Source organism: Musa acuminata, chromosome BXJ2-9, assembly GCF_036884655.1.
Source record: "Musa acuminata AAA Group cultivar baxijiao chromosome BXJ2-9, Cavendish_Baxijiao_AAA, whole genome shotgun sequence".
Taxonomy (NCBI): Eukaryota; Viridiplantae; Streptophyta; class Magnoliopsida; order Zingiberales; family Musaceae; genus Musa; species Musa acuminata.
In genome coordinates, this window is record NC_088346.1 from 47090736 (window position 1) to 47199320 (window position 108585).

The window sequence follows — 108585 nt, forward strand, 5'->3', positions numbered from 1 at the left end:
AGTACGTCTATAGTCGATGAATCAAGTGAATTATTATGGAGATAATAGTTCACTAAACCAGAAGGAGTTCTAACAAATATGACTCATGGCCAGCTCGATATTGGGCCTAGAGGATTACACATATATGGTAGGTGTTGTGACAAGTAGATGTTCAGATATGATATATCCGTTAGAACCCCTATCTTATTATATATCCAAATAAGCCCCTAAATTATTGGATCTTATAGATAAGATTTAATAAGAGCCAATGAGAGATTATTGGGTAGAGATCCACTAATCTAAGAAGCTTAGATAGTTGGATAGAGATTTAGTACCCAATAGGGTATGATCCATTAAGGTTAAGTTGACATGGGGCCTATACAAATAGGAGAAAACCAAAGGCATATGCTAGACTTTTTTAGCTGCCACCTCTTATTCTCTTCTCTCTTTCTTCTTCTCAACCAACAGCCCTAATTTAGGACATGTGGAGATTTGAGCAACGATTTAAGGAGTATCTTCGTAGCCTTTACCGTGTGGATCACATCTAGAGATGAGGACACTTACCTCCTTCATCCTCTCTTATAGATCTATAGGATTTTAGGGATATACGATCTCCCTATGTAACATATATTTCTTATACGTGTAATTTTTTATTTTTCAACTTTTGCACGCCAATCTTCGCACAACGATAACACCTCTTTAGAGGAATCTAGATTTTTTTTTTTATTCTTTCGCTGAGCATATGATGTCACCGCAAGATTTTTCCTATAGTGAGGATAAGAGGTGAGGGTTGTTCTACATTTGTTTCGACGCCGACGTAGTTATCGACTAGTCTTTTCATCGCTCTACTTCTATGTCAATACAATTGTTGAGTAACGAAGGGGTCACTCAACATCTATATCTACGTCGATGTTAATGCAGTTGTCAAAAGACCCTTTCATCACTCTATATCTATATTGGTACCAAAACAGATGTCGAACGACCCTTTTGTTGTTTGATAACTACATCGATGCGTTGCTCGACAACTGCATCAGTACCAATGCAAATGCAAAGTGATGTCGCTATACATTTACGTTGAGACTGATGTAGATGCCAAGCGACTCTTTCGTCGCTCGGCAATTGTGTCGACGCGTTGCTCGATAACTGCACTAATACCAACACAAATAAAGAGCGACTCTCAGCTCTCGTTACCATTCTCTCTCTTTATCTACAACAATTACCCGTGGCCCTTAATGGGATCACTCCGTCACTATCAACTTCATTTATCATTACGAATTGATCATTAAAATTATTTTTTTATTTATTATTTTTATATTTTCACCGGTAAAATTGATAGTGTTAGATAAATGGAGCTAGATGTTTCACTTTTATAACTATATAGATTCCAATGTAAATTTTTTGAATAATTTCTATCTTTGTCCATAGAGAGATTTTTTTAAGAGATTCACTCCCGTTGATTCTGTAAGCAATCACCTCAACTCAATTAAAATAAGTCTCATGATAAATATATTTATTAATAAAAAGAAGGGGAAAAGCACGTAAATGATAACTAGTGAGAAACAGTACACGATAAAAAAAAAAGAGTAAAGTGGAATAGGAAGGAAAGAAATAAATGATATTTCGTCAGCGAGAAACCTTTGACTTTGGAAAGAGAGTTTATAGGAATTGTAAATTGGGTAAATATAAAATAAAAAATAAAAATAGTAAAGTGCTTTCTACATGGAAAACGGGATAATTATAGAGTACCTCCTATATTTAATTATTTTTATATTTTGATTTTATATTGGTATATCGATTAAAAATTAATTTTATATGAATAAAAATAAAAATTTTAAACTAAGCAATGGGATTAAATGTTTCACTTTCATAAGTATAAAAATTTTAATATAACTTTTAAAACTCTCTAAAAAAAAGAGATAATTTAGAGCTGCTATTAAATCTTATTTTATCAAATCGGATAAAAGAGTAAAATAGAAAATATGTTAAGTCAAGCGTGTATCCATTCCAATTTATGTGTTTGGATCACCGATAGAAACCAAAAAGTCTGCCCCTTTATGCTCAAACAACTTTGGCTCGGTCTCAAAGTGGAAATCAAAGATTGTCTTCGGTTCCGAGTCCTCATCCCGATTCCAGCGCTCTCCCAAATGTATTCGTGTCGTATATAATGAAAAGAAGAACCGCCGGTAGCGGAGGTAGAAACCACCATGCACGGCCCCGATTGGACGTCGCTCCCACCGGATCTCCTCGCAAAGATCAGCGAAGAGTTTCCCATCCCACATCGTGCTCGCATCCGTGCCACATGCAAGGATTGGCATTCTGCAATGGTTCCCGTGATCAGCCCGTCCCCGTGGCTTTTCGTACCCGACGACGACGGTGAGCAGCACAATTCTACCTTTTTTTCTCTCCCCGACAAGTGCTCCTTCACCTACCCCCCTCTCCCCGAGCTCTGCGGTATGACGTGTGTCGGCTCCCACGCCGGTTGGTTCGTGATCACCGATTGGAAGCGAAAGGTCAGCCTCCTAAATCCGCTTACGGGGAATCATGTCAGCCTCCCTTCCCACGTCGCCCGATGGAACGTCGACCGAGTTGACCTCCAAGAATTCAATCCTAAGCGCATTGGAAAGATTGTCTTCTCCTCAAACCCTACTGTCCATAACTATGTTGCCGTGGCTATCTATAGATTTACAGATTGGGAGCTCACCTACACGAAGTCGGGCGATGACAAGTGGAATCTTCTTGAAACGGCATTGACCGAGAACGATCGTTCATACAAGGACATCGTGCATCATGATGGCAAATTCTACTGTGCAACGCACGAAGGTGCAGTCGTAGCTTTTGACCTAAGTGGCGTTAGCCCCTCTGTGACGATGGTTGCCCAGAGTTCAGCACTTGCAAGTATCATCCCCGTGCGTACTTACCATATATACTTAGCATGGTCGAGCACAGGGGAGCTGTTCCTGGTTTTGAAGCTTGCAATCCACTTGGTACTTCCAGATGCTCTGCAAAAATCAGAAGATGTCATCGTTCTCAGGTTGCAATATTCCGAGGACCAGCCTAGTTGGGATGTTGTGAAGGACTTGGGGAATATGTCTCTATTGGTGGGCAACAGCAATTCTATTTCGATTTCTACCAAGGATTTACGAGGAATGCGAGGAAATTGTATCTATCTTACGGAGTTCTTCTCGACGGCGTCCTCTGAATGGATGCTAATTGTGCGTAAAGCTAGAGTGTTTGATCTGAAAAAGGGAAGGTGGCAGTGGTTACATTCATCGACAATTTATCTGCCACACACCAGGAAAACTCCTGTGTTCTTCCAGCAACCCTTCTGGTTCACACCCTCACTACTGTAAATGAAGAAACCAAGTAGCTTTCTTTTCGCAATTGCTTTTAAGTTCATGAGCAGTGGATGCCTTTTGCTCTTTTGCACTTACACCAAGTTTTGAGCTTTTAGAAATTTCATTATGATCTTAACGCTCACTGTTAGTAATTTCAACCACTACGCAAAGTGTTATCTGATGAGATAACCATCAGAGATGAATTTATAAAATAATATGAATTCCACAGAAACGCGGCCGATTTCATCAATTATTATGGTTAACAACATCATGTGTTTAATACCTTGTCATTACTAGGAAAGGACTGCTTCACATGCAAAGAACATTACAAGTAGTTTTTTAAAGCTTTAAATTTTGGTAGAACTGTCTTTACCAGAATCAAGAAGCATGTCTGTCGTAAGGGCCATTGGGTCATTGTCTAGAGATTACAATTCCAACATAAAAGGAAACAAACACAAGCTAGGGGAAAAACCATTAGTCCACCTTAAATTTCCAATATCAATAATAATGATAATATGTTTATAGTAAATCTTCTCTAGAATAATCAAAGGATCACAATAATATCCAGAATATAGATCTTGGCTTAAGAATAGCATATCTTCATTATATAGATGGATCTCATCATAAGAGAATTTTAGGTCTCACAAAGTGGATATCATAGGAAAGTACCTTAGAGATGATAAACTATAAATCAGCATCATTAGGATTGTAGAGCTTACTGCAAGGATTCTCCATATGTGATTTGCGTCAAAACTAACAAAGTTGACCCTTATCGCCAAGCAGAAAACTCAAAATCCTTTTTTTTCCTCTCTTCTCTTTCTCTCTGCGCCACCGTCGCTCGCTGCACGCGTTCACCTCTCATTCGCTGCCCTCTCTTTGTTTTTAATTGCTGATTTAGGCTTATAGTCCAAATTATCCAAGCCCACATATGGGCTGGATCCAACAATTCTCTCCCTCCAGCTCATATGGTAGGCTGTACTAAGCTCGCTCTTTGCCTACATGCTTCAAACTTCTCCTTAGGCAAAGACTTTGTCAACATCTATTTTTATTGGTATACACCTTTTTTAACTGTAATTCTTTCATCTCAAGCAAATCACGAATCCAATGATATCTCACATTAATATGCTTGGATCTAGAATGGTATGTTGAATTTTTAGATAGGTGAATAACGCTCTGACTATCACAGTAAATAGTATATCCTTCATGTTTCAAGCCCAATTCCTATAGAATACTTTTTCATCCATAAAGCTTCCTTGCAGGCTTCAGCAATTGCTATGTATTTTACTTTTGTGGTTGATAGAGCAACACAATTTTGTAACTTTGATTGCCAAGAAACTTCTCCCCCTACAAATGTCATCAAGAACCCCGAAGTGGACTTCTTGGAATCAGTATCACTTGTCATGTCTGCATCTGTATACCCTTCTAACACAGGTTCATCACTGTCAAAACATAAACACAACCTTTAAGTACCTCTTAGATATCTTAATATTCATTTCACTACTGCCCAATGTTCCTTTCCAGGATTTGAGAGAAATCGGCTGACACTTCCAACTGCATGAGCTATATATGGCCTAGTACAAACCATAGCATACATCAAACTGCCTACTGCAGATGAGTAAGACACTCTGGACATTTCTTCTTTTTTTTTCTCACTTGTACGACATTGTTTCGAACTAAACTTTAAATGACCTGCAAGTGGAGAACAAACTGCTTTGGCTTTACTCATGTTGAATATTTCAAGAACCTTTTCAATGTAAGTCTCTTGAGATAGCTAAATCTTCTTTTTCTTCCTATCACGAAGAATCCTCATGCCAAGTATTTGTTTCATCGATCCCAAGTCTTTCATGGCAAAAGACTTACTTAGCTCTATTTTAAGCTTTTCAATTTTTCCAACATCATGGCCAACAATCAGCACATCATCAACATATAGCAGTAAAACAATAAAATCATAATCTGAAAATTTCTTCATAAACACACAATGATCAGATGTGGTTCTATTATACCCTTAGCTCATCATAAAGGAATTAAACTTCTTGTACCATTGTCTAGGTGCCTGTTTGAGTCCATATAAGTTTTTCTTAAGCTTACACACCAGATTTTCTTTTCCCTCAACTTTGAAACCTTCTGGTTGCTCCATGTAAATTTTTTTTTCTAAGTCACCATGAAGAATGATGTTTTCACATCAAGTTGCTCAACTTCTAAATTCAAATGGGTAACCAAACTAAGAATAACTCGGATAGAAGACATTTTCATAATTGGAGAAAATATTTCTTCAAAGTCAATACCTTTCTTCTGACTGAATCCTTTCACAACTAGTCATGCCTTGTATCTTTGTTGTGAGCTATTGTTTTCGGTCTTCAATTTGTAAACCCACTTATTCTTGAGAGCTTTCTTCTCTTTAAACAACTTTACCAAGTCATAGGTGTGGTTCTTAAGCAAGAATCTCATCTCTTCTTGTATGGCTTTAACCCACTCATTTTTATGCTCATGTAGAATAGCTTCTTGGTAAGTTTCTAGCTTTCCCCCGTCAGTAAGCATAATATACTCATGTGGAGGATATCTGGTAGATGGTTGTCACTCTCTAGTGGATCTTCTCAATGGAATCTCAACTAGTGGTGGAGGTGCTTGTTCAGTTGGTTCAGCATCATCAATTGTAGGAGTATCATCACTTGTATTCTCACCACAATCTTCTTGTTCATCTCCTCCATGATCATCATGAACTATAGGTGAAGGAACTAGACCTAAACTCCAAGGAATATAAACAGAGGTTTCTCGCTTCTCAACATTATCACCATCATCAAACAATTGGTCTTCAAGAAACATAACATCTTTGCTTCTAATAATCTTCTTGTTCACTGGATCCCATAATCTGTACCCAAACTCTTCATGACCATATCCCAAGAAGATACATACTTTTGCCTTATTATCAAGCTTGGACCTCTAATCTTTAGGAACATGAACAAATGTTTTACACCCAAAGACTCTCAAGTGATTATAAGATATATCTTTTCCTCTCCATACTCTCTCTAGAACATCACCTTTCAGAGGAACTGATGGAGATATATTTATCATGTCAACTGTAGTTCTCATAGCCTCCCTCCAAAATTACTTAGGTAACTTGGCATGAGAAAGCATACACTAATCCTTTCTTCAATAGTTCTGTTCATCCTTTCTGCCACATCGTTCTACTGAGGAGTTTTAGGAACTGTTTTCTAATCCTGATACCATAGAACCTGTAATAATTCTCAAAAGGACCCCTATACTCACCACCATTATCTGATCGAACATTCTTTAGTTTTCTGCCAATTTCTCTTTCAACACTGACATAAAACTCCTTGAAAATATTGAGTATCTGATCTTTAGATTTTAAAGTAAAAGCCCATACTTTTCTAGAATGGTCATCAATAAAAGTAACAAAATAAAGAGCACCTCAAAGAGTTCTAGTTTGCATAGTACAAACATCAGTATGAACTAAATCAATAACATTTGATCTTCTAGATGATGGATATGTTTGAAATGCAACTCTATGTGTTTTTTTAATTAAGCAATGATCAAAAGATTTAAGAGATGTACCTTACAACTCTGGTAAGAACTTCTTTCTAGCAAGAGTTTGAAGTCCCTTCTCGTTGATATGACCAAGCCTCTTGTGCCAAAGATCTATGCTTTCACCTTTTTGAATTGTATTAATCTCTCCTTTGTGTAGCTTAGCTTCCATAATATAAAAAGAGTTAAGCTTCTTTCCTCTTGCCACAATTAGAGAACTTTTAGTGAGTTTCCATTTGATTTCACCAAAATAATATGCAAAGCCCTCATCATCAAGTCTGCTTGTAGATATCAAGTTAAGACGAATATCTGGAACATGCCTTACATCTTTGAGTATCAATTGCTCCCAATACTGGTCTCTAAGCAAATATCTTCAATACCCACAATCTTAGATGTACCATTGTTTCCTATTCTGACATTACCAAAATCACCAGTAGTGTACGATCTAAAGAAATCAATATGAGAAGTAACATGAAATGAAGCACCAGAGTCAATTACCTAGTTACTGTCTTGAGCTACAAGACTGACACAACTGTCATCACAAACAACAGTGATATCATTTTCAGCAGCAACTGTATTGGTCTCTTTCTCATTTTTCTTCCTTTCATTCTGTTCTCGCTTCCAAAACCTACACTCTTTCTTCATGTGACCTGGTTTGTTACAATGAAAATATTTGATATCTCTTCTAGACTTGGATCTTCCTCTATAACCATGTGGATTTCTGCTATGACTTCTTCCACGTCTTTCTTGTTTTTTAGTAACAAATGTACCAGAAGAAGATTCACCCTATTCTTTCCTTCTAGCATCTTCATTTAGCAAACTATCTTTAACCATATCTATAGTTAGAGTCTCCTTTGGCATTGAGTTACAAATTGTCACCACATACGTTTCCAATCTTTCTGATAAAGAGTTGAGAAGTAATAATCCTTGCATCTCATCATCTATATTCATTTTCATAGCAACAAGATTATTTGCAAGACTCTGAAATAGGCTTATATGCTCAACAATGTTACCACCATCTTTATACTTTAAATTTACAAGCCTTTTGATGAGAAAAATTCTATTTCCCACCATCTTTTTTGTAAAAAGATTTTCTAACCTTTGTCAAACAATATCAACTTTGGTTTCATCAAAAATATGCTCATGCAAATTTATATCCATCAATTTTCTAATATAGGCAATAGCTTTTCTATGTTAAACTTCTCATTCTTCATCGTCCATAGTAGAAAGTTTATCTTTAACCTTGATGGACTTATACAAATCTTTGCAATAAAGTAAATCTTCCATCATATGTCTACAAGTGGAATAATTTGATGAGTTCAATTTAATCATACCATCTGACTGCTCCATTTCAATCATACAAGAAAAAACTAGCACAAAAAAAACCTGTTGCTTTGATATCACTTATTGGGAAAAACCTATTAAAGCGGAATAATTATTTTCCCTCTTTGTGTATCAAAATGGGTTCCTCATCAAAATACCAGCTTGATATTAAAATACAAATATCAACCAGAACAACATAAACAATAGAACAATAAATCAATTACACAGTGAGACTAAATCTTTTAACATGGAAAACCCAATGTGGGAAAAATAACGGGACTATAGTCCAACTCAAACATCCACTATTAATAGTGATAATAACAGGTTTACAGTAAATCTTCTATAGAATAATCAGATGATCACAATAACATCAAGAATATAGATCTTGCGTCAAGTACCTCAAAAAGGGTAAACTGTAGATCAGTACTGTTAGGATTATAAAGCTTACTGTAAGGATTCTCCATATATGATTTAGGTCAAAACGGATAAAGTTTGACCTTTGATCGTCAAGCAGAAATCTTTTTCTTCCTCTCTGTTCTTTTCTTCTCTCTCTGCATCGCCACCGCTCGCTGCATGCGTTCACCTCTCGTTCGCTGCCCTCTCTTTGCTTTTAATTGCTGATTTGGACTTATAGCCCAAATTGTCAAAGTCGGGCAGGACCCAACACAATGCATCCTTCACAAGTATACGCAGAAGATGCAAGAGTAATTCATTGAAATCTTTCTTAAATGTCATGTATTTCCTATATAACTCTGCAGCAAATAGCACAAAACTTATTCGACCTCTAGGAATGTTTGTCATCCAACGAAGAAAGCACCACTAAATCTAGGCACCGAATTGAACTTGTTTCAAAGGAGAAAAGATACGTCAGGCTAAAGATAATACAACACTAATACTAGCATGCCAAAACAAGTGGAAATATGAAGTCATCATACGAGGATGCTTTCACCAGATAATATTATTCAGAACTAATTTGGTATTCAATCACTGATGTTGTCCAGGAATAACTTCTTAGCAGCCGTTAGATCATCTGATAGCTGTAGCACCAGCTAAAGAATCTAGAAGAATTTGATAGTAGTATTAAGTTTTCATTTTGGGGAGATGGTATATTTCTTAATTTGTATATCTTAGTTTGTGGATAAAAAAGTTCTAGTAAACTCTTCTCTAATGATTATCCACATAACGGATGTGGTGACGATGCATTTCCTCATGTAGTACGTTATTTCCTCGTGTTGGCACACCACCATACTGCAATAGCCAAGGAGGAATTAGTCTCTCTTGCTATCATTAGAGAGGGGGAAGTCAGTTAATGGAAGGGGCAAAGAAGAGATGTAGGAGGTGACGATAGCAGGAGTCTAGCCTATGACCCTTTAGTCCCAACTCTTATTTATAGAGAGCCTCATTTATCTAACCCTAATAGATCTTTCTTTTTGGATATTTGATCTTCATTCAATAACCTATGGCTTAATAGATATTGGATCCCTATCCAATAACCATCCTAAGCTCTATTGGGTCTCTTCCAAGGATCCATTAAAATAAGGACTTATCAGATATTCCATATTTGATCCTTTATTTGTCGCGTTTGTCTACCATATGTCTATAACTATCTAGGCCCAATACTAAGTTGGTTGTGAGTTACACCTGTCAAAACCTCTTCTGACTCAATGAATTATTATTTTCATAATAATTCACTCAACTTATTAATTACGGACGTACTAAGCCACTACGCCATAGACCCAAATGGTATAGGAGGATCTAATTCATTGGACCTATCTACCCTTAGTTACCGAGTATCTATAATCCATTATTCAACTAATATCCTAAAGATCATATACTGAGTATCGTGCTATCAAGCTCATACGAAATATTTTCGAGTCCCACTCTAATCAGATTCTATTATAAAACTCCTTCACTCTCAATCTGAATCTCATGCTTATCAGATTCATCATAATCCGTGTGACCATGGTTATGGATTTGCTTAAATAAAAGCACATAAGATATTTCTCTCATAATATTGAGAGTGAATAATCTTTTATTGACACTCAATTGCCCTCGTAAAATTGATTACCACTCCCGATGACCAACTGTGCTAGATCTAAAACTTCTAGACCTATAAATCTGGTATCAAAGAGTGGAATACTTATACATAGCATCCTTGGTGTCTCAAGTCTAAGGACTGGACACACAACTAGGACTACGTAATTGCTATTTGATGATGAGGTATAATTAATTAACCTGCATTCCATAAGTAGATTATTCAGTGAACTCATTCTCCAATGAACACCTACACTATATCCTTAGTGTCCCCACATAAGTAGCTATGAGACTAACTAAATTTATCATGTGGATGGGTGTAGAGCATACTAGTCTGTCCAGTTATCTTGATATCCCTCTCAAATAACTTATGATAGGAAATATTTATTGTTTATATTTATAGAAGAATTAATCTCTTATAATGATCTCATCATAATCCAAGGACATTACAATATATATTCATCATTAATATAAAGTAATAAAATGACATAATAATAATAACTAAAAAGATCGTGCAGCGTATCACATGTGTCATCACTCACGTGATTGGCTTATAGGGCACCTGTAACTAGTAATTTTAACATTTTAGTTAGTAGTGATGGATAACGACGTCATTGGTGATAATTGTAGATAGAGAAAGGATAGTGATTGCTAGTCATAGGTGTCCTGCAAGCTAGTCACATGAGTGATGACATGTGTGACATGACAAGTACTCTTTATGATTATTATTTATTTAATTTTTTTCACTTTATATTGTCTATTGTATATTTTGTGATATCCATAGATCTGTGCAATGAGAATCGAATCATGATGATATCACAATAATGAGACTGATTCGTCTTTAAATATATATCCTAAATAATCTCAATTATAAATCACTCAAGAGGGACATCGAGATGACCAGATAAACTAGTGTGCTATATACCCGTCCACCCTTTGATATCAAACTTATAGACCTGGAACTTCCAAATCTAACACAACTTGTCATCGAGAGTGATAACTAACCTTATGAGGGCTATTGAGTATCGATAGAGAATTATCCACTCTCGGTATCATAAGAGGAATATCCTATATATTTTTGCTAAGGCAAATACATAGTTAGGGTCATTCAGATTGAAAGAGAAAGAGTTCTATAAGAGAATTTGATTAGAGCGAGACTTGAGTAGAAACCGTATGAGCCTTATAACACCATGTCTGGTATATGGTCTTTAGGATATTAGATAGATGAGGGCTATAGATACATGGTAACTGAGGATAAATATGTCTAATAGATTGGATTTTCTTATATCATATGGGGACTACGACATAGTGGCCTAGTACATCTGTAGTCGATGAATCGAGTAAATAATTATGAAGATAATAATTCACTAAGCCAGAAGGAGTTCTAACAAGTATGACTCATGGCCAGCTTGATATTGAGCCTAAAGGATCACACACATATGGTAGGTGTTACAAAGAGTAGAAATTCAGATATGAGATATTCGCTGGAGCCCCTATCTTATTGGATATCCAAATAAGCCCCTAAATTATTAGATCATATATATAAGATTTTATAAGAGCCAATGAGAGATTATTGGGTAGAGATCCACTAATCTAAGAAGCTTGGATAGTTGGATAGAGATTTAGTACCCAATAGGGTATGATCCATTAAGGTTAAGTTGATATGAGGCTTATATAAATAGGAGAAAACCAAAGGGCATAGACTAGACTTTTTTAGCTGCCACCTCTTATTCTCTTCTCACATTTTTCTCCTCGGTAATAGCCCCAATTTGGGACATGTGGAGATTTGGACAACGATTTGAGGAGCATCTTCGTAGCCCCTACCGTGTGAATCACCGTTAGAGAGGAGAATACTTGACATCCTTCATCCTCTCTTATAGATATACAAGATTTTAGGGATATACGATCTCCCTATATAAGATATATTTCTTATACGTACAGTTTTTTATTTTTCAACTTTTGCGTGCTAATCTTCGCACAACGATAAGACCTCTTTAGAGGAATCTGGGATTTTTTTTTGTTCTTTTGCTGCGCATGTGATGTCACCCCAAGATTTTTCCTACAGTGATGATGAGAGGTGAGGGTTGTTTTGCATTTGTTTCGACGCCGACGCAGTTGTCGACTAGTCTTTTCGTCACTCTGCTTCTATGTCAATACAATTGTTGAGTAACGAAAGGGTCACTCAACATCTATATCTACATCGATATTGATGCAATTGTCAAAAGACCCTTTCATCACTTTGTATATATGTTGATACCAAAACAGATGTTGAACGACCCTTTTGTTGTTCGATAACTATATCGATGCGTCGCTCGACAACTGCATCAGTGCCAATGCAAATGCAAAGTGATGTCGCTATGCTTTTACGTTAAGACCGATGCAAATGCCAAGCGACTCTTTCATCGCTCGACAAATGTGTCGACGCGTTGCTCGATAACTACGCTAATGCCGAGTGGCTCTTAGCTCTCTTTGCCACTCGCTCTCTTTATCTACAACAATTACCCGTAGCCCTTAATGGGATCACTCTGTCACTATCAACTTCATTTATCATTACGAATTGACCATTAAAATTATTTTTTTATTTATTATTTTTATATTTTCACGGGTAAAATTGATAGTGTTAGATAAATGAAACTAGATGTTTCACTTTCATAACTATATAGATTCGAATGTAAAATTTTTGAATAATTTGTATCTTTGTCCGTAGAGTGATTTTTTTAAGAGATTCACTCACGTTGATTCTGTATGCAATCACCTCAACTCAATTAAAATAAGCATCATGATAAATATATTTGTTAATAAAGAGAAGGGGAAAGGCACGTAAATGATACCTAGTGAGAATCAGTACAAGATAAAAAAAAATAAATGAGAGTAAAGTGGAATAGGAAGGAAAGAAATAAATGATAGTTGGTCAGCAAGAAACCTTTGACTTTGGAAAGAGAGTTCTATAGGAACTGTAAATTGGGTAAATATAAAATAAAAAATAAAAATAGTAAAGTACTTTCTACATGGAAAACGGGATAATTATAGAGTACCTCCTATATTTAATTATTTTTTATATTTTAATTTTATATTGATATATCGATTAAAAAATAATTTTATATGAATAAAAATAAAAAAATTTATTAAAACAATGGGATTAAATGTTTCACTTTTATAAGTATAAAAATTTTAATATAACTTTTAAAACTCTCTGAAAAAAGAGATAATTTATAGCTGCTATAAAATCTTATTTTATCAAATCGGATAAAAGAGTAAAATAGAAAATATGTAAGTCAAGCATGTATCCATTCCAATTTATGTGTTTGGATCACCGAAAGAAACCAAAAAGTCTGCCCCTTTATGCTCAAACAACTTTGGCTCGGTCTCAAAGTGGAAATCAAAGATTGTCTTAGGTTCAATAATCATCATGCATACGTCTTCGGTTCCGAGTCCTCATCCCGATTCCAGCGCTCTCCCAAATGTATTCGTGCCGTATATAATGAAAAGAAGAACCGCCGTTAGCGGAGGTAGAAACCACCATGCACAGCCCCGATTGGACGTCGCTCCCTCCGGATCTCCTCGAAAAGATCAGCAAAGAGTTTCCCATCCCACATCGTGCTCGCATCCGTGCCACATGCAAGGATTGGCATTCTGCAATGGTTCCCGTGATCAGCCCGTCCCCGTGGCTTTTCGTACCCGACGAGGACGGTGAGCAGCACAATTCTACCTTTTTTTTTCTCCCCGACAACTGCTCCTTCACCTACCCCGCTCTCCCCGAGCTCTGCGGTATGACGTGTGTCGGCTCCCACGCCGGTTGGTTTGTGATCACCGATAGGAAGCGAAAGGTCAGCCTCCTAAATCCGCTTACGGGGAATCATATCAGCCTCCCTTCCCACGTCGCCCGATGGAACGTCGACCGAGTTGACCTCCAAGAATTCAATCCTAAGCGCATTGGAAAGATTGTCTTCTCCTCAAACCCTACTGTCCATAACTATGTTGCCGTGGCTATCTATAGATTTACAGATTGGGAGCTCACCTACACGAAGTCGGGCGATGACAAGTGGAATCTTCTTGAAACGGCATTGACCGAGAACGATCGTTCATACAAGGACATCGTGCATCATGATGGCAAATTCTACTGTGCAACGCACGAAGGTGCAGTCATAGCTTTTGACCTAAGTGGCGTTAGCCCCTCTGTGACGATGGTTGCCCAGAGTTCAGCACTTGCAAGTATCATCGCCGTGCGTACTTACTATATATACTTAGCATGGTCGAGCACAGGGGAGCTGTTCATGGTTTTGAAGCTTGCAATCCACTTGGTACTTCCATATGATGTGAATAAATCAGAGGATGTCATCGTTCTCAGGTTGCAATATTCCGAGGACCAGCCTTGTTGGGATGTTGTGAAGGACTTGGGGAATATGTCTCTATTGGTGGGCAACAGCAATTCTATTTCGATTTCTACCGAGGATTTACGAGGAATGAGAGGAAATTGCATCTATCTTACGGAGTTCTTCCCGGAGACGTATTCTGAAGGGACGCTAATTTATCGGAAAGCTAGAATGTTTGATATGAAAAAGGGAAGGTGGGAGTGCTTATATTCATCGACAAATTTTCTGCCAAACACCAGGAAATTTCCTGTGTTCTTCCAGCCACCCTTCTGGTTCACACCCTCACTGCTGTAAATGAAGAAACCAAGTAGCTTTCTTTTCGCAATTGCTTTTAAGTTCATGAGCAGTGGATGCCTTTTGCTCTTTTGCACTTACACCAAGTTTTGAGCTTTTAGAAATTTCATTATGATCTTAACACTCATTGTTAGTAATTTCAACCACTCCGCAAAGTGCTATCTGATGAGATAACCATCAGAGATGAATTTATAAAATAATATGAATTCCACAGAAACGCGGCCGATTTCATCAATTATTATAGTTAACAACATCATGTGTTTAATACCTTGTCATTACTAGGAAAGGACTGCTTCACATGCAAAGAACATTACAAGTAGTTCTTTAAAGCTTTAAATTTTGGTAGAACTGTCTTTACCAGAATCAAGAAGCATGTCTGTCATAAGGGCCATTGGGTCATTGTCTAGAGATTACAATTCCAACATAAAAGCAAAATCACACTTCTGCAAGCAGTTTTGGTCAGAGATCTTAGTAATAAATATAGCCCGAGTTTAGTAGCCATGATCACGCCCAGGTGTCGATCATGGTGATGTATAATCTGCTCATGCAGCTTTCAAACACTACTAACAGTGGCCTGGAAGCTGCACTAAGAAGAAGCCATCCAGGAGGTTGCTCTTGAAATTACCAGTAAAAGAAGTTGCATGCTGCACTCAACTAGATACAAAAGAAACCTTTCATGCTTCATCTTGCCAATGGATGCTTGATCACCCCTCGACTTTCGTCCAAAATGAAATTGCTACTTGTGAAATGTGCACCGGAGAAGAATGGCTTCATATCATAGGTTTCATATTCCTGGGCCTGCCCCAACCAAAACTCAGCTTAGAGAACAATGAATTCAACTGATCGATTGACCTAGTGGTTGTTAGAGGAAACCAGGAAAGAATTTTGTTCGATATTTACCTTGTTTCTTAGCTCTTCCATCTTCACCTCGATGTGTGTGAGACGTGCGGTTGTCCCAGATACACTTTCTTCAAAGTGCAATGCATCCTTCATAAGTATACGCAGAAGATGCAAGATTAATTCATCAAAATCTTTCTTGAATGTCATGTATTGTCTATACAACTCTGCAGCTTGTCTAGAGGCGTTTCAATCAATGGCTCCATCGGTTCTGGGAATGGAAGGGACTCAGTGAAATCTCAAGGGTCTATAGACGATACCTCAGGTCGGACCTTCTTAGACAAGGAGTGTCATGAGGTAGCACCGTCAAGACTCTCTTAGGTTGCTCGTTAATTCACTAGCATTGATGTTGGCTGGGAACTTCATTATCATGTGGCTGGTCGATATTACTGACTACAGCCTATTCAATGTAGGCCAACCTATGATGGCATTGTATATTAAGGGAATGTCGACCACCATAAACTTAATCATAACTATTTTGAAGCATTGCTCATCTCTAAATGTGACGTGTAAGTTCTCATGATCCCAAGAGAAGAGATTGAGTAGCCCGTGAACCCTATCGATGAAGAAGTCACAAGAGTGAGGTCATTAGTTGTGAACCCAAGTTTTTGAAAGACATCAAAGTAAATGATATTGACAGAGCTACCTATATTGATCATCACCCTCTTTATGCGAGCACTAAGCATTCTCATGGGGGCCACTAAGGTGTCATCGTGATTTGGGTCAAGGCATTCTCTTTCTTCCTCTCTGAAAGTTATTTCCTTGTCGCTTTTAGTCCTGGGGCACTTTCCAATAATGGCTCAGGCATAAGCCTTGCAACCCAAGGTGTTGTCTCATCCTAAGGTCGGACCAATGATGATAACATCAATTTAGCTCTCAATTGGCTCTTGAGGTTGGGGTGATGGCTCCAACATCTTCGAACAAATTTCTTGAGGTGCCCTATGTGTCGTGGTCATAATCATAGTCGAAATAGCAATACTTAGATTTAGTTTTTTTTCTCAAGTGGAGTTCTCATTGATCGAGGGTTTCTCAACAAACCTTTTTCTCTTATCTATAAGAAAACTTCAGTTCTAGTTAGGTTTAGGGGGATTAGTTCAGACGTCAGATGAGGTAAGTCAGGTCATTCATTTCTCCTCCACCATAGCAATCTTGGGGTGAGATCATATTATGGTGGCTTCTGCCTTAGTTTCTTATGAGTTTTCCTATATTTGATCGAGACCATTTCATCAATAGTGATATACTGATTGGCCCTTTGAAGTACCTTAGGTATCGTTATCGGTGTCCTTTCTACCAACGACCATAAGAGGCGAGAGGATTTTAGTTCCTTTATAAAGGACTAAATCACAAGTGATGGGTGAACGTTGTCCACTCCTCGAATCTTGTTGGCAAATTGGGTGATGAAGTTTGAGTGTGTCTCCTTCTCGCCTTGTCTTAATCCAAGAAGCATCATCACCATGGTCCTCAAGCGCACATTTCCAAGGAAATGAAGTTTAAACTCTTTTATAAGTTAAGCAAAGGAGCTAATAGAGAGAATCCTTAGACGAGCGTAACAAGCATACCACTCTCTTAACGAACCTTTTAAGGTGGTTGAGAAGGTGTGGCACATTAGAGCATCTAAAGTACCATATAGCGACATTTGAGTCTGTAGGGTAGCAATGTGCTCCACTAAGTCAGTGGCATCGTTAAAGGTTTCCAATGATGAGAAGTGAAAGTTAGTCAGAATTAACTCCTCTTAGATATCTTGGATAAATGAAGATCGATCCAAAGTAGAGTTGATCTGCCCATCACTTCTAGACTAGTGAAAGTCTCAATACTTCTTTTCCAAGTGTCAGTCCACTTGTTGCACTTGAATCCTTAAAGAGTTATATGTTGAATCGACTAAGTGGGTCCCTGATTCAAGAGGAGCAAAATGATGGTGGGGTAGCCTACTAGACTCTGTAGTTGAGGAGTGGAGTGCTCCCACAATTGGTGGCTCAAATGGGTCTTAAATGCCCGTGAGATGTTAGTAATTCGTTGGGCGGGAGGACCCTAGTGGATGTTAATACCAGTTAGTGTTAGACTATCGATGGTGGCTAAGGCAATGGTATCACCTATTGGTCTGACCAAGCTAGAAGCAGGGTAATGACTTGTATTATCCCATAATAATTCACTCAACTCATCGACTGTAGATGTACTAGGCCACTATGCCATAATCCCTAGAAGGTATAGGGGGATTTAATCCATTTGACATGTCTATTCTTAGTTACCGTATATCTATAATCATTCATTTATCTAATATCCCAGAGATCGCATATCGAGCATGGTGCTATTAGGCTCATACAGAATTTACTCAAGCCTTGCTCTAATCAGATTCTCCCAAATAACTCATCTCTCAATCCGAATGACCTTGGACAGGGATTTACTTAAGCGAGAACACATAGGACATTCCTTTTATGACACCGAGAGGTAATAATCCTTTATTAATACTCAATTATCCTCATTAGGTTAACTATCACTCCCAACAACCGATTGTGCTAGATCTGTAACTTCTAAACCTCTAAGTCTAATATCAAATAATAGAGTACTCATATAGGGCATCTTTGGTATCTCAAGTCTAAAGACCATATACACAACTAGGTCTATGGAACTATTGTATGACGATGATATATCATTAATCGTTTAGCATTCAATGAGTGGATCATTTAGTGAACTCATTCTCCAATGAGCATGTGCACCATATCCCTAGTGTTCTCATACAAGTAGCTATGAGACCAGCTGCCTCCATCATATAGATGGGTATATAGTACACCGATCTCTTCGGTTATCTCGATGTCCATCTCAAATAACCTATAACCAAAAATATTTAGGACCAATGTTTATAAGCGAATTGGTCTCATTATCATGATCTTATCATGATCAAATTTTCATAGCACAGATCCAAGGATTTCATAATATATTAATCATCCGAGAAAATACTAAAATAACAATCATACCCCAAAAGACTATATAATGTCACACTTGTCGTCACTCACGTGATTGGCTTACAGGGCACCTATAACTAGTAATTGGATCCTCATCCAATAACCATTATAAGCTCTATTGGGTCTCTCCCAAAAATCCATTAAAGCAAAGGCTTATTGAATATCATATATTCAATCCTTTATTTATCATGTTGTCCACCATATGTGTATGACCCTCTAGACCCAATACTGAGTTAATCGTAAGTTGCACTTGTCAGAATCATTCTAACTCAGTGAATTATTATCCCTATAATAATTCACTCAATTCATCAACTATGGACGTACTAAGTCATTATGTCATAGTCCCTAGACGATATAGGGGGATCTAATCAATTGGACTTATCTATTCTCAATTACCCTATATCTATAGTCCCTCATCTATTTAATATCCTAGATATCGTATACTAGGTATGGTGCTGTCAGGCTCATACGAAATTCATTCGAGTCTCACTCTAATTGGATTCTCCTAGAGAACTCCTCTCTCAATCTAAATCTCATGTTTATCGGATTCATCACGATTCGATTGACCCAAGCTAGGGATTTGCTTGAGTAAGAAAATACGAGATATTCTACTCATGATATCGAGAGTAGATGATCATTTATTGGCACCTAATTGCCTTCGTAAGGTTGGTTGTTATTCCCATTGATCGTCTATGCTAGATCTGAAACTTCTAGGCATATAAGTCTGATATTAAATGATGAAGTACTAAAATAAGGCATCCTTAGTATCTCAAGTCTAAGGATCAGATATACAATTGAGACTATGAAATCACTATCTGACGATGAGGTATCATTAACCATCAAGTATTCCGTAAGTGGATCATTCAATGAGTATCTGTACTATATCCTTAGTGTCCCCATATAAGCAGCTATTTGACCAGTTGCCACCTTCATATGGACGGGTATATAATACACCAGTTTATCCGGTTATCTCAATATCCCTCTCGAATTACCTATAACCAGGAATGTTTAGGATATATGTTTATAGACAAATTGGTCTTATTATTATGATCTCATAATGAACCAATTCTCATTGCATAGATCTAAAGGCATCATAATATACACATCATCCAATATAAAGTGAAAAAATATCATAATAAATATTAATCAAAAAGATTGTGTAGTGTATCACACGTGTCATTACTCACGTAATTAGCTTGTGGGGAACTTGTAACTAGCAGAGGAGATACAAACTATGCTCAAAATAAGAGTTTATAAAACTTTCTGCTTAAGAATATATATTCTATCAACCAAGCTTGAGTGGGGTATTTATAGGTCCCAAAAGACTTCAAGAATGAAGCCAAAAATCTAAATCCCTAAAATTTTAAGGTACTGGTGGTACTATCGCCATAATAGGGTTGTGAATCTTGGCTTTGGAAGTACTACTGTCGGCCTAGGCAATACTACCATTACCTTGGGCGGTACTATTATCACAAATATCAAAAAAGCATAAACATTACTTTTTAATTGACTCAGGCGTTACTACTGCTTGGGCCTAGCAGCCACCGATTTGACCTTCTAACAAGCCCAATTTGGCTCTAGCTCAAACTCAATGACTTTTTTATAAGTTGGCATGGTTTTTGCTCAATACCAACTCAAATTGACCTATAATGACCGCGAACAATACTTTGATAAATCAACCATGTATACAACACATTAACGAAGCTTCCAACATATTATATGCTATTGTGGCATGTCATCCATTCTTTTAACATTTCGTCCAAACCTTCGATACATCGTCCTTTCTTTCGGCATATCGCTCGTTCCATCGGCATGTCTATTTTTCCAAGACATCCAATCTTCTAACATAATATCTGATTCTTCTAGCACAAATGTCTGAACTTATAGCATGAAATTTGATCTCCGACATATCTACCATAATAGAGCCTCACCCAAGCGTTCGTGAATAAGGTCAGCCTACAGACACTCTTGTGAATAAAGCCCTCCTTTTAGTGTCAAATTATTGAAGGAAAATATCATTGATATCTCTATCAGTACGACATAGACTTGATCCAGAATATATCATGGTTTCTCCAGACTTATTACTTATATCAAGACCGAGGTCGGAGGGTAACTTCCAGAGTCGATCCCTCCAACACTTAAGTTGGTACTGAGATCCACCTCTAATATGGGGTTAAGAGTATTTTTATATTGACCTTGTAGATAAGAAATATCTCATAAAGATTTCGTAGATAAGACAATTTGTAAGTTGTCTTATCAATATCTTGTTATGGGCTTTTGGCATTCATATAATGAGTAATGATTGATTATATATTTTCTATCAATAATAAAATAGAATAAGATGAAAATAAATAAAGATAATTCCCCGGGAAGGAACCACGCTGGAAAAGAGTTCAATAGGTACTGTAAATTGGGTAAAAGTAGCACCGATTAAATTCGAAATAGAAAATGAAAATAGTAAAGTGGAGTAAGATGGTAATTCTTCCGGAAAGGAACCTGCCAAAAAAGAGACATTTATGGCAGCTATAAAATCTTATTTTATCAAATCGGATAAAATAGAAAATATGTTAAGTCATGCTTTTATCCAATCCAATTCATGTGTTTGGATCACCGATATAAAACAAAAAGTCTGCCCCAAATACTCTTTAGGTTTTCCCACTTTATGTTACAACGTACTTTGGCTCGGTCTCAAAGTGGAAATCAAATATTGTCTTCGGTTCATGAATCATCATGCATCCTCGACCTCTACGTCTTCGGTTCGGAGTCCTCGTCCCGATTCCATCGCTCTTCCAAATGTAAAATGTATTCGTGTCGTATATAATGAAAAGAAGAACCGCCGCTGGTGGAGGTAGAAACCACCATGCACAGCCCCGATTGGACGTCGCTCCCACCGGATCTCCTCGCAAAGATCAGCGAAGAGTTTCCCATCCCACATCGTGCTCGCATCCGTGCCACATGCAAGGCTTGGCATTCTGCAATGGAGCCCGTGATCAGCCGCTCCCCGTGGCTTCTCCTACCCGGCGAGAACGTTGAGCAGCACAATTCCACCTTTTTTTGTCTCCCCGACAACTACTCCTTCACCTTACCCCGTCTACCCAAGCTCCGCGGTGTGAGGTGTATCGGATCCCACGCCGGTTGGTTTGTGATCGCCGGTAGGAAGCGAAAGGTCAGCCTCCTAAATCCGCTTACCGGGAATCAAATCTGCCTCCCTTCCCACGTCGCCCGATGGAACGTCGACCGAGTTGACCACCAAGCATTCAAACCTAAGCGCATTGGAAAGATTGTCTTCTCCTCAAACCCTACTGTCCATAACTATGTTGCCGTGGCTATCTATAGATTTACAGATTGTGAGCTCACCTACACGAAGTCGGGCGAAGACAGATGGAATCTTGTTGAAACGGCATTGACCGAGAACGATCGTTCATACAAGGACATCATGCATCATGATGGCAAATTCTAGTGCATAACGCGGAAAGGTGAAGTCGTAGCTTTTGACCTAAGTGGAGTTAGCCCTATTGTGACGCTGGTTGCCCAGAGTTCAGCACTTGATGGTATCATCCCCGGGGGTACTTACTGTATATACTTAGCATGCTCGAGCACAGGGGAGCTGTTCCTGATTTTGAAGCTTGCAATCCACTTGGTAGTTCCAGATGATCTGCAAAAATCAGAGGATGCCATCGTTCTCAGGTTGCAATATTCCGAGGACCAGCCTTGTTGGGATGTTGTGAAGGACTTGGAGAATATGTCTCTATTGGTGGGCAATAGCAATTCTATTTCGATTTCTACCGAGGATTTACGAGGAATGCGAGGAAATTGTATCTATCTTACGGAGTTCTACACGAAGACGTATTCTGAAGGGATGCTAATTTTTCGTAAAGCTAGAATGTTTGATATGAAAAAGGGAAGGTGGGAGTGCTTATATTCATCGACAAGTTTTCTGCCAAACACCAGGAAAATTCCTGTGTTCTTCCAGCCACCCTTCTGGTTCACACCCTCACTGCTGTAAATGATGAAAACAAGAAGCTTTCTTTTTGCAATTGATTTTTAGTTCATGAGCAGTGGATGCCTTTTGCTCTTCTGCACTTGTAAATGCCTTTTGCATTTACAAGTAGTTTGAACTATTTTTACCAGAATCAAGAAGCATGTCATAAGGGCCATTGGGTCATTTGTCTAGAGATTACAATTCAAACATGAATTAAAAAAAACACCTCTGCAAGCAGTTTTGGTCAGAGATATTAGTAATAAATATAGCCCGAGTTTAGTAGCCATGATCACGCCCAGGTGTCGATCATGGTGATGTATAATCTGCTCATGCAGCTTTCAAACACTACTAACAGTGGCCTGGAAGCTGCACTAAGAAGAAGCCATCCAGGAGGTTGCTCTTGAAATTACCAGTAAAAGAAGTTGCATGCTGCACTCAACTAGATACAAAAGAAACCTTTCATGCTTCATCTTGCCAATGGATGCTTGATCACCCCTCGACTTTCGTCCAAAATGAAATTGCTACTTGTGAAATGTGCACCGGAGAAGAATGGCTTCAGATCATAGGTTTCATATTCCTGGGCCTGCCCCAACCAAAACTCAGCTTAGAGAACATTGAATTCAACTGATCGATTGACCTAGTGGATGTTAGAGGAAAAGAGGAAAGAATTTTGTTCAATATTTGCCTTGTTTCTTAGCTCTTCCACCTTCACCTCGATGTGTGTGAGACGTGCGATTGTCCCAGATACACTTTCTTCAAAGTGCAATGCATCCTTCACAAGTATATGCAGAAGATGCAAGAGTAATTAATCGAAATCCTTCTTGAATGTCATGTATTTCCCTTATAACTCTGCAGCAAATAGCACAAAACTTATTCAACCTCTTGGAATAAGTAATGTTGAATTTTCTCGAGCCTTGTCTAAAGGCGTTTCAATCAATGGCTCTATCAGATCTGAGAATGGAAGGGACTTAGTAAAATCTAAAGAGTTCACGGATGGTACCTCAGGTCGGACCTCCTTAGGTAAGGAGTGCTATGAGGTAGAACCATCGAGACTCCCTTAGGTTGCTCTTCAATTCGCCAGCATTGATCCTGGTTGGAAAATTCATCATCATGTGGCAGGTCGACATTACTAACTACAGCCTATTCAATATAGGTCAACCTATGATGCCATTATATATTGAGAGAATGTCGACCACCATGAACTTGGTCATAACTATCTTGAAGCATGGATCATCTCCGAATGTGACGTGTAGGTTCATGATCTCAAGAGGAGAGATTGAGTCGCCCGTGAACCCTGTCGATGAAGAAGTCATAGGAGTGAGGTCATTAGTTGTAAAACCAAGTTTTTGAAAGACATCAAAGTAGAGGATATCGATAGAGCTACCTGTATCGATCATGACCCAATTTATACGAGCATTGGCTATTCTCACGGAGGCCACTAAGGCGTTATCGTGGTTTAGGTCAAGACACTCTATTTCTTCCTCTTTGAAGTTATTTCCTAGTCACTTTTAGTCCTAGGGCACTTTTCGATCATTTCTTAGGTGTAAGCCTTACAACCCAAGGTGTTGTCTCATCCTGAGGTCAAACCATTGATGATAACATTGGTAGTCTCTCAATTGGCTCTCAAGGTCGGGGTGATGGCTCTAATGTCTTTGAACGAATTGCCCGAGGTGTCCTCGTCATATGAGCTCCACAATATATTCCTTCAGATCATAATAGTCCTCTGTGTCATAGTCGTAATCGTAGTGGAAGTTCGTAGTACAAGTGACAATACTTAGATTTAGTTCTTTTCTCAAGTGGAGTCCTCATCGGTAAGGGTTTCTCAACAAACCTTCTTCTCTTATCTACAAGAAAACTTCAGTTTTAGTTAGGTTTAGGGTGATTAGTTCGGACCTCGGATGAGGTAGGTCGGGTCATTCATTTCTTCTCCACTATGGCAACCTTGGGGCGAGAGCAGATTATGGTTGCTTCTGCCTTAGTTTCTTGTGAGTTTCCCAATGTTTGATCAAAACCATCGGATCAACAACAATGTACTGATTGACTCTTTGAAGTACCCTAAGTATCATCATCGATGTTATTTCTACCAATGACCAGAAGAAGCAAGGGGGTTTTAGTTCCATTATAAAGGATTAAATCATGAGCAATGAGTGAATGTTATCCATGCCTCGGACCTTGTTGATGAATCGGGTGATGAAGTTTGAGTGTGTCTCCTTCTCGCCTTATCTCAGTCCAAGAAACATCATCACCATGGGCCTCGAATGCACATTCCCAAGGAAGTGAAGCTCAAACTCTTTTACTAGTTGAGCAAAGGAGCTAATAGAAAGTAGCCTTAGATGAGTTTCATGAGCGTACTGCTCTCCTACTAAACCTCTTAATGTGGTCGAGAATGTGTGGCACATCAGAGCATCCAAAGTATCATATAGTGACATTTGAGTCCGTATGGCAGCAATAGGCTCCACTAAGTCAGTGGCACCATTAAAGGTTTCCAATGATGAGAGGCGGAAGTTAGTCAGGATTAACTCCTCTTAGATATCTTGGATAAATGATGATCGATCCAAAGTGGCATCGATCTTCCCATCACTCCTAGATTGGTGAAAGTCTCGGTGCTTCTTTTCTAAGCATCAATCCACTTGCTGCACTTGAATCCTCAAAGAGTTGTTTGTTGAATCGACTAAGTGGGTCCCAGATTCAAGGGGAGCAAAGCAATGGTAGGGTAGCCTGTTAGACTTTTTAGTCGAGGATTGGAGGCTCCCTTAACCGATGGCTTGAATGGGTTTTAGATGCCCATGAGATGTTGGTAATTCGTTGGGCGGAAGGACCTTAGTCAATGCTAACACCAGTTGGTGCTAGATTATCGATGATGGTGGCTAAGGCAGTGGCATTGCCCATTGATCTGACAGAGGTAGAAGCAGGGTAATGGCCTATATTATGCTAGCTAGTGCTTGTATTTGCTAGGTAATTTACTCGAGTCTTGCTCTAATTGGATTCTTTCAGAGGACTCTTTCTCTCTCAATCTACATGATCCTGGACAGGGATTTTCTTGAGCGAGAACATATGAAACATTATTCTCATGACACCGAGAGTGGATAATCTTCTATTAACACTCAATTGCCCTCGTAAGGTTGGCTATCACTCCCAATGACTAGTTATGCTAGATCCGGAACTTCCAAACCTATAAATCTGGTATCAAAGAGTGGAGTACTCATACAAGGCATCCATGGTATCTCAAATCTGAAGACTAAATACAAAATTGGGACTACGAAACTATTGTCTAACGATGATGTATCATTAACCATCTAGTATTTCATAAGCGAATCATTTAGTGAACTAATTCTTCAATGAGTACCTGCACTATATCCCTAGTGTCCCCACACAAGCAGCTAAGAGACCAACTACCTCCATTATATAGATGGGTATATAGTATGTCAATCCCTCCGGTTATCTTGATGTCCCTCTCGAGTAACCTATGATTGAAAATATTTAGGATCTGTGTTTATAGGCGAATTGGTCTCATTATCATGATCTTATCATAATCTAATTTCTATTACACAAACCTAAGGATATCACAAAAGATTAATCATCCAATATAAAGTAAGAAAATGCTAGAATAATAATCATAATAAAAAAAATTGTACAGTATGTCACACGTGTCATTACTCACATGATTGGCTTGCAGGGCACTTGTAACTAGTAATTGGATCCATATCTAATATCCATTCTAAGCTCTATTGGGTCTCTCCTAAGAATCTATTAAAACATAGGCTTATCAAATATCTTATATCTGATCATTTATTCATTGCATTATCCATCATATGTGTATGACACTCTAGGCCCAATACCGAGCTGGGCATAAGTTACATTTATCAGAACTCCTTCTAACTCAGTAAATTATTATCTTTATAATAATTTACTCAATTCATCAGTTATGGATGTACTAAGTCACTACGCTATAGTCCCTATATGATAGAAGGGGATCTAATTCATTGGACCTATCTGTTCTCAGTAATCATGTATCTATAGTCCCTTATCCATTTAATATCTCAGATATCGTATACTGGGCATGGTGCTATTGTCAGACTCATACGAAATCCATCCAAGTCTTACTCTAATCGGATTCTTCTAGAGAACTCTCTCAATCTGAATCTCATGCATATCAGATTCATCATGATCTGATTGACCATAACTATGGATTTGCTTAAGTGAGAATACACGAGATATTCCTCTCATGATACCGAGAGTAGACGATCTTCTATTCACACATAATTACCTTCATAAGGGTGGCTGTCATTGCCAATGACTATCTATACTAAATCTAGAACTTCTAGATCTATAAGTCTGATATCAAAGAATTGAGTACCAAAATAAGATATCATTGGAGTCTCAAGTCTAAGGACCAGATACACAATTAGGACTACAGAATTATTAATCATCTAGCATTCAATAAGCAGAACATTTAGTGAACTCATTCTCCACTGATCACCTACACTACATCCCTAGTGTCTTCACACAAGCAGCTACGAGACCAACTACCTCCTTGCACAGAGTATATAGTACACTAATCTGTCCAGTTATCTTGATATCCGTCTCGAATAACCTATGACCATGAATGTTTAGGATATGTATTTATAAGCAAATTGGCCTCATTATTATGATCTTATCATAATCCAATTCTCATTACACAGATCCAAGGGCATCACAATATATATATCATCCAATATAAAGTGAGAAAATATCATAATAAATATTAGCAAAAAAGATCGTGCAGCATATCACACGTGTCATCACTCATGTGATTAAATTGCAATGAATTTGTAATTAGCATAGGAGATACAAACTATACTCAAAATGACAGTTTATAATACTTTTTGCTCAGGAATATATGCTCCATCAACGAAGCTTGAGTGGGGTATTTATAGGTCCCAAAAGGCTTCAAAAATGAAGCCAAAAATCTAACTCCCTAGAATTTTGAGGTACTGGTGGCACTATTGCTACAACGAGGCTATGAATCTTGGCTTTGATAGTACTACTATTGGCCAACGCAATACTACCACTGCCTTGGGCAGTAGTACTATTGTCGAAAATATCAAAAAAGCACAAATAGTGCTTTTTGGCTGACTTACGTAGTACTACCGCTTGAGCCAAGCGGCCATCGATTTGGCCTTCTAACAAGCCCAATTTGTTCCTAACTCAAGCCCAATGACTTTTTGATAAGTTAGCAATGTTTCTGCCCAATACCAACTCAAATTGACTCATAATGATCTCGATCAAGACTTTAATAAATCAATCATGCATACAACAAGTTAACAAAGCTTTTGACATGTTATATACTATTCTGGCATGTCATTCATTTTTTTGATACTTTGTTTGAACCTTCGGCACATCGTCCTTTTCTTCGGTATATCGTTCATTCCATCAGCATATTGATTTTTCCATGACATCCAATCTTCTAGTGTAATATCTAATTCTTCTAATACAATGTCTGAACCTATAGCACAAAGTTCGATTTTCGACATATCTACCAATCTTTTGGCTCGACGTCAAATTTTCGACATGATAATTTTTTTACACATCTGACTCTCAACTCGATAGTTGCCCAATCGATAATATAAGTCTGTAATCAAAGTATTTCCTACGTCACTTATCTCAAAAAATATATTTAGTCTAATAAACTTATCAATTAGTTTTATCATCAAAATTCAAGATTCAACAAAAGGGTGCCTATTGCCTTGTCTAAGTGAAAGTATCGTGGCTCTGAGGCAGAGCCTCACCTGAGCGTTCATGAATAGGGTCGACCTACGGACACTCTTGCGAATCGAGCCTTCCTTTTAGTGTCAAATTATTGAAGGAAAATATCATTAGCGTCTATGTGAGCAAGATGTAGCCTTGATATGCATACGAGGAGTTGTCCAGAATATATCATGGTTTCTCTGGACTTGCTACTTATAAAAAAACCGAGGTTAAGGGGTAATTTCCTGAGTCGATCCCTCCAACACTTAAGTTAGTACTAAAATCCACCTCTAATATGGGGTTAAGAGTGTGTTTTTATACTGAGCTTAAAGAGAAGAAATATCTCATAAAAAATTTGTAGGGGAGGCGATTTGTAATCAACTCAAGCTGCCCCTGGACTTTAGAAAATATTTCTACAAATATTTTATAAGGGAGATAATTTGTAAATAACTCAAACTGTCCCCTAGATTTTTGAAAATATTCCTGTGAATATTTTGTGAGAAAAACAACTCAGTAACTAACCTAAGTTATCTTTTGGACTCCTATCCATATCCACAGGAGAGTGTTGAGTTGTTTAGGTCTTTATTTTATTATGGGCCTTTAGCGTTAATGTAACAAGTGATGATTGATTATATATTTTCTATCAATAATAAACTATAATAAGATGATAAATAAATAAACGATAATTCCCTAGGAGAAAAATAAATATCCCATTTGGGTAAAAGTAACACCGATTAAATTCAAAATAGAAAATGAAAATAGTAAAGTGGAGTAAGATGGTAATTCTTCCGGAAAGGAACCTGCCAAAAAAGAGACATTTATAGCAGCTATAAAATCTTATTTTATCAAATCGGATAAAATAGAAAATATGTTAAGTCATGCTTTTATCCAATCCAATTCATGTTTTTTGGATCACCGATACAAAACAAAAAGTCTGCCCCATATACTCTTTAGGTTTTCCCACTGTATGTTATAACGTCCTTTGGCTCGGTCTCAAAGTGGAAATCAAATATTGTCTAAGGTTCATGAATCATCATGCATCCTCGACCTGTACGTCTTCGGTTCGGAGTCCTCGTCCCGATTCCATCTCTCTTCCAAATGCATTCGTGTCGTATATAATGAAAAGAAGAACCGCCGCTGGCGGAGGTAGAAACCACCATGCACAGCCCCGATTGGACGTCGCTCCCACCGGATCTCCTCGCAATGATCAGCGAAGAGTTTCCCATCCCACATCGTGCTCGCATCCGTGCCACATGCAAGAATTGGCATTCTGCAATGGTTCCCGTGATCAGCCCGTCCCCGTGGCTTTTCGTACCCGACGAGGACGGTGAGCACCACAATTCCACCTTTTTTTCTCTCCCCGACAACTGCTCCTTCACCAATCCCCCTCTCCCCGAGCTCTGCGGTATGACGTGTTTCGGCTCCCACGCCGGTTGGTTTGTGATTGCCGATAGGAAGCGAAAGGTCAGCCTCCTAAATCCGCTTACGGGGAATCATATCAGCCTCCCTTCCCACGTCGCTCAATGGATCGTCAACCGAGTTGACGTCCAAGAATTCAAACCTGAGCGCATTGGAAAGATTGTCTTCTCTGAAAACCCTACTGTCCATAACTATGTTGCCGTGGCTATCTACAGATTTAGAGAGTGGGAGCTCACCTACACGAAGTCGGGCGATGACAAGTGGAATCTTCTTGAAACGGCATTTACCGAGAACGATCCTTTCTACCAGGACATCGTGCATCATGATGGCAAATTCTACTGTGCAACGCACGAAGGTGCAGTCATAGCTTTAGACCTAAGTGGAGTTAGCCCCACTGTGACTATGGTTTCCCAGAGATCAGCACTTGCTAGTATCATCCCCGTGCGTACTTACTATATATACTTAGCATGGTCGAGCACAGGGGAGCTGTTCCTGGTTTTGAAGCTTGCAATCCACTTTCTATTTCCATATGATCTGCGAAAATTAGAGGATGTCATCGTTCTCAGGTTGCAATATTCCGATGACCAGCCTTGTTGGGATGTTGTGAAGGACTTGGGGAATATGTCTCTTTTGGTGGGCAACAGCAATTCTATTTCGATTTCTACCGAAGATTTACCAGGAATGCGAGGAAATTGTATCTATCTTACAGAGCTCTACTCGAAGACGCATTCTGAAGGGATGCTACTTTTTCGTAAAGCTAGAATGTTTGATATGAAAAAGGGAAGGTGGTACTGCTTATATTCATCGACAAATTTTCTGCCAAACACCACGAAAATTCCCGTGTTCTTCAAGGCACCCTTCTGGTTCACACCCTCACTGCTGTAAATGATGAAAACAAGAAGCCATCTTTTTGCGATTGATTTTTAGTTCATGAGCAGTGGATGCCTTTTGCTCTTCTGCGCTTGTAAATGCCTTATGTCATCAGGGCCATTGGGTCATTTGCCTAAGAGATTACAATTCAAACATGAAATAAAAAAACAAGTTGGATTAAATATCCTTCTGCAAGCAGTTTTGGTCAGAGATCTTAGTAATAAATATAGCCCGAGTTTAGTAGCCATGAGCACGCACAGGTGTCGAACATGGTGATGTATAACCTGCTCATGTAGCTTTCAAGCACTACTAACAGTGGCCTGGAAGCTGCACTTGGAAGAAGCCATCCCGGAGGTTGCTCTTGAAATTTCCAGTAAAAGAAGTTGCATGCTGCACTCAACTAGATACAAAAGAAACCTTTCATGCTTTCATCTTGCCAATGGATGTTTGATCACCCCTCGACTTTCGTCCAAAATGAAATTGCTACTTGTGAAATGTGCACTGGAGAAGAATGGCTTCAGATCATAGATTTCGTATTCCTGGGCCTGCCCCAACCAAAACTCAGCTTAGAGAACATTGAACTCAACTGATCAATTGACCTAGTGGATGTTAGAGGAAAACAGGAAAGAATTTTGTTCAATATTTACCTTGTTTCTTAGCTCTTCCACCTTCACCTCGATGTGTGTGAGACGAGCGGTTGTCCCAGATACAATTTCTTCAAAGTGCAATGCATCCTTCACAAGTATACGCAGAAGATGCAAGAGCAATTCATTGAAATCCTTCTTGAATGTCATGTATTTCCTATAACTCTGCAGCAAATAGCACAAAACTTATTCAATCTCTTGGAATGTCAGTCGTCCAATGAAGAAAGCACCACTAAATTTAGGCACCGAGTTGAACTTGTTTCAAAGGAGAAAAGATACGACATGGTAAAGATAATACGACACTAACACTAGTATGCCAAAACAAGTGGAAATATGAGGTCATCATACGACGATGCATTCACATAAGTGGAAACTTTAGTACTGATAATATTATTCAGAACTAATTTGGAATTCAATCACTGATGTAGTCAAGGAACAACTTTTGGAGCTGCTAGAACATCTGATAACTGTAGCACGAGCTAAAGAATCTAGAAGAAATTGGTAGTACTATTTAAGTTTTCACCTGGAAGCGGGGAAAGGTAACAATTTCAGTTATACCTTTTGTAAAGCCTTTTGCACACCAAATTTCTGGCTGGAGATAAAAGAATCAAGCAGGACGCGTATTGCCATGTCCTCATCTTCTTGGCAAACATAGTTACGCAAGTGCATTCTCGCATGTGCTTCTGACATTCGAATCATCGACTCAATGTGCCTCACTGCTATTCGAATTCCTTGACCATGCTGCAGCACTCATGAAAAGGCGCATCGAATATGAACATATTGCACTTAACAGAATGTAGCACTTGTATAATAGCATATAAATTACTAGGTTGCCCAGAGTCTTACAGATGATTCTCGACGTATGTCAGCATAGACATGTTTGAATTTGTCTAAATCAGCATCATGCAACTTAGGGAAGACATTCAGTTTAGCATATGTTATGTACTTCTTGAGCATGTCTTGAGAAAGAATCTGGTTGTGAAGCATTTTGTCATATTGAATTCCACAAGTTCCAGATTACAAAATGGAATAGGAAATGATACCTCCGGGTCAACTGGTCTGGAAGAGGCAAGTTCATCTTGAGAATTGCTTGCAGGCTGATCTTCAAGAGTAGCACCCTTTGGCTGTGATTTGGCATGGCTGTCCACGACAAATCTTGCAAGCATTTCATCAGTGACAGGATCAACAATATCCTACAGCCATATTTCCTTTTAGCCAATGCTAGCAACTTGACTTAACCAATAATCTTACTTAAGTATAAAATTGGAGATGGAATAGTGACCTTAACAACGCAAAGGATATCAAATCGTGATATGATAGGATCAGTCAGCTCTACATTTTGGGTAAAAGTCTTCGATGAGTCATATCTGAACATGCAAATCTGTTAGCACTCAGCTAAAAATATACAAGTCATATCCCATGATGAGTCACTATTACGGTATTACCTTCCTCCTACTGGATTTGCTGCAGCGATGATGCTGCACCTGGCCTGGAGTGATGTAACAATTCCAGCCTTTGATATACTAATGCTCTGTTGTTCCATGGCCTCATGAATACTCACTCTGAAATTCAGTTGTTTCCAGATCAACAAAGAAAACAAGAGGATCAAGAATATGTGACTGAATCCAAGCAAAAGAAAATTATTAACCTGTCCTGATCATTCATTTTGTCAAACTCATCTATTAAGCAAACTCCTCTATCAGCCAGGACAAGAGCACCTCCTTCAAGGGTCCATTCCCTTGTTACTGGGTCTTTGTGAACTGCTGCAGTAAGTCCAACTGCAGAAGCTCCTTTACCTGTTGTGTAAACAGCTCTATGGCCTGTCTTTTCAACATACCTATACAATATATATTTAAGTATTGATATAAGCATAGCAACGAAAGTCAGGTAGGCGAGTTTCAAGGAAAAGTCTTACTTAAGGAATTGGGATTTTGCAGTTCCTGGATCACCCAGTAGGAGTACATTTATATCACCCCTTAACCGATGTTTTCCTTGGACAATCTTTTCTTGTCCTCCAAACATCGCAAGTGCAATAGCCATCTTAATATCTTCATGACCATAAATCGATGGTGCAATAGATTTGACGATCTGCAAATTCAGTTGTAGTTGTTCAAAGAAAATGTATTGTGAGGACAGAAAACACAAACACAGAACTGTCTAACAAACCCTTTCTCCAATCCTTGGATCCTTGGCCAGCTTCTCAATCTCTGCTTTGTCCTCGTCTGTGAGTTTGTAGGCAGAGAAAAGGTCTTGCTTTTTGGTAACATAGTTTGCTTCAACCACGGTGGCAAATACAGGAAACCCATTCTTAGTATTCAAAGATAAGTCAAAATTGTTTGTATATATGCCTGTAACCTCCTGAAACAATAATATGCGATAATCAGCAGTTAATCATTGGTTTCATAGTTAAAGGTCAAACAATATAATAAAGCAAATAAAAATTACAATTTCTTCTCCAGGACGAGCACAGTCAATCAAATCATTTAAAAGTATCACTTCCTTGTATCTTGGAAGTCTACCAGCAGGCACAATTCCAGGACTTTCCTGAAGGGTAAGTTTCTGATAATTCCTGTATATTGTCTGTAATGAATAATAGTGAGTCAACTAACGTGAAGCTTCAAACCTTCAAATTATCAAATTATGATGCAAGAACTTGCCAACTCATTAGACCAACTAGTATCGAAAGGTTCAACATGATTACTGTTTGCAGAGATACCAAAAGAAAATTCAAATAGGAATTACCTGTTCAACATTGATAGTGAATGGTCCTTTTGATTGGCATTCAGGACATGAGCCCACTTTAACTTCTGAATATGAGTTCTGAAAGAAAGGGCCAAGAATAGCCCCGCATTTGTTGCAATCATATTTTACCTGTTGTAACTGAGGAAAAACTCCAGATCGCCGAGTAACAACACCTCCTATACGAATCATTGTGTTCAGATGAATCTGCCTGGTGTGAACCAAATTGCATATGCATCAAAAGCATAGAACCTCAAGTGAATAAAAAACAATAGACTCGATTGCTATTCCACAATGAATTCAAAACCTACCTAATGTTACGTATCTGATCATATACTGGCAGATTAGTTATACGGACAAAAATTTTCTGATGAATGTTTTTGTAGTTCTTGTGCATATCAAAGACAACATTCTTGGCAACTTCTTCCATAACTTCAAGCACTGACTGTGGTGCATCAGCCAACCATATAGCAATATTTGCCTCAGTGTAGATGAATTGCTTGTAGTCTATCTCCAGACTGCACTTGTTAGCTGCAATAAAAATATGAGAATACATACAACAAGGAAATATTATTTAAAGAGGCACGATAACTTAACAACTGAATGTACTGGAAAGCTAGATTATTAGCAATGGATTAAGAAATTACCTAAAACCATCTCATTAATCAGTCGAACATATTCAATGTCTCCATGTTCATTCTTAGGATTCACATAAGTAAGAAGAAAATCTTTAAATTTCTTTGCGATAAACCGACGAACTTCATCTCTTGTGACCCATTCCCTTAGAGTTCCTTGGACATGACACATAATATCATCTTCACCATCATACTCATCCTATCACAGGCAATGCATTCAGTCATTGCAGAACAAAGGTAACTTGTAGATAGCATGAATGTCTTTAAACTAAAGGTAAATTAACATAGAAGGACATCATAGTACCTCATATTGGTCATCATCCGTTTGATCAGTGACTGGCACATCGTCTCTTGAGTGTCCTCGTTGGAACCTTCCTGGTGAGCTTTGTGTTGAACCCTCAGTGTCATCTTCACTTCGTCCACCAGCTGGTGGCCTAAAATCAGCCCTGAATCTTTTTGGACGTCTAAAGTTGATATCATCATCCATGTCTGCAACAGAAATATGATGTTTTAAAACCTGGGCTCATTTCTACCAATTCAGATGATGCATCTGACTACGTAGGTGCAAGATAAAATAACGGAAAACCAATAGAAACACGCTTTATTATAGTCTTAAAATAAAAATCCAATGCATGTGGGCGACAGCTTCCATGTGCTCCAGCCAAAGCATATAACAATAGCTTAAAACAAAGTGGATACTATAAATAAATAAATTTGCATTTCTATAGATTAGTTTGCAAATGTCCAAGACTGCAAAGTTGATGAATCGTGACAAATGGTTATCATCATGGACATCATGTAAAAAGCCTTTTATCTTACGGGAATTGTCTGTTCAATCAAATGAGACCAGATTCAAATAATCTGTCTTTTGGCAACCAAGACATTGGCAGAATCCTCCTCGATCTGATGACAGTAGACAATGCAGGTATTCTCAGGAAGCAAAAGTTTGCATCATAATACTTGCAAGCGAAGGTGAGTCACAGGACAATCAAAACATGTATGGAAATTTTAATTTAGGCAAGCCTACTTTTGGAAGAAATTTAGGCTGAAGCATTTCTGGTAGATCTATGGTAAGTAAACATGAAATAATTGTATGATGTAGTCCATGTTTGAGATTTGCCAATTTTATGATGTGATACACATGTATGCAAGATTTAGCTTTTGCATCATCACACGTCACTGAAGCAACACTTTAGAAGTCCAAGACGAGAACAGAATCAGGAGGTATAATTAGAAGTCCAAGTACACTAGCAGATATCTAAGGATGGAAATAATTGGAACAGAGGAATTCTCATGTTAAGATGCATGACCAAAAAAGGCTGATTTGCTGAAGGCATTCAAATCCGAAGATTTTCATGATAGATATCTTATAACTGTTCTCGGATTCTTTAGTTGCTCTTCACTAGCATGTCATGCAAATTAGCTCAATCACCTAATACAGTGAATTATAACAAGACATGACATAGATGCAATCACCAAAATCATAGATAATATAGCTATTTTGATGATATTTACCCCTCACTACAAAAACCCACTGTCAAAGTCCACCAAAAGCAATATAGGATGTCATGAAGTTTATGCTGTTCAGAATTAGCATTTCCATCTGAAGTTAATGAACACCTATTGACATCATCAGTTCCATTTGCAAATCCTCTCTGAAAAGTGTCTCTAAACATACCACTCAGTGGCTGATTCCCATCACGTAAGCAGTCATTGGCCGACCACTCCAATGTTGGAAATTAACTTAAATTTAAAATAGTATTATAAAGTGTATTGAATTAGAAAAAGACAAATAATTCATCATCGAATTTTTCTTGACACCATGGAGAAAGTTGTGAACGTATGCCCACCAAATGTGCATTGGTCCAAAAGATCGGTACCTTGATCGTAAAGCATCTGGGGCAATTTCCGGTCAAGGATGCCACCATTGCGGCCATCCCTCACATCAAGTTCCACCTCTGCCGCCCTTCTGTCGGCCATGATTTGGTCCAGATCCCTCTCATCCTCCATGGAGTCGTCCATCCCCACCGTCTCATACCGGTCTTGATCATCCATCCGACGGTAATCTCTGTTCCCCACCAACCCCATCAGCAATAACATCGTCAAGGAGAAAACGAACATCAAAAGTTACACAAAGATTATCTGCGATGCTCACTCCATGTAGTTGTCATTGTACAGATCCTCGCCTTCCTCGTCCTCCTTGTTACCATCGCCGTCGCCACCGTCGTCGTCCACAAAGACATGAGGGTCGACGGCGGCCTCGTCATCGTCAGAGTAGGAATCGGTTGTGCGGCTCGTGTTATGAGGCAGCCGATCAGTGCTGAACCCCGCCGAGGCCGGCGATCCGGGGGTCGACGGTGGGTTATCCGAGTTATCCTACGGGAAAGAAGATGCGAAATGAAAAGAAAAGAAGAGGATGACGAGACCTAATCGCCACAGAAACTTGAACGGTTCGAAGGACTCACCATAGGATCTGAAAGCGCCTTCTCCTTCTCCTTCTTCTGGAGCAATTAGGAGGGATCCCAACTAGGGTTTACGGTGGGTGGAGAAGGGGAACACGAAGAAAAGAGAGAGTTTTGGCGGGAACTTCTTAGAGCTTCCCGCGCTGGGAGGCGGGGTCGCTGCTTAAACCCAACCCATGACGCGAGATCTCACATCGATTTACACCCACATCATTTGACACTGGCTCGTGGGACCCTTTCATAATGCCAGTTACCGAGTGGGTAGTAAGTTGAGGATGTAGCTGTTGGTCCTTTATATAATATTATAAGAATCTAATATGTGGTGCTAAATAATTTGATTATGTTTTTTTCCATGTTAAAAGATTTTATTTAATATAAAGATTAACAAATGATTCTAATCAAGTTGAATTAATCAATGGGCAGTTTAGTGTTGGTTAAAATATTTTTTTTTTCAATTTTGAAGTTATTTTTTGAAGAATTTGTTGAAGAAAAGGTAAAGGAAGTGACAAAAAATGTAATTAGAACAAGTAAAAAATACATGTCAATTGCACAAATACTCCACACTATTAGTTAAAAATTGTATATAATTAATACATATAAAGTGTCAAATACAACAAATAAATGTCATGTTAAATACTTCCTATCTATGACCTCTCTCTCCTCGAATTTGGTAAAGTGATTCAAAACAATTTATAAAGCTTAAAATAAATTAGTCAAGATGGAATTTTAAGCTTGTATATAAAATATAACAATCAACCAAAGAATAAGTGCAGGGAAGTAGATGATAAAAGTCAAAATAATAGAAGTCAAGTCATAATTTTGAGCTATCATGACTCTAACATGATTGGTGAAAAGAGTCATGTTCTTGAGTTATGAGATATTATATTAAATAAGATATGAGGAATCCGACATATAGATATAATTATATTCAACATTTGGTCATTCTATCGATATGATGCATTAGTCGAGTGGATCATGTGGTCGTCACAATGCATGTCCGTCTAAACACACATTTCTAAAATATCACTCAATGGATCACCCAATCAACCGACCCTTTTGGTAATTGATCGATGCCATCTAAGTATTAATACATTAAGCAATGTTATTTTGTTATCAAGATCATGTCACAAGAACAAAAAATATATTTTATATTTATATTTTTCAGAGATTTAAATTAAAATAACATATTTGTATTAAGATTGATAAGTATTATTTTTAAAATTTTTAATTATATTCAAATTTGTAGGAGAATTTTAATAAAATTAAAATTTATCAGTGAATTAAAATTTATTCTTATAAATAAATCTTGAGTCTTAATATTTTGATGAGAGAAATAAGATACTCTGGGTGCCCCTAAATGTAATCTACAGGAGGGGTTTCTAAAGAGAGTTGAAAGAAAATTTCTTCTAAGAGAGTAGACAATGAATCGTACTTAAATAAAAATAGCTCAATGATCCTATAATTGATATTGTAAATCAAAGATTTTAATTTTCTCCATTGATGTAGCTAGAAGTTGTTTAACTATATTATATCTTATGTTGGCTTTTTGGTATGTTTCTGATTTATTGATCTCTAGTAAATTTCTAATTTTGTTTTTGATTTTTCTCCTCCCAACAAAGTGGTATTATAACCAAAAGATCCAAAGGTTCAATAACGATATCATTGATTATTTGTAGTGGTTTTACTATACAGAAATTTAATGAAAAAGATAATTTCACTTATGTTAGAGGAGAATGAAAGATCTTATCCAACAAGTCGAAATAAAAACATTAAAGGGATGAGCAAACAAACCCAAAAAGATGAGTGATGAAGATTGGGAGGAGCTTGAGGCAAAGTGTGAGATTATTTGTCATTGTATTATCGATAATATTATCAATAATATTATTTGGGATAAGTAAAAAGATTTATCTTGTAAAAAGCTTAACTAATAAGTTATATATATAGTGAAAGTTATATAGATTGACGATGGAGGACGACAAAGAATTGGTAATTCTAGATAGATTCAAAGGAATCACAAAAGTTGATATGAAAATTGGTAAAGAAAATAAAGTATTATTGCTTCATATATCACTCGTCAACCCTTATGACACCTTTATAAAGATAATTCATATAGTAACTCTTAAATAAGTTAAATAAGTTTTAGCACTATGAAAAAGAAAAAATCTTCAAAGGATAGTGAAATATTTGCTACTTAGGATGGATGTTGACCAAGATGATTTTTTTAAGTAAGGATAGAGTCAAGTCGAGATCAAGAGTCATGTCTTTAGGTAATGTTTAATGTTATAGATGCAAAAAGCACATACATATCTAGCAAAATTATTCAAAGAAAAAAAACAACAAGAAGAGACCATTGAGTGCTCTATTAAATGGACAGTGTAAAATTATTCAAAGAAAAAAAACAACAAGAAGAGACCATTAAGTGCTCTATTATAATGGACGGTGACTAAGATATCCTCACAATCTCCTAAGATAATAATATATCTTTTCAGAAGAATTAATTTTTAAAATTTATTTATTTATATTATGTTTGTACTCAAAATATTATTTTGATTTATTGAATGATGAGATGACTAGTAAGTTGAATTTGGATAATGATTCAATGATAGAAACTTATAAAGTGAAAATCAAAATGATTGATATAGTTGTGCATATTTTGGAGGATATGACTTGTATTCTAAACATATAGAAGAATCTAATTTTATTGAGCCTTTTAAATTTCTAGGATTATGGCTTAAGATTAGAAGTGAAGTTCTAAAAGTTACTTAGGATTGCATGGTGCTAATTAAAAAAGATTATATCAAAGGTTGTATCGTTTAAAAGAAAATGCAATAAAGACCTCAAATTCAATGCAATGAGCTTCTTTTGGAAAAACAAAAGGTAATATCCATTATTTTTAATATACATATGATTATTAGAGAAAAAATACTACTAGTGATAATATGGTGAGATCAAAGTCATAAATCAAGTAGTGTCATTAGTTTGGTTTCTTATGATACATTGGTGGGCGTATTAGAATAACGTGTTAGAGCATAAACTAATTCGATTTATATAACTATAATGAATTATTAAAACCAATTGTTCAATTTTTGGAAGAGGCACAAAGTGGAAAAACACCCACCAAGATGGAGGTTGTTATGGTTAGTAAGTATTTTTAAGAGTTTTAATTGCATTCAAATTAGTTGAGAGGGTTCTAATTAAATTAATATTTATTAATGAATTAATATTTATTCCTATAAATGCATATTAAGTTTCAAAGCTTCGAAAGAAAGAGACAAGACATTTTGAATACTCTTAAAGGTAATTTATAGGATTTCTCGAGATAATTAATAGAAAATTTCTTCTGATTTATGTGAGATTGTGCACACGGGGAATTGAATGAGATTAACTTAAATGACTTATAATTGATTTCATATATTAAAATATTTTATTTTCTTTATGAGTTTAGATAAGAGTTATCCGAGCAATTTACATAATGTCACGAACGATCATCGCGCACCCGCAATAACTCCGTTCAACGAATCGTTCGTTGCTCTCATCTACATGTACAACTGTTTGGCAACATATTTTGTCTTGGTTTTGAGTCATTTTGCTTGTAAAAATGTAAGTTCGAACAAGTTACAGCGCTACAAAGCGACCGCTCACCGAACCGAGCAAAAAAATCCCAAAACAACCTAAAACAGTTTCATTTTCATATGCCACGGGCTATTTTCTGTAGTCCGCTTCCGCTCACAAAACATCAGCCATCTCAATCCCTTGGAACCACCAGGGTGGCACAAGGCTGGATGAAGCTTCGGCATAGTGTCGGGCGTTGAACAACCTTTCGCAAGTTCGCACGTTACCTTGACGGGAACTTATTGTTATGCTCAGCACTCAGTGAGCAATTATTTGTAGACTTGTAGGTGTTCGTTTAACCTTCTAAAATTCTTGTTTTCCCTCTCTCTCTTTCTATTGTGCACTCAAGATGCTCGCTGAATTGCTTATAAAACTTCCCCTTTTCGCGAGACGTCAGGACTTGTCCATCGCTCGTTCTTCGAACAAATCAACTTTCTCTTTTTACAAGTCTTTCGAGAACTGCGAGAGGTTGTAAGTGGGTTGATCTTTGCGGACGCAAATCGCAAGGGCGAAGTGCAACTTAGGCAACGCAAGCTAAGTTCGCGTCTTTACCTCAAGGGTGCCTTACGACTTAAGCAACGCAAGCTAAGTTCGCGTCTTTGCCGTAATGGTGCTGTTAGGATCGAGAGCACTAAGAGGGGGGGGGTGAATTAGTGCAGCGGAAATCTTACAGCAATTTAAAAGCTAAAGCTGCGTTCGTCCGATAAAAAGTGATTTCGATATAAAAGCAGAATCACAGTGCAGTTTGCGTCTAAGCGCAGTTTTGCGTCTAAGCGCAGTTTGCGTCTAAACACAGTTTGCGTCTAAGCGCAGTTTGCGTCTAAGCACAGTTTGCGTCTAAACGTAGTTTTACGTCTAAACGCAGTTTTACGTTCAAACGCAGTTTTACGTCAAAACGCAGTTTTACGTCTAAACGCAGTTTTACGTCTAAACGCAGTTTTGCGTCTAAACGCAGTTTTACGTCTAAACGCAGTTTTACGTCTAAACGCAGTTTTGCGTCTAAACGCAGTTTTACGTCTAAACGTAATTTTAGGTCTAAATGTAGTTTTGCGTCTAAAAGCAGTTTTGAACCTTGAAAAGCGTTTTACGTAGAAAGCAATTTGCAGTTATAAATGGAATCCGAATGTAAGCGTCAACTGCAGTGTGAAGATCGTACGAAAACACGATTTACGTTTGAATGCAGATTCTGAAAGATCAGAGCTTAGAAACTCGTTCGTAAAGGCGCAGAGGGCAGTAGCAATGTAGGAGGTTTGCAGTAATGATAAAGTGCTCAAGGTAAAAGCAAACCAGAGATTTAGAGTTGTTCGGTCAGTCTTGACCTACTCCACTTTTGGCTTCCTCCTCCGACGAGGTCACCGACGTCAACTAGCTGCCTTCCTTCAATGGGCGAAGGCTAACTGCCCTTTTACAGTTTCTCTCCTTTTGACAGGCTCAGGAGACAACCTTTACAGATCCTTTCTCTCCTCTCTTTACAACTCAAGACTTGAAGAACAGAAGGAGGAGAACTTTAGGACTTTACACAAATTTGAGCTCTTAGAATCACTGAAAAGATCAAGAATTCGGTGTGGATCTGTATCTTTTCAGTGCTGAATGGGTGGGGTATTTATAGGCCCCAACCCAGTTTAAATTTGGAGCTCAAAACGATCAAATCGATCAAATCCCAGAATTCTGGGATCAGGCGGTTGCACCTCTTGACTGGAGAGGTGGCACCGCCTGGCAGAGCTCGACGACTGAGCTCAGGCGATTGCACCTCTCTGCCAGAGCTCGAAGACTGAGCTTGATGGTTGCACCGCCTGGCAGAGCTCGAAGACTGAGCTCGGTGGTTGCACCGCCTGGCAGAGCTCGAAGTCTGAGCTCGGTGGTTGCATCACCTGGCAGAGCTCGAAACTGAGCTCAGGCTGATGCACCTCTTTGCCAGAGCTCGAAGACTGAGCTCGGTGGTTGCATCACCTGGCAGAGCTCGAGACTGAGCTCAGGCTGATGCACCTCTCTGCCAGAGCTCGAAGACTGAGCTCGGTGGTTGCACCGCCTGGCAGAGCTCGAAACTTGAGCTCTGGCGGTGCTACCTCTTGACAGAGGAGGTTGCACCGCCCAGTCTAGCTCGAAGACTGAGCTTTGGGCGGTTGCACCGCCCAGCCTTGCAGCCCTGGCGGTTGCACCTCCTGGCTGGGGCGGTTGCACCGCCCAGCCTCGCAGCCCTGGCGGTTGCACCTCCTGGCCTAGGCGGTTGCACCTCCTGGCCTAGGCGGTTGCACCGCCTGGTGCAATCAGGGTCCGAATGGTTCGCTCCATTCGGCCCAATTTGAATCTTTTCAGGGGCCCAATTGCCCCAAGATTAAGCTAATGGGATCACCTCCCATTTTCAAGCTTAATCATCGTGCTAACTACGATTAACTCTAAGACAACTTCTGCAGCTTTGCTCCGATGCGTCAATCGCTTCTTCCGGCGAGTTTCCGGCGAACTTCCGTCGATCATCCGATAAACCCTCGGTGATCCTTCTGCGGACATCCGGCATACTCCTGGACTTTGCGACGATCCACTTGGCGAGTTCCGATGAGCTTCGCTTGGCAAGCTTCTGGACTTCTCGGATCTGTTCTCGCTGAATCTCCGACGACCGTCCGAACTTCTGTCGAACTCTCGAACTCCCAACGTGATCATGATCTTGACTCCGGCGCAACACCTGCTGCTTGTCTTACTCTCATCGTAGTTAATCCTGCACACTTATCTCAACACATAGATTAGATAACAAATGACAATTGACTTCATCATCAAAATCCGAGATTCAACAATCTCCCCCTTTTTGATGATGACAATCAATTGATAAAGGAGTTGTCCTTAACTCCCCCTATCTATATGCCATAGTTGAGATAAGTCAACCTTGAATTCAAGACCAAAGAATTCAAGTGACGTATTGATAAGTTAGATCAGTTAAACTTATCAATGCTCCCATCATGATGCCCATCATGATGTATCTCTTCAAGAATGATGTCAAGGCATGACATACATCATCAAGTTTGTATGATAGTGTTTGTAACTATTCATCATGTAATCATATAAAGCTACGAAGGACTTTTTACATGATGCACACATTTGAGATTTTCTAGCAAGTTTGCATTTTCTTCACAATATAGAATATCAAATCAAGACATGATGCAAACTATAGCACATGTGCAAGGATGGCATAACTATAACATTGTTTATACCATCACTCAAGTATTTGCAACTATGACATAATCAAATCAAGACATGATGCAAACTATAGCACATGTTCACATATCTCTTGGTGATGCAAGGATGGCATAACTATAACATTGTTTATAGCATCACTCAAGTATTTGCAACTATGACATAGACATGATTATGGCAGTTCAGCTATGACATAGTGTTTATCAATTCATATGTTTCTCCCCCTTTGTCATCAACAAAAAGCATGATAGCATTATCAAGCACATAAAGGAAGTCATGACACATATAATACTTTGAATATCTCTTTATTGTTTGTTGCTTGAAGTAGGAAAGTCATTTTTCAAAAAGTTTTCATAAGAGTGTACAGGAAAATCCCATTTTTAGCATTCAAACCGAAAAATGAACTTCTTACATGCATTTGGTTAAAAATATTTGTCACATAATTTGCAACATGCGATGTCAAGGCATGTAATAGTAATAACATCCGAAAAATAATAATTTTTTAAGTATTCGGACACATCAACATTCCTAATTCTCTTCTTATGTAATCAAATTGTTCTTCACATAGGGGTTTTGTGAAGATATCAGCTAGTTGATGTTTGGTATCAATAAACTCTATGGTTACATCATGATTAGTGACATGATCTCGTATAAAGTGATGTCTAATATCAATGTGTTTTGTTCTTGAGTGTTGTATAGGATTTTTAGTTAAGCATATTGCACTCGTGTTATCACATTTAATGGGAATATCTTTAAGATTCACTTTGTAATCTTCTAAAGTGTTTTTCATCCATACAACTTGTGCACAGCATGCACTTGCTGCAATGTATTCAGCTTCGGTTGTTGATAGAGCAACCGAGTTTTGTTTCTTAGATGACCAGGATACAAGGGCATGATAGCAATCATATTAGTAATAGCAACCATATCGATGTCATACTGCTGACTTATCAACTACATTGGTATGTTGCTTCATATTTTTCAAGGCATAGTCTTTTAAACCTTTTTAGTTTCAGTGCAAAATCCGAGATAAACAACAAGAGATGTTTGCAAATATGCTTACACAAACAAAGATAACCATATCAGGGTAACATATGTACAGCATATCAGGTAACCATAAAAACAAAGTCCTTCATGAATAACATAAGGAGTTTACAACATGTCATATCAAAAACAGCAGATGTTCATACAAGCTCATTCATGGGGTGGAAGATTAAAGTGCCTAAGTAAAGAGTCAAATTGTCGATGGATTTGCTGCAGCTCGGTTAGGATTTGATCTTGTCGAAGTTCAAGCCGTTCTTGTCTTTGTTCAAATCGGTCCATCCGAATCCCGATATCTTCGATGGATGATGTGTGAGTTTGCTCAACCGGATGTGTTTCCTCAAAGGGACAGATCGGAGGAGATTGGGTACTCCTAAAGACTGGGGTTTCCGGCTCTGGTTCAGGTTCAGGTTCAGGCTGAGGGGGATCAGTTCTTCTAGGCATTCTAACCCAGTTACCGTTTCTATAGTGACATCTTAGTCGGTGAAGTAGATTTTTGTTTATTATGCTGAATCTATCTACTTTCATTACTTCTTCTTCTAGTGGTATTTGAATGTCGTAAGCTTTCATTATTCTAGTAATTATTCCACCATATGGGAGCATCATATCTTTCGTAGATAATTCTAACATGTTTTGTTGGATCAGATAGCCAAGACAAATGTCACGTCCTTTCATGATTAGGTACATAATTCCTAATTCCAATTGACTCACTTCATCATGATGGTATTGTTTAGGAAGAATTATACTAGTCATGATATGATGAAGTATCTTAGTGTTAAAAGGCAGTAGATGTTCACAACTTTTAGGAACAGATTCTATGTTAGGATCGGCAAGGATTGTTCCTAAGGCTTCAACGTAGGATGTTTCAATGGTTTTTTCATCCCATAATCCTTTAAAGTAAAGTCCTATGCTTTTCATGGGAATACCTATCATATCACAAATGAATTTATCAGTGATTGAGATGTGTTGTCCTAAGAGATAGGTTGACATCCTTTCTTCATCATCTATTTGCATGTTGTTGTAAAACAATCTAACTAGTCTAGGATAGATGGGTTCGTTGATCTGCAAAATTGAAAGTAAATTTAGGTTTGCAAACCATTGGATAGTCTCTACATCTCTTAGTTCATTCAGATCTACGTATTTTCCCTTATTGATGCTTCTTAGTTCGAAGGAGAGAAATTTTTCAGCATGGTTTTTGGAATCAAAAAGAGTGAGATCAAACTCTTCTACTACTCTCCTCTTTCCCTTGTCCCTTGAGGATCTTCTAGATCCCATAACTACTGCTATTTAGAGGGATGATGATGAGATAAAGTAAATGAAGAACAAAACAGAATTTAAGAGCTTCTTAGAGAGTACCTTTGTGAAATCTTCAAGAGAAGGAAGGATTCTTGATGTTTTGCTCCGAAATGGGAGGTATTTGGAAGGCTTAGAGGAGTGAAATGAGAATTGAGGAGACTTGGAAGAGTAGAGGAGGAAATGGGGGTGAGTTGGGGTCGGTTCCATAGCCGGCCCTAGTGTGGGTTTAAAGGGCAGAGCTGCTGGCGGTTGCACCTCTGGCTGGAGCGGTGCAACCTCTGGCAACCCATGATAGCTGGAGGTGCCACCGCCAGCTGGAGAGGTGCCACCGCCTGCAGCCAGTGAGCACCTAATATGATTTGATTAGGGAGCCTTTGCCTTGAGGAGAGTTTCAGAGCAATTAATGTTTGTTACATGATTTCGTATGAGTTTTTATTTAAGGAAGAAGCTCTTGTACGATCAAGATAGATCTTTTAACGTGCATACGTATGTTTGTTTGGTATCCCTTTTAAGATCATGACATATTTAGTTTCTACAAGAATTAATTCGTAGATGAACGGGTTTTGAAGATCAGGGGGGTATGTGAATTTGGATATCATACGTTTCTAATAAGGTTGTATCGTATTTGTGATTTCACAACTTCCACTTGTTACTTAAGCGTTGCGAGTTCCTTTTTGATTCTTGGTTTATGACCATTGAGAGTCAAGGAGCAGAATATTATTTCTTGCTCCGGCCTAGACTTTTAATGTTTTTATAGGAAGGGATGATCTTTAGGAACCCATTTGCTTTTGGGTGCCTCATAAATAGATCTACATTTTCTATCATGTTGCATAGAGTTTATCATGGTTCCTTTAGGAACCCAAATTAATTTGTTTGGACTTATTTTCTTGAATGGACAACAATGTGTCTTGTGTCCAGATTTGTAACAAAAGTTGCACTTGGTTTGGTGTTGAACATGTAAGATGGGGCCTTTTACAAAGGTAGTTGGATTTTGGTGAGGACTCCTTACAAATCCAATCCCACTTCTTTTGGGAGCATGACCCTTGTTTGTAAGGATCATGTTTAATGACTTGCTACCAACCTCGAATTTCTTCAAGGTGTCCTTAAGTAGCAAGTTTTCTTTTTGACAGATTTCTAGATCATGACATTTTATACATGAATTTAAACTATCATGATATTCGATTTTTAACTTATTAAAATCACAAGTAAGACTATCATGTACCTTTTTTAGCAATTTGTATTTTCTATTTATAACTTTGCATTCATCAAATAAATCATGGAAGGCATTTAATAATTCCTCGAAAGATAAATCAGCATCTAATAAATCCGTTACCTCCTCTCCGATGGCCATTAAGGCGTAATGAGCAACTTGCTCGGTGTTGGACTCCTCTTCTTCAGATGCGCTCGAGTCATCCCATGTTGCTTGAAGAGCCTTCTTCTTTGATGTTCTTCTTTTGACTTGGGAACAATCATTCTTGTAGTGTCCCGGCTTTTTACATTCGTAGCAGATCACTTGGTCCTTCTTGGGTTCAAGTTTATTTTTCACATCGTTTTTAAACTTGTTTCTTTTGAAGAATTTCTTAAACTTTCTTGTCAAAAGTGTCAAGTCATCATCACAGTCCTCATCACTTGAGTTTTCTCTCAAGTGGCATTCAGAAGTTTTAAGTGTCATATCCTTCCTGTTCTTTGGAAGGATGTCTTCTTGCTCTTCATGAGCTTTGCAAGTCATTTCGTAGGTCATTAATGACCCGATTAGTTCTTCAAGAGGGAAGTTGCGCAGATCTTTTGCCTCTTGAATAGCAGTGACTTTAGGATCCCAACTTTTAGGAAGGGATCTTAGTATTTTATTTACGAGTTCAAAATCCGAAAAACTTTTTCCGAGTCCTTTTAGACCGTTGACGACATCCGTGAAACGGGTAAACATGTCGCCAATGGTTTCACTCGGTTTCATTCGGAAAAGTTCAAAAGAATGTAGCAACAGATTGATTTTTGACTCTTTCACTCTACTTGTGCCCTCGTGGGTCACTTCAAGTGTGTGCCAAATATCAAATGCAGTTTCGCAAGTTGAAACATGATTAAACTCGTTTTTATCAAGTGCGCAAAATAAGGCATTCATAGCCTTTGCATTAAGAGCGAAAGCCTTCTTTTCCAACTCATTCCAATCGATCATTGGAAGAGAAGACTTTGAAAATCCGTTTTCAACAAGGTTCCACAGTTCAAAATCCATAGAAATAAGAAAGATCCTCATTCGGGTCTTCCAGTAGGTGTAGTCCGTTCCACTGAACATGGGTGGACGTGTAATAGAATGCCCCTCTTGGTTTCCGGCGTATGCCATCTCTCTTGGGTTTTAATCCTTTAGAGAGTTAACCTTGCTCTGATACCAATTGTTAGGATCGAGAGCACTAAGAGGGGGGGGGTGAATTAGTGCAGCGGAAATCTTACAGCAATTTAAAAGCTAAAGCTGCGTTCGTCCGATAAAAAGTGATTTCGATATAAAAGCAGAATCACAGTGCAGTTTGCGTCTAAGCGCAGTTTTGCGTCTAAGCGCAGTTTGCGTCTAAACACAGTTTGCGTCTAAGCGCAGTTTGCGTCTAAGCACAGTTTGCGTCTAAACGCAGTTTTACGTCTAAACGCAGTTTTACGTTCAAACGCAGTTTTACGTCAAAACGCAGTTTTACGTCTAAACGCAGTTTTACGTCTAAACGTAGTTTTGCGTCTAAACGCAGTTTTACGTCTAAACGTAGTTTTACGTCTAAACGCAGTTTTACGTCTAAACGCAGTTTTGCGTCTAAACGCAGTTTTACGTCTAAACGTAATTTTACGTCTAAATGTAGTTTTGCGTCTAAAAGCAGTTTTGAACCTTGAAAAGCGTTTTACGTAGAAAGCAATTTGCAGTTATAAATGGAATCCGAATGTAAGCGTAAACTGCAGTGTGAAGATCGTACGAAAACACGATTTACGTTTGAATGCAGATTCTGAAAGATCGGAGCTTAGAAACTCGTTCGTAAAGGCGCAGAGGGCAGTAGCAATGTAGGAGGTTTGCAGTAATGATAAAGTGCTCAAGGTAAAAGCAAACCAGAGATTTAGAGTGGTTCGGTCAGTCTTGACCTACTCCACTTTTGGCTTCCTCCTCCGACGAGGTCACCGACGTCAACTAGCTGCCTTCCTTCAATGGGCGAAGGCTAACTGCCCTTTTACAGTTTCTCTCCTTTTGACAGGCTCAGGAGACAACCTTTACAAATCCTTTCTCTCCTCTCTTTACAACTCAAGACTTGAAGAACAGAAGGAGGAGAACTTTAGGACTTTACACAAATTTGAGCTCTTAGAATCACTGAAAAGATCAAGAATTCGGTGTGGATCTGTATCTTTTCAGTGCTGAATGGGTGGGGTATTTATAGGCCCCAACCCAGTTCAAATTTGGAGCTCAAAACGATCAAATCGATCAAATCCCAGAATTCTGGGATCAGGCGGTTGCACCTCTTGACTGGAGAGGTGGCACCGCCTGGCAGAGCTCGACGACTGAGCTCAGGCGATTGCACCTCTCTGCCAGAGCTCGAAGACTGAGCTTGATGGTTGCACCGCCTGGCAGAGCTCGAAGACTGAGCTCGGTGGTTGCACCGCCTGGCAGAGCTCGAAGTCTGAGCTCGGTGGTTGCATCACCTGGCAGAGCTCGAAACTGAGCTCAGGCTGATGCACCTCTCTGCCGGAGCTCGAAGACTGAGCTCGGTGGTTGCATCACCTGGCAGAGCTCGAGACTGAGCTCAGGCTGATGCACCTCTCTGCCAGAGCTCGAAGACTGAGCTCGGTGGTTGCACCGCCTGGCAGAGCTCGAAACTCGAGCTCTAGCGGTGCTACCTCTTGACAGAGGAGGTTGCACCGCCCAGTCTAGCTCGAAGACTGAGCTCTGGGCGGTTGCACCTCTTGGCTGGGGCGGTTGCACCGCCCAGCCTCGCAGCCCTGGCGGTTGCACCTCCTGGCCTAGGCGGTTGCACCGCCTGGTGCAATCAGGGTCCGAATGGTTCGCTCCATTCGGCCCAATTTGAATCTTTTCAGGGGCCCAATTGCCCCAAGATTAAGCTAATGGGATCACCTCCCATTTTCAAGCTTAATCATCGTGCTAACTACGATTAACTCTAAGACAACTTCTGCAGCTTTGCTCCGATGCGTCAATCGCTTCTTCCGGCGAGTTTCCGGCGAACTTCCGTCGATCATCCGATAAACCCTCGGTGATCCTTCTGCGAACATCCGGCATACTCCTGGACTTTGCGACGATCCACTTGGCGAGTTCCGACGAGCTTCGCTTGGCAAGCTTCTGGACTTCTCGGATCTGTTCTCGCTGAACCTCCGACGACCGTCCGAACTTCCGTCGAACTCTCGAACTCCCAACGTGATCATGATCTTGACTCCGGCGCAACACCTGCTGCTTGTCTTACTCTCATCGTAGTTAATCCTGCACACTTATCTCAACACATAGATTAGATAACAAATGACAATTGACTTCATCATCAAAATCCGAGATTCAACAGGTGCCTCACGCCTTAGACAATTCCAGCTAAGGCCACGACAGTACGTTGGCTTTGTATTATTTAATTTTTGATCTTTGATGGATTTCTCTTTTAATTTTTACTTTTTCTTTCTCTCCCTCCCAAACAGTTTGCCTTTCCTTCTAATCAAAATATATTATACATGTATATACATAATTGAGTTCTAATATGTGGATAACCGAATGATACATAATGTCTTTTTGGAATCCTTCCTCATCATCCAAACATGTTAGTAAAGTAGTTATCCTGCAATGACTTTGACTCAGCGCTAGCGTGACTACTTATTCAAATGAACATGCCAACTAAGTGTTCTTAATGTTAAAACAAGCTATTGCACTATAACCACAAACTATTTTGCATGATCAACTGGCAAGCTAATTTCTACTTTGATTTAATAGTTATCCTAATTTACTAAAAAAAGGGTTAAAGATATTATACCTTTCTATTTTCAAATTCATACTAACTTAACCATCAAAGAAGATTTAGATCGGATATAAATCCCCATTGCATCATATAACTAAAATCTGAGTTAACATATAGCTCTTAATATTAACTTAAAAATATGTAAAAACTAAAAAAACAAAACTATCCTTTCAAGATAAAATCTATTAAGACTTTGCTGTTTTACAGTACTGCTTCAAATGCAAAGAACAATACAAGTAGTTTAAAGCTTTAAAATTTCGCAAAACAGTTTTTTACCGGAAACAAGAAGCATGTCATAAAGGCCATTGGGTCATTGTCTAGAGATTGCAATTCAAACTTCAAGAAAAAAAACAAGCAAGTGGAATTAATTATCCTTCTGCAAGCAGATTTGGTCAGAAATCTTAGTGATAAATAGCCCGAGTTTAGTAGCCATGAGTATGCACAGCTGTCGAACATGGTGCTGTGTGACCTGCCCTTGCAGCTTTCAAGCACTACTAGCAGTGGTCTGGAAACTGCAGTGAGAAGAAACCATCCAGAAGTTTGCTCTTGAAATTTTCAGGAGAAGAAGTTGCATGCTACACTCAACTACATACCAAAGACTTTCATGCTTCATCTTGGCAATGGATGCCTGATCACCCCACGTGTTTCGTCCAAAATGAAATTGCTACTTGTGAAATGTGAACCGGAGAAGAATGGCTTCAAATCATAGATTTCATATTCCCTGGCCTGCCGCAACCAAAACTCAGCTTAGAGAACATTGAATTCAATTGATCAATCGACCTAGTGGGTGTTAGAGGAAAACCGGAATGAATTTTGTTCAATATTTACCTTGTTTCTTAGCTCTTCCACCTTCACCTCGATGTGTGTGAGATGAGCGGTTGTCCCTGATACAATTTCTTCAAACTGCAGTGCATCCTTCACAAGAACACACAGAAGATGCAAAACTAATTCATTGAAATCCTTCTTGAATGTCATGTACTTCCTGAAACTCTGCAGCAAATAGCACAAAACTTACTCAACCTCTCTTCGAATGTTATTCATCCATTGAAGAAAGCACCACTAAATTCAGGCACCAAGTCGAACTTGTTTCGAAGGAGAGAAGACATTACATGCTAAAAATAATACAACACTAACACTTAAGTTAGTACAGATAATATTATTAGGAACAACTTTTTTGCAGCTACTAGAACATCTGATAACTGTACATCAGCTAAAAGAATCTGGAAGTTCCCACATCCCTAAAAAAAGAAAAGGGAAGAAAAGCCAAATTTTGCTTGGTTGGTGCTGGAATATATTTTCTATAATAGTAGGACGTTAAAAAGTAGATAGATGTTTTGCTCAACAATATCTAAGAGAATAAAAATCTCAATAACCTCTGGGGTTCTCCAGCCTTGAAAACCTTATTAAGAATAAGGAAAAAAACCAAATGATCTACACAAGCTAGTAAGAATATAGTCATGCAAACAAAAGAACAACCAAAGGAGAAGCCTAAGCAATGTGTTTTTCCCTTGCATAATAGAAATAACCATAATTCATTCCAATCCAAAATAAATCTTTTTCTGCCTCATGTATGCCGGTCCACAATATCTTTAGAGGTCAGCCACTTCCATTTAATACTACAGGCACAAATGCAGGCTCAGTGTCATGGAGAAAGCACTGCAGGTACACATTTGGTAGTACTATTTAGGTTTTCACCTGGAAGCTGAGAAAGTTGAGAATTTTTGTCATACCTTTTGTAAAGCATTTTGCACACCAAATTTCTGGGTGGAGATAAAAGAATCAAGCAGGACGCGTATTGCCATGTCCTCATCTTCTTGGGAAACATAGTTCCGCAAGTGCATTCTCGCATGTGCTTCTGACATTCGAATCATCGACTCAATGTGCCTCACTGCTATTCGAATTCCTTGACCATGCTGCATCACTCATGAAAAGACTCATCAAATATGAACATATTACACTTAATGGAATGTAGCACTTGTAGAGTACAATTTAAATTACTAGGATGCCCAGAAGTCTTACAGATGATTCTCGACGTATTTCAGGATAGACATGTCTGGATTTGTCAAAATCAGCATCACGTATTTTAGGGAAGACATTGAGTTTAGCATATGTTATGTACTTCTTGAGAATGTCTTGAGAAAGAATCTGGTTGTGAAGCATTTTCTCAGACGATATTGAATTCCAAAAGTTCCAGATTCCAAAAAGGAATAAGAAATGATACCTCCGGGTCAACTGGTCTGGAAGAGGCAAGTTGATCTTGAGAATTGCTTGCAGGCTGTGATTTGGCATGGCTGTCCACGACAAATCTTGCAAGCATTTCATCAGTGACAGGATCAACAATATCCTACAGGCATATTTCCTTTTAGCCAAAGCTAGCAACATGGCTTAACCAATGATCTTACTTGAGTATAAAATTGGAGATGGAATAGTGACCTTAACAACGCAAAGGATATCAAATCGTGATATGATAGCATCAGTCAGCTCTACATTTTGGGTAAGAGTCTTTGATGAGTCATATCTGAACATGCAGATCTGTTAGCACTCGGCTAAAAATATATAAGTCATATCCCATGATGAGTCACTATTACCTTCCTCCTATTGGATTTGCTGCAGCGATGACGCTGCACCTGGCCTGGAGTGATGTAACAATTCCAGCCTTTGCTATACTAATGCTCTGTTGTTCCATTGCCTCATGAATACTCACTCTGCAATTCAGTTGATCCCCGATCAACAAAAAAAAACAAGAGGTTGAAGAATATGTGATTGAATCCAAGCAAAAGAATATTACTAACCTGTCCTGATCATTCATTTTGTCAAACTCATCTATTAAGCAAATTCCTCTATCAGCCAGGACAAGAGCACCTCCTTCAAGGGTCCATACCCTTGTTACTGGGTCTTTGTGAACTGCTGCAGTAAGTCCAACTGCAGAAGCTCCTTTACCTGTTGTGTAAACAGCTCTATGGCCTGTCTTTTCAACATACCTGTACAATATATATTTAAATATTGAAATAAGCATAGCAACGAAAGACAGGTAGAAGAGTTTCAAGGAAAAGCCTTACTTAAGGAATTGGGATTTTGCAGTTCCTGGATCACCCAATAGGAGTACATTTATGTCCCCCCTCAACCGATGTTTTCCTTGGACAATCTTTTCTTGTCCTCCAAACATCGCAAGTGCAATAGCCATCTTAATGTCTTCATGATCATAAATCGATGGTGCAATAGATTTGACAATCTACAAATTCAGTTGCATTTGTTAAAAGAAAATGTATTGTGAGGACAGAAAACACAAATGAAGAACCGTATAACAAACCCTTTCTCCGATCCTTGGGTCCTTGGCCAGCTTCTCAATCTCTGCTTTGTCCTGATCTGTAAATTTGTAGGCAGAGAAATGGTCTTGCTTCTTGGTAACATAGTTTGCTTCAACCACGGTGGCAAATACAGGAAACCCATTCTTAGTATTCAAAGATAAGTCAGAATTGTTTGTATATATGCCTGTAACCTCCTGAAACAATTATATGTGATAATCAGCAACTAGTCATTGTTTTCACAGTTAAAATCTAACAATATATTAAAGCAAATAAAAATTACAATTTCTTCTCCAGGACAAGCACAGTCAATCAAATCATTTAAAAGTATCACTTCCTTGTATCTTGGAAGTCTACCAGCAGGCACAACTCCAGGACTTTCCTGAAGGGTAAGTTTCTGATAATTCCTGTATATTGTCTGAGATAAAAAAAAAAGTTAGCCAACTAAGTTGAGGCTTCAAATTATCAAACTATGCTGCAAGAACTTGCCAACTCATTAGACTAACTAGTATCAAAAGGTTTAAATTGATTATTGTGCATAGAGATAGCAGAAGAAAATTCAAATAGGAATCACCTTTTCAACATTGGTAGTGAATGGTCCTTTTGATTGGCATTCAGGACATGATCCCACTTTAACTTCTGAATATGAGTTCTGAAGGAAAGGGCCAAGAATAGCCCCACATTTGTTGCAATCATACTTTACCTGCTGTAACTGAGGAAAAACTCCAGATCGCCGAGTAACGACACCTCCTATACGAATCATTTTGTTCAAATGAATCTGCCTGGTGTGCACCAAATTGTATATGCATCATAGCATAGAACCTCTAGTGAATAAAAAACAATAGACTCGATTGCTATTCCACACTGAATTCAAAACCTACCTTATGTTACGTATCTGATCATATACTGGAAGATTAGTTATACGGACAAAAATTTTCTGATGGATGTTTTTGTAATTCTTGTGTAGATGAAAGACAACATTCTTGGCAACTTCTTCCATAACTTCAAGCACTGACTGTGGTGCATCAGACAACCATGTAACAATATTTGAGTGAATGTACATGAATTGCATGTAGTTTATCTCCAGACTGCACTTGTTCGCTGCAATAAAAATATGAGAATACATACTAGGAAATATTATTTTAGAGAGGCATGATAACCCAACAAACGACTGCACCGTGTTCCAATTAGTTCTGAAAAACTAGATAATTAACAATAGGCTAAGTAATTACCTAAAACCATCTCATTAATCAGTCGAACATATTCAATGTCTCCATGTTCATTCTTAGGGTTCACATAAGTAAGAAGAAAATCTTTAAATTTCTTTGCTATAAACCAACGAACTTTATCTCTTGCAACCCATTCCCTTAGAGTTCCTTGGACATGATATATAGTCATCTCATCTTCACCATCATACTCATCCTATCACAGGCAATGCATTCAGTCATTGCAGTACAAAGGAAACCTGTAGATAGCATGAATGTCTTTAAACTATAGGTAAATTAACATAGAAGGACATCATAGTACCTCGTATTGGTCATCATCCGTTTGATCAGTGACTGGCACATCATCTCTTGAGTTTCCTTGTTGGAACATTCCTGGTGAGCTTTGTGTTGAACCCTCGGTGTCATCTTCACTTCGTCCACCAGTCGGTGGCCTAAAATCAGCCCTGAACCTTTTCGGAGGTCTAAAGTTGATATATTCATCCATGTCTGCAACAGAAACATGATGTTTTAAAACCTGAACTCATTTCCACCAATCCAGATGATGCATCTGGCTATGTAGGTGCAAGATAAAATAACATCATGGACATCATGTAGAAACCTTTTTATCTTACAGGAATTATCTGTTCAATGAAATGAGACCAAATTCAAATAATAATATGTCGTTTGGCAACCAAGACATTGGCAGAATCCTACTGCGCCTGGTGGCAGTAAACAATGCAGGCAGTCTCAGGAAGCAAAAGGTTGCATCTTAATACTTGCAAGCAAAGGTGAGTCACAAGACAATCAAAATATGTATGGAAATTTTAATTTAGACTAACCTACTTTTGCACAAAATTTAGGCTTATGCATTTCTGGTAGACCAGGAAATAATTGTATGATGTAGGCCGCACTTGAGATTTGCCAAATGTATGATGCAATTCAAGTGTTTGCAAGATTTAGTTTTGCACAATCATGCATCACTAAAGAGTTAGTTTTGGAAGTACAAGACAAGAACAGAATCAGGAAGTACAATTTGCTATGCTAGGAAGTACACTAGCAGATATCTAAGGATGGAAATCCTTGGAACAGATGAATTCTCATGTTTAGATGCATGGCCAAGGCTGATTTGCTGAAGACATTCAAATCCAAAGATTTTCGAGAAAGATATAACTCTTCTCAGATTCTTTAGTTGCTCTTCACTAGCATGTCATGCAAAATAAGCTCAACCACCTAATACGGTGGATTATAACAAAACATAACGTAGTTGCAATCACCAAAATCATGGATAATATAGCAATTTTGATCATATTTACCCCTCACTACGAAAACCCACTGTCAAAGTCCACCGAAAGTAATATTGGATGTTATGAAGCTTATGTTGTCCAGAATTAACATTTCCATTTGAAGTTAATGATCACCTATTGACATCATCAGTTCCTTTTGCAAATTCTCTCGGAAAAGTAGCTCTAAACATACCACTCAGTGGCTGATTCCCGTCACAAAAGCATTCACTAGCTGACCACTCCCATGTCGGAAAACAACTTCAATTTAAAAGGGTATGATAAAGTGTATTGTATTAGAAAAAAGACAAATAATTCATCATCGATTTTTTCTTGGCACGAGGGAGAAAGTTGTGAACGTATGCCCACCAAATGTGCATTGGTCCAAAGGATCGATACCTTGATCATAAAGCATCTGGGGCAATTTCCGGTCAAGGATGTCACCATTGCGGCCATCCCTCGCATCAAGTTCCACCTCTGCCGCCCTTCTGTCGGCCATGATTTGGTCCAGATCTCTCTCATCCTCCGTGGAGTCGTCCATCCCCACCGTCTCGTACCGGTCTTGATCATCCATCCGACGGTAATCTCTGTTCCCCACCAGCACTAACATCGTCAAGGAGAAAACGAACATCAAAAGTTACACAAAGATCATCTGCGATGCTCACTCCATGTAGTTGTCATCGAACAGATCCTCGCCTTCCTCTTCCTCCTTGTCACGATCGCCGTCAGCACCGTCGTCGTCCACAAAGACACGAGGGTCGACGGCGGCCTCGTCATCGTCAGAGTAGGAATCGGTTATGCGGCTCGTGTTATGAGGCAGCCGATCCACATCGAACCCCGGCGAGGTCGGGGATCCGGAGGTCGATGGTGGGGTATCCGAATTATCCTTGGGGAAAGAAAAATGTGAAACGAAAACAAAAAGGAGAGGGTGACGATATCTAATCACCAGAAACCGGAATGGTTCGAAGGACTCACCATCGGATTTGAACGCGCCTTCTCCTTCTCCTTCTTCTGGAGCAACTAAGAGGGATCCCAACCAGAGTTTGCTGTGGGTAAAGAAAGAAGGAGAACACGAAGAAAACGGGGAGATTTGGCGGGAAGGGGTAAAAATTCGATAACAAAAATTAGATCCCATTTAATCAATAAAACCGACAAACAATAAATAAATCAATAAAATGACAAACAATAAAGATTAGAAATCACCGAGTTATACTAAGGAATAAATAATTCCACCCGTTGATTGAATGCATTCCGAATAATTTCAACCTTCACGAAGGCTTGTGATTAAATACATTCATCACGGACAAGATCAAGAATTCTTCTTTGTGTGGTTGAATACATTTCCTAAGAAGAAGATGGATTTAGTAGTATCACAAGCCCCTGAGGAGATTAAACACATTCATCACGAGCACAAAAATGAGCAGCAAAATAAAAAAAAACATTATATCAAAAAATAAAGAGAAGAATATTGTTTCTTATTAAAACAATAGTAGCACCCAGTGATAAAATTTTCTTTTATATAGAAGAGAAGAATAATGACTAAACGGTTATATAACGATTATGTATAATCTAATCAATAAATACAAATTAAATTATTTTTTAAAAATAATTGATTCAATTAAAAAATAATAAACATAATTGAAGAAACAAGCAAATTAATAAAAATAAAATTTAAGATTGAATATGATTATGATTCATATTTATGTATTTATAATAAATATATTATTATTATTATATTCATATTTATGTATATATATATATATTATGATTGAATGTGATGATAGGATTATAACGTTATTTTAGTAATAGTATTATGGTAGGAAGCATGATATTAATGAAGTATAATTATTATGTCTCATATTATTAATTAGATTTAATAATTCATAGATTTATATTTTTATATTTTTGGATAATTCGTAAGTACATTGTCGTGGCTGTACGATAACGAAATCTTCCATTTTACTTATATAAAATAATAACATACGATGAAATTTCGAATTTTGTCTTCCTCATTTTAAAAAATAATTTTAATAATTATAAAGCTGATTTTAATCGAATCATATTAATTATAATTAATCTTCTCGCAGCATCCGACGGTGATAAATATCGACACGTTGATTCTGAGACGCTGAAACGTTGCATCTTTGCGCGGCGGAAGGTGAACACGCAGCATCAGAAAGGGAGGAAGGCTCCAAGCGGCGGCCTCCATGGCGTTGGCTTCTCGACTCCTCTCCCGATCCAGACAGATGAATTCACCCTTCGCTTCTTCTCGATATTGACTGATACCTGATTTCTGCTATTCGAAATGGTGTTCGGATGCGATGTGACGAACAGATCTTCCCTAACTCTAGGCGATATTTCGTCTCTCCGATGAATTTAGTCGATGGCGTCGTTTCTGATTCGTTCTTTGACCAAATTTCATTTTCTTTCTAGGGTTTAGGTTTCAGGTTTGATCCTCTAGCATCGTGGAACCCTGATCCTATGCCGTGGTTTACTTCTTCCGTTGTTGCCGCTTCGTTTTGGGACTTCTGTCGGTAGCAGTTAGGGAGCCGATGGATCGGTTTTGTGGTTTTCCTCTGTTGTTTCTGAATTCGATTTTCGGAGATTGTAGATCTGCATGTAGTAATAATGTTATCTGTGCTCGTCGAAATGAGGCAGATGTTGCGGAAATTGGTGATGGAATTATGATTTTGTATTATTTGAATTGCAGATTGACGTCTGGATCCATAGGGAATGATGCTGTCAGAGAAACTGATTATGTGCAATACAAAGTCTGAAATGTTAGTCTGGGATGAACTTGTAGTAATGTTCAAATTGGTTTTGATTTTTCTCTTCATCTTAAGAGTGATACTAATATGAATGTGGTGCTTATTTTGTATTATAATTATGGCATTTTTCCTGAAAAAAGATTATGGCATGGAGCATCTTTCTCCCGGATATGGCTCATGTCTTTCCATAGAAATTTTGCATATTATGTGTGAGCCTCACAAGCAAGTAAAACAAGACCTGTTAACTGTTATAACATGTACTTTATTTATGGTCAAGGACCGTGTTTATGCTGCTGTTTTTTGCTTTTTGCACCACGTGACTTATGAGTTGATAAATAGCTTGTCAAATTAATTGCCTAATATCTGGCAGTTTTTTTGGGTTCATCCATCCACATGGTGAGAATCCAACTTCTCCCATCCTACAAGTAATCCACTCTAGTCTAGTGTTAGTTTCTCGAATTTTTATGTAGCATAACAGTATATTAGGTTCCTGGGTCTTTGTCGATAGTAGTAAGTATGTGTGTGTTTGATCTTGCAGTTATATGCTCGTCAGATCATTGGTCAGATAGTTGTGCAACATGATCATGCAATGCCAGTTCGATCCTACGCGAAAGAAGCTGCACCTTCTGGTTTACCACCCCTCAAAGGAGATGGTAGCATACTAATCTTGTCATATTTCTTGGTTTATCATTCGTTTCAGGATTACCATTATCAATCTTGTAACTTTGGTTATTTTTTGGTTACTAAGTTCCACATTATTGCAGTCTTATAGCGATTTTACTTGCTATGATATTCAGCTCTCAGTTTTTGATCGATAGACTATCACCACGCTTACCAAACTTTATGGAACTGGCTTTTGCAAAAATACATATATTACAGATCTTGCCTTTGTGAATCAGTCAAGGCTCAATGTTATTCACAAATAAAATATAGTTCTTATGACATAATTTGTGTAACTAATGTTTATTTTAAGGCGAGGATGATAATATTACTAACTTGTTAAAGAATTCATGTCACTTATCAATAAACATGACAAGGAAAGGAATTTTCATAATCAAAATCATTTGATGATTATGTTCTTCTCCTCTGAGGATTTATCTATCAAATCTTTAGATTTCTAAATCTATCAAATCCATTACCAGAATCCTGGTTTCTCATTGGGTTTTTTAAATTGTTGGACTTGTGTCATCAGTTCTTGGAAAGGCAAAAAAAAACAAATTTTGGACTTTTTGTCTTCTTAACCTCAGTATTACAATTACTTTCTTTTTTGGATTCCTGATGACTTTTTAGTTAACCATTCATATTCATCAGCTTTTATTGACTTTCCTCACTTGATAGATATGTTGACCCCAAAAGGTCAAGTGCTTGTTAAGATATGTTGTAGCAAGCAAAATGTTCATCTATTGACTTTTTCGTTTGCCATCCTTTTTAAAATTTGATTTGTTCAAGTAATCTTACATGTTTAGTATAACCCAAATTATATTTTAGTAATGACAATCTTATCAAGAATAAGAAAATTTTGCAAAGATGAGGGTAAATTGGGTTTGTTCTAATCAAAGATGAAGTTTTATGTGGTCTCAAGGGTGTCTATCCCCATGTTTTTAACTATCTATGATGATCATGAAACAGCATCTAGTGACTCGACTGAACGAGACTTGTGTGTGAATAATTGGATTAGAGGGACAAGTAGTAGTGTACTGGTTGTGAAATCTTTTACCCTTTGGTAAATTGTAAAGAGAGTTGGTTAGGATTGTAGTAGAATATTTATAGAAAAGAAAAAAAATAGATAACATATAAAAGCTAACTATTATATTGTAATGGGTTGATGGTAGGATGAATAGAGATGAGACAATAATTGTCTTAAGGTACCATTCTGTCACGGACAAACTTCGAAACAGGGTGTTTGATGTAATGCTTATGTATGTCCGTGTCTTTTGGCATGTTCATGCCTTGTACAGCATGTAGAGGGGTGGCCGAAGGCTTAATAGTCCCATTTTAGTTGGGTTGGTGGCCTCTTTAGGCTTGTAAATAAAGGTTGTGTCATGTGGACACGTGCGAGAGATTTTCGGTCTGTAATGGACCATTTTACCCTTTGTTGTGCCACTGTTCAGAGCTTGTAAAGTCTGTTTGTAATTTGCATTGTCTATGAAGTGTTTTTCGGAGATGTTTGCTTGTGGATCCCGATTGAGGCGTTCTCTCTAACCCGTTCTCTTTTTTGGTGGTCCTAAGGGATAATGGGAGGCTTCGGGGAGGTTGACCTTTGCGGACGGACACGCAAGGGTGCCGCACGACTTAGGCAAAACCAGCTAAGTCTGTGTCATATGGTATCAAAGCGGGACAAGCACTCATAGAAACACTTGACATGCAAACGTAGGGGACTTAGCGGGGCTGCATTGAGGGCAGTCAGCAACGCGCGACCGTTTGAGGGAAAACTGGCATGGAGATGTAGGGAAAAGAGTCGCTCGAGGAGCGGGCATCTAACATTGGCATTAAGAGGAATGGCCAACCCTTCGCGCAAGAGGCACCACGAGAACAGGCAAGTTTGGAAGAATGCGGAGCGCACAAAGGTTGGGATGGCTGAGTTTGAGCTACGGCTTAACGTTGACAACTTTACTTGATGGTGCTCAAGGCAAGCGAGGCGCTTGGCAAAGGACAAGACCATGCAAAGTGGAATGAGTTGCTCAGCGACCGAAAGAGTTGTGCAAAGCTCACAGAGGTGAGGGGAATTGCTAACTCGAAGAATTCGATACTCATGCATGGGCTTGTATGCGGACGATGGAATGTTCGTGGCCATCCCAAGGCGGTCGAGACTCGACGCCATGGAGCATTGAAACTTTATCTTCGGCATGCGAAGGATACGTCCGGAGGAGGCTGAAGTGTGCAATGAGTTCGGCATGTTGCTAGGCCTTGAGGGGTGCAGCGGTGGCTGTATTGACGTGGAGGCGCAATCTAGCAAGTGCGTTTGCAAGAGGCAGAACAATGCACAGTTTGTTCAGCAGACCGGAGTAGTCCAAGGGGATGGTGGTCTCTGAAACGAAGAGAGATATTGCTCCAACGGGATAGTTATCCAGGAGGGATAAGTCTCGGCTCTCCAGAGGGAGAATCATGTGAGACAGACCTCACATGTTGAGGAGGAGTACCTCAACAAACAACAACTCCACGAAGCTCGATGGACTGAGCAAGCGGTGAGGAGTTGTCGCATGATCTTACTCGAGAGAATGCATTGGTGGATGCATTGCGAGATCAAGTGGGGGAGCGACCTAAAGCAACTTAAATTAAGGCACACTTGGAGTCGATGTGGAGATCGGACTCAATGGAGGGCTGACCCGTGGAATGGTGGGCACGAGGGCCACCATCGACTCAATGCAAAAACGAGGAGCGGAGCAACTTGGGTGTAACTTGGCGAAGTACCCAAGCCGCATGAAGGGAGCCAACAGAGAAGTTGGAACATGGAACAGAAGCACAATGCTTTCCTTAGACAGAGGTCAAAGACATGAACTCTTGCAGAGGCAAGAGTAGGATCATGTTGTTCCATGGGTCCTTCATTCTGACGGAGCGGACTCATCTTGCATGGTGCCAAAGACGAAGGGAGCTTCTGGGCACATGCACCTTATCTCGGAGGAGCATTTGATGGAGGAACTAAGGCGACTCAATTTGTGGAGGCGAAGTTGGGTTCAGAAGGCCTTAGCACGAGGCAAGAGGATGCAGAGGCAGATGCTCTTGAAGAATATGCCACAATGTTGCCATTCGAGTTGCTATGAAGGAAGCAGTGCGCAACGGAGATTGTGCTGATAGGGGCAGAGGCCCAGGATCCAGACAATGGTGCACAAACTACAGTGAAGTCGGTGGACTTCGGGAGCTACTAGGCGACGGACTGTCCTAGAGCAGTGCTTCATCTAGGTGTGACCCAAGAGTGGGTGGATGAAGGTCGATTGCCAAAGGAACGGACAAAATCGAAGGTGGATGAGACCCTGCGATGTATTGGCAGAGGCCACACATGGAGGGTTCACAATTCGAGTTTATTCCACAAGGATCAGAATGCAATGGAGATGTCACCAGGAGGCGATATGGTGCAGCGGATCGTGGTGGAACAGTTCGTGGCAATGCGATACACACAACAGAGTCCCGGGAGGGACTGGATCATATGGAGGTACGATTGGGAGCTACTGGAAGCTCCACTTCGGTGAACAACACGACGGCAAGAAGGGCTATGGATTCAAGGAGTGAAGACCATGGTACCGCAGAGGCGGGTCTTCCAGGCGTGCTTCGAATTTTGCATCGGATGGAAACCTTGGTCATCAGCATATGGGGGCTGTGTTCCACTAAGGGAAAAGTTCGAATGCAAGTACCAGTGAGTCCCATGGGAGGGACTTGATCATGCAGAAGTATGATCGAAGCAGCTGGAGAGTTGGACTGCTCCAGAGCTCATATTCGCTTAAGGGAGCCCGGCAGTCAGAGGACAAGACCGAGTAAGCGAACGTTGCTACCAAGGAAGCTAAGGAGAACAGAATCGGTGCAAACCCTACAATGTGATGGCAGAGGCCATGCATGGGAGTTGCAGTCTGTCTTTCCATCGACCAAATAGACTGCTTGGAGAACACAGAGGTGTTGAAGCAGGGGGTCGAAAGGGGCGAGGAAGCGATGACGAGTCCAAAGGGACTTAGCTACCCAAAATCAAGGATCAGTTAGAATGGAGGTGGACTCAGAGGAGTGCCACAGAGACATATCTACTGATCGTGAAGAAAAGGGATGCAGATGCGAGGCGACGGATAGTAGGACCATGGGCATGACAGCGCCATGGTACCGCAGAGGCGGGACTTCCGTGAAAGTCATTGATCCCTTGCTCTCATGGAGGAAGAGCGCTTGGTCGTGAAAGGGGCCGAGGAGGTGGAGAATGCAGAGGCAATCTTCAAGTACCGAGACAAGGCTGAAGGGCAGAGGCCGAAGAACTTCGTAAGACCGGTGTCAACAAGTTTCTCATCAAGATAGCCGTAAGTGAAGGACTTCGGGTCATATGCAAGAGTGCACGACCAAGGAACGAAGCAAGCAGTACGCGGTGCTGTACCTTTGCTACTCAGTGGAGTAGGCGGCAGGGTTGATGGAGAAGACGGTACAATCCCAGAGGTGACCTCATCTATCAGAGAATTACTCTAAGTTTGGGTGAAAACTTCCTGCATTCCAGAAGTTCAATGGCATTGAGAAGGTGAATCACAGTAGCTAACTCAACGCAAGGAGTGCAAACACTTCAAGTGCTTCAGAAGTGTGAGTAAAGAGCAGGCGAAGGCCAGTAACCAGCTCGATGCATGAAGTACAACCTCGAGGAGGCGGGCGAAGTCAAGTAACCTTTGCCTTCTCAACTCTTAAGAGAATGGGCGAAATCGAGTACCCCAATTCTTTTATCTATCCAGCAGAGGAGCTCTGCACAAGTTCAAAGACCCTTCGAAGATAATGAAAGACAATAGTTGTCAAATCCTCACCAACGGTGATCAGTGCTACTGAGAGTAGATTGTCCGCTTCATTTCCCAATGAAATGTCAATCGAAAGCGGAAGTGATGCAAACCTACTTGGATGTGACAACTAACTGAAAGAAGAGTCAATGAGCAGATTCTGTGGAGGAAGGACCCAAAACTTCAGAAGTTTGCAAGGCGATGCTCGTTAAAGCTCCAATAAGCATCCAACCAGTTCAAGCAGCATGAGGAATCTTTGAGAGACTGGCGCAGTAAGGATGGTCTTTTCCTTCATCTGGGGGATTCGCAGGAATCAACAATGATCAACACAACTCAGCCAGCCCTACACCAGAGTCAAAGTCATTGGTGAGTTGAAGCAGCATGGCGGATCAAAGGTTCGACTACTCAAAAACAGCAGCGGAGAGCAGTTGGGAGTCAAGAGGCACATTGTAGCTGGAGCAGAAGATTGAAGACTCAGCAAAGGCGAGGAGTTGCAATGTCGACAAAGGCTTCAACGAGGACGTCGAAGGAATAAGTGGGGGAGAATGTCACGGACAAACTTCGAAACAGGGTGTTTGATGTAATGCTTATGTATGTCCGTGTCTTTTGGCATGTTCATGCCTTGTACAACATGTAGAGGGGCGGCCGAAGGCTTAATAGTCCCATTTTAGTTGGGTTGGTGGCCTCTTTAGGCTTGTAAATAAAGGTTGTGTCATGTGGACACGTGCGAGAGATTTTCGGTCTGTAATGAACCATTTTACCCTTTGTTGTGCCACTGTTCAGAGCTTGTAAAGTCTGTTTGTAATTTGCATTGTCTATGAAGTGTTTTTCGGAGATGTTTGCTTGTGGATCCCGATTGAGGCGTTCTCTCTAACCCGTTCTTTCTTTTGGTGGTCCTAAGGGACAATGAGAGGCTTCTGGGAGGCTGACCTTTGCGGACGGACACGCAAGGGTGCCGCACGACTTAGGCAAAACCAGCTAAGTCCGTGTCAATTCGGTACTAGTTTTTATTTTGATTTTGGTGACTCATGCTTGGTATATGCACATACATCATTATATAAACCCTACATGTATTTATATATATAAATGCACATATGTGTATCTGTTTATATGAAAAATGTGTCAAAGCAAATAAATGTTGCTACAAAATTGGTAGTGAGTGTTCTCAACTTGTTTCTAGCTACTTTACACTTTTCCAAGTTTTGCTTGTTGCAATTGGTATTTTTTTTCTTTAATGAATTGATTGTGATGTTGATTAATTAAGCTTAACATGCAAATCTAAATGCAATGAAATATTGATACCATATAATAACACATTAAGTTCTTATAAATGACTGAACTTGAAGATGCATTATAACTGCTATCTTGATTGTGTGCCATAGTTGTTGCATGTAACCGAAAAAGACTGTTTTGTGCAAGAATGAGGCATTGTTAGTGTTTACAGCTAGATAGGCATTTCTTGTAATGAAAGTGATGGTAATATGGGCAACTGTTGGTGCTAATCATATTTTGGAGCCATCTGTTAGCAATCGGAGAAGGGGCTTTGGCCCTGGCTTGGACCTGTTTGGGGGGAAGAGTTTAGCATCCCACTTCAACAATGTTAACAGTGGCTGGCATCCAGAACAGAAATTACTAGTTCTTGACCAACATTGAAGAAATGAATTCTGATTTCTCTGTTTGCCCCACCTCAGAGGATTATCAAATATTTAAGTGGGCCCAATATTTGTGTTAGCCTAAGGGAAGTAGAGAGCAATAACAGCAGTATGGTAAGTGTAACTGTTTTCATATCAATCTATTGTGACTAGCAATTGGGCGATAGTAGACAATAAATAAAACCTTCCAGGCCTTATTGGGGCATCACCTGGGCATCATTGAGTTTCTGTTCCATCAATAATATTTATTTTTTTCTTTAATATGCTTCCTGGAAGTTAGGGAAGCATCATGTAGGTGTAAAGCATAAATTACAATTAGTAGGAAGCAGAGTCAAGAAGGCTAGGCATGCCTATCAAGAACTTCATTGATATCAGGCAAGTAAATCATCAAGATCAAAGTAACACATATTAGGTCTCTCAAAATAAGTATTAGCCTAAACAATCAGTAAGTTAGTCAGAAGATGGTTGAATCATGGCATGAAGTATGTTTACTTTGTGTTTTGTTAGGATACTGCATTCTAGTATGGGCCAGGTATCAATGAGGTGATGGGTTTTAGTTACTTTGAGAAAAATACTAGAGTTGCAACAAAAAATACAGTCTCCTTGTCTGAGAAGAAAATGATGTTCTTGCAGTTTAATGATTCAACTTTTATTTTTCTGACTTGTGTAATACTGTCTCTGAAAAGTGAAGCAAAAAGAACTCTATTTAAGGATGCTCACAGTATGCTGAAAAAAGATCAAAATAACAAGGAATTGTGTTGGTCGTTGAAGGCTGATCATGGGCTTGTTAGTGGGAAAAGATATATGATCATAAGAAATGATGTTTGTCATTGAAGGATGATCATGGGCTTGTTAGTGGGAAAAGACATCCGATAAGATTTAGGATCTAGCTATCCTATAAAGGTATGTTTAGGGAGATGATTTGTTGATGTAAGAAATCAAATTTTAAAGATAATCAAATACCCAAGATTCACATACAAAATGAAAGTCCAAAATGAAAATTGCTAGAGAATTGTCCAAACGCTTGAATGCTGGTTGACCAAGGGAATCATTCCTTTTTCTCTCATCTCCTTTGTTCATTTGTTTCCCAAAAGGGATGGAGGAAACTTTAACACTTCTTGCTTGTCTACTACTTCATTCTTGATCTGCTAGAGATTTGGTTGCTTTACTCTTGTGACTGAGCAATGGATTCAATGATATCAAACAGTGTAAATGATCTCTCTACTTTTTGTTTATACATCATATTTAATGCATTTCAACATATTGTAAATGATATTTTTATTTTTTGTTCATGAATCATATTAGTGCATTAGGAAATGATAGTGCTTATTGTTTTGTTCTCTAGGCACCTGCTTAGTTGCCTACATGATTAGTTGGTTCATGCTGCTTGCATTGCCTTGGCAAACTTACTACCTATATGCCATGAAGAAGGCATGAAACGCGTGTTGCATGGAGGGAACTGGGAATCCTGGATGGAAAAGGTCATCAAGTTCGGAATGTTAGTTCAAATTCCTGTTGGCATCTGGAGTACCTTTGGAAGCTTTTCCTCAAGCCTTAAAGTTAGAGTGATCAAAATATGAAAATTAAGAACTTTATAATATAAAAGAAAAATGAAATATGTTGATAATATGTTGGAACATCATTTTCATTTTGTTGTGATCTGTTACTACAGAACTTTGTAGCTTTAGGTCAGGCTGAAAGTTAATTGCTCTACTTTATGCTCAGTTACTGGACTTACATAGGCTTGGGTTTTAGTTGTATTCATTAGCTGACTTTCTCTTTCAGGATCACCTAAAGAAAACATGTTACATCCTAACTAATATTTGTCATATAGAATATGGTTCATTGTTGATTATTCTTTGATTATCCAATCTAATTGTCTCTCTGTTTCTTGCTTGGAGAACTTACATTTGTATAATTATCACTTAATGTTTCTGAATTGCATCTGACTATTTTATTGATGAGGATTGTACAATTTACTCCAGGAGTGGCCTTACAGATGATCTTGGTGCTGAGACAATGATGATGGAAGCTTTGGAGAAGGTCGAGAAAGAGATAAAAAAGCCACTGCTGAGGTCGGACAAGAAGAACATGGCTGTTCTGTTAGCCGAGTTTGACAAGATTAACCAGAAGTAGGTTGAGAGATTTCAATCCCTGTACTGTATCAGTCGATGCCATTTTATTTCTGCATGGGTGGTTTGTCTCTTATCTAATGAACTGTTGCTTGTCTATACTAGCCTCTCAAAGTTGTTCATAGTAGTTAAAAATTTAACTGATGTGCCCGCACTTATTCAAGAAGAGAGAGGTGGAGAAAATCCAGAAGAATCCATTTTTTCTCCCAGCGCTCTTTTAGTTTCTCTATAATCATGGAAACATTTGGATTGAAGTGGATAGATCCAGTCTTTAAAATAATTTTTTTTCCTTATTCCCCTTGCAGGACAAATAAAATATTTAGAAAGAAGAACATGAAACAACTATAGATAAATTTTTTATCTACTTATTCGAGCTTCTTGTCTTTATTTACCAAGACCAAAGAGAGAGAAGATTGTATTTCGTTTCTTCTCTTCTCCCATCTAAGCAGAGTGAGAGAAAGTTGGCTTCTCTTCTATCCATCTTCTTTTGTAAGTCATTATCCAAATAAAGTCTGAGGATTTTGGCTTTATGCATCAGTTAAATTAGCATAGATGTTACTTGCTATTCGACAATTATGGATTTCTCTATGGATTTAACATGAATTTTATTTCTGCATGAGACCAATACCATCTTGTGTATTCTTAGAGTGCATAATCTCCCTGCTAATTTTCTAGATAAAATTAGGATGTCTACGTTTTCTTTATGATGTTTAAATTTCATACTAGGCTGGGCATTCGAAAGGAAGATCTTCCTAAGTATGAAGAAGAGTTGGAACTTAAAATTGCTAAAGAGGATTTGCAGGGTCTGAAGAAGGAACGTTTTGGAAGCAATGGAAACCCACCTTAAGAGGTCTGTATCATCTCCTTATTAGAGGTTAAACTGTTAAAGTAAAAAATGCTACTAGCATTTGAAGTGTCAAAGTAATTCATCTTACATGCTTTGAGGTGTTATTCCTTAGCGATTCATGCATCATTCAATTTGTATATCAAAAGCCTCAGCTCAAATTATTCTTGAAAGTTGAAGCTATTCTCATAGTTTAAACTACAAGTCCAACTCTTCTATGCATATCCAGTTATGTTTGCTTTTAATTGTCAATCTGACGAACAATAGAGCTAGGGTCCAGTGAGTACCTTTTACTTTTTCTTACAATAAAATATGGTGTATTCAGCATTCAATGAAATCATCTTTTTTTTTTTTGGTAGGCGAATCTCTTTCGGCTGGATATCTTTTTTTAATTTATTTGCTAACTGCTCATAATTTATATGTGCAGGGAGGAATTCAAGGACGAGAAGATGGTTAACGTGAAATCATTGGATATTAGGAATTTCATTTAAGGTTTTTCCAAAATTGTATTGCCAATACTGGAAGGCTAGGCCTCTTTCTTTGTGTTTTCCATGCTTTCAAAGAATTTGAGCTGCTACACCAGCAATTTACATACAGTGCTCGTTATGGACGTCCTTGCACTTTGTCTGTTTGCCTAATAATAAGCAGTTGAATGTGCTACTTAGCAATGCCTTACTGAGCTGGACCATGGTCAGCTCAGATACATATTTGTAATTTTGGGTTCATAGTGGTGGCCGAATCACTCAATATATTTTTTTGATTTTTCTGGGTCTGTAAGCAATTTTCTTTTATCCATGGCAGGTGATCGAGCAATGTTGCCATAAAGTGAGACTTAAGTCCTGATACAATAACAGATCATTCATGCCATGCTTGTTCAGCTGGAATAAGGGCTTTAAAACACTTGTAAGATCCTCATGTTTCGACATCTAATTACTGTTTCCCACCTTTGGTGCCTCCATCCTGTCTACCTCGGACTGCCTTAAAGGTGTGTGCTCATGATTTTAGTATAAAATTGTTCTTCAGAATGCATTTATCCCTTTGCTTCTTGACCTTATAGTTTGTTTGTGTGGAAAACTAGGATGGATGTTTTAAGCTGATGAACTTGTTTGACTTGTGATTATCTCTTAAACCTGTGTTTCTAATAAGCTCTAGCATATGCTTTAAAACATAAATAACCTTATGTTGGCTTTGCCCAGAAATAAAAGTGATGTGATCACTGATATTCATATTATTAAAACTTTTTTTTTCTTAAATAAGTTAGCATGTGTTAAATCAATTAGATAGGATAATTAATTAATTAGCTTGATAAGCTTGAATCATTTGTCCAGTATAATGTATCTCTCAGTATTGTAACATGACTGAGTTGATATGCTTGAACCAGTCACTACCTAATGCTGTGGTCCTCCAAACTTTTAGTCTTCCTTTCACCCTCACTGTAGGATCCAGTTCCTAGTCCTTGAATTTAACTTGGTTCACCCTCACTGATTACTGTGGACTTATTGTAGGAACCATCTTGAATGAAGTTCCTAATCAGTTTAAGATGGTTCACAGTAAAACACAGCCATCATGAACTATGAAGGTTAGTGTGATCAGTATCAATTTAAGCAATAAAGGAATTCTGATGAATCTTCAGCACCAAAATTGCTTCCAAATGTAAACAGAAATCAACTCAAAAGTTAGATCCCAACATGGGTTCTACTTTGGTAGTCTACATGGACTTGAAGAAGGTAGTAAATGGTGCCACTTTATGCACCTAAAACCATTCTCATGATTAATTTCTTTGGTGGAATATTCGAGCTACAAGTCCCATGTGAATATGTAGCATCCATGTGGCCAACATCTGATTAATGTATAGACTTGCCAGATTCCCACATGCAGCATTTGGTTCATATGTTGGCCATTTTATGCTCCATCTGGGACAAGATTTGAGCCTCCATCACATCATTAGAGCATGTTGTCCATCACCTCAGATGTGTTTCGGATGGCAATTAAAAATGTCGGGAAGCACATCTCTGGGATGAGGATACTATCTGTGCATCAAACACACTCACCATGTTTCTTTTATTATGATTATGATTATGATTATGATTATTATTACTGTTTCCTTTGCATATTAAATGGTCCTAACTAAATATATGTTGAAATTAAACTATAATGGAAGAATCTCAACCTAATCTTCCCTCTTCTGTTTAAACATGTTTGAAAAATCATGCGTATCTTCAACTAGAGTGAGGCATGATTATTGATTGTTGCATACCATGATCTCCTATTTGATCTCCATACTACTTTTCTACTAGTTATCATAATATCCAATTTTCTACTTCACATTTTTTACTTCAGAATAATTAACTCATTTTTATAGCCTTCAAAATGAGGATGCAATATGAACCATTTGTTATTTTTGGAGTTTGTGGGATTCTTTTTAGTAGAACTAAATAGACAGATTTTTTATAAAATAAATTTATATGAGAGGATATCAATTTTAAATAGCTTAACTGAATAGAGAGTCTTACATATTATATTTAACAATTACTATACACTAAATAATTTAAAATTTTATTTTTACATATACGAATTATATAAATCTAATTTTCAGATTTTATCCAATTATTTATATCTGCCCAAAACCATAAAAACATGAAATGACCACAAGGACAAGTGTCACATGAGCCACATGCATCTCAAATCTCCATGCCTTGTGCTTAGGACCTGCACCTGCGACCTGTCCGTGGTGGTGCGTCAAACAATGATTTCCAACTCTTCACACACTGCGACAACCGAGTTGTCCACAGCTGCTGCTGCTGCTGCCAGTACTCGTCCACAACAAGCCCAGAGAAAGCGCGAGGCCGGACACTGTCTCTCCAACCGAAGCCATCACTCCCTGCAGGGATTCCCCTCGGCCCCCTTCAGTGTCCGCAGCGCAGCGTAAACAAGCCCATGGCGGTGTTCTCTCTTCCTTGGCCTTCATGCCCGCCGTGTCGCAATGCTGTTCCACCTCACGGATCCCCATGCACGACCGCTTGCCACAGGACGCTGTTTCAGAACGGGAACGGGAACGGGAACGGGTTCACTTCGGGTCTCTCCCATCCAACTGACGTCAAGAGGGAAGAAAGTACGTATCACAGTATCGTTTTGATGTGTTCGACTGATGGGATATGAAACATAACCAACCATTCCAATGGAGACAAACTTTGCCTGGAAGTCATGGACAGAGCAGAAACCACCATGGAATTTTAGGTGGCACATGTGACGCCAAGGAAAAAGAAATGGCCGCGTTGAAGAGAGCAGCCACCGCTGCTGCCCTCTTTTACACTATATAAAACTCATCGGCCGCTTAAAGAAAGGACAGAGATCAACAATGGAGAGGGACCGTGTCGGGGAAGAGCAGTAAAGGTGGCAGCTGCAGGAAGACGGGTCACCCGCGGCTGGGTTCCCCAAAGGCACAGCACACTGTTCCCCCATAACTCCCTCCCTTGTCTCCTTGCAGCATCTGATAAATCTATATATATTTACGAGCTCAGGATATCCCAAGCTGCATGCATTCCATTTCCCCCTCAGCTAAGCCGCAGCAAACCAGGGATCGAGTTCGGTTGGAGATGGAGTTGGAGCTCGGCCTTGCACTCCCTGGCAGTGATCGGACACCGGAGCTGGGTGTCCACGGTGAGAAGAGGGCCAGCTTGTGCAGGAAGAGAGGCGTCGACGAGATGTTAGCCAAGGCTACTTTGCCTCTGTTCATCCAGAAGGACAACGACGAGGATGGCGATGACGATAGCAGGCAATCTAAGCATTTGCAGGAGCTTAATTTGTAAGTTCCATGCACTCGTGTTGATGTTTTAGTTTCATCGATCAGAATTGTTCCTTCTAATGGGTTTGAAATGCGTGTGCAACAGTAGTGGAAGCAGAGTTCTGGTTGGGTGGCCACCGGTGAAAATGTGGAGAAGGAAGAGCGATGACTGCGGCAGGAGGAGGGCGAATTGCGTGAAGGTGAACATGGAAGGGGTAGCCATAGGGAGGAAGGTGGATCTCTGCCTCCATGACTCCTATCAGGCCCTCTTCCTCACGCTAGGCCAGATGTTTCCCAAGAAACAACATGGTATACACCGTATCTAAATCCTTTTGTCATGGAATTCCTTGACAACTACTGTTCGAGAAAGCTAAGATGAGAGAGCTGGCAATGTTGCAGATGGAGAGGAATCTGATGCTGCTTATTATAAGGTTACCTATGAGGATGAAGATGGAGACTGGATGCTGGTTGGAGATGTGCCATGGGAGTTAAGTGTGCTCAAACACCAACACAAGAAAGCTAAGTAGTGTGCCATTAAGTTGCAATTTTAGGAGTTCTGATCTGGTCTCCACTGATGCTTGTTACAGAGCTTTCATCCAGTCCGTGAGGCGTCTCAAGATATTCAACTGAGCAAGAGCACAGGAAGGCAGAGAGGCCACTTTTGTGCCGTTTCTCCATGGCTAGATCTTTTGTGCTTGGTTTCTGCGGATGTAATCCTTAGTAAAGCAGTCTTTTGTTCGTTTATGATGAACTCTATGATGTTGATATTGTATAAATATGATGATGTTATGTTTATCCAAGCAGTCGAGGATTAGATCATTTTGATTGCAAGATGAGCGACTCCAAAACTTGGGCTTCTTTTCGAGAGCATTTCTCTGCAGTATGAACTCGAATTTGATCTAATGAACATGACCACAGATTTTTCCTGCCAATAATTGAGCAGAGGACCTTGAATTATACCTCCTCCTCCTCCTCTGTTTTCTCTTGCGTTGCTGTGAAACTGTAACAGGAGGCATTAACGCAGAAGAGGCCACAGCATGATTCACAAACAAAGCCTCCCTCACTTCCTGAAACAGAGCAGATGATCTACCAATTGATCAAGTGCAGAAAGAACTGGACAGCTGACATGAAGAAGCAGACAAGTCTTCAGAGTGCTTTTGTTATCAAAGCCCTCAGAATCTTGTAAAACGGATAAAGTAAATGCTTTAGCTGTGATCATGGTTCATCAGAATTGCAATCCACAACAAGCAAGAAAAGATTTCAAAGTTTTATGTTCAGATTGAAACCTTCGATACAGACAAGAGTTCATGAAAATTTATAGGAAGATGTTCTTGAAGATACAGTGGGAAGCTGAAGAGCAGAGGAGGATACTCTCACTTGCAAATTCCAATTTACTTGTTGCGATACATATTTATACGATTTAATTCCCAAAAACATATGGAACCAAAGATAAAGAATAAAAACAAGAGATTAAGCTGATTGAGCTAAGAAATGGGATCACATGAGAATTCTTATGGAAAAGATGGTATGACATGAACAATCTGTGATAATGCTCATTGTCTGATGGTTGACAAACAATCCTGTAATCAAGCCTTTCATAACAACAAAAAATATGTTGGAGAAGTCAGACATGATCTGCTTCTTTTCTGGCCTACCAAGACACTCCAGAGACAATAACATGTGAACATCATCCCAAATTATTGTGGCACATCATCTTGCAATAAAAGTCATCTAATCCACTACATCAACCAAAGACTTCGATTGCAGGACCAGGAAATTAATCACCCCATGTACACAAACACACACACATTCTATAGAGTCATGATGGTGTTCTGCTACATACTGCAGCAACTGAAACAAACATTACATGAGCAGAAAGAAACATTACATGCTACTAAGCCATGGCAAATGGGACAGTGATTTCCCTTTCCTTCTCTGCCTTCTCAGTTGAGTATCTTGAGACGCTTTACGGACTGGATGAAAGCTCTGCAACAAGCATCAGAGGATGAAAGCTCTTCATGAAGAACAAAGCAATCTGGGTTCATATTTTTGGGGGTCTTAACTTGCAGCAATAAGGAGGAAATTAATGGAGAGGGCAGGATACTTACTCCCATGGCACATCTCCAACCAGCATCCAGTCCCCATCCTCGTCTTCGTAAGTGACCTTGTAAAAAGCAGCATCAGATTCCTCTCCGTCTGCAACATGGCCAGCTTGCTCGTCTTAGCTTTCTTGAGCGGTAGATGTCAAGGAATTCTATGACAAGAGGATTTAGATATGGAATATACCGTGTTGCTTCTTGGGAAACATCTGGCTTAGCGTGAGGAAGAGGGCCTGATAAGAGTCATGGAGGGAGAGATCCACCTTCCTCCCTATGGCTACGCCTTCCATGTTCACCTTCACGCAGTTCACCCGCCTCTTTCCGCCCTCCTCGCCCTTCCTTCGCGACACTCTCACCGGCGGCCACCCAACCAGAACTCTGCTTCCGCTGCAACATATTTTGCATGCAGTTCCGACACCATTAGCCAACAACTTTACGGAAGATTCTTGGCCAAAAGAACTAGACGAACTTACAGGTTAAGCTCCCGCAAATGGTTGAAGCGGCTGTCGTCGTCATCGCCATCATCATCGTCGCCGTCCTTGTGCACGAAGAGAGGCGGCGAAGTTGCCCCGTAGAACATATCATCGAAACCTCTCTTCCTGCACGTGCTGGTTCTCTTCTCGCTGGCAAGACCCAGCTCCGCTATCAGGTCACCGCCGGGGAGTGCCAGGCCGAGCTCCAACTCCATCTCCGCCGCAACTCGGTGTCTTCTTCGCCTTGGCTGAGCTGATGGAGCACTGGAAAGGACCCAGCTGGGCTATGTTCAGCTCGTATATGTACATGCATCAGGATCTACAGGAGGGAGAGATTTATGAGGGGGCGGGGGAACAGTGTGCTGGGTTCGGAGGGGACCCAGCCGCGGTTATCATGTCTCCCTGCAGCTGCCAACTTTTGTGCTCTCTCCCGACACGGTCCCCTTCCATTGTTGATCCCTGTCCTTTCTTTAAGCGGTCGAGGAGTGCAGAAGAGGGCAGCAAGTGGTGGCTTCTCTCTTCTCCTCCGCCCATTTCTTTCTTCCTGGGGTCAAGATGGGCCAACCCACGAATCAATTCCGCCAGCTTAATTTTCCATGGTGGTTGCCGGTGTGTCCATGACTTCCTGGCCAAGCTGTCTCTTCCACTCTCTTCCGTCTCCTTTGGAATGGTTGGTATGCTTCGCATCCCATCAGCACAACACATCAAACAGATACTGCAAGCAGATGTATCATCACAATGGAAAACTCGGAATGGACACCACAATGGAATTGACAATGTTGCTTTTATGGCCGTCAGATACTGCTTGATTTCAGAATGGCAAGTGTGCTTTGTCTTGGATTGCGGTGTCGTCCATGTTGTGTCGCTCGATACATGTGATGGAAATCACAAAGGTTTCGTTTGCTTTTTGACCAAACACATCTACTTAGATTTGGATGCAAAATCTATCATACTGCGTTCAAGTTCGGCCATCATTTTGGGTGTGCTTACTAACTTGATCATGCATCCTTCGCTCAAATCACGGATCGGTTAGGTTGAGGAAACGTAAACCCTAACCCAACCAGACATTTGAGGTTCTCAAATCCGACCACGCTAGCTGATGTATAATAAGAAAAAGGCTTAGAGATGAGTTCGAGTTTAGTAAAACTAATTCAACTTATATTATTAGATAATCTAATCGAATCATGATTCCTAACACATGTAGCATAGTGAACTATAAGAACTCAATAATTAGCATGACATCGCAAGATATCGGATATACTATATCTATCTAAACTTTATAAACATAGTTTTACGAGCTATTTACTAACTTAAGCATAAGAAGAGTTGTCTCTGTTCGATATAGTTTTATCTTTACGTCGTAAAATGTACGAGACACAAAGGAATAATCCGACAAGATAACATTCGAAAAATGAGCATTGAACTTTGTTATTATTTAAGAGCAAAGCTACAGATGCTAAAGCTATATAAGCATCAACATAATACGATAATGTTACTAAATCGAGTTCAAAATATGTTCCCACCGACCCCGAAAGCCTGCACGCTGCACAATCTCAGGATGCACTCTCCTTCCGAATTCATTTATATATAGATAGATATACGTATTCTCTTCGCTCAAAATATGCCAATGTGCAGCGTTTGCGACCACAATAACTAAACCGCCTGCTCTCCGCGCACGTAACAACGTGTATCGAATGACGCCCGGCTTGTCTCCTCCACGTACATGCACACACCGGCGCCGTCCTCGGAGACCGCCGAGCCAGCAGGCAGCGATACGTACCAGCTGTCCTTTTGACGTCAGCCGGAGGGGAGAGTCCCGGAGTGAGTCCATTCCCTCCGTGCATGGAGGTCGTAGAGCAGCGTCCCATTGCAGTGGATGTGCATGGGGATTTGGGAGGCGGAACAGCGTTACGACACGGCCCGCGTGAGGTCGAGGATAAGACGACATGGCCGTGGGTTTGTTTAGCAGACAGCGTAGGGTCCCGAGGGGAATCCCAGGGAGTCATGGCTTCGGTTGGAGAGACAGAGGCCGCCCTCTCTCTCTCTCTCTTTCGGTGGGCTTCTTGTGGACGACGACTGCCAGGCAACAGCTGCAGCTCTGGTGTCGACGTCTCGGTTGCCGTGCGTGACGAGTTGGCAACAATTGTTTGACGCACACCTCACGGCATACTTCGTGCAGGCTGTAAGCAAAGGTTTGGAAGTTTGACAGCCTTCATGGCGATTTCATGTATGCATTTTGGTACTCAAACATGCAGAAAGCTAAATGACTCATAGAGTCAATTATGTGGGTACAAGAAACTTATTTTTTTGGTAATCTCTTGACAATTCTTTGTATAATAATAAAATATAATTTTATTATTTATAATATCATAATTATCAATCATATCTTTATTCTAATAATATCTTAATTTATTTATCAAAATCTTAATTACGTCGATGTTGCTCGATGCCATTTCATCATTCGATGTTGCCCGATGTCATAATTCGTCTTGTGATGTTGTTTGTTGCTAGACAAAGAGAAAAAACACTACTCGACGAATGAGAAGATCATGTTTGTCGATCGATCATTTGTCGCTCATTGTCCATCGCTTCGAAGATAAGAAAGAGGAAAAAAAATATTTATGTTCATTTATAAACGGATATTTTTGAAATATTAAAAAATTTAAAATAAAAATTTTAAATAATACAAATGGATTGCAAATAAAAATCTTCATGAATACAAATCATAAGAGATTTCTAGGATGCTCCGTGATGCTTTAACGTCCATCTATCAACAGTTGTAATAATCTCATGGGAAATCACAAGGATTATAAATTATCATTGCTAATTCATATATATATATATATATATTAATTGAGATAATATTGATATTTCTTGATACAATATAATATGCGTGACAATATGGATACCATGATCCAAGATCACGTTATGTATCATTAAATAACCATCCCACGTTTTGGTTGAGCCACAAATAATTCCTCAGAAAGAAGAAAGGTTTGGACAAGTGGTGGAAGATATGGTTGTGATTTGCACCCCCATAGTTTAATTTCCACACAATCTTTATTTGGGATTTCTTATCATATTAAGAAAAGAAAGGTATCCAAGAAGGATGTGATTGTTGTCACATGTGGGGTTTAATCTTTAATCCAAGGAATAAATTTAATTTTGATAATACTTAACCCCAAATAGTTGCATTAAATGACTCCTAAAAAAACTAAGATATTTTTTACTCTTAATTGGTATGGGTCTATCTTTTTTAACTACTTGCATATGTATTTATATATCTCGGATTACTAATTTGGGTTACTAACTTGGGTGTTAGAAGGATCAGGTCATAAAATCTTTTTTGATCTCGATCTTCATACATGTGGTATTTCGAGAGTTCGATGTTTCATCTCGGAGGTATATCAGATAATCCTGCCTATTTGGGTCTAGACCACGTCGATCAAGACATCAATAATATTTTTGCTCGTTTATGAGAATGCATATTACAATCTAAAATTTATTTTCTCTTTGACAATAAAATTAAGACCAATAAATATTGATTGGTACAACATCGATATTTCTTAGTACAATCCGCATGATAACATTGCTGCAAGAAAACTAATATGAGGATCCAATAGAAGATTATGGAGTGTATCAATGAAGAAACATCCCTCGTTTTGGTTGAGTCGCAAACAATCCTCCATTAAAAATAGTTGAACAAGTGGTGGGAGATTTGGTTGTGATTTGCCACCCTATTGTTTAATTTGGACACATCTTTATTTGGGATCACTTGTCATATAAATAAAACAAAGGTATAGAAGAAAGATGATGACCGTTAACAATGAATGTATCTTATGTTATTGAGGATATGCTCCTCTAATGATGTGATGGATAGTCAAATCTTGTCCCAAATGGGGCTTAAGTGGCCGAAATATGAACCAAATGCTGCATGTGGGGTTCTTCGTGGAGTTCAATTTTTTAATCCAACGGAACAACTTTAATGTTGAGAATATTTTCGAGACTATATGAGCACCATTTTTCATCAAAATGGTCAATGGTTACTATGATTTGATTCAATTTTGGGTTGTTTTCCATTTTACATCATGAACTGATGTTTATGGTGGTTTTAGCAGTGTTATGTTAGAAATTGATTCTCTCGAAACTAAACTAATCGAGGTTTTTTTTTGCATGTGTCTCAATTTTCGTTCGACTTTGAAGATGCTTAACCTGATAAAATTACGTCGAGGGCATTTTTGATAGTATCTATTTGATGCTTAAGTTAATATTAAATAAGTATTTGAGATTGTACATAAGAAGATCCTTATAGAGAGCTCTCGATTTTGTTACTCTCATGATCGATGCTGATTACGAAGAATGATTGCGAATTTCTCCGAAGCTCAATCACGATCAAATCATATTGAATCCAAAATATGGTAATGTCTCACTAACTCGATCGATTTTGTTGTAATGACTCAATTGTTAGTCATGTATCGATCACGTGTCGCCACGAGGAATTCATATGCTCTAATGTTGTCGACTACATGACACATCATAATATCTTCGTTTACATTTTTATCAATAATGGCAAAATAGGAAAAGAATAATTATGTTGTGTGCCTAATTCTGAAGGTCTTTTGATTCCAAAAGAAATTTCATACGATTGTGACGAATATAAGATAGTATGCTAATAATAATTAAGATCTTATTCTTCCAAATAATAGGACACATTATTAAAAATCATTTCTAGCAATTATATTGACACTCTAATAACAATTCAAAGGTTAAACTCAGCCCGTCAATTAAAAATCAGACATGAAGGAGCACTCATCGTGAATAATTAGATTTCTACTATGTTCAATAAGATGTAACATATCATTTTAAGATTATAGTAAATTTGGTAATATAAATTTTTAGTAAATTACGTATTGATTATTGAATATTAATTCTCTTCCATATAAGTTAACCTATCCCAATCGATAATTTATATGATCAAATGCAATATTCCACATGCATGTCATGTTCATATTCCCAAAGTATTTCCGAGTACCGACCAAAATGCTATCTTTCAATCGACTTATCTTTCAGCTTTTTGTCTATCAATATAACGATCCATTAAACCTCGCATAGTTTGTTCAAATCCACAACCTTGTTGAGTCACAAATCGAAGCTGATCTTTAAGTTCATCTATAAGAGGCATTTCAAACGATGTGAGCTTGACGTGACAATTGAAAGGCCCAACGAGAGGAGCACATCGACTTTCTCATCAATAGCAATCGATACACTTCCAATTTTGACAAATGCAGTAGGAATTATATGACATGGATACACACTTCCAAGCCATGCCAATCGAGAACTTGGGTTACCTATATGTTGGTACATTGTAATAGCATCGTGTCATTCGGCATGACAGACCTTTTCATAAGCTTACAAGATCTAAAATCCGAATACAAAATAACATGATTTTACGAGATTTATAATCTCAACACAAAAAAACATAATTTGTAAAGATGAAGAAAAATACTTGTAAGTGGATTGTTGATGCCAAAAAAAGAAACCATTTATATTAGATATATGTAATTAAAGACGTGAATAAACAATTAGCTGACTCACTTTTTCTTAGTAATTGGTAAGAGAACTAGAGCCTAGAAGAGATAGGATGGATAGTTGGTCATATCTAGTATAGATCATTGGAGGTTTGTCTACGAATATTCTTATACTACCTATCTCTTGTCGGTCCTCTGAGATGGAGGAGGCTAGATTAGTCGAAAGATGTAATGTAACCTTGCTTTATAAGTTCAAGGATGCAATGTAACCTTGCTTTATCAAGGTAAGAAGGGATAAAGAAAATGTCTCGAGCCAATGCGCAAGTACCAAGCACCACGACATGGAAGTAACCCATGCCATACTCCCAATAAAAGCTCAAACAACATTTAACAAAAGGGTATATATATCCAAAATCGACATAGGTGGGTAGGTAGAGAATACCTTTGGTGTAAGACAACTCTCTCTAGGGATCTTAACAAAATAGCCTTGTAACTTTTAGATAAAGGGTGTCTCATCACAAAGGGGATCCTAGTGATCGGGACTAGGCAATTGTTTACCAAAAAACACAAGTCTTCACAAAGTTGTAAGACCATGTATGGGTGTTGGCGTTTGTCTTGTGTCGAAAGGTCGAAGAAGTTAGTGACATGTGTAAGCATAAAGATCATAATTATGATATTATTATGCGAAAAATTTTAGTGTAAGAAACTAAAATCAAATTAATGATACGTATCTTTCGATGTCATTTAAAAAGTCTTTATCTGATCTATAAGTATACCATCATCGAATCTGAATACTATAGCGATGTTGATCTACAAGAAAAGCTAGACTTAACTTTTTCTCTCTTTCAATCCTTCGTAAGACCGTTATAAGTGATGGATTAAGGACTAAGAGATATTGAAAATAAATATGTTGTTGTAAGCACCATAGTTGTTGTATATAGTGACACTACTACAATCGCTTACGACCAAGGCATGTCAACCACCACAAGGCTATTGCGATCATCATTAGCTATTGTACCCTACGACGCTTCCGTTGTGTACTGTAGTATCTGTAGGCAACTACTGCCCACAATTGAGCTGACGACCATTAGAGGTCATTGCCTTCAACAATACTATCACCGACAATAAGTTATCGATCATAGTCCATTGATCAAACACGAGGAATCTTACATTGCTCACAAGTAGGCGATGGACTAGATAGAAAGACGAATTGTTTAAACATCATAAATCAAACTCAAATAACATATTTTCACAAGCAAGAGTGCTAATAAATATATATAAATTATTTAATTTCAAAACATGATTTTGATACTATAAAAATCATAACTATGCTACTATTATGCAAAAACCTTTAATGCTAAAAGTTGAAATTAAATAATGATAGATTAAATTTATAATGCATATATTTTAATGTCATTTAGAAATCCTTTATTATGTGCACCGTTCTCGGATCAAAAAGTTGTAGCAACTAGACTTACATTTTCTTCTCTTTCTATTTTTTTTTAAACTGTTATGAGCGATGGATTATGGACTAAGGGAGATTGAAAATAGATCTATAATATTAATAACATCACTAACGTAACGTGAGACTAAGGGGAGATGAGAGAAGATCCTATATATATGTCTCATCTTATATAGAGTTCTTAGGAGGTCCTATTTATTTATAGGTGAAAGTAGAGGGTTTATGATAAGTAATTAAGAAAGCCTTTCTCGTGAAGATCTGAATCCTATCATAATTAAATTTTTTTATTATGATTGATAATCATAATCAAAATCTAATTAGATCTATAATATATCTTACTTAATTAGATAAAACTACATAATTTAACGACCCACAAGAGAGTCGGCAACCAAAGCTTCGATGAACTATAAGAGTCCTATGATAACAAAATTTCTCGTTGGATAAGTTTCGACCCACATTAAGCTGGGATAGACTTATCAAACCAATTATTACACGTGGACTGAACCGATCCATCGGATCGGGAAAAGTAGGAATTGGACTTTAATTTGGCCCGTCTAGTTCTTTAATTAGATAACCTTTGATCAATAACACCTAAAATACCCTTTTTGTCTGCAATCGTCATTCCATTTGCTTTTAATAAAAGTATTTAATTATCCTGATTATATGTCATTCATCGCCTCTCATGCTCCCCATCTTTGACATTTCATTAGCTTTTTTTTTTTCTCTTTTTATCGAGAATAATACCCTCGGAATGAAACCTCACACTTGTGCAAATTTAATCTCCCAACCTGTGATGTTCTAACCTTTTTTTTCACAGGTTATAATAATAATAATAATAATAATAATAATAATAATATAAAAATATATATTTAAAAATAGAGATAATATTTAAAAATTTTAAAATAGAGATAATCGTACTTTTCAATAGATATTTATATCTGAAAATTATGCAAAATATCATTAAATTTATGAAATTTATTTTATTAATAAAATAAATTATATAGCTCCTGCATCATATGCTTTGGTTGCGTAACTCATTTTAATCTAAGTTGAATCGATGGATTAAATATAATATAATATAATAATATATTATTGTTAAAAATACAAAAACTCATAGATAATAAATATTACGATCGAATGCCAAAATATCTTATCTCTTCCATCATTTCCGCAGAAACCATTGCTTTTGATGGGCACCCAGCTCAGCTGGACGCGTGCGAATCACGCGCGTCACGCCCGGTGATCTCTGCGCAACGATGACGCCGCTTCGCGTGGCGACGACGCAGAAGCGACAGTCCTCCCACCGCCACCACTACGCCTTCCGAACGCCAGCCGAAAGGAGAGCAATAAAGGCAAGAGGTCATATGGAGACACATGATATGGAAGAATGCAAAAGGCTACGACGATGGATCGGCTAGCCACCATGTGACGGGGTGGAGCCGGCCAGCGCAGAGATGTCTCCGGGCCGGCCTCACTCGCCGGTGGTACCACCACAACCAGCCTGTCATGTAGCTCCATCACTGTTTCTTCCTCCACTTTGATCCGAGTAAAAGAAGGAAGGGGAAGACTCCAGTGATTACCGGAAGATATCCGGGTTGTATTCACGGGTGCTGTACACACGAGACTGCTCTTCTTCGCCTGCACATATGCCTGCCGTATGGTGGATGGCACTGCTCTTTGCCTCCATTATTATCGCCATTTCTAGATCATAGCAGGTTACGAAACGAATCAGCTTCTCTCCTTTGCATTCAACTCCAAGTAGATGCGAGAATTAATGTCTCTGGTAATATGACCAACTCATATAACGTGTTCGTCGTACGTAAATGATGAGCATGAGGTGAAACCACATTTTGCTATGGCATTGTAGCCAAAAGCAGCAGCATTAATTCTTGGAATTAGTAGTCCTTTCTGTTTGGTGCGGGAAAAGGTCGATGATGCCGACGGCACCATTCAACAAAATGCTTACAGCGAGGAAGAAGAGATCGGAGCAGAATTATGTATGAAGTTAACCTTCATCGAGGGTTTAACTCTTCGATGACTATAAAAGCAGATGACAAGAAGGGAAAACTCGAACCTGATCGCTCTCTTCTCTCTCTCTCTCTCTCCACTACTCGAATTGGAGAAACCAACGAGCCTCTTCATTTCTTTCCACAGCTTTCTTGAACTGTTGGGTACTGCTGAGGGCGAGCAGAAGACGGTTCAGGAAATCTGTGGGAATACATGCAGAGGCTGGAAGAACTGAGTGAGTGTCGCAAGAGATGCATCTCCAAACAATGGTAAACGATGTTCTTCCTGATTCGAGTTGATTTCATTGTCTCGATCATTTGTCTGTGATGAGAGTGTGTAGATCCATGGCATTATGGACAGAGTGATGAACTAATATAGTTCATGACATTGAGAACCTCTCTTGAGGTTTTGGAATTGAGGTTGATATCTACCGATTTCAATGCCGAGAAATCATTGCGTGTTTATATAAAGAGGATTTTGAAGATTGAGATTACATTACGACACAATTCTTATGTGTAGTCTTATCTATGATTGCTGGTAAACTTAGCAGATCACGAACACTGTAAATGGCAATGTTGCCAACTATTGCCTTGGATATATGTACTCATCCATACATTTACACATACATTCCCAATTTGTTGGAACTTGTTTTTTTTTTATATATTATGGTGAATTTGATACAATTTATTACTTTTTCTCTTCAAATTGATATTGCAGGTTGCATTTTTTTTCTTCCAAAACTCCTACTTGTTTCATATATTTTATGAAACATAAATTCTCTCATCGAGCAATAAATATTCAGTATTACATATCATTCCAAAATTTCACTTTTATATATATATATATATATATATATATATATATATATATATATATATATATATATATATATATATAATTGTGTGACTTCATTGTATGTGTCATCCTCTTTTAATATCTTGTTAGCTCCAAGTCATCTTCATATTTCTTTCACTTTTTGATGTTCTATCTAAAGTATCTGTGTATTTTCAAGACCAAAGTGACTTCCAATGAGAGGGGAGAAGAAAGAGAAGTGAAAACTTAATGAAGTAGAGAAGAGAGAAGAAAAACATAAATAAAAAATAATTAGTCTATGAATTGAAAAAATTGTAATGATAAATAAAAATTTCGGAATATCGAAAGCATATAAGTATGTGTACATATCATCACTTTTCTAGTCAATCTTGATTTGATACTTTGCTACTTTGTGAGTAAGTCAATTTTAAAAGTCAAATTTGTCAAAGAAACAAAACTAAATAACATTTACTATTAAATAGATGCATTGAATATATATGAATTTAAAAGTCAAACTTCATAATAATTAACTAAGTATAGAATATTATAATTTATTATTAATTGATTATCAATCTCATCCTCATCTGCTTAATACTTAGTTATCATATTACCTTCACTTAGTGGATAAGTTCCTTCTATTTAATTTACTATTCGATCGATATATCTTTGTCTCATTTATCTGTATCTCATTCCTCTAAAGGCAATCTGTGGTAACATTCTGATGTCGGTTTGCAGTGTTTGATATCAACTTCACATAGTTTATTGGGATACTGTAACGAAGCCACGCGTGCGTGCGTGCGTGCGTGCGTATGTACGTACACGTACACGTACACGTACACGGTTTTCTTTTGGCTTCCCTCTGCCTAAGCGTTGCGGTCTAATTTCTTTCGGGTGATAAATCGAGGGCGGTCGATGAACAGTGCAAGCTTGAAATATCCTACGCAGGAAACGGGAAATGGCATTGACGGCGGCGGCTTGGGGCCAGGCGATTCTGCGGCCGCTGCCTCCTCATCTCCAACCAAGCCCAACCCGACGCCATCTTCCCTTCTGGATCTCCACCAGAACCGCAGCCGCCGACACTGCCACCGTTGTCCGCGTCTCTCCACGACCTGGAGGAGGAGGAAGAGGAGGGAAGGAGGAAGAAGAAGAAGAAGAAGGAAGCATGAGTTCTATTGATACGTCGCGACTCTTGTCGGTCGGTCCTCCCATGCTTCTCTTCTCTTCTCTTCTTTTCTCAAGCTGCTTTCTTTCGGTCCACTTGATTTTTTTTAGGGCTATTTGGGGAATCCATCACTACTGTTTCGATTGCAGTGTTGGTGACAGATTCTATGTGACGAAGACCCAAGTAAGCCAATCGATCCATGACCGTGGTTATGGATGGTCAATAACCTGGCGATTCTCTAGTTTAGTTAAATGTTTGATTTATTGTTCTAGATAATGCAGAATTCTTTATGTGCCACATGCTCTATCGAAAAATATGAAAAAGGCCGAGATGCTTATTTTGTGCCTTCCGATTAATAGTGGTTCGTCTGAAATGGTATCAGACGAACCACTTTATTGTTCGCATCATGTCAATTAAGTATTTTCATCAGTTTGGTATCAGAATTGTGCTTGCATCAAATATTTAAAGAAGACCTTTGGTGATCAATTAGACTCCTAAATATGATATATGGTAAATCAGGATGAATAAAAAAACTTCAAAGGTCCCAGCAAAGTGGGTGCTCCTATCTATTTCTAACAGTTGCATTGTATGCATGGAGAGGTTCTGATATGCTTGAGCTGTGTGTGTGGAAATAGCTTAAATGTATGAGCAGAAATCTTGTACATGTTACTTCTTATAAGATCCCATGGATGTAAGAGAAATTGGTCATTCTTATTATGAATGTCAGATGAAGCTAAAGAATGAATGGGAAGTTGGAAGTCGGCAGAACTCTACTTAAAATAATGTGCAGGTGAGGGTAGACAGGATTCTGAACAGAGGAAGTTTATTGACATTAATATGCATATTGAAGTTATCGATGCTACTAGGGCCTTTTAGTGAAAAAGAAGTTGTAGTAGTGGTGCAGAATAGCTAGAAGGGGGTTTTCTAACTGCTACAACAGAGGAGGGAGTGAAGTGTTTGATATGAGAATTAGAAGAGACGAAATGATTGATAAGTTTGATAATTCAATGGCAGGCTAGCAACTTGGAAGCATAGGAAAAGTGAAGGCTGTTATCACAAAATGGAAAATCTATGATGGTAGCCTGTGTTCTAATCCTCTTCATAGCCCGTGAGTTGGATAGGAGCTATCACAAAAAGTCTATAAGCCTTGCACGTGTAATAAGGATTATGATTTACTTTTATGGGAGTCTATTGAGATGCCTGATGTTCTTGGATTTCCTTAGCAAATCAAGCGATGGACTATGAAATGTATAAGAAATTCTGACTTCACAATTTGCTTAGTGATAGAATGATAACATATTTTAGAGGGCGGAAAGAACTAATACAAGATTCCCCTTACCATGTCTATTGATCATAGCCATCAAGTGCTTATCTCAAATATTGGATAGATCAATTGGTGATAAGGAGTTTGGTTTCTACACTTTGTGAAAGAAGTTCAGTACTAGTCTAATTTTTGCATCAATAAGTTTTGGAACCTTGGTGTAAATTTCAATTGGGTCCATAACCTTAAAACAGAAAAAAAAAAAGACCTCCTAAAATTTTTATAATGTTTCTCTAGCTTTCCTCTGTAATCCATAACAGAAAGCTGACATGATTATTACAAGGACTCAGTTTGCCAACATGGCATAAAATAGTGTGAGAAACTTTAAATGACACTAAATAGTATGAGCTGATGCACAACTTTTCTAGGTTCGTAAGTTAGTCCTATGGTGGAAGCAAGTCTATCTTTATCAAACTTTAGGGGTAGCTAATGGTAGGACTTGACTGAAATGTTAACAAAGGTTGAGTCAGTTTACATAAACTGAAATTAGGGTTATAACTGAGATTCACCCCAAAGTTCAAGGACTAGTAATCTATTCTATACAATATTTGTGTGTGACCTAGTTGTATTTTGTGATTTGGAGCTCTTTCCTTGGGGGAAATTAAAAAGGCTTTAGAAGATTTCTCTCAGTAAGGATAAGTTGATAGAAATAATCAAATAAGTGTGATGCACCGTAGTCACTTGTAAGTCAAAGGTGTTTTTTTCCCCCCTAGATTTGATAGGTTCCACTTCTAACACTTTTTCTTTCTTTTATCTTTCAATAATACTAATAGTTGTTGTTGCTTCCACTTGACTCGTGAGACACAATGACAAGTACAGCTGCTGTGGCATTCCCCCACTGAAGTTGGCGGTAGTCATAAAGGTAACGTTTTCTACTTCCATCGACATTGGTTGCGATCGCCACTAGCACCGGTTGTAGTGGCTGAATATTCTTGACTGCTGTATAGCTGACTAAACAATCAACGGCATGTAGGTTATTCTTTGACAGTTACTTTCTTATAGAATATAGTTGCTTTAGACGATGCATATTGCTGTCCAGAAAATGTGTATTGCAGTTTAGAAAATGTTGGGGCTCTTGTGACCAAAATATGCTGCAAAAAATTCTGGATATCATTGATCACATCTTTCTATTCTCAGAATGAATTATTTTTCTTGATGGAGATATGTGAAGTTTGACTACATTATTGACTGAAAGTGACATATAGTGGGTACATCAGTGTGCAATATGGAGAAATAAATTTACCATAGAAGAAATATTTTTCCATGAATATACTATCTCTGTTTTATTTACAGTCTCATTTCTTCTCATCTGTCATGGTCTTGTTCTCTTGATTACTTATGGTTCCGCTCCTAATTGCAACAACAGGATGATTTCAATTACCTATGGAAATTGGCTGCTGGCTCCATTGGTGGTGCTTCTGCCATCAAGTATGGAAGCTCTCTTTTCCCGGATATAACACGGCCTAACATAGTGCAAGCTCTTTTGATGATATCACTGCCTGTTCTTGTTGCTATTCTGATTTTAATCAAGGAAAGCAGTAAGGATGTCCAAGATGAGGAGCTACTTTAAAATACTGATCCATTCTCTGCTGGGATAACATGACAACATCTGCTGTGTGCAACAACAGAGATTGATGACACCAGTTTCTTGTAATTGAAACATGACCTGATTCTCCTTTTTCATCATTATTCAGTTTTTCTTGAATCTCATTTTTGAGCAAATTTTGTGAAAGAGCAATTAGAAATTCGATACAGCTCAAAGACAGGAATGCCTGAGTACCCGAATAAATCCGATCTGTTATCAAGGAAAGAAAATCCTAGTTGAGAAATTTTTTGATTACCTCTCATGCTCATCCGCCTTTGTCAGTGTCCTCCGAAAACTTGCTTAGATGTTCTGCTTGTGTGTGAGGTGATGATGGAAAACTATGGCTATTTTTCCAGAATACTAAACTTACAGACAATGCTTACAATTGAGCATAACTCAGAATCTGGACCAGTTCCACCAGGAAAAGAGAGAACAACCCTATGGTACAATGAATGATACAGGACCAACAAATTCCTTCACACAGCCCTGGAAACAAACCCAGCTCACTTGTCTACCTGATAACTTGAGGTTAAAGACTTAAACTTGAGTAGTCGGACAAACACAGACAGAGACACAAAAGAAGGAGTACAATTTTTGGATGAAAAGGAGAACAGTTGGGAAATGTGAGGAGAAGAAACGAATCACACAGAGGAGACTGGGAACAAAAACCCCCATCGCACTTTGCCACCATTCTCTTTAAACAGGGTTTGCACTGGGCAACTGGAACCGCTTTTCTTCAGCGGTAGCTGTTCATGGATCGGCTGTTATACCGGTCGTGAGAAGGAGGTCAGGGAGAAGGAGGAAGTCAGGGAATCGGAGATTTGCGATAGAGGCCCTTGTTGTTCCGTCAGCTGATGTATGTCCTTGACGATGTCGAAAACTGCATCTGGCTGTGCCAGTTTCAGCGCATTCTGGGACATCTTCTTCAGCACTTCTGGTTCAGGGCCGAACCAGCGAGCAACAAGGCTGGCCGTCTGCTTTGAGCTCTTGGAGAACACTCCGGCTCCGTTGTCGACAACGTATGGCACATTGCCCACCTCCTGCAACACACGTAAGAGCACTTCTAGTGCACCCTTCGACAGTTGAAACAAGGAAGATATGGTCTCTTAAATCCCAAAACTACGTCTCTCCCTCCTCTACCGATCGTGAGGACAAAGATTGAATGCATGAGTGCTTGTTCTTGCGATTGCATCAGTCGAAAAAATGAGATGGTGTTTGTGCGTGCCATCAGTGGGATGTGCGAACAAAACAAACCTGTCCAGGAATGAAGTCATTTAGGATGATGGGAAGCCCCCTTATCAGAGCCTCGGCAATCGTACCAGGTCCAGCCTGATGAGAGAAAGAATCAACACCACATAAAGCATGATTACCGGAAGAAATCGAGTAAGACAGACAGAGAAGAACATTACACCTTTGTTATGATGCAATCACAAGCTCCCATCCATTTCTCCATTTGAGTTTCGAACCCCCTTATCTGTCATCACCGATCGGTTGGTTCTAAGCAGACGTCCCAGGAAACAAAGATTACAGAGCAGAGGTTTCAAGTTTCAGTACCTTCACAGGGATCTTCCACTGAACATCCTGTAGCGCAGAGCTTAGGGTTCGATTACGGCCACAGATGACCACAAGTTGGCCGATGGGTTTGCCGAGCTCCTTGTCAAACAGTGACTCACCAAGGGCCTTGGCAGTCTTCTTCACTGGACCCATCCCCTCACCTCCTCCCATGAGTAGCACCGCAGGGAGCTCAGGATCCATCTCAAGCTCTTTTCTCAGCTCAGCCTGTTGGGTGGTAACAAATGCGTCTAAATTTCCATGTACAGAAGAAATTACCATCTAAATTTCCATGCATTAAAACCTTGACGAGAACTGCACGACAGAATGAAGGCCTGATGGGCAAACCAAACACACGGATCTGCGAAGGCTCGAGTCCATCCAACGAAGCCCTCTGTGCTACTTCCTCAGAGGGGCAGTAGCATCTGCTGACATCAGTGTGGAACCTGAAGCAGATGGGAGTGGCTCCGTCAATTCAAAGTCATGGCGGCACAGAAAGAAGATGGCAAGAGGAGTCGCATGCACCATGTAGGGTGGCAGGTGTTGAGGTCCGTGATGACAGTGACGAAAACAACCCTCTTCTGAAGGTTCTGCCATTTCAGCACCCACAGAGGAATGTGCTGCATGAGGGGATGAACACTGATGATGATATCTGGCTTATACTTCTTCAGACCAGCCTCCACCTTCCTTCAGTCATCAATAATGCATGATTTAGAAGGATTAGTACAAAAGAACACGGAAATCCTGTTCCTGAAACTGACACCCCTAATCGATGAACCGAAGGTAGACATGTTCTCGAGTGTCCGTGGTTGCTTCATTCAAGAAGGGAAAGGGGGAGGATACAGAAACGATCCGTACTTGGCATAGAAGGCTGCAATGGCGGCAAGATAGACGTTGTGGATCCAGCGAGGAGAGGTGCCATGAAATGCGACTCTCCACAGCTGCACATGCTTCACCATGAATTTGTAGGACCTCTCCATGTCGTTCAGCGGCCAACCCGCGTGTTCCATGAACAAATCCTTCACAAACACCTGTACGTGAAGAGAAGAAACATGCAGAATACATGAATCGGGATAGTCTATTTTGTGAATTCTTGATCCTTTCCTATATGTTTCGATCCAAAAAAGCATTAAAGATAAGAAATTAAACAAAATAAAGAGGAAAAAGCAATCGATGAGGGATGATTAGCAAGAAATGTCGAAAAAATTAGACCTTTCGATTGCAGAAAATGACACAATTAATCATCCAAGAAGCCATACTTTGCCACAGATTCTTAATAGGCTAAAAGTGAGATCTTGGGCGAAAACCTGCACCAAACAGAGGAAAGGGGGCACGAGAACGAGCGATAGACCCACCTTATACTCGTCGCCGAATTCAATGCGGAAGGCATCACGAATCGCCTCAGCGGAGGCCCGATGCCCGCCGCCGGTGTCGCTCATCAGGATGAGCACGTTCTTGGTCCGCTCAGCCCCGATCTGGGTCATCTCCATGGTGCCTTCCTCCTCCTCCCAGAACCCGATGTCGTCGTCGTCCCCGACGCCCTGCGCCGAGGCGCCGGACGAGAGTCTCTTCCTCTTCCGCGTCAGCAGCTGCTGGCTGTGATGGGCCAGCACGGTCTGCATCACCACCTCCCGTATCGACTTTCTCGGCGACACCACCGGCGCCGCCATGGCTTCCCGCACCGCCGCCTATGTCGGGTGGTGGTGGTGCGGAAGAAGGGTAGGACAACGATCGGAGAGTTCCGCCGCCACCGCCACCGCGAGCTTGGGTTGCCGGATACGTGGACGGAGGCGGGAAAACACCATAGGGAGGGTGCTATTTATAGAATGGCATACGTTTGGATCAACGGTTGCGAATGGGAAGTCGAAGAGAGAGGAGACGAGCGAGAAGGGACGGCGAAGCTGGCTTTCCGAAGGCCAACAACTATTCTTAGAGAGAGGACTCGGTCGGGGAATGCCAAACTGTTTCTTTCCATATAGACAAGCTTTATTCTACTTGATGACAATGGTTTGGTCTCTTATCTTTTGTTGTGGGAGAAAGGAAGGCAATTTGATGTTCTTATCTTTTATTATGGGAGAAAGTAAACAATTGTTCAATTATCCTTGAAATTTTTTGAATTATATTAAATCAAATTACAAGATGATCATGAAAATCTTTATTTTTTCTGGTTGGAAAAACGATGAAAAATATTTCAAATATCCATTAAATCTATATGTCATATGATGTTTATAAATAAAATTAAGCTAAGCTTTGATACCAATTATCATGATACACGAAACATTTGACTTACTAATTTAGTGAAATATAAAATATTAACTCAAAAAATATATATTTAAATTAATATTAGTACATTCATCAACCTTTTATATAACGATATAAGTCTACATGGGATAAAATTAGAGTATTTGATCGGTTATCGAAATATGAACATTTAAATTTAATTTCTTGGTAATTTAGTTCTTGATAAAACTTGTTGTAGTCCTTTGGAGATCAATACTATTGATAAGATCAGTACTATTAATAAGAGCACATAAAGATCAATACTAGAGAAATCTTGTTGGGCTGTGTTTTCATTCAACTGTTTTAAATAACATCATGAAAATAGATTTTGGACTGTTCTTATGATTGAATATTGGTATGCTCCCAAAACTATTTTAAAGAGGGGAGTCCATGTTGCCTTCATTTATTTATTATTTATCATATCTTTCCTAACCATTTATAATAATAATGGTGGAGGTAAGAAGAGAGTCGATACGATGATATTAAAAAAAAATATATCCAGTGCATAAGGTTATTTAAATATTTAGGGGGGATCAATATGTATAGTGTTATATTTAAATATTTAGAGAGGTTATTTATATGATTCGAATCTTGATTTTTCATATCGTAAGGAAGCAATCTTATCATCCTCTAAAAAGACTTACCTAGTATATAAGCCTTCCACCAATATTAAGTTTGAGAAGGATTAATGTATACAACCTTACCTTTAAACATTAAAAGGGATAATCTTTGTGAAAAAAAGTATATATAAGGCTCTTGACTAATGTATGTAGTTTTACTTTTAAATATTTAAGGAGATATCATAGATGGAGATGATATATGATAACTAATAATAGAAGTGATGATGATGGGGATAAAAAAGGTATGGTCAATGATAACATGATGAATGTATTTTTGGTGATATTGGAGGCAATGGTAATAATGATAACTATCATGATATAGAAGTAATAATAATAGCAAATATGATAATAATTATGGTGATATCTTAGTGATTGTGATGAAAAATAATGGTCAATGACGAGGATATTATTAGTAATAATGGTGAAGAAAATAGTAGTAGGATAGCATAAAAGTATAAAAATCATGATTGTTAGGTAGAAAATTTGAATATCATTAATTGAAATCAAACAATAGATTAAATATAAGATACATACATATTGATGCTACTTAAAAGGCCTTTATTTGATCATTTTATTCTCTTTTTTTATTTTTTAGAAAACCATTATGAGTGATGGATTAGGGATAAAGTGAAGATGAGAGAAGATATATAATCTCTTAATGATAGATTATTTTGTCCCTAAGAGGTCCTATCCAGAATTGGTATATACAAGTCAAAAAATTTTAATTTTTGAACGACAAAACTATAATATTGTTGGAGATATATAACAAAAAAAAGATATATTGTAATGGGTAGAACTATCAAAAGCACATAAGTTGGAATTAAAGATAAAACTATAATTTACATAAACGAAACTCAAACACTCATACCTACCCTTATAGTTGTCACTATATTTCACGGTGCTGATGCACGCGAGTCAACGATGCAACGATCGTTCGTCGCTTGTGCACCACCCACGATGGCATGCCTCTTCTCACATGACTGACCTGCGTATCATATTATCATGTTCCTCACTAGTGGAACACCTTCATGATGTGCCATTGACTGAGCATCACCAACGGATCATCCCATTGTGCGGTCGTGCATATGTGTCGATCGGCAACCCCACGATTGCCACGATGCACGATTGTACCCACACGTCCACTATGCAACTTCTAGGGACCACGACCTTCGACATCTAGTTGATGTTGATCACAGCCAGTAAACGCTACAATGACATTGTTGTAGATGTCGTAGCTATCGTAGGTAGCAGTGTTACTGTGGTCACCATAGGTAATAGTGTTAATGTTGTCGCTTGCAACCAAGGCAATCTGACCACTATAAGGCTATTGCACACAAATAGCCATGCATATGACTATCTCGCACCCTACGATGCTTTCATTGTGTACACAGTCGTTACCCGCAATTGGGTTAGCAATATCGAATGTCATCATCCTAAATAATACTGTCGCGGATAATAAGCTATCGATAATGGTCTATCGATCAAACATGAGAAACCTTGTATCGCTCACAAGGCAATAGGATGGATGAGATAATAAAGCAGATCAAAAGCATCATAAATACAAAATCTAAATATAATAACACTTTTTCGCAAGCGAAGGATGTTAACAAATATATCTAAATTCAAAATAGATCTGAAATATTTTTATGATCTAACATACTTAATTTTAAAATATGATTTTGAATCAAATTATAAGCATAAAAACTATGATTATGCTACTATTTTATGAAAAACTTTAATACCAAAAATCAAATGACAATAGATTGAATATACAATATATGTCTTTCGATATTACTTAGAAAGTCTTTATTCGATCTATAAGTATTTTATTGTCGGATCAAAAAGCTACAACAATAGCGATCTACAGGAAAAACTAAACTCACATTCTTATCTCTTTTTATCATTCATAGGATTACTATAATCTCTCAACGATGAATTATTTCCTCCCTAATAGGTTTTGTCCTCTCATAGACGAGATTAAAGGGTCTATAATAATAATTAGAATGATCCTTTCCATTAAGATCATCTCTTAAAACTTTTTATCATAATTGAACCTTTTTTTTTATTAATCGATAATTATAATAAGAACCTAATTATATATATAATATATTTTATTAAATTAAATATAGTCACATAATTTAACAGATAGTTATTGAATGGGAGTTTCATTATCTGCATCTGAAAACATATATAAAAGTTGTTAACATTGTGCTGTAAATGCATATATGTTGCACATATATGATGATTAAGTGTGTCCTATGTGAGATTGGAGGTCATATTTCCAATGAACCTTATTTTTCTCAAAGTAGGTTCATCAAAGGTCTTCCAACAGCAGTTGGAACCTAAACATATATTAGTAAGCAGAGGTTTCCGACTTTTGAACTAATATTCAACATGATCGATCAATTGTTTGAAGTATGGGTTCTATCATTGTCAAGGATCACTAAACACAACTACCAAGAATTTTTTGGTGCAAAAGAAATGCTTAGTAGTACCTGAATCAGATCCTTCCTTCCCTCGGCAGCTGACCAATTTTTTGGACCTCAATCGATCTGACATTGTGATGATTACTGTTGTTTATTTCTAATTAATTATTTTCTGTACAAAACTAAGTTAAGGTGGCTACATTTGGTAGGAGTTGGTGGTGGATGGGATGACATGAGCATGACTCAACCAAAGAGACAAATATTAGGTGCCTCAGTAGCTGCATTAAAAAGCATATCAAAGAACCTACTAAAACAAATAATAATGCCTCATTCAGATGCAACAAATGAGCCATTTGGATAAGCTTTTTAGGTCGATCGAATAGTTAGTCCTTAAAGACTTGTAGGATTAATGTAGTCTATGTAAATAGCAGATTTTACTCATAATATCAACAAATGAAGATGCACTGTTCCTCCCCATTGCCTATAAGAATCACCCAATGGAAGATTGTTATCCTCTCCTGCCTTTTCTAATTTATCTTATTTTAATTTTGATTCTAAAGGTGTTATACATTTTTCTTTAGAATTTTATGATCAGTGATCGATCTGATTCTTCAAAAAGTCCGGTATGTGATATATCAAGTTATTAGACAGTCTTATGTATATTTATTTAGAACTGCAATTAAGAAACTTACAAGAACATTGTGTTAGATAACATTTCATGCTGTTTCCTTGCTGCTTTTAGCCTCAGAAACAAGTGGGATAATATGCAAATATATGTTATGGTCTCACCATCTGACTTAGTTCATATTTAATTTGTAATGATAACCTATACTAACCCAATTAACTGTAGTGTTAGATGTTATTTACCTATGAGTGACATCCACCATCTTGACAGACTTAATCTGCACTCAAAATAATTTTTGACCTTTCATTTTGTGGAGTAAATCCACCATGAATTTTTCTGACATGTGCAGTCATCATCACTCATGTAATTAATGCAATGTTTCTGTATCTACAATATTTATGATCATGATAATTTCTTACAAATTTTGTTTTCAGTAAGTTTATAGTATGATGAATATATTATTAAAGCTGAAATATAAGGAGGCTAATGGGTCTTTTCACTTGGAAGATCTAACCAAAGACTAATGGGTCTTCTTCTCCATCAACTATTGACAGCAGCAATCCTGAATCTGCCTTTTCCTACAGCTAAGACAGTTCTGAACATATTGTCCTCTAAATTCTGCTGTAAGAAAGACCCAGTCACAGTCTCAGTCATCCATCTCCATGGGAGGAGGAAGGAGGATTCCATTCTTCCCAGTGACAGGATAGGCTTTACTTGTCATAGTGCCTTGATGTTAAACTGCACCTCTTACTTTGTCCTTCCTCTGGTAACACATACTGGATGCTACTGTTGTCTTGGTGCTGCCCATTGCTTCAAGAGAAAAAAGCTCAATGGTAAGTGGGTTATCAACTTCAGTAGTGGAAGTGTGATAATAATTTCTACTGATGTCTCTGCTTTCTAATCCATGATGCAGTCATTCACAGTGATGATGTATGGTTTACTCTTCAAAACAGAGGTGTAGTAGGTCTGTGTAAAAGATCAAAAGGGCAATGATTGCTTTGCAAGTTAGCATCCAAATCTACCCCATATATGACCACAAACATCTCTACGAAAGTTCGTGATGAAGAAGAAGCAGAGAGAGCGTTGAGTGCAGCAATCCGTATGGGCACCACCCACCTCATCTTGCCTCCCCTCAACAACTGCGTCCTTCATTGCCGCAAAGACCACAAACCAAAGAAGCAATATTGAAGCCACCAACTTCGATGAACCACCTTTCCTCTTCCAAGCACCTCTCGCCTCCGTTCATATACGACACCAACCATCACAGATCTCATCCAAGGTTGAAGCCATGGACTGGTACTCCTGGCTGTCCGAATCTAGCCTCGATCCGGGACTCGTCTCCGAGTACGCTCTTCTCTTCTCCAACAACGAGCTCGTTGAGGTTGACATCGCCCACTTCAATCACGAGTTTTTGCTGAGCATGGGCGTCTCCATCGGCAAGCACCGGCTTGAGATACTCAAGCTAGCCAAGAAGGGCATGTACAGGTCGCCGCGCTCGGTGGCGAGGCTCCTCGCTGCCATCAGCATGACCAGGAGCTACATAGCCAAGTACGTCCGCTCCCTCGTTCGGCGGAACAGTTCCGCGATCGTCGTCGTCCCCAGGCCATCGTACAACGGCGGAGCGGCGCCCAGGGGGAACATGTTGAAGAGGAACAAGAAGCTGGTAAAAAGCAAGCAAAGAGAACTGCTGCTAACTGACGGTGGCGTAAAGGTGTCTTCTCCGGTGAGGGTGTCACGTAGCGCGAGTCCGATGATCGACAGGTACAAGGAGGGCGCTGAGGAGATCAGGTGGGACTCCATGTTTCAGGACCTGAAGCCCACTTGATTCCCATGTTGCAGAAGGCTTTCATGTGTCATTAGCTATTCATGTGGGGAGGTGGTAGTGGTTCGACAGTCTGTTCTTCTTCTCCGTGGCTGCTGTTGGAATTATGGTGTAAATAGGAAAGGAAAAGGCTAAAGCTGAAATGAAAACTAGTAGAGATTTTTCATTTTTTTACTTCCTCTTGGAGAGAAGGAAATGATTGGAGGTTAGCTATGCAATGCATGTATCTATGAAAATTTTAATCTATTTTCATAAATATAAGCTCTTCCAAGCTTGCTGAAATCACCTACCTCAAGATGCAATTGTTTTTTTGGGAAGAAAAGCTTTCATGGCTGCATTCAATAATTAATGCATTGAGTTGGCTTGATACTGTCAACATCTCAAAATTTAAGACTGAAGGTTCTCCTAGATTATAAACCATCAAACATAAAAAATACATGGAATGAAAATAGTAAAGAAAAAATCTACACCTTGTGAACAGATTCTGCATTTGATGGAACAGCAGTCCACTAATTTCAGCCTGGCAAATTTCCCAGTCTTCTGGCCATTCAACATTCCAAGAAGCTCCACAGGAGGACTGTACTGTGATGTTGTTGGCCTGTCGATGATCAGAACCCCACACTGGGCTGTCCTTTTGCCTCTGAGTTAAAAGGTTCCATGTGCCTGCCTGCCTGCCCACATGAAAAGGCATGCATTTGGTACCCATTGCATATAATCTGATAAATTATGACTTGCATTTAATAATTGCCATTAAGACAAACCCATCAAAAGGGGTAGCAGCACTCTCAACCATTGCATTTAATCTGATATATTATGACTTGCATTCAATAATTGCCATTAAGACTAACCCATCACAAGGGGTAGCGGCACTCTCACCATGCCGATCTACAGATGATCCTTGCCTTTGCTGTACACTGACTTGGTCTTCAGGCTACTGCCCACACTGAGAAATTTGGTGGCTGATGATTCTGTCGTTTCATCTTTCTTGTGCAGTTGAGGTGCTGAGTGAAATCATGAAGGATCATGATGTTGATCGAAAAGCCATCGACGAATAACATCATATGAAACCAACAAGAATCAATGAATTCAAAGTACACCATCTTTTCGTTAGAAGACTTGGAAAAGAACACAAGTTTGTGGATCTGTCAAATGAGAAAACCAAGCAAAATCATACATGTAGAAGCCACCAATGCCATCTCCACAGAAGACTTCACCTGGAACTTCAAAAGCCATGCATGTCAAGACTAATAAGCAGAGATCAACCACAAGAAATGATCACACAGTTACAGTCTCGTAGAAATGTGAAAAATTAACTTTGGTGCTCTTCAAAATCATATAATTAATCTATTTTGTAATTAAAAATCTGTCACTTCCCTGGAGTCACTTGCACCAACCGGGCATGGATGATACATATCTGGCTACCACTTGGAAGACTAGTCACAGACAGAACATTGTCAACAAACAACTCTGGAAAAGAGGGAAAAAGCAAATTCTAAAACATGATCAAACTCTGCAAAGGACCTTACACATCAGAATTGCTAGTTCTGCACACCATGATTTACCAAATGAAGTACAAATTATCTTCAACGACACTGCTCACGGCAGCAGCACTTCAATTGAGTTGTCGCAGAGAATTGAGCTGGCATAGGACTGCTAAGCCAAGAGCTTAAACTCATTAATGCGTTTCTCTACATGGTGAAAATACTAAAATTATAGGCGCTCATGGATGTCGCAAAATCTTTTTTCTCTAATCTTTCTATAATCCTTTACATCTAAAATTCAAGATCCTCAAATCAGTACAAGTAATATTTCTAAAAAGTATAATAGCATTTTAGCCTACTATTGGCATATAATTTATTAAACAAGCAGCCAAGACCCAAGAAAGACAAGTTGCAGATAAGCTCTTCATAGCTGCATACAGCATAGAGTGTACGAACAACATCACTAAGACATAACTAAGACATAACAATATATTTTCTAAAACAGAGTACACGCTGATGCTGACCATGTTGATCCATTATCAATGCAGTGAACTTCGAGGCATTCTAAAGGATCCACCGGCATAAAGCATCTGGTATACTGGTCTGATTCTCACCGACAAAATTATGCTCAACACTGTTCCCAAACTACACATCCCAGCAAGAACCAAGAATGTCAGCCTAAAGCAGCTAGGCCCCAAGCAAGTGCTAGAAACAGGGTGTTGATTTGCAGCTTCTTTGTCATAAACATATCCAGCAAGAAGACCTGAGAAGAAGAATGCCCCAAGAGGATTTCCTAACAACATAAAGTTGTAGAAAATTCCAAAGTGCTTTAACCCAAAGAGCTCAGAAACAGTTGGCACCATGACAGAAAATTGAACCCCATAACAGATACCAAGCAAAGCAGTTGATGCATAAAGGGTACCATTGAGAGCTGAAGCATAGAGAAGGTATGCCACAATCATGACTACTTGCGTGCATGCCATCCATATTGGTCGAGGAAGCATTCTCGATCTGTGAAAAAAATGCAATTACGGTCAGTTCTTGGTATTTTCCTGTCCTAAATACTTTTTCAGAATGATAATCCAATAACATAAAAATAAGGAAACTGACACAACCTGACAAAGTACTCAGATACTGAACCTCCACCAATACGGCCAACAAAATTGCAAAAGCTGAAGAGGCATAGCAAGATAGTTGTATCATCGAGTCCTAATGCAACACCAATTTGGGCTAGATTATTAAGCACTGTGACACCTGATCCAACACCAAGAAAGTATGCCATAAATAGAAGCCAAAAGTCAGCTTTGATCAATGCTTCCCGAAATTCGAAATCATCTCCCCTCTTGGGTCTTCTCTTCTTTTTTACTGCACCTTCACCCTCAGCTAAAAGCATATCCACATCAGAAGCATCATCAATCTCCTGGGGGTTCTCCAAAGTATTTGTTGATGATGTAGCTAATAATGGTTCTTTATGGTCTAAATCCTCCGCAGGTAGTCGTGAAGTACTACATGTGTTGCTGGCAACATTTTTCTTATGAGTAGCTGGAAAGAGTGTCATCTTAAGTGGGATGGCAAGGGGAGCCAGGAGAAAGAGAATCATCATGCTGAACAACAAATAGATAATAGCATCACTTAGTGAGAGAACATCATCCAAGATCGTAGAAGCAAGAAGATAGAGACCCAGAAATACACTGGAAATTTGGGTGAACATAAAGTGGCCATGTTCCAATGAATCTTCTTCCAAAGATGGTGTGCAAGGCCTAACAAAGTACATCATTGCAAGGCTTATGACAGGCAACCCAAGAGTGAGAAACAGCAATAACTTTGTCGATGAGCTATGGAGTACACCCGTATATAATCCAGTGTATACTGCAGCACTAAGCCCAACATAACCCTTGAGAATGCCAGCAACAGTACCTCTACTAAGAGGGAAATTTCTCATGTTGGTGACTAGCACACCCGTCCCGAACCAGGCGCTGCTATTAGTAGCAATGCATAGTGCTATCCATAACTGAAAGAATAACGTGATAAGATTTAGAGGAAGTGAGAAACAAATTTGTAGAGACAGTTGTTCAAAATAAATGAGATGAAACACAATGGCCACAACTAAGTTAATAGAGTCAACTAGCTAAGTTAATAATAGCAAATTGGCAATCTTATCACATGTTGCCTGAGAAGAATAGAGCTCCAAGTTTGCCATCACAGATTATTTAAATCGTGGAAACACTCATTTTAAAGATTCAAATGTATTGTTCCCAGTGTTACCTTATGGATTAAACACATAAATATACATTTATCATTCAGTTAAGCTGTCAAATTTAAGATTCCAATGTTATAGTTTATGAAATACTGCAAACTTTTTTCCTCGATTATACATATATAACTGCAAATAAAAAGTTTTCTGATGGAATTGTTTAAAAATTTAGATTACAGACATAATCTATCAAATCTAGATGAACCACACTTCCACACACTCAACTGCACATCTTATGCCTCGGCATCCTTCCAAACAAACATCATCCACCAAAAGGAAACTTGGACGATGAATGTTGGCAGAGAGCAATTCAAGAGAGAGAGAGACAGAGAGAGAGAGAGAGAGGAAGATCAGCTAGACCAATTTCTTTCTACACAATGGGCATTAGGATATCATTCTGGTATTTAGTTTTCTTTATTTTTAAATCCTTAACAGGTGTTATCAGCCCTACTTCTGATCAAGTATCTTTAATGAAGTAAAAATTTGCATAAACTTCATTTTCTCTAGGCCAGCCATTCCACTGATTAAGTATCTTGGAACAATAAAGAAAGGTACAGTAACTTTTCTGTAGGTGCCCTGGCCTCTCCTTTAACACCTAGCTTTCCATCTATGACTCTTTTCTTATTTCTTTCCTTCTTCTCTTCTTTAAATTCCACTATTTCTTTCTTCTGAAAACAAGACAGCAGTAGCTTCTTTCAGTCTCTATAAATATATAACACTCTGATATCAGCCTTTGCACCCGCTGAAAAATCAAATACTGCAACCATTTACTGTTGTGCACTATAACAAAACAGTATATTGCACGCAGAACAGTGGATCTAACTCAGATGTGTCCTAGATGCTATATGGCACCTCTTGATTTTCCTACAACAATCTACTGTTGCATCAAAAGAAAATAGCAAAATAACAAAGCTTTATAAGAAATAAAAGATGAGATTCAAAAAGATGACAGGTTCTCCACTAGAAATATGGATCTCCCCTCATCACTTGAAGTTCAAGTACACAAAATTGCAGACAGAATATCGAAGGCCACCAAGAATGTCGCATCAAAGCATATGTCAAACCAGATCAAACAGAAGTTTCATAACCATCCTAATAGAAAGAATATCAAACAGAAATCTGCTCATACATGGTCACTAGCTAGTATACAATGCCCTTCCCATATATTTAAATGACCATTTAGTAGTCACTTACATTACCTGCCATGCTGCAGGTTCAGGAAGATTATTAAGAAGTTCTAGCCTTCCAGTAATTTGGGTGCGCACTGCCTCCTCTTGTCGGATCTAAATGTAGTCTGAATTGAAATGGAAAATTCTTAATAGCTTTAGAAGAGCAAGCTTGCACATATATACATGTAACCACTTTTTCCTTGTCATGACACACTACCAGATAGACTATCGTTCCACTAGTTATATAGTCTTGCTGAAATTGAAATTATTCATCATTGTTGTGTAAGAACATTGATTGTTCCATGAACTAAACATGAGTTATATTATGAACCCCAACTTGTTCATAGCCCAATTCCAGATCCTCGGACAGACAAAACTACCAGTATGAAAGGGTGTAGCCCACTGCAAGCTACACAACATCATGTACCTGGGGACCTTATTTTGGCCGTCCTCCCAGTAGTAGTTAATTTCCTACAAAGTACCCCATTCTTTCCTCATTGTTTTAAAGATCTGAACATTTGACAAAGGAAATATACTCAAATTTCCTGTTCTATTTTCAAGAATGTAGAGAAAATAAAAATTAAATGCTACTTAGACAAATTGTTTCAATTATTCCTATCGACATGAAGCCTAACATGTATACACTCGGTGGTGACCAACGTCAATCCTCGACAGTCTCCTATTTACATGAAATAGGTGGGAACTTAATCTATATGGAGCCAGAAATTGGATCTCTATCGAAAAGGGAAAGGCACAATCCGATTGGAAGAGGCTTAAGCAAGACTGGGGCTAACGGCATCAGAGAACTGGTTTTCTATGGCAACGAATTAGAATCATGAGCAGCTTTCTTTCTTGTTTTGTTTTCTTTATCTTGTTTTTGTCGCCGTCTTGAATCGGCAGATGCAGGCGACTACCCATCCAAGACGATCATCTGCCTCGGTCCAATAACTCCAAATCCAGCAAATTCCAGATCCAATTGACGGAGATGCGATCAAAGCTTCGGCAGAGAAGGAGAGGAGAGGAAAAGGGGAGATTACCAGCCAGTAGGGGAGGCCGGGAACGGTGAGGCTGACTGCGAGCCAGAGGGTGCCGAAGCCAAGGAAGCAGCAGGCGGCGCCGACGAGGAGAACGAACCAGGGAGGGAGGCGGTTGCAGAGCACGCCGGCGACGAGGCCGAAGTTCTCGCCGGTGTCGTTGGCGACGCCGAGCATGGTGAGTTGCTGCTGGTTGTAGCCCAGCGCCGACTTGAGGGAGTGGGAGTAAAGCGGGAAGGTGTAAGCGGTGCCCGCGGCCACCTGAACCCACACCGCCGCCGCCAGCCCCACCCACGGCGGCCGGCTCCCCGCCTTCACCGCTCCGGCCATCACTCTCCTACAGCTACCTCTCTTTCCCCTTCCTCTCCTACAGGTGGTTAGATATGGTGACTGTGCGTCGATCAATCGACACGCTCAAAGGGCATAGGGGAAACGACCAAACCACCGCTTAATACATGCGACGACGTATTCCCGACAAAATAATAAAAACAGAGGAATAAGTCTTTATTAATATAATTAAATAATAAATATGATTGCCCTCGAAATAGGATTTTTTTTTTTATTTTCAATAAGTATTCATAGTTATTTTATATTTTAAAATTACATTAAAATTCTTATGCTTATAAAAATAAAATATTTTAATTTTTTTTCTACTAATAAAAATACTCATAAACGAAAAATAATACTAAAATAAGGTTAAAAAATAATTTTATAGTATCATTCTCATCAAAATTAATTTTTCCTTTTATAATTTTTATGAAAGTAACAAACGAGAAACCAATAATTCTGTATCAATCGACCTATGAGGAGATAGGACCACAAGAGGAAGATACTTTCTATCTCGTGCTTCAGATAATTGAATAGCACTATCTCACTTTTTTTTCAATAAAATAATTTTTTCTTAATTTTTATCTTTTGGATGGTGAGAATAGTACTATAAAATTATTTTACGTGTGATATTTTCGCCAACAGAATCCATAACGTAAGAAGAAACATAATTAAATATTTTATTTTTCTAAATATAAATTTTAAAAATATAAAGATTTAAAGATAACAAATTACATGAGCTAATCTATAATTAATCCCAAATTCGATTGGGGCTCAAACTCGATTTGAGACCGAGTAAATTTTAAATATAATTCAAACTCGACTACACTTAGTTTGCATAAAATATGATCAATGTTAATGTGGTCCGTCGGTGACATGGATGTGTAGCCGACCTTTTAATTAGTCCATTGCATTTACTAGCGAAAAGAACAAACAACTTGTCTCAATTGAAATTAGTGAGCCATGTAACCTTCTTATGGGTTGTCATCGCCATGTTGGACAAATGTACACCGCATTGAAGAACACAAGTCCAATTAAAATGTGAAGGTATTAATGAGACGTCAGTTTAGGATATTTTCTATAATTGTTGTTCTTTATGATCGACTCTTAAATTCGGCTACATCCAACTCCTCCACTCTTCCAATATCGTTAGCTTTTAATCTATTTATTAGTGTATTCATTTTCAATGGTTGGTCATTTTTCTTTATGTTTAGTACCATATATGTTTAAAATATAAATAATTGGATCCAAATGCCAAAGAGGTGTATGTAATTATTAATAGAAAATAAGTAGTTGGAGTGTTTATCTTAAGAAGAAGCATTTTGACAATTAACAAATAGTTTCAAGTCATTATGGAAATATTAGTTTATTAGGATATTAGTTTAGTGTAAACATGAGAGAATTAGCAAAATTTAATTTTGACATTTAACAACCTTCAATATATCCTAAAAAGTGGAGTTTGTATTGGCTTTTATATGAAAAATGACAGAAAAAAAGGGACAACAACACCTTAATTTCATTCAACTCAAATCCAAATTGACTAATTATTTAGATTCAAACATGAGTTCAAATATCTAATTATTTAGAATAATTTCATTCTACTTTTGAACTGAGATCATTGTAAGTCCCTGAAAAGAATGCTTGGATCTGCTTAAATATCTAATTCCTAATGAACCCATTCTAAACCTTATTAAAATATAGTTTCACCTTATTTATTTGAATCTGAATATAACTCAAATATCTATTTTCCTATTCAAATTCATATCAAATCCCATTAAAATATGTTTTGCTCAATTTAATCCTCCACAAGCAATTAGTAACAAGTAAGATTGAACATGAAAAAGGTTTATATATTTACATACATACATACATACACATGTATATATATATATATATATATATATATATATATATATATATATATATATATATATATATATATATATATATATATATATATATATCTCGTATACCCCTAATATTGTACTAAAATAGGAAAACTTTGACTTGAATATCTTTTATGAAGTATATATATATATATATATATATATATATATATATATATATATATATATATATATATATATATACTTCATAAAAGATATTCAAGTCAAAGTTTTCCTATTTTAGTACAATATTAGGGGTATACGAGATATATATATATATATATCTCGTATACCCCTAATATTGTACTAAAATAGGAAAACTTTGACTTGAATATCTTTTATGAAGTATATATATATATATATATATATATATATATATATATATATATATATATACCCCTAATAAGTTGCACAAGAATAGGAAAGCTTTGACTATAATATCTTTGCAAGGATGGTAGCAGAAGTCAAGTCACTTGAATCACTTTGTTGACGGCATCAAATGATACAAATTGCATTAACACGGAGGAAGCGACATGTAGAAGAGAGAACCGCAAGAAACAAACGCAGGACCGGAGATTTCGGTCATCCAGACGAAAACATACCGTTGAATCCAATTCGATCCATAATGTCATAAACTATAAATTAATCTTAGATTTGTATTTTTTATTGAAAATAATAAACTATAAATTAAATAATATTGAGAAAAGGAATCTCATTTACCTCTTAACGCTTAGCGAAACATTTCACGTTGTGAACTAAATGACACACTGACACAGCCACAGTTATTTAAGTCGAGGTTCCATTTCACGTGCATGGATGGATGCATGCATGTGGAAAACTAGTCACCGTACTTACGTTTATTGCTGTTATTATTACTTCGGATGACTGGCTGTGTCAAGGTTGTGGAAAGACTCATGTTCGCAAGAGT

General features: G+C 38.6%; 11 protein-coding genes and 1 pseudogene across 12 annotated transcripts; 7 read left to right on the forward strand and 5 right to left on the reverse strand.

Moving 5' to 3' along the window:
* The first annotated feature begins 2183 nt into the window (after positions 1–2183).
* On the forward strand, positions 2184–3329 carry LOC135622099 (F-box protein At3g56470-like). Its single transcript, XM_065123739.1, has one exon. The coding sequence runs from the start codon at positions 2184–2186 to the stop codon at positions 3327–3329; it is 1146 nt and encodes a 381-aa protein (XP_064979811.1).
* Positions 3330–13735: 10406 nt separating this feature from the next.
* LOC135622100 (putative F-box protein At4g22660) lies at positions 13736–14881 on the forward strand. The gene has a single exon (XM_065123740.1). The coding sequence runs from the start codon at positions 13736–13738 to the stop codon at positions 14879–14881; it is 1146 nt and encodes a 381-aa protein (XP_064979812.1).
* Positions 14882–21598: 6717 nt separating this feature from the next.
* Positions 21599–22744, forward strand: LOC135622101 (F-box protein At2g05970-like). The gene is made up of 2 exons (XM_065123741.1): positions 21599–22138; positions 22199–22744. The coding sequence occupies exons 1-2, from the start codon at positions 21599–21601 to the stop codon at positions 22742–22744; spliced, it is 1086 nt and encodes a 361-aa protein (XP_064979813.1).
* Positions 22745–29605: 6861 nt separating this feature from the next.
* LOC135622102 (F-box protein At2g05970-like) lies at positions 29606–30751 on the forward strand. Its single transcript, XM_065123742.1, has one exon. The coding sequence runs from the start codon at positions 29606–29608 to the stop codon at positions 30749–30751; it is 1146 nt and encodes a 381-aa protein (XP_064979814.1).
* Positions 30752–30896: 145 nt separating this feature from the next.
* On the reverse strand, positions 30897–37353 carry LOC135623699 (DNA replication licensing factor MCM2-like). Its single transcript, XM_065126948.1, has 18 exons — positions 37220–37353; positions 36910–37130; positions 36635–36822; positions 35059–35243; positions 34767–34953; positions 34431–34650; positions 34123–34330; positions 33826–33960; positions 33547–33738; positions 33296–33468; positions 33029–33217; positions 32826–32942; positions 32663–32747; positions 32424–32573; positions 32227–32352; positions 31939–32121; positions 31384–31545; positions 30897–31281 (listed from the first exon to the last, which is right to left on the reverse strand). The coding sequence occupies exons 1-18, from the start codon at positions 37220–37222 to the stop codon at positions 31165–31167; spliced, it is 2841 nt and encodes a 946-aa protein (XP_064983020.1). The 5' UTR covers positions 37223–37353; the 3' UTR covers positions 30897–31164.
* Positions 37354–51624: 14271 nt separating this feature from the next.
* On the reverse strand, positions 51625–57790 carry LOC135622208 (DNA replication licensing factor MCM2-like). Its single transcript, XM_065123854.1, has 17 exons — positions 57771–57790; positions 57505–57692; positions 56148–56332; positions 55853–56042; positions 55502–55721; positions 55195–55402; positions 54904–55038; positions 54626–54817; positions 54375–54547; positions 54108–54296; positions 53904–54020; positions 53749–53833; positions 53537–53659; positions 53335–53460; positions 53046–53228; positions 52144–52305; positions 51625–52041 (listed from the first exon to the last, which is right to left on the reverse strand). Exons 1-17 carry the CDS (start codon positions 57773–57775, stop codon positions 51925–51927), a joined length of 2598 nt encoding a protein of 865 aa, XP_064979926.1. The 5' UTR covers positions 57776–57790; the 3' UTR covers positions 51625–51924.
* Positions 57791–59247: 1457 nt separating this feature from the next.
* LOC135623701 (probable ATP synthase 24 kDa subunit, mitochondrial) lies at positions 59248–70720 on the forward strand (annotated as a pseudogene).
* A 2824-nt stretch (positions 70721–73544) lies between these two features.
* LOC135622104 (auxin-responsive protein IAA9-like) lies at positions 73545–74259 on the forward strand. The gene is made up of 3 exons (XM_065123743.1): positions 73545–73753; positions 73839–74041; positions 74132–74259. Exons 1-3 carry the CDS (start codon positions 73545–73547, stop codon positions 74257–74259), a joined length of 540 nt encoding a protein of 179 aa, XP_064979815.1.
* Positions 74260–75523: 1264 nt separating this feature from the next.
* LOC135621871 (auxin-responsive protein IAA9-like) lies at positions 75524–76598 on the reverse strand. 2 transcript variants are annotated; one of them, XM_065123478.1, is made up of 4 exons: positions 76305–76598; positions 76019–76218; positions 75841–75928; positions 75524–75718 (listed from the first exon to the last, which is right to left on the reverse strand). In XM_065123478.1, exons 1-4 carry the CDS (start codon positions 76517–76519, stop codon positions 75676–75678), a joined length of 546 nt encoding a protein of 181 aa, XP_064979550.1. In that variant the 5' UTR covers positions 76520–76598; the 3' UTR covers positions 75524–75675. The 2 variants fall into 2 exon arrangements, with proteins under 2 accessions (XP_064979550.1, XP_064979551.1); XM_065123479.1 differs by having other exon boundaries at positions 75524–75746.
* A 13939-nt stretch (positions 76599–90537) lies between these two features.
* Positions 90538–93705, reverse strand: LOC103999153 (probable monogalactosyldiacylglycerol synthase 3, chloroplastic). The gene is made up of 8 exons (XM_009420816.3): positions 93089–93705; positions 92592–92764; positions 92259–92420; positions 92038–92179; positions 91737–91961; positions 91594–91656; positions 91437–91511; positions 90538–91222 (listed from the first exon to the last, which is right to left on the reverse strand). The coding sequence occupies exons 1-8, from the start codon at positions 93401–93403 to the stop codon at positions 90947–90949; spliced, it is 1431 nt and encodes a 476-aa protein (XP_009419091.2). The 5' UTR covers positions 93404–93705; the 3' UTR covers positions 90538–90946.
* A 4600-nt stretch (positions 93706–98305) lies between these two features.
* Positions 98306–99788, forward strand: LOC103999154 (uncharacterized). Its single transcript, XM_065126949.1, has 2 exons — positions 98306–98517; positions 98598–99788. Exon 2 carries the CDS (start codon positions 98973–98975, stop codon positions 99507–99509), a length of 537 nt encoding a protein of 178 aa, XP_064983021.1. The 5' UTR covers positions 98306–98517; positions 98598–98972; the 3' UTR covers positions 99510–99788.
* Positions 99789–101233: 1445 nt separating this feature from the next.
* Positions 101234–105885, reverse strand: LOC135623702 (protein NUCLEAR FUSION DEFECTIVE 4-like). The gene is made up of 3 exons (XM_065126951.1): positions 105448–105885; positions 102103–102998; positions 101234–101998 (listed from the first exon to the last, which is right to left on the reverse strand). The coding sequence occupies exons 1-3, from the start codon at positions 105772–105774 to the stop codon at positions 101527–101529; spliced, it is 1695 nt and encodes a 564-aa protein (XP_064983023.1). The 5' UTR covers positions 105775–105885; the 3' UTR covers positions 101234–101526.
* Between the last annotated feature and the right edge of the window lie 2700 nt (positions 105886–108585).

Coding starts and splice junctions, on each gene's coding strand:
- LOC135622099 (XM_065123739.1), top strand. CDS start 2,184: ATGCACGGCCCCGATTGGACGTCGCTCCCACCGGATCTCCTCGCAAAG.
- LOC103999154 (XM_065126949.1), top strand. CDS start 98,973: ATGGACTGGTACTCCTGGCTGTCCGAATCTAGCCTCGATCCGGGACTC.
- LOC135621871 (XM_065123478.1), bottom strand. CDS start 76,519: ATGGAGTTGGAGCTCGGCCTGGCACTCCCCGGCGGTGACCTGATAGCG. Junction 75,929..76,018: donor GTTTCCCAAGAAGCAACACG/GTATATTCCATA, acceptor GCCATGTTGCAG/ACGGAGAGGAATCTGATGCT. Junction 75,719..75,840: donor GTTGGAGATGTGCCATGGGA/GTAAGTATCCTG, acceptor TGCTTGTTGCAG/AGCTTTCATCCAGTCCGTAA.
- LOC135622104 (XM_065123743.1), top strand. CDS start 73,545: ATGGAGTTGGAGCTCGGCCTTGCACTCCCTGGCAGTGATCGGACACCG. Junction 73,754..73,838: donor CATTTGCAGGAGCTTAATTT/GTAAGTTCCATG, acceptor CGTGTGCAACAG/TAGTGGAAGCAGAGTTCTGG. Junction 74,042..74,131: donor GTTTCCCAAGAAACAACATG/GTATACACCGTA, acceptor GCAATGTTGCAG/ATGGAGAGGAATCTGATGCT.
- LOC135622100 (XM_065123740.1), top strand. CDS start 13,736: ATGCACAGCCCCGATTGGACGTCGCTCCCTCCGGATCTCCTCGAAAAG.
- LOC135622208 (XM_065123854.1), bottom strand. Junction 55,403..55,501: donor GATCAGATACGTAACATAAG/GTAGGTTTTGAA, acceptor GGTGCACACCAG/GCAGATTCATTTGAACAAAA. Junction 53,461..53,536: donor CCAGACCAGTTGACCCGGAG/GTATCATTTCTT, acceptor CTTCACAACCAG/ATTCTTTCTCAAGACATTCT.
- LOC135623702 (XM_065126951.1), bottom strand. CDS start 105,774: ATGGCCGGAGCGGTGAAGGCGGGGAGCCGGCCGCCGTGGGTGGGGCTG. Junction 102,999..105,447: donor CCGGCCTCCCCTACTGGCTG/GTAATCTCCCCT, acceptor TTATTCTTTCAG/TTATGGATAGCACTATGCAT. Junction 101,999..102,102: donor GTATCTGAGTACTTTGTCAG/GTTGTGTCAGTT, acceptor TTTTTTTCACAG/ATCGAGAATGCTTCCTCGAC.
- LOC103999153 (XM_009420816.3), bottom strand. CDS start 93,403: ATGGCGGCGCCGGTGGTGTCGCCGAGAAAGTCGATACGGGAGGTGGTG. Junction 92,421..92,591: donor ATTGCAGCCTTCTATGCCAA/GTACGGATCGTT, acceptor TGATGACTGAAG/GAAGGTGGAGGCTGGTCTGA. Junction 91,657..91,736: donor AGTGGAAGATCCCTGTGAAG/GTACTGAAACTT, acceptor CGGTGATGACAG/ATAAGGGGGTTCGAAACTCA.
- LOC135623699 (XM_065126948.1), bottom strand. Junction 32,943..33,028: donor AAAATGAATGATCAGGACAG/GTTAATAATTTT, acceptor ACTGAATTTCAG/AGTGAGTATTCATGAGGCCA. Junction 32,574..32,662: donor ATATCCTTTGCGTTGTTAAG/GTCACTATTCCA, acceptor ATATGGCTGTAG/GATATTGTTGATCCTGTCAC.
- LOC135622102 (XM_065123742.1), top strand. CDS start 29,606: ATGCACAGCCCCGATTGGACGTCGCTCCCACCGGATCTCCTCGCAATG.
- LOC135622101 (XM_065123741.1), top strand. CDS start 21,599: ATGCACAGCCCCGATTGGACGTCGCTCCCACCGGATCTCCTCGCAAAG. Junction 22,139..22,198: donor GATGGAATCTTGTTGAAACG/GCATTGACCGAG, acceptor GGCAAATTCTAG/TGCATAACGCGGAAAGGTGA.